At 55.9% G+C, this 121,896-nt stretch overlaps 1 protein-coding gene across 1 annotated transcript; it reads left to right on the top strand.

The window, feature by feature from the left end:
• The first annotated feature begins 5,735 nt into the window (after nucleotides 1-5,735).
• Nucleotides 5,736-108,617, top strand: KIRREL1 (kirre like nephrin family adhesion molecule 1). Its single transcript, XM_075908471.1, has 15 exons — nucleotides 5,736-6,032; nucleotides 81,205-81,354; nucleotides 83,769-83,918; nucleotides 89,055-89,212; nucleotides 90,626-90,776; nucleotides 94,319-94,424; nucleotides 94,931-95,079; nucleotides 96,765-96,892; nucleotides 97,034-97,160; nucleotides 97,798-97,898; nucleotides 102,525-102,723; nucleotides 103,466-103,573; nucleotides 104,107-104,246; nucleotides 105,413-105,490; nucleotides 106,028-108,617. The coding sequence occupies exons 1-15, from the start codon at nucleotides 5,972-5,974 to the stop codon at nucleotides 106,496-106,498; spliced, it is 2,277 nt and encodes a 758-aa protein (XP_075764586.1). The 5' UTR covers nucleotides 5,736-5,971; the 3' UTR covers nucleotides 106,499-108,617.
• The last annotated feature ends 13,279 nt before the right edge of the window (nucleotides 108,618-121,896 follow it).

The following is a 121,896-nucleotide window of genomic DNA, read 5'->3' as shown; positions in this document are numbered from 1 at the left end:
CCATGCACATGGGGCAACCCCACTCAGGTTTGGCCCTGGATCTTCCACCGGCCACAGGGCCACACCTGAGCAGGTGATGGGGAGACAGCTCCGCTCCGCCTCGCCACCACCATGGGGCCAGCTCCTGCACCGGGGACACCCCCTGCTACCCACAGCCCCTCGTCCCCTCTGCTCTGCACAGGAGCCTGGCTAAGCCACAGCCTCATGAGCTGTAGAGTGCTGCTCAGGGACGCTGGCCAGGACAGGGTCAGCAGGAGCCCAGGGCTGCATCACGTGAACAATCTTTGGGGGCCTCCCGAGCACCATAAACGTGGAGCCGGGCACCACCTGCGGCACTTCTGAGCTAGGCCTGAAGGGAAAGCACCAGTCCCCAAAGCCCGGGGGGGTCGGGATGGATCCAGATGCTGCAGCCAGAGCCCCTCTTAGCGGCTTCTCACCAGTGTTCCTGCTAATTCCCCCCCCCCCATCCTTGTGCAGAATAAATTTTGTGCTGTGCACTGAGGCATGTGCCCATGTGCACTACCACACATAAACACCTGCTGCCGGCTGCAGGCGCTCTACAAATCAGCTGGGCAGCATCAGAATCTCTCCTGGGTGGGCCGCCCAAGTTCTCAGCTTCCGGGGAACACTGCTTCCGATGTCCCCCAGAGCTTCCAGGTCCTCCTCCCCTCCTTAGCCCCTGTGCCAGGCCCCAGCTGCAGGCCTAGCTCTTGGAACATCTGCTCAAGCCTGCCCCTAAAATTTCCCTCCTGATCTCCCCCCACACTCAGCAATGGGACCCCAAGTGCTACCCTCCCTGCTGAGCTCAGGACGTGTTGTAGCCTGGCAGCGGAAGGAGACCGACGGGACGGCAGAGCCCGCTGGAGCCGCACAGCGAAGGGGACGGAGAGGTCGGAGCCTGCCAGGAGAAGGGTGGGAGGCCCAGAAAGGTGATGAGTCAGCCAGGTCCCCAAAGCTGCTGAACCCAGAGGCCCATCTGCCCTTCTGCAGCTGCTCCTGGGGTCAGCGCCTGATCACGTGGCCAGTGGCTGAGCATAGTTCCTCTCTGCGGGGGACGCCGCAGCCTCGGATCCTTCCCTGGCTCGGCACAGAGGCAGCTTGTGTGAGTCCGTCTAGTGGCTGCTTCTCCAGGACCCAGGTTCCCCTCCCACCCTTCCTCTGCCTTGTCTGTTTCGATTGGGAGCTTCTGCAGAGAGTCCCTGTGGGGTACACACGGTCAGAGACAGTCTCTGCCCCAAAGCCCTTACAAGCTAACTAGCCAAAGAGCGGAAGGGGAATCAAAGGCATAGGAAAGGGATGTGGGAATAGAACCCAAGCGGCTGAGTCCCTGCACAGTCCCTACCCATTGGGCAACACAGCATCCTAAAATGCTGGCTCACTGGCTGTAGAGCAGGGGTGGGCGATCATTTTTGCCTGGGATCCACTTCAAACATTTTTAAAATAGCCCCGCGCCATCCCAGAAGGGGTGGGGCCTAAATGGGAAGAGGCGGGGCTACCCCACCCCCAGACCATGATTGGTGTGGGGGTGGGAGAGCCCCTTTGCCCCCCCCTTCCCACTAGGCACCCATGCCCTGGAAGAGACTTGGCCCGCTCCCCCACCCTCAGGCCAATCAGGGCCTGGGGGCGGGGGAACGCCAGAAGCCTCCTCCCGCCCTGCAAGGAGCACGTGGAACTTTGAAGTGCTGCGGGCTCCTTGCAGGGCTGAGGCAGGGGGAAGGAAGCTTCACGCAGCTCCCCTGCCCCCAGGCCAGTTAGGACCTGGGGGCGCGGGAGCAGCAGGGGCTCTGCGGGCCGGATCCACCCATTTGACGGGCCGGATTTGGGCTGCCCACCCCTGCGGTAGAGGAAATGATACCAATGTAACCGAGAAGGCTGCTGGGAAGAAAAAAAAAGTTACTAGAACTTTGTTGTTTGAAGCCTTCGCCAGGAAAGGATGGCCCTCGGCAACATTCCCGGCCACATACAAACCCACACTCACTGCGGCATGACAGAGAGAACACAATCCAGTTTGTGTGTCGCCGACAGCTTCAAATCCCTGGCAGGTGAGCTCAGACCTAGCCCACCTGAGTAGAATTACCTAGGCTCCCAATCGAAATAAACGGAAAGAGCTAACTGCTTCAGCAGGGCTCTTTGGGGGAGCCCACGGAAGAGGAGACCCGCCAGCATGGTCCGAGGGAAATAGCGCTCAATTCTGCTGTGTCTCAGAGCTCTCCGCAGAGAACAGTGTGCAAAACTGATGTGTCAGTTTTGCAGCTCTATTAGAGGCATTAGGGTAGGCCCCAAATTAGGTAAGGACCAATGTTCCCTCTAATCTTTTCCATCCATATGTGGATTTTTTCTATCCATGTGTGGAACAAATATTTCTATGTGCATCAAGAATGTGCACCACACATACGAACAAAAATACTAGCTCTGCTAATCAGCTGGGCGACACTGGAATCTCTCCGGATTGCCGCACAAATACACAGCTTACAGGGAACACTGGTCACAACCCTCTTAAGCCAGGCACTGTATACACATAATGAAAGAGTCCCCAGTTCTTGAAAAGCCCGGTCCATCTTAGCAGCCAAGGCCAATTCAAGGCATAACAGAATCCCCATTTTACAGATGGAGAAACTGAGGCACAGGAAGAGATGCCTTCCAGAAGACCACCGGGAAAACCACAGCAGAGACGAGAAATGAATTCAGAAACCACAAAAAGCTGCTCCCCTTCTTTTTTAGGGTCCCCACCCCATATGGTGCCTTAAGGGGGTATGTGGCATAGTAAACTGTTCTCCTCTGGACCCCCCTCCTCTGGACCCCCTTCTCATAAGTCAGGGCTTTCAAGTGTTCTCTTAGCCCCTTATGCCAGAGGGCTTTGCACCCCCTTTCTTCAGGAGTGCAAGGGGAAGCCAGACCTTGCCACTCCTCCGGATCCCAACCCAGGGAAACCCAAGCAGCTAAGATGCAACCGAGCTCCCTAACAGAGACTTTCAGCTCACTCTCACACCCATCACAACTGTGAAACTCACCAGGGTCTGGTGAGTTTCCCTCATCACAGAGGTAGAAACTGCCTGCCTATGGACTCAGGCACCGGGCTCTCCATTGGATCAGAAAGTTTTCTTTAGATGCTTAATTAATTAAAACACACACACTCTCTCTTTCTCTCTCTCTCTCTGCCCAAATTGCTGGCTCAGGCCTCTCTGATCCCTCTGGAAAACCTCCCCCGCCTCCAAGCGAAAAGATTTTCCAAGTCCCTGATTTTCAACGCCTTTAGTTCAGGCTTCTATAGTTGGGAGGGAGGGGGGTGAGAAGAGGGTAAAAAAATCCTACAAGAAAAAGTGAAGGGAAGCGTTGGGATAATTTGAAAAGGCTGGGTTTGGGTTTGGGGAGGCCTAGGGTGCTGTGAATTGGATCAGACATGAGCAAATCAGTCCAAAGAACTTGTTTGTCCCCAGGCTGGCAGGGGCTCAGAGAGTCCAAAGGATACCCCCCCCCCCCCCCGCCCCAGCGGTTACAAGGCTTATGGAGAAGCACCAGAGGCCACTTTCCCCTCTGTGTGTCTCTGTAGAGGTGTAAGGGGCCATTCTACCCTGAATGGTGCCTTAGGACGTGCTAACTGCTTATGCTAAACACCCTACACTTTGCTGGGAGGCTGGGGGTACCCTGCCCAGCCCTGCAGAGGAGCTCTGTGTGGCTCCAAAGCTGTTTTGCTCCCCCCCAAGCAGAAGTTGGTTCAATACACGATACCAACCCCTCTTCCCTTTTGTCTGTGTGCGACCAGGGCACACAAAATGAAATGAGGGCAAAGAGGCATCCTGTCCCTTTAAAACAGAGAACCAAGGCCTCCCTCCCCTTCTCTTGCCCTCCCCTCCAAGGATGCTGGGGTTAGGCAGGGGTGGGGTTCCTATCCCAGGGACCTTAGAGGGGAAGGACTGGGCTGGAGCTGGAGAAGCTGGGAGAGGGGGGCTGTGCAAAAATGGGGGTGCCCAGGATGGAAGCATGATTCTGCAGGGAGTAGGGTGAAGGGTGCAGGACAGGGCTGGAGATGAAAGTCTAACAGCCTCCCCCCACCCATCTGCTCTTCTTCCCAACCTTCAGTGAAGGATTTCCTCCCCCCCATGTCCAGGATACCCCCCATTTCACTTCTGTCACGTATCCCCCCAACATACATACAGGATCCTTTCCTCCACCCCATCAGGGATCTCCCCTCCCCCCCCCCATTAAGGATCTCCCTGCTGATTCAAAGTTCAAAAAAACTCCGCCCCCTCTCTAAGATCCCCTGCCCCAGGTCAAGAGTTCCCTTTCCCGGCCCCACAAAAAAGTCAGTCATCTGATCCCAGGTAAAAAATATGCCTTCCCTTCTCTATTATCTCCTGCCCCACGCCAAGAATTCCCCCCACCTCATAGCCTGGATTCTTCCTTCTTCAGCCTCTGTCCAGAATCTGCCCCATGGCAAGAATACCCCCACATCTATCATCACCTCCCTCAGAACAAAAACTCCCTCCCCATGTCCAGGACCCCCCCAAGTTAATTACTCTCTTCCTCTGCCTAGAATCTGACACCCCCCCAAGTAAAAAATCTGCCCCTCCCCCACGTTTCTATAGTTCCCCTGTCCCATGCCAAGAATCACTCTCACGTCCTGGATTCCTCCTCCCCCCCCACACACAGTCAATTACCCTCTGCCTCTGTCCAGAATCTACTCTCCCATGTCCAAAATACTCCCACGCCTTTTTGATCTCCTGCCCCATGTCAAGAATTCCCCCCATCCTGGATCCCCCCCGCAAGTCAATTACCCGTTGCCCAGATTCTGCCAAAATACCCCCCCCCCCATCTGTAGGATCCCCTCCCCCATGTCCAAGAGTCTCCCACACAGTCAACTGCCTCTGCCCAGAATCTACCCCCTCATGTCAAATATGCCCCCACTGGTATGATCCCTTCCCCCATGTCAGGAATTCCCTCTCCCCCAGTCAGTCACCCTCTGCTCAGAATCTGCCCCTTCCCCATGCAGAATTACCCCCCTACACCTGTAGGATCGCCTGCTCCATGTCCAATTCTCTCCCCCAGTCAACTGACTCTGCCTTTGCCCAGAATCTACCCCCAATGTCAGAAATGCCCCCACCTGTAGGATCCCTCCCCCCATGCCCAGAACTTACCCCCCCAGTCGATTGCCCTCTGCTCAGAATCTGCCCCCCATGTCAGAAATGCCCCCACCTGTAGGATCCCTCCCCCCATGCCCAGAACTTACCCCCCCAGTCGATTGCCCTCTGCTCAGAATCTGCCCCCCATGTCAGAAATGCCCCCACCTGTAGGATCCCTCCCTCCATGCCCAGAACTTACCCCCCCAGTCGATTGCCCTCTGCTCAGAATCTGCCCCCCATGTCAGAAATGCCCCCACCTGTAGGATCCCTCCCTCCATGCCCAGAACTTACCCCCCCAGTCGATTGCCCTCTGCTCAGAATCTGCCCCCCATGTCAGAAATGCCCCCACCTGTAGGATCCCTCCCCCCATGCCCAGAATCCCACCCCCCAGTCAATCACCCTCTGCTCAGAATCTGCCCCTCCCCCATGCAAAATGACCCCCCACCTGTGTGCTCCCCTCCCCCCGATCCTGAATCCGCCCCCCCCCCCCCCCGCCCCGGCTCGGCCCAAGTGGCGGGGCGGGCTGCAGGCGCCCCCCGCCTCGCCCCGCTGCGCTCCCCGGCCCGGCCCGCTCTGCGGGGCAGGCTCCTCGGCCCCCCTCCCCCGCTCGCTCCCAGTGGTTCCTTCCCCGTCTCGCTCCATCCCCTCGCTCCATCCAGCGCCGCCACTTCGGAGCGCCCGCGAGCCCGAGCCGGAGCGCGGCGAGCCCGGAGCGAGCCAGCCGCAGGGGGCCCGTGCGCCGGAGCCGGGGCCATGGTCTGGCGGCGGCGCTGAAGCCGGGCAGGGCGCGGAGAAGGAGAAACCCCCCCCCGGTCGGGAATTGCCCCAGCGCCCGGGCCAAAGGCAGGAGCATGCGGCAGCTGCGAATCCTGCTGCTCTGGGTTGCGAGTCTGGCGGATACTCGGGGCCAAGGTAAGGGGGGGCCCCGCGCCCCCACCTCTTTTGTGTCCGCGCGGGGCGAGTTTGCAAGTTGTTCGCGGCGGGGCGGGAGCGGGGGGGGGCGATATGGACAGACCCCCCCCCGCACCCCACTAACCCCCCACATTCCTTCTGTACTGCTCCTGGCGTCCGGTCATGGCTCCTGATTTTTTCACCCCCCCCCCTTCGGGAGGGGGGCGAGATCGCAAGGGGCTCCCCCCATCCCACTGTTTTTATGGAAAGTCGGGGCGGGGGGGGGGGTTGCAGCTTGGATCTATCGCTGGGGGGGTAAGGGGGAGCCGCTTCCAATCTGTCCTCCCCCCCCCCCCAACATGCTTGGCGACTGCCCTGCATTGATTTTTTTCGTTGCTCAGAGAAAAGTTTGGAGGCCAAAAGAGGGAGGGAGGGAGGGGGCGCCCGGAAGGCTAAACGCGGGGGGGGGGGGGAGCGAAGGGAAGAAAATAAGGCATGGCAGAAAGGAGAAGTCACACGGATGCCAAGGCAGGGGAGGAGAGGACAGGGAATGGGGAGGGGAGGGAGTAGGGAAGAGGCTGAGAATGGAAGTCCCAAAATGGGGGGGGGGGGGGTCTGAGCCGTGTTTGGACAAGTTGTGCTGGCTAGCCCCTCGAGGGGCACTTGGGGGGGGACTGCTTTCCCGGGAATCCCCCCACCCCGGCCACCAGGCCAAACGGCTGGGGTTGTCCTGGTGGAAGGAGCATTCCAGGCAGGGGAGCTCATTCCTGGGAAGCCTGGAAGTTGGGCTGAAAGTATTTATCACTTGGGGGGCCTTTCCAGGGAAGGGGGTGACGAGCTGCTGGGAGTCCGGGGTGCCTGGCATCGCCACTGCCTTGTGCTGATGTCGCAGCAAAGGAAAAAAAAAAGGGTGGGGGAGAGTTTGGAGCCTGCCTGGGCGTCTTGTGTGACTCCCAGGCGCTGGAGAGGCCAGCGGTTTCTCTGCCAAGGGGCAGGGTTGTGTGGGGCCTGGAGACCGGGGGGGCGTGCAGAGGGGGACAGATTCCGGGGGCAAACTGAGCAAAACTCGGCTGCCTCCTGCAGATGCCTCCATGCGCTCCCCCAGGAATGCCTGCTCCTGGAGGTTTCCCACTGATAAGGCTGCGGGGGTTGTTTATCTAGCTGGGCGCAAGGACCTGTAGAGCTGGGAGATTCAGGCCTGGTCTTTCCTAGCAGACAGAGCTGAGCAGCCTTTCGTGGAAATCGGAGGGGCCCCGGGCTCCCATTGGAAAGAGTGAAATCCCAACCCCATGGGCGGGCTCCCGGCTGGTTCTAAGCACTGGGTGGTATTATCCTTTGTCTTGCAGTCCCTCCTGGCCGGCTGGTGGGGCCAGGCCCTACGCGGAGGCAGTCCCTGTCCCAGAGCGTTCGCAGTCCAAACAGGAAAGACCCCCCCTAGGCCCATTTTACAGAAGGGGATGCAGACAGGCCCAGAGAGACTTGCCCAAGAGCCGGCTGGCCGGGAGAGACTGAGCTGGAGGACTGACCCTGCTCTCCCAAGTTTCAGGCTAGTGCCTCAAAGGCAAAGCCAGCCAGGTTACCTCCTCCCCAGCTGCTGGCTGCTTGGCTGGCCCATGAGGGAAATGAATCGGCTGGTTCTGGGGGCTTTCCGTTTGCAAGGGGCCCCTGCTTTGCAGCATCCCGTTCTTTTAAAAGGGAGGTGGGGAGAGAGCGAGCGTCACTAAGATGCTGGGAAGAAAATAAGACAAATAGGGGTTTAAAGGGGAAAAAGCCTCTTACACTGAAAGATCAAGGTGGGGGGGAGGGATAAATACATCTCCTCCCTCCTTCTCTGCCCTGCTCTTGCAAGACTCTGGGAACCACCATGGGTCTTTGCTTAAATCCAAGGAACAAAAGCTAGCCCCCCCCCCCTTTGCAAAGCTGTGACATGTGGATTTAATTGGAGGGAAGGTGGTGGTGGTGGAGGGGGGTTGCAGGCGGGAGAAAGAGTGAGCAGAAATATTTCTCATTTCGAAATATAACTCTTGGAAACCGGCGTGAGGGGGCCAAATCGGATTTACTCCTGTGGAGGATCTGATCCAGAGGATGGCTTAAATCTCTGCCGTAGGGAAAAATACCCTTAGGGGAGGCGAACAGCTAAGGAGAGCTGGAGGTTTAGGAAGCAGGATTCTGGGAAAGAGGGGGGCTTAGGAATCGATTTGATTCCCTTTTGAATTAAGTCCCCCCCCATGTTTTTCTCCCTGCTCCCCACTGCTGTGCGTGACACTGCGGGAACCTTGTGTGTCATTTCTCCAGGCTTTGTGGGGTGGGCACGGGGATTCTTGTAAGTTTCTTTCTCTTGCCCCTACCCCCTCCTTTGGAAGTTGTTTGGATGGATGAGTCTGGGGCGGTAGGGGTTTCCTTCAGGGTTGTTATCAGGGAGGAACAGAGCAGGAATTGGGGTTGGAGGGTGGTTGGGAAAACATTGATTTTTTCCCCCTCCCAAGGGAGATTTATATAAATGAGTTTGATAGATGGAGAAGGGAGAGGGGCAGGGTGTTGGGAGGGGGATCTGTGCCATTCATGTGATTTTAGCGCACGCACGCACACACACACACACACACACAAGAAGATGTTGAATGGGTTTCATCATTCTTCATTTCTCACTAAATAATTTTCTGTATCTTATCTAAATGAAACCCATTATTCTCTGCCCCATTTCAATCACTCGCTGCGATTGTGCCTCAAATTGAAATATTTATTCATTTTCCGGGTGATTCTTTTTCTCTTTCTCTCTGGGTGGGTTTTTTTCCCCTCCCTTTCCCCTTTGCTTTCCTTTCAGGGAAGCGCAGCAAAATCGCAACAGCAAAGACTACAGCTAATCAGGAGAAGGATGTGCATGGTGGGGGGGGTGTAGACCCATGGGAGTGGGAAGTAACATGGGTACACTTTTGTAGGGAGGAGTGTAGGGGAAGATAGAAGGGGGAACCTGGAAAAATCTGGGGAGGGGATGTTTCCCGAATCCCTCCCATAATGGAAACACCCAACGCAAAGCGCTTTGATCCTGCACCCCAGATGACAGGGAGTGCTGCTGACAATGGCCATGCTTACTGATGTAACAGGGCACGCTATCATAACCCCCTCACACATCTCGCCTCCTGTATCTCCCCAGGCACCTCACACCCTGACAGGGGGAGGTGGAATTTGGGAGCTAGGCGATGCCTGGGTTCTATTCCCAGCTCGGGGAGGGGAGTGGGGTCTAGTGGGTAGCGCCGTGTAGCCGAGGAATCAGGTCCCTCTTTGTGTCTGACCGGCTTGCTTTTGTAGGGCAGCCTCCTCTCTAGCTTCTGGGCCTGGGGCTGGCCAATGAAATGAGGATAAACCCCTCCACCAGGCCAGGTTTGTGACCCCTAACCAGAGACACTTGAGAAGGGAAAGGTTACAAGAGGTCAGGCTCCCATTCAGCCCTCTCCTCCAGCCCCAATGAGCAAACAAGTTCCTGTGCCTTTACCCCCAGTCCCATCCTTTCTGACCCCAGCCCTGGCTTCCCTTAGCAAGGGCCAGGCGCTGTTAGGGGCAGAATCGCGAAGGCTGCAACATACCAGGACAGATAAGAGTGGGAAAGAAAGAGGCGAATAAATTCTATTTATCTCCTTGATTCTTCAGTTGTTTTCATCAGGCAGTGAGTACATTCCCGGTGAATGATAGTCTCATTATTCAGTCTGTATAGATAGATAGAAGGGGTGCATGGGGATGGATGAGTGGATGGCTAGAGAGATATGTGGGGGGCTAGATGTGGGGGTTTGGAGGGGTAAATGGAATAGCTGGATGGAGGGGAGGACTGATTGGCTAGATGGAAGAGTGATCAGAAAAATGAGTCATTAAAAGGCGATATCAAGGGACGGATCAGATATTACAGTGCTAAGGGCAGTATAAGAATAAATGTTGGTAGACGGGGGGGCAGGGATGGATAGACAGAAAGAGGAATGGGGATGGACAGACAAACAGAAGGGTGCGTGTGGGATGGACAGATGGACAGACAGACGGGTGGGGTTGGATGGATAGAGGGTAGGGTGGATGGACAGACAGAGGGGTGGTCCTGCCGACACACAGACAAAGGATCGACGGAGTGGATGGACAGAGAGGTGAGGTTGTGGGTGGATGGATGGACATAGGAGAGGTAATGCAGACAGATGGGGATGGAGGTGTGGATGGACAGAGGACTAGGAAGGAGGGTGGATGCACAGAAGGGTGGCCATGCAGAAGAACAGACAGAAGGGCAGAGATGCAGATGGACACAAAGGTAGGGATGTGGATGGATGAATGGACGTATCGGTGGGAGTGCCGATGGACAGATGGGGCGGAGATACAGATGGACAGAAGGGTGGGAATGTGGATGGATGGACAGACAGATGGAGAGGCAGGGATGGGATGGATGGATGGGCAGAGGGGCGGTTGTGTAGACAGACAGACGGGGTAGGAATGTGGATGGATGAATGGACAGATGGACATAGCAGTGATAGTACAGACAGACAGGGCGGAGGTGCAGAGGGACGGGGGTAGGAATGTGGATAGGTGAATGAATGGACAGACGGACATAGCCGTGATAGTACAGACAGACAGAGGGTGCGGATGGATAGTTTCCCCCCGAGAAGCAGCCAAGGAGCCGATAGGACATGTTGTCCAGCCCTATGCAGATTTCACGCCTGTGGAGAGCTCACGCAGATCTCACCCCCTTGCCCCCGTGCACAGCTTTGCATTGCTGGGTTCCCTTCCCCCCGTGCTTGCGTCCCTGTGCCTCGCCAGGCACCCCCCTCCCCCGGCGCGCAGCAGGTAAATATTGTGAGTGGTGCGCGGGCGGGAATAGCAGTTTGACTGCAGATTGATTAGTGCTGTGTAAAAACTCTGTGCCCGGCGCACCCCCGGCCTCACCCACGCACACCGGCTGCTGCCTGTGCCACTTCCCTGCCAGCCACCCTGCTTTCTGGGGCCTCACCATGCCCAGCCTGCCAGCCCCACGGGGGAACCGAGAGGAGCAGCTGGTGGCATGGGGCGGGGGGGGGGGGGAGGGGGGATGGGAGGCACTATAGGGCAGACACTCTGGGGACTGCAGGAATACAAGGTGTGTGTGTGTGGGGGGGTGCTGTTGTCACCTCACTAGCTTGCCAGCCCCATCTGTCTGCTCTCTCTCTGGGTTCCCGTCGGGCCTGGCACTGGTGTGGGGGCTACAGGGCACACGTCATGCCCCATGTAGATTTCCTGGCTGGGGGGGGGGGGAGTGATGCCCCACAGCCCAGCTGGGACAAGCAAGCTGCAGACTTTCCCATCTCTCTGTTTCCTGGCAGCTTGAGTTGCTCCCGCCTGGGCCTCTATCTTCAGTCCCTCCCCCCCATCCCTCTGCCCAGCCCAGCAGAGGAAGGAGGATAAAGTTAGCCAGCTATGGTTAGGTCCCCTTGTCTTGTCCAGCGACTCTTCTGCTGCAATTTAACCCTCGTGTGCCTGACTACCACCCTCAGCAGCCTTTTCTGCTCCCTCCTCCTCCACGGCTGAGCCACGGCAGGCCTTTCTCCCCCCCCCCCGCCCCGCCCCCCACTGAGGCCACCCGCCGCCCTGCTGGAACCATGGGCCCGGCTGCGTGTCCAGATCAATTCCATCGGCTGCAGGCACGCGGCTAGGCAGGCCGCGTGCCTGGGCTCTGGAAACAGCAGGAGGGAAACGGAGCTGGATTCTCTGGGGAGAGTCTGTCAGCCCCGATCCACCAGGGTCTGTTTCCACAAGACAAGAGCCCTGTTTTTACTGTGGCTGTCCCCACACGGCACAGGTCTGATTTATTCAGCGGTGGCATCCCCCGCTTCCCTCTAATGAAACGGGGCGGGGTTGGGGGGGAGCCCTGTGTTACCAGCACCTTCCTAGCTTGTAACACTTAACTGCCCAGGCAGGCAAAGGGACTTGCCCCAGGTCACCTGGCAGTTCAGTGCCACAGCTGGGAGTAGGACCCACGTTTTCTGGGACTTAGATGAGCATCTACCCACTGGGCACGTTGCCGTTGGCCACCCATTTGCCTTTTGTAGATGCAGCATGGTGGGAGAGGCTGTAAAAGGGGAAGCCCCCTCCCCCAAGCTGACCTCGGACTGGCTGGGCACAGGCAGAGTCAACGTAGCCTGGGGGAGGGGAGTAGGGTGACCAGGTGTCTGGTTTTTGACCATAACACCCAGCCCAACGGGGGTCCTGGTGACTCCAGCCAGCACCACCGGGCGGTTCGTTGTCTGGTTGGCAGAACCACTGTGTAACGCGGCTCCTGGGTCAGAAAACAGCCAGCGTGTCTGGCTCCTAGGGGCGGCCAGGAGAGGTCCACATGCTGCCCCGCCCCTCTGCCTGCAGGCACAGCTCTCATTGGCTGCATTAGCGCAGGGGAGGAGCTAGTGCCACTCCCTCCCCCAATCCCATCCCGGCCTGCCCCCCCCCGCACTTATCCATCCCAGCCCTGTGCTCTCCCCACCATTCTCCCCACCTCCCAGAGCTGGCCCCCATATCCTTCACTCCGGACGGTCCTGCACCCCATTCACCTCCATACACTGCTGCGCTCCCATCATGTCCCTATACACTCCCTGAGTCCCCCACATCCTCATGCACCTGGAGCTTTCTGCTTCCTCCTTCACCTCATCCACTCCACACACCTCCTGTCCTGTTCCTTCACTACCCCCCCTGCTTTTATCCTTGGGCTCTTTCCTCCCCCCCCCATCTTTTCCCCTCCAGCCCCCTTTCCCCTCTTCCAGCCGGGCAACGTAGGCAGCCCCTGGCAAAGGGTATGAAAAGGTGTCTCTGGGCAGGCAAGTATGTGCCGGTGCGTAAGAGACCGTGTGCCTTTGTGTAGGGAGGTGTGTACGCTGCCGCACGTGTGGGTGCCTGTGCGAATACAGTTTGCAGCCGCGCTCTTTGAGTTTGGTTCCTTGTGCTGGCTCGCGCACAGAAAACCCTGCTGCCGTGAAGTCTATGCATGTGTGTTCATTGCAGAATGAATTTTTTCAAAGACACGTCTCCTTGCTTCGAACGCGAATGTTGTGGGTTAGTAATTGCCGGAGAGCCCATGTATCATATATCCCTCCTCCCACTTTTGTCAAGCTACACTGTGGACTCTCAGTCGTGGACTCTCTTTTGATGTGTCTGTCCAGCGCCTACTACCCCCGGGTAGTAGCCCTGATCTTATTTGGGGTCTCCAGGCACTAAATTGTTGGGATATTACATAATGTGGAAGTGTACGTGTTCGTGTGTGCGCATGAATACACCTGTGTGGGTGTGGGAGTCACTTTCCACTGGGGGTGTCAAAAGTCGTTTAGAAATGTAACCGTGTACCCATTAAAACCCCCTAGCGGATACGCGGGCTGCAGGCTTTGCAGTATAAGGCTTATATATAAAGCTTATGAAGCGGGGAGCAGGGCTGGCAGGGGAGGCAGTGTGTAACCTCGGGAGGTGGGCTGGGCCAGGTTAACAGTTAACCCGAACGGTTAAGGGTGAGGCTTACTGGTTAACCATTGGAGAACACTTCAGTCTTCCTGGACACACAGTAGCAGATTTAAAGGTAGCCCATCCTGCAGCAAAAAAACTTCAAGACCAGACTTCAAAGAGAAACTGCTGAGCTGCAGTTCATCTGCAAATTTGGCACCATCAGTTTAGGATTAAACAAAGACTGTGAATGGCTAGCCAAGTACAAAAGCAGTTTCTCCTCTCTTGGGCTATGTCTATACTGGCGCGATCTTGCACCAGAGCTATGCAAATGAGGCTAAGTGTGGAATATCGCCAAGCCTCATTTGCATATCTAATGAGCCACCATTTTTGCGGAAGAGGCTCTTGCGCAAGAAGGAGCGGTCTACACTGCTCCTTCTTGCGCAAGAAAAACCCTCTTGCACAGTGCCGTTACGCTGATTATTTTCAGGAATATTTATACCTGCCTATGGAAATTTCCACTACATGCATCTGATGAAGTGGGTCTTTGCCCACAAAAGCTTATGCTCTAATACATCTGTTAGTCTGTAAGGGTGTGTCTAGACTACAGGTTTTTGTCGACAGAAGTTTTGTCGACAGATACTGTCGACAAAGCTTCTGTCAACAAAGAGCGCCTTGACTACAAAAGCCTCTTTGTCGACATGACAGTGTAGACGCAAAGGACAGTGTAGATGCAATAATGCCTTCTGGCGACAGAACTCTGTTGACAAAAGGCGTTATTCCTCGTAAATGAGGTTTACAGCTGTCGACAAAACTGCTGAGTCGATGTTATGTTGACAGAACTCAGCAGCAGTGTAGACGCAGGTTTAGTTTTGTTGACAAAAGTCCACTTTTGTCGACAAAACCCTGTAGTCTAGACACACCCTAATGTGCCACAGGACTCCTTGTCCTTACAATAACTTTAGTGAACAAAAACTGTGGCGCTGGTTATGGAAAATGGGCCGCGGGGAGGGAAAGGATCACGAGAACCTTTGAGAAATGTCATAACTAAAAAAATTTACCCTTTTTGACTATTTTGCTGGCCGCTCTTGTGCCCTGTAGAGAAAAAAAAACCCAGACCGTTGAACTTAGCACAATACATCTGTCAAAACCACAAAAGATACCTGTTTGGGCCTTGCTGTGAAAATGGGCAGGGAGAAAGGGTGAGGGAGAGCAAATGGGTGGGCAGGGGGAAATGAAGTGAGTGGGGGCGGGGCCTCAGGAAGAGGAGGCGGGGCCTCAGGGAAGTGGCATGGCAGTGGGTGGGGCCTCAGGGAAGGGATGGGAGAGTGGGCGGGGCTGGCAACCCTAGTGGGGAGGGGAGGTTAAAGGCAGGGCCCCCCGGCTGAGGTGCCCGAGAAGCACCTCTGGGATGATCCATCTGCTTGGGGAAGTGAGCGAAGAGGTCCGAGCTCCCCTTTGCTCTAACCACTCCACCGTCTCCCCTGCGAGAACTGGGAATGGCAGCTCGGAGTCCTGGCTCCCAGGTCCTCGCTGCCACTACGAATTGCCGTGCTATTGCCAGGCGGCACTCAGGGAATCTGGCCACTCGGGTTTGTTCTTAAACCGCTAGGCAAGCTGTCCTGGCACAGATTGCTCAGCAAAGTGGCTGGTGCTTGAGAGCATGTGTTGGGCTCCAGCAGGAAAGCAGGCTCCTGCGATGTAGGCGCAAACCCTGCTGGAGCCTTACTCGGGTCCCCCCCTTCCTCAATCCAGCTCCAAACCTCCCCAGGGCCGGATCTGGGACAGCCTTTCTTCCAGGGGATCAGCCCCGCAGTCTGGGACCGGCTGGGCTTCAAGGAGGATTAATGGCTTTGGTCACACCGCATGGAGGATGCATACGGCACCAGCTGCAGCTCCCCATGCCCCTTCAAACCGGCCGCCTCTTTCTCCCATGGGGCCGTGCTGCACGCCCCCCGGGGATGCATGCCAACCGTCATCCCGCCTCCTGTCGGGCGTGTTGTTTATTTTGATTGCACCTGACACCTGTCAACGCACAGCTCAGTGCAAACAGCCCAGCGGGGCCGGCTCCCCCACCCCGAGCGGCTTCCCTTCCGTAACCTCGTCATCCGCCGCTGGCTGCAGGGAGCCCAGGCAGAACTCCGGCGCCCCAGCGGTCAATCTCCAGTGATACCTCTGCCAGGCTGGGCGCTGCCTTTCACGCACTCCACCTGGCTGCCGCCATCTGGCTGTGTCCACACTGCCCGGTATCCTGGCTTCCAGTGACTCTTGGGTAGGGAAGCTAGTGATCAAATCTTGGTAACAAAATCTGCGCACTGTAGACAGCTCTCCCCCCAGGATCAGATCTCTGTCTTGCGCTCCAAAGAAACAGGGCTGGCCTGCTGTTTGAGTTAACGGTGCGCTCCCTCCGTGAGCAGCAGTAGCAGGCCTTTTATCTTCTGTGGGAAGGCACTAGAGGACAATCTCCAAGCAGCCCCCATGCCTGCTCCCACCCCCTCCCCATGCTTCCTTGAGTTATGCTCAGTCTGGGCCCTGCTAGCCTTTCTGCAGTTACACCCAGAAGGACTGTGCCTTGCATCCCAACAAGCCGAGTTAAAAAACCCACCATCCTCCAAGCAACACTGGGCTGGAAGGGGTGAGATTCTGCTCTGGGACGGAAGACACTTGCAAAATGGATCCTCCAGGCTTTGCAGGGTTTTCACCCTGCAGCTGACGCCCGCCCCACTGCTCTCAACAACCCCCCCTCCTCTGCCCGTTCCCTGCGGGATGCTTCCCTTCCCTGCTCCAGGGCACCTACAGAATTCATAGCTCCTGCTGCAGATCTCTGGCCAGCACCCTGCCAGGGTCAGCCCTGCTGCAGACCAAGTGCCTGGTGTTGGGACCCCCTGCCCTGCTCCTCAGTGCACTGGGCTTCCAGCCCAGCGGTTCTCTGCCAGCCCTACTCCTGGGACTTCCACATGGACCCTCTGAACAGCCCAGCTCCTGTTAACGGGTTGAGCAAATGCAGCCGACACCGATTCTCTTGCACAGTTTTGTGCACCAGGGAAATGCTGCCCCCTCAGCGTGCTCGAGTTTTGCACCATCAGTGCACTGGTGCAAATGAGCAATGCCTTGCAGTTAAAGCCATTGCAGGGTACGCCCTTGATTTCAATAGAAGCAGGGCTGAATCCTAAAACAGCTTAGTCTAGCTAGGAGACAGTGTGGGGCTAATAGCTAGGGCCCCTAAATTGGGAGTCTGGAGACCTCAGTTCTGTTTGCAACTCTGCCACTGACTTGTTGGGCGGCCTTGGGCAAATCACTCCCCTACTTGTGGCTCAGTTTCCCCATCTAGAACCTCGGATACCAATACACACCTTGCTGGGTGAAATGCTGTGACGCTGGTGAGTGTCCATTCCTCTGCAGGAGCTAAGCACAGGTCTCGTTATTTATCTAGAGATGAATCTACCTAATGTTGCGGGGGGGAAGGGGCTGCTCCGAATGGCTGATCCATCCACAGTCTGCCACTGCCCCTTCTGCAAAGAGACGCAGGGATGTAAGGAAACTCTTTTCTGTCTGGGGCGTGCGCATGCACAACATGCAGCAAACCTGTGGAACTCTCTGCAACAGGAAAAGCGGCAACCAAGCCTAGGACAGGCAGCAGCCCAGACTGGGAGGGAGGGGTTTGCGGCATGTGGGACAGATGTGCTGATGACCCAGGAACGCTCCTTGGCAGTGAGGGGGATGGGGAAGGAACCTTGTTATTCCGAGCACTTTGAATGGAGGTTGTAGCATGGGGAAGGATGCTTCATCAGCTGGGGGAGATTGGACCCGTCAGGATCTTTTCTTCTGTGATTGGACACTGGTTTATATGCCCCCTGATGTCAGTCTGGCAGGGAAGGGCCATCAGACTAAGATATTTTATGCTGCCAGAGCTGTATGAAGGGTTTTTAGTGTCACTGAGAATCAGGCCCTCAGGCAGTTCCAACGGGGAGGAGACAATTAAAAGGACCCCCACCCTCGTGTTTCAAGGCACAATGCGATCATCTACTCCTGCCGCTCTGTGATAAGGCACAGTTAGCTGGGTACCCCCCAGGCCCAGTGGAAAAAGGGGTCTTTAGATTTCATGAACCTGCACAGCATTCTTGTGTGGCTGTGAAATTGCCGTTGCACTCCACCCCAGAGGTGGCTGCATTTCAGTGGCAGGCGAGCAATCCCCACGCAGCATTGCTTCCATGCTTTTAAACAGCTTGCTGCTTTCCACCCCAGAAGTGGCTGCATTTCAGCAGCAGGAGATCAATCCTTACTCAGCATTGCTTTGTGCTTTTAAACAGCTTGCTGCGCTCCACCCAAGAGGTGGCTGCATTTCAGAGGCAGGAGAGCAATCCCCACACAGCATTGCTTTGTGCTTTTAAACAGCTTGCTGTGCTCACCCAAGAGGTGGCTGCATTTCAGCGGCAGGAGAACAGTCCCCACACAGCATTACGTCCATGCTTTTAAACAGCTTGCTGTGCTCCACCCAAGAGGTGGCTGCATTTCAGAGGCAGGAGAGCTGTCCCCACACAGCATTGCTTTGTGCTTTTAAACAGCTTGCTGCGCTCCACCCCAGAGGTGGCCTCATTTCAGCGGCAGGGAATGCGATCCCGACAGGCAGCGCATGCTTTGTGAAGCACATTGTGGTTGTGAGATTGTCCTTATGCCAGGGCTCGTGCGGCCATAGGGCGCAGGAGGCCAGATGCCACGTACAATGGTCACTCGCTAAAGCAAACCTTCCCCTGCGGAACAGACTGGACTGGTGGCTTGGAAGTGTCTGGCAGGGATGGGGGTGGGGAGCGGCAGGACTGGCTCAGAGGGGCCCTTGTCCTCGAAGGGAGGATTAGAGCTAATAGACAGCTCGTCCCCATGGCCGGGTAATGGGCTGACCCAGCAAATTCCATCCCCTGCCCTGGGTCAGAGATGGAGACGTTTCTTGCTCCTCTGCCCATTTCAATGTCCCAGGAGCCTCCTTTCCTACCCAGTCCCCCGCCCTTCAGTCTCTCCCCCACCCCTGCGCTCAAAGGAAATTGGGATCTTGAGTGAGACCATCTGGGGGACTCTGGGATTAAAGAGTTTGAATCCGGGGCGGAGGGGGTCAGAGCTGGCTGGCTCTGCAAGTTGAGACTTCCCGGTTTGCTCCCTTGGCCCAGGGCTCTTCCTGGCAGGGCTGCCACTTGTCCTCTTGGTCCCTGAGGTTATAGCGCCAGCTCGTTGGCTCGCTTGAGGTGCTCTCAGTCTGGCGGGTGGCTTTACAGCCCCACCTGCAGGGCAGGAGTCTCCTCCTGCGATTCTTTTTGCCGGAGGGGGCTGTGGAAGAAAGCTGGGGGTGTCACCTCGGGGACTGAGGTTCAGCAGCAGCAAGCGGCCCGAAGGTGGCAATGTTGGTGTGTCTTGTGCGCGTGGCGAGGAATCAGAAATGTCCCTCTCTGTGTCCTATGCCCTGTAGTGCAACCAGCTAGGGGAGATTCCCCACTAGCTCCAGTGCTAGACTTCCTTTGAGCGTAGATTTGCTGATACCATTTAGGCTACGTCTAGACTGCAGGCTTCTTTCAGCAGAAGCTCTTTTCGGAAGAGATCTTCTGGAAAAACGTCTTCCGAAACAGAGCGTCCACACTGCGAAAGTGCATTGAAAAAGCAATCTGCTTTTTCGACTGATCGTGTCCACACTGAATGGACGCTCTCTCTCATGTAAGCTGATTGCTATGGATGGAGTAGTCACACGGGCACCTGTGTTTTTTCCTCTTCCGAAAGAACTCCCTCTTCCCTGTCCACATATACCTTTTGGCAAAAGAACTCTTTTGGGAAAAGACTTCTTCCTCGTAGAATGAGGATCACCAGCGCCGGAAAACCCCTCTGTTCTTTTGATTTTCTTGCGGAAGAATGCAATGGTGGATGGAAGTGAAGTTTTGTCGGAAAAACGGCTAAGCAAGGAACCACTAGGACAGCCAGCCAGGCGAAGAGATCCAGACACGTCCTGATTCTACAGCGAATTCAGGGGGGCAGTCGGGGCTGTAGCAGGCCTGAGGCCTGGAGCCCTTTGTGAGGGGAGCTCAGAATAAATACAGGCACCACAGGGATTCCAGGGGCCTTAGCCTTGCAGCTCGGCTCTCCCCGGGGCTGGGCTGTGGTGAATACAAAGGCGATTCTTTGCGGAGGTTGCTGGATGCAGAGAACCCCTGTGGTCCTCTCTGGTTCTAGCTGCCCGCCTGCAGTGCCTTGTCTCACCATGCAGTGCTCCTCGACAACCTGCCCAGGCCGGGGCTGCTAACAGACAGGGAGAGGGGGCGAAGGAGGGGGGGGCGTGCTTTCCAAATTAAGCCCCTCCCCCGCCTGTGCAAGGCCGTTCCCTGAGTCGCCACGGGTGGATCACGACTGTTGTGCATCGCAAAGCCCCCACCAGCTGCTAGCAAGTTGTGGGCATCTGCAGCCCTGCTGTGCCAGGCACGGAGGCGACGGGGGATAGGGCAGATAGAAGTGCTATGAGCGGCGCTAACAGGTTCCCCCTGGGGAAACGTGACTTTCCCAGAGTAGAAATCCATGGAGCATCAAATATCGTTCTCCCCGGGCACATCAAGGGAAGGAGCGCGGGTGAACCAGGAGGCTGGCGGAGAGTGACATGGGTCGGGGGCGTGACGGATCAGCTGGGCACGAGGCGGCGCCCTAGGTGCTAGCAGCTTGCCATCCACTTGCCCACCCCATTTTACAGCTGGGCCATACTGCAAAGGAGCAGGCAGAGAAAGGCACCCAGGAAAAAGCCAGCGGGGTGGATTTCGAATGCTGTTAAATATTAATAATGCTTTGCCCTTATCTGGTGCCTGTCAGCTGGGGAGATCAAAGCCCTTTTGCAATCATTAGTGAATGTACCCAAGAGCTGGGTAAATATTTACAGGTGGGGAAACTGAGGCACGGGGCGGGGAAGTGTCTCCCCCAAGGTGGCAGAGCCAGTAGTGGAACTTAAGAGCCTTGACCCTTCCTCTGGTGCCTCATGCTATAACCACTAGCCCGCATTTCCTCCCAGAGCTGGCAGTAAAACCCAGGAACGGATCTGGCTGGGAAGCAGCTTTCCTGTCCCCGGAAAGTCTGGGAGATTTTGAAGCATTTCCTGTTCCGTACTGGGACCTGTAGGGAATTGTTCCCGAAAAGCCGGGGCGGGAGAGCGCCCCACCTCAGGACAGCCGAGAGCGTGGTGGTTGGATGCTCCTCTGAGACGACACCCACGCACATGCAATTGGCACACGCGCACACATAACGGGACATGTCTGGGCGCCTCCCCAGCAGGTCCACCTTATTTGCACACCCGTTCGCACGTGGGGCTGTGCAGCCTTGCACGTGGGGCCGTGGCTGCATGGGGCTGTGGCTGTACAGGAGGCGACATCTGTCCAGCTCACAGTCCTGCCCCCCACCCCCTGCCCTCCCTCTGGGCCTGGGGTTAGGTGCCAGTAACCCGGGGATTTCAACTAACTTTCCATCACGATTCCCCTAATTGCTTGCCTTACCTCAGGTTTTATCATCAAAGCATCCGTTATTCCCTCTCTAGTCTCCTTTGCTTTTTATTATCTCTTAATTAATCACTCTGGCTTTCACACTTAGCAGATAATTACAGTCTCCTGGGGCACACGGCTCATTTTCATAACCTCCTGCTCTGAGTGGAGAGTGGGCGAGAGAGGAGAGGGAAGGGATGGAGGGAAAAGGAGGAGAGCAAAGTGGGTGGGGGAAAGAGGTGAGGTGTAAGAGAGGGGCCGGTCTGCCGCATGTCCCCCTCTGTAAGCTGCAGCTCACTGAGGATAAGGTCCCTACTACTTCTGCTGCAGCTCACAGAGGATAAGGGCCCTACTACTGCTGCTGCAGCTCACAGAGGATAAGGGCCCTACTACTGCTGCTGCAGCTCACAGAGGATAAGGGCCCTACTACTGCTGCTGCAGCTCACAGAGGATAAGGGACCTACTACTGCTGCTGCAGCTCACGGGGATGCCAATCCACATGCTTGATCCAAAGCCCTGCGAAATCGGCAGAGATTATCCTTAGTTTAATGGGCCCGGGGCCAGACCCTGTGGTGTATGGCGGTGGGGGAGTGAGCCAAGGCAAGATGGGGGGGCGCGTTGGCTGGCCCATCCCAGGGCACACAAAGCCAGTTACCCAGCTGCCTGGACAAATGTGTGTGTGAGCCGGGAAGGAGAGGCAGCCGTGAGAAAGCAGCACCCCACGTCGGCTTTGCAGAAGGTCCAGTCCTGCCTGCTTCCTGAAAGGGGCAAGTCATTGCCGAGGAAAATTGTTCGCGAGGGCAGGGCGGGAGGCAGCATGGCCTAGTGAGTAGAGCATCGGCCTGCGAGGCTGGAGTGCTGCGTGCTGGCCCCATTATGTGACTTTGGGGGAGTTGTTCCTGCACTTGGGTGCTTTAGTTGCCCCTCTTACATTATGGGCTTTTCCATGAAGGGACCATCCTTCGTCTTATGGGGTCATCACATAGCCGGCACATTGGGGCCCCCGCATGAGGCCCGTAGGCCTTACCTCCGCGCAAGTAACAGATGACCGTAGTGACCTGCCCGCTCTATTTAGCAGACAAGCTCTCTGGGGCAGAGCAGCATGTCTCCTGTCGTGTATGTGCAGTGCCCAAGGGGGCTGTGGTCACAGGGGGGGGCTGTCAGAATAGCAGTAGGGCCTAGCAAGCCTCCACGTGGGAGTCCCAGGAAAGCCCCCGGGGACAGCCAAGGGGCTGTGGTGTTGGGGAGAGCTAATGGGGTTGGGTTTCTCCGCGGGGATGGGAAGAGAAGGAAAAGGCGGGGCTGACTGATCCGGGCTTGTGCTGAGCCCGCTGGGGGGCTCAGGGCCGGATAGCCTTCTCATTGGTCCGAGCAGGCACCTTCTTGTGACTTCCGGCTGCCTTTTTGCCCTTTTTCTTGGCTCTTCTCTGTAACCCTTGCTCGCTGTCGGGCCCGGTCGCTAGATAGGCAGTACCAGAGGGAAAGGCAAACCAAGGCGACATGCGGGGACCTAGCGAAGCCTTTCTCGTGACCCATCGGAAAGTCTAAACAGCGCTGAAGCATCGGAGGGGCAAGGAGACGACGGAGGGCATCTTTAGGGCTTTAAGGATGCCACCAATGGAATTTCTATGGCATGTGATCGTCTGGGCACCACCTGGGGAGAGAAAAAAGGGGCGACCTAGCAAACTGGGGGGCAGCGCAGGAGAGGAATCCGTCGATGTGACACTGCAAAGCCCAGACAGACGGACGCAAGACTGGCATGAACAATGCAACAGGGTGGGTGCCCTGGGTGCTGGAGAAAATAGAGAAGGAAAGATATTTGAGCACCTCTGGGCTTTGGGTGTGCTTATCCTCCCCGCACGTGTGTGATGTAGGACGGGGCTGTCCTCTCCGTTGCACTGATGGGGGACTGAGGTGCAGGGTCATGCAGGAGGTCTGAGAGCAGAGCGAACAGAAGGCAGGTCTCCTAAGACGGGGGTAAGCCCGTAACACCTAGACTAGCCTCCCATTGCCCTCTATCTGCGGATGGATCACCGAACCTCTTGTTAGGTGCACGCAGCTTAACCCCCCAAACCGTGCATTTGGGGCAGGTGTGTGTGTGTGTGTGTGATTGGAGGGGAGGGGAGGTGGGAGTGTATTTCATGGGTTGTTATGATATCCCAGGATATGAACATTTTTTGACACCCACTGCCACCTGCCACCCCCTGGAAAGGGCAGATCCAAGCCAACGCAGTGCTGAGCCAACTCTTTGAATCCCTTGCCAGGTGCAAAACACAATCCAAGGCACAAAGAGCACTCCCCCCAGCACCTCTGTGAAGGTGGGAGAGAGCCTAGAAAGAAACTTGGTTAGGAGAGCAAATTGCTCAGCAATAAAAGAGAGATTGGGGAAGGGGGGGGGGAGGGAGGGATATCTTGTGTGTCAAGAAGTTCAACATGCTCTCACCTCCAGCCCGTGCACTCAGCCATATAGCTGGAAGAGTGTTTCTGTCCCGGACAACCTGATTCTCAGATACACCCAGGCCCTTTTACACTCTTCTGGCTGCATAAAGGGTGGAGGTGGCTGTAATTTACAGGCCCTGCAGTACAGCTGCAGGAATAGTAGGGCATCTTTAACTCCTCCCCCTTTGGAGTAGAGGGGTGGAGCATCTTTTGGCTCCTCCCCTGTTTTCAATTAGGGGTAAAATCTGGATTTTTCAGACAGGGCTTTCTTAAGCCTGGAGGTTGCCAAGTAACCAGTTTGTTTTAGTAATGATTTACAGGGTCTAGCAGGTCACTCCAGACATTCCAAATTCACGAGTCAGGCCTCTAGAATTCCGAGAGTGGATTCGGAATAAGAAGATTTCCAAATAATGAAATGTGCATTCTTTGTCTCCACCTTCTGATGCTGGAGTATCGAGTGGATCGAGTTTGGGAGTCTTTTGGGGGTAGAAGGACGGTTCAGACACTTGTGGAACGAGAGTTAATATTTTTAAGTAGTCACGTGACTCCAGGAGGTGGTGTTTTTTGCTAACCAGTGTCAAGGGCATGTGTGTGGCATGTTTCCCGCATTGCTGGAAATGCAGAGGAGATGAGTGGTTATAGCTCCTAGCTATGGAAGTCTGGCTTTTTAGCCCCCGTTCTAGCAGCTTATGCTTTTAGTTCTGGAGGTGTCTGGTGGTTCATTCCCTGTGCGACAGCCAAGAGGGCGGTTGTCACAGCTGCCTGATTTTAAAAAAACCCAACCCCACAATTCATTGAAAACAGTGTAAGACCGGCTCCCAAAACTGTCATATCTGTCAGCACCAGCATCCAAAGGACCAGCTATAGGAGGGATTTTTCAATAGAACTTTTTTTTCTTTTGGCCAGAAAACGCAGATGTGTCGAAACCGAAACTTTCCCCAGGAAAGGGGGCGGATCCGACACTTTTTTTAACTCCGTCAAGCTTGGACGTTATCCGGACGTTTTCCAAATGAAAAATTCCGCTTTGCCCATCCAAAAGGGCTGCTTGTTTTGGAACTGTAGCTCTTCCCCGTGTTGTCTTTTACATTAAAAATAGAAGAAAAGAAAAAGTTGAAAACTCCGAAACAAACATTTCAAGAGGGTCGACACAAAACAGTCGGCTCAGCTCAAGCCGAATTTCTTACCAGATCATGACAATGTTTGCAATTTCGACTTTTCCTCCCCATTCAGGGCGGGAAGAATTTTTTTTAGTATCTTGTAAATGTGTACAGGGTGGAAAACCCCTGCCCGCACCCTGCTCCTGGCAGCACAGCCAGCCATAACAATGCTGAACTGGTATGGTTGGATCAGATTCCGTGTCACTCTTTCACCCTTGGCCCCGGGATCTCCTGGCACGCCAAACCACCCTGGCAAGAAACTTGCATTACCTATGCGGGGGAAAGGGGAAGGTTATGTTTTTAGGACACAAAATGAAGCAGTGGGGCACGCTGCCACCAGTTCAGACCAGGGAGCAATTTGCATTGACCGGGCCCTGGTATAAACAGCTGCAGAGTGAGGGGAGACTCCAACCCAGAAACCTCAGGGCACGGTCTTATTTGTGCAAAGTCCCCTTTTCCTGGCTCTGGAAACTCTATGCCTGTAATTTCCCACCCAGTTCAAGTCCACTTTACGCTGCCAAAGCCCTGCTAAGGTGTCAAGCAGAATTCCAACGCCTGTGCCCAGCAGAATTCCATGTTGTTGTCACCCGCCGGCTACCTCCAAAGCAAACAGCTTGAGTGAGAGTGGGGTGTTCTTTGTCAGCCCTCCGGCGGTCTGCCCTTCCCACACTCCAGGCCGAAATCTCATGGACCATGGGGGGGGCCCTGGACAGTGGAAAGGGGCCCCAAAGTGGGAAGGAGGGCCTTCCGCATGTAGGCCTGGGTGTACTGCTGAGGGGGTGGCAAAGACGGGTGTAAAAGGGAAGCCGTGTTGTTGTGCCGTTCCCCCTCCACGTGTATGTCCCAGGGTTATATTTGGGAAAACAAAACAACACTTTAAAGAGAAGCGGCGGCGGGGGGGGGGGGAGACAGGGATGTACACCCTTCCTTTTCTTCCGAAGACTGGAATGTAACAGGTTGCCAAAGCTGCCATAGTAACGGGGGGCGGGGGGGGGGGAGAGATTATAAATGGAAATCAAAATAAGAGAGAGAGAGGGAGAGAGAGACAGACTGTAGTAAAGGGGAGGGGGGGGGAGAAACTTTTATTTCAAATCAGAGAGCAGTTGTATGCCTTGGAGGGGTTTCCATAGAAACCGCACAGAAAAGGAGATAGGCAAAGTGTGTGTGTGTGTGAGGCAGGCAGGCAGCAACCCAATCGGAGTAAATGTTTCAAGGCATGAGCAAACCCATTCAGAGATAATTAAGTAACAGACAGCAGGTTCTGTAGGCTCTGCCATTGTTAAAAGCTGCAAACCTTTTCTCTTCCCCCCCTCCCTGCCATAATAAAGTCCTTGAATGAATGAATCAAGGGAGGTTCTGTCTTCTCTCTGGCTCCCAGCCCCCATGGATCCGAGGACATGCCAGACAAGGGTGCTGAATAAGGACCATGGGGATTTGGGATTGAACCCTGGTTCTTTATGGATGCAAAGACCGGCTGTGCCCACTGGAACTAAAGGAGCGCTCCCTCAGTTAGCTGCAGATTGCAGTAGCAGGTCTTTTATCTTTGCTGTGGGCTGGCTACTAGAAGCGGACACAAAAGTTAGGGCATTGGAATCAAAGGACGTATGCCATGTGCCATTCCTCCCATTTCGGCCCCAGTGGGTGTTTTGGTACCAGAATCCCACTGGGCCAGATTCCCACGTTTGTAGATCTAATGCAGTTGGCTGCTGTGAGCCCCATTAAAAGCCCTAGTGGAGTCCCACCGTGTCTCTACAGGGAGATAAAATACCATGTGGCTTGTGGGTGGAGGGGGGGGGCATGAAACATCCCATGTCACAGTGAGTCAAAAGATTCCCAAGAACAAAGCAGGGCTGGTTTCCATGCCCCAGGGAGATGCATTTTCTTAACTCCCTCATTATGAGCAACTCTGAACTCTTTGCTCTGATCCTCATTAACCCTCCGGAGCGGGGGAGCCAGCAGAGTTCTTCTCCCAGTTTTATTTCCTGGCGAGTGAATTTAAACTCGCGCTTAAAACATAAAAAAGCTTCCAGCCGATTCCCAGCGGGACGGGTGAAATTTGCTAACTTTCAGGCTCGTAAGTAGAGATGGAAATGGGTAACCCCTTCACCCCACCTGGCCAAAGCAGCCCCCTCCCCCCCCCCGCCCGCGCAAGGCAGGCGGTTAAACGGTGAAACATATCGTTTAACCGGTTAACATGTTAAATGCCGCTTTACACGCCTGCTCGTAAGCGGTTAAGCGCCAGCCACATGACACTGACAGGGGCAGCCCAATCGATCTTGAACAGCAAAGAGCAGACAGATGGTACAGTTGGGAGGTTCCCAGCTGGACGGTCGGTTCCGTCTCGCTCGTGCGTTTCAGATCCGCTAGTCCCTTTTTGGAAAAGCAAATCGAATCGGTGCCATTTTGGGGTATGGAGAGGTCTCTCTGCAGGGCTTTTCCGGCCTTTCCCAGACGGGAGGACAGCAGAAATCTGCCTGGGAAAAGCAAGCACAGCTTTTCTGGCTTTTCCTGACGTGGCAGCAGGGGTTCTATTCTTCGCTCTGCCATCGACTTGCTCCAGAAGCCTGGGCAAGTCACTGCATCTCTCTGTGCCTCGGGCCTGGTCTACGCTTAAAACCTAGATCTACATAGCTCTGGCTGTGCAAAATCTACCGCCCGGAGCCCCGCCAGTCGAACGCGTGGAAGGCTTCCGTCGAAACTCAGTCCCGTTGCTGGGGGAGGCGGTTTTCCTACCGCGATGGAAAAGCCTGTTCGGTCAGCATAGGCTGCATCTACACTGTAGGGTTGTGCTGGCGGAGGTACATCACCGTGGCTCTGTCCCCCCCCCAGGGGATCGCTTAGGGGTCCCCAAAACCCACCATCCCTGCTGCCCGTGCCCCTAGGAGTAGAAGTACCAGGTCCACAGGCTGCCCTGAAAATTCGGGGCTGAGAGCATTTGGGGTTGGGGGTTGTTTCGGGTCCATTTTTTTATTATAAAGCATGGGTGCTGAAGTCAAGAGTCATCCCCCCACTGCTGGTTTGGGGTCCATCTGTCTGGGAGTCCTTATGTCTGTCCTTACCACGGGCAGGGGGTATAACAGGCGGGGGGAAGGCATTACCTTGCTAAACCGCCAGTCGGGGATTGTGAGGCCTGTGCAGAAGGGTTGGGACTGGGGTTTGCCTCCTCCAGCCCCACCTTCCTCCACCACCCACAGTCCTTACTTTGGGAGAGAGGAGAGGTCGTGCTGGTGTAGATCTTGCTCACCCTCCCCTCTGTCTTTCAGGCCCTCCAACCCGCCACTCAGGGTCCTGTCTAGCCTCTTTTCTGCTCTCCCCCCAGTTTCTTTCCCCCCTCCCCCACTAGACACCTTGCATCTCTCCCATTGATCAAGGGCTCTTCTGGATCAAGGAGAAATTGGGCGTGGGGCTCTCTAAACCCCATGGGTGGGGGCTGCAGCTCTGTCTGGGGGGCCGGGAGGGGCCGCTTGAGCTCAGATCATTGTGCATGGGAATGGGGAGCGGGGGCTTTCATTTGTGCCGAGGCGATTATGGAGATGGGGAGGGGGGGGGAGCGCTGAGCCGTGGCGGCAGGAGATGGGGTCAGGGGACTGGGCCGAGAAGTCGCCTTTCATGTTGAAACAAAATGGGTCTCTGTGCTAGCGAGGTGCCGGGGCGGGCCGGGAGCCAGGATCAGGACCGCCCTGCAGGATGATCTAGGCACAGCAGAGAGAGGGAGGGAGGGAGAAAGCTGGCCAGCCCAGCCCTGAATGCCTGGGAAAGTTTTGAAGTCCCTCGTGGCATTTCCACGAAAGCAGGGCCAAACAGGAAGCAGAGGAGAGACACCGGGACCAGGACAGACAGACAGACAGGCTGGGCAACATAAGATCAGAGGCAGCCTGCGGACTGTGCCCCCGCCAGCAGCAGTGGGGGTCAGTGCTCAACACCACTGTAGCAGGCAGGGCTGTGAGCTCGGATCCTACTGCTCCCACCATGACTTTTAAGCAACAGTAAGGGTATGTCTACACTTGCACCCTCTTTCAAGAGAGGGATGCAAATGAAGACATTCAAAATTGCAAATGAAGCTGAGATTTAAATATCCTGCGCTGCATTTGCAAATTTGCGTTATGGCGCTATTTCGAAATAGCGCTCTTTTGAAATAACAGACGCGGTTATTTTGGGAGAAAACCCTTCTCTCACAATAACTGGTAAACCTCATTGTATGAGGAATAAGGGTTATTTCGAGAGAAGGGTTGTCTCTCGAAATAACCGTGTCTTAACAGCATCTGTTATTTCGAAAGAGCGCCCATAATGCGAATATGCAAATGAAGCGCAGGATTCTCAAAAGAGGATGCAAGTGTAGACATACCCTAAGGCATAGAGAGCAGTGAGAGAGAGATGACGAGCATGCAAGGAGACCAGCCTGGCTAGCTGTGTTGCATCAAACTGGTTCCTTTCTGGGACTTTCCAGCCACTCCGCGGAAATCGAAAGAGGGGGCCGTTTCTCATTCCTTACAAAAAAAAGTCTTCCGATTTTTTTAAGCCAATCTCCTGATGTTTGAAGCCTGACTCGTGCTGACGGAGCCGACACTGTCGAATAGCCCAGCAGAGCGGCTGCCCCGTGGCATCATGTTAGGCAGGGCGGACCAGCATTGCTCAGACCTGTGTCAGCCTAAGTTCCTGGCAACTTGTTTTCCTCTTAGCATCCCAGGGAGGCGGGGAAGGGCTGTTCCCTCCACGCTTTTCCATCCGTGTGCAGAAAAAGTTTTTTTTTTACGTGCCTCGAGGCAATGTGCACCCCCCGTAGAAACACAAACCTTGCCGTGAGCGCTCTGCTCATCCGCCGGGCGGCCTTAGAATCTCTTCTGAGTGGCCGCAGCAGCGCCCAGCTTACAGGGAATGCTGCTGTACCAATGGGGAAACTGAGGCACCGAGCAGTGTGACCAAGGTCCAACAGGAAGTTTGCAGCAGAGCAAGGAATTTGAACCTGGTTTGGCAAGTCTCCGCCTAGGCGGTCAGGGGGAGACTGACGCGGCCATTGTGTCTGAAGCGGGGATAGTTGCTCGTTTGGGTTCATGTGTAATAATAATAGGGGGGGTAGGGGGGATTTTCAATCTCCCAGCACCCACAGTCAGCCCCAGAATGCCCGGTGTCCTGTTCCCATTCACAATAAAAGGCCTTTTCTCAACCAGGCTCAGCACCCTCTGTGCTGGGACAACTCGGGGAATTGGGTCCGACTGTGGGTCTCCTGTGCCAAGGAACAGGCCTGCCCTTTGCAGGAACCAGCTCACAGCTAAGGGGTCTGGGCAGAAGCAAGCCACCCCTCCCCCGCACCGTCGCATCCGGCGCCCCGAAAGTTTGAACCCCGCATGGGATTGCCGCCTCTCTCCTGCGCCGGGAGGCCGCTGGGTCTCCCGGCAGAGTGGAAAGCCGAGGGTTAATTGTTAGGTTTCCTTTCCCTCTCTAGTCTTCCAGAGGCCTTGGCAGGAAATTTCTCAAATTCCAGGCTTGTAGGATCATTGCTGGGCTTTGACCGCAAGAGCGAGGGAGAGAGCGCGAGCCAGGCAGAGAGGGAGCGATAACTACTCCAGCTCCATATTTTCTCCGCAGGGTTTACAAAATCCACAGGGGAAGGAGGGGTGATGGGGCGGGAAGGGTCCCGGCGAAGGCCCTGCTTGGTGCGCTGGGGGCTGGCGGGGAAGCTAGCTCGCCTGCGGAACCCACACAGCGCCCCGAGTGCCTTTCCAGAACTGGGGGGGGGAGGGAGATTCAGAGACGCAGCTCTGCCCTGCGTGTGTGTCTTGAGCGGCAAGAGCCGTCTTGTTCCCCAGCCATGACGGAGCCGGAGTCATGATGTCGTTAGTGGCTCTTTTATTTGCCTCTTCCTGCTTCCGTTTGCCCCGAGGGGCAGGCCGTGTCGCCCCCACAATGCACTCCCGCCCCCCGAAAAACCCTGACACGGCGCAATAGCAGAGAGAAGCAGCATGCTCTCCTCCCGCAGCCCTGGGGTATTTCAGAATGGGGAGGGGGGTCGTCTTATTATTTATTATTGGCATCGTGGCTGTATCCAGGGCCCCCACGCCAAGGGTGTTAGGCGCTGTACAGTCGTGTGAGTCGGAGATGGTGCTTGCCCCAAAGAGCTTGCATCTTACATTGTCCATTGCTACATGGAATCAATTTGGGGGACTGCAGATATCGAGCAGGAAGGAGACTAGAGAGTGATGGGGCCCAGGGGTCCAGATACAGAATCGGGCTCCATCCATCATCCTGCTTAAATCGCTGCATCCGTCTGAGACTCTAGGCCAGGGGCCCGTTTGTTTTGCGGCCTGCGGTTTGGGTTTACACGGGGCTCACCACGCGGCCCGCGGGTGGGACCCTTTGAACGTGGCCTCCACCACGGCAAGGCATCTCCCAGGCGGGGTGAGCCTTGAAAGACGCAAGCGGACGGGCGGGAACAGACGGGTGCAGGGTGTTGGCGTTTCTAGCCCCCAGGGAGGAGGTGCCGGGAGCTTCCGGGGCATTGTGGGAAAGAAGGTATTTGCATATATATTTGCATGTGCATGCAACCACACTTAAGTTGCCCTCGGCATGCGCTGTGAGTATCATTGTGGCCCCTGGGGCTTCCAAAGTTGAGTAGCCCTGCGCTAGGCCCTCTGTATCCTCAGCTCCCAAAAGCCAGGGGCTAGGGGGAGAATGGCAAACTCGTGTCATTTGTGAGAGGCGGCAGGAACGGGCCTCCAGGCTCTTGGCAAAAGGGCTGGGGGCCCAGGGGTCTGGCTGCAGGACAAGGTGGCTAAGTCGGTGCAAAGTGGCTCCGAAGATAACGGTAAAGCAGGTGACCTGGCAGCCCACGGTGCTGGGAGACGGGTATCGGTCTGCAGGATCCGATTCATTGCTGTCCTGCTCCCTGTGCAGTTGTTTATACCCTGTGCCAAGCAGGTTTTAAATCCACCCGCTCAAACCAGCGAGGTTTGCAAGGCGGCAGGAAATTGGCTCCATCCGGCACAATTGCTCATGACTAAGATGCAGCCACCTCTGAGGTGGAACACAGCGGCTGATAGCAAGCACAGCGCACAGGAGAGAGTAGGACAGGAAGCAAAGAAGAAAGGGATCATCAGTCCCCTTTTACTCCGGCCCCCCCCTCGGCCGAGCCCCACACTCCCCCACACGCAGCTGATTGGACTTTTCTACCCTGGCCGGAGGGTTCAAGCTTTCATTCCTGCAGTCGCTGCTGCGTCTGCGTTTTGAGCAGCGCCCGTCTCTGCGCTGCCAGGTTTCCTGCCCTGGTTGTTTTAACTAGTTACGTGCTAATGCAGAACAGCCCCAGAGGGTCTGGGTCAGGGCTGCCGGGAGAGACCCACCCCCGCGCCGCTGATTACTTTGCAGCCAGGCACGGTTAGGGAGGAATGTGCTGAAATTCCTTCCCATATTTTTGTGTAGCGCAGCGGATTGGAGGGGAGGATGCAGACTGGGACTGAAGGGAGGAGGACAGAGGGGAGCGTGTGTGTGTGGGGGGGAGGGCGCGGAGTCCCGCAAAGGAGAAGGGTGCCAGTCTTGCGTTCCTGGCTAATTATCCCGCTGTCCTCCCAGGCCAGGGGAGGCCTGGCTGGCGGCCGTGAGCTGTGGGGAGGGAATGGCATGGGGCAGAGGGGAAAGGAGATCCCCGCCCTGGCCTCTCCTGTTCAGAGGCGCCAGGGGTGGATGTACTTTCGGGCTGGGGTCAGTCTGAGAGCAGGGAGCTCCCCTGTCCCCGGCGTGGGGCTGGGAGGAGGGCCGGGGGCACGGGCATGGGCCCTGCTGCCTCCCAGCGCTGACCAGGGGAGGCTGGTTTTTAATTAAATCCACTCACCAAGGTGCCTCCCACGGCCCCGCCACACTGGGAGTGTGCTCGGAGAAGACGCCAGGCCAAAGCCTGACTGGGTTGCATCTGTGGGCCAGGCTCTCAACTGGGGCAAACCCGTTTAGATCTGAGCTTCCATGGAGCTCGGCCGATTTGAAGAGGGGTGATGACTGATGATTGTTTCTCATATGGGCTAAAACCTTTAGATTGGGAGATAGGAAGGGGAGGCAGGGGCGAATAAGAGCCAGGATGGAGACAGCTGGGGAATCAAAGAGAGATGAGAATGGGGGAGCTGAGCCATTCGGGTGCCTGGATTCAGAACTGCTCAACCATGTGTCCTAGCCCCCATAGTGCTCACATACAGTGGGGATTCTCCTTTCACTCCTGGTGCTTTAGAAGCAGGAGGCTCCAAGCTGGGCAGTCCTGGGAGTGGCGTTCTTACGTGGCTGTGAATTTGGTCACTGAATTAGTTTCTTTCGGGAGTGCTTATGCCCCCTGCCAAAGATGGTTTTCCCCAGGGTGGCAGCTCCATTGGATTTTAAACAGAGAGGAAAAGCCACACACCCTGGTTTTCTGGACTTGCTTTCAACTGTCCTTCAGAGCCATTTCTGTTCAGAGTAGGTTTTACCAAAATCCCGTGGCGGGGCTGTAAAGTAGCTGGCAATATCCCAGCCCTGAAGCAGTGGGGAGAGGGGTTTATTTTAGTAATTCTGGCTGTGCACTCTTACCTGAGAGCCTGAATCAAATCCGATCTAGTTATTGAGACTACGCTTGGCCCCTGGCTCGGGGAGGGGCCATATTGGACGTAGTATCCATAGTGGTTAGGGCTGCTTGCAGTAAGTCAGTTTCACTTGGGAGCGGTATCGAGAGCTGGGCTAGAAATGATTGTTCTGGGATATTTTTGAGATTTCAGAAATTCAGGGTTCAGGCTTCCGCCTGGGGTCTGGCAGACCCAGCTAGAAGCCCCTGGTTTTGAACCCAGCAATGTCAAAGCTTGACTTTGGGTCCTTGGTTTCTCAGAGTGGTGCCCTCCCCACTGTGCAGTTGGCTTGTCTGGGGCTGGTTAGGGTAACCAAAAATTCCACCCTGATTCTGAGAAACTTTGCCCAACTCAGGGTTTCTCAGCATCCATTCTGTCCCGCAGAATCCTAGCATCCCAGAACCGGAAGGCGACCTCACGGCAGGATCAAGCACCATCTACATCAGGGCTACTCAACATGTGGCCTGCGGCCCAGTTGTTTGCAGTCCGCTGTGCAATTTGGGTGTACGCAGGGCTCAACACACGGCCTACGGGTGGGAGCCAAAACAAAAACCTAGTCAATAGAATGGTCTTCTGTTGAGATGCGTCTGAGTAGTTAAATTCCTGGATTGTCGTTCCTCATTAAAAGTGCTGTCATATAGGTGGAAGTCGGGTCAATATTGCATTTTATTAATATCAGCAGAATTGACTTAAATGGGGCCTGAGTGTTGTGTAGTCTCGCTTTAATCTTTGTAGCCGTGCTCGCCAGTGTGAAAGAAGCTATTTGCATATATTTGCATATATATTTGCATGTATATGCAACCACACTTAAGTTGTGGCCCTCGGCATATGCTGTGAGTTTCATTGTGGCCCCTGGGGCGTCCAAAGTTGAGTAGCCCTGATCTAGATCGTCCCTCACAGATGTCTGTCTAAGCTGCTCTTAAATATCTCCAGTGATGGAGATTCCACAACCTCCCTGGGCAATTTATTCCACTGTTTAACCACCCGGACAGTGAGGAAGATTTTCCTCATGTCCAACCTAACCCTCCCTTCCTGCAATTTCAGCCCGTCGCTTCTTTTCTCAGTTTCGATGAATCTGGGTTTTTCTGTCCACCTCTCTCGCTGTGGGTACCATTAATGGTGGGCGTGTGTCAGGAAACACGTGGATCGCTATTGTTGCCCTTCGGGTCCCCTGAACGAGGGGCATGATAGGCCCAGTCAGAATGGACCAAAGAGGAAACTGAGGCAGGAGGTTGGGACGTGGCTGTCCAGAGTCACCCATCAGGTCCGTGGCAGAACTGGGAATACAACCCCCGTCTCCTGAGTCCCAGCCCCTTGCTGTCCCCACTTGGTTTCACTAACACCAGGGGCATATGCAGTCAGTTCCCCCTCATATAGCCCCCCCCCCCCGCTTTATTGTTGGTCGTGCTCCAGGCTCTGTTCTCATTCTATTAGGGTACGTCTAAACTACATGGCTCCGTCGATGGAGCCATGTAGATTTGTTTGTTTGGCAAAGGGAAATGAAGCCACGATTTAAATAATCGAGGCTTCATTTAAATTTAAATGGCTGCCCCACTCTGCCGATCAGCTGTTTGTCGGCAGATCGGGGCAGTCTGGACGCTCCCCTGCCGACATGAAAGCCCTTTATCGACCTCCACAGTAAACCTCATCCTACGAGGCATAACGGGGAGGTCGATAAAGGGTTTTCAGGTCAGCGCGGGACCGTCCAGACTAGCGCGCTGAGCCGACAAACAGCTGACCAGCTGTTTGTCAGCTCAGCGCATCAACCATTTAAATTTAAATGAAGCCCCGATTATTTAAATTGCGGCTTCATTTCCCTTTGCCGATCAGCCTAATCTACATGGCTCCATCGATGGAGTCATGTAGTTTAGACACACCCTTAGAGTTTTAGACCATTTATTGTATTGCATATTAAATTCATAAAGATCAAAAGTTCAACTTATATTACAAATACCATGTGCATCCCTTTGTTGTGTACAAGTACAATGTTCCCATACGACACATGCAAATAAGATCAAAGGACGTACGTCCATTGTAAACCAAGCGCTCTCACGAAGTCCATGTGCGCGGGGCTGCCGTGTAGAATAGAGAAAGATGCTCAGGTGTCAAATTTTGAATGTGTTAATGATGTGAACGGGATGGAAGGAGGTTTCAGTTAAAGTTTGATAGCAAATTTGGATTTGTTTTCTTTGTCGTTTTTGTGGTGCCATGCGGTAGCTGTAGAGATTGATCCCACTCTTGCTCCATATTCTCCAGTTAGGCCCTACAAATAATCGCACTAGCCCTGCTAACACAAGTCTATCTCTCTGAACTCATCACCACCTAACACACATTCTGGGATCATGACATTAGAACGCCGGGTTTTCTGCTCTGGAACGATCTCTGAGTCCTGCTGTCCAGCATCCTGGATAACTTCATCCCCATCCCAGGTCCCACCCCCACCAAGGTTCCTGCTAATTTTCTGCTCGTGTGCGGAATAATTTTACATGCACCGAGGCATGTGAGAATGTGCACCACCAGTAGACACAAAAACTTAGCTGGGGGGGACAGCATTTGAATCTTACAGGAAACACTGACCCCCACTCTACTCCTTCCCCCAAGTCCCTGCTTCTTCCTCTCTTGAGGCAAAGCAAGGCCGGTAGCATTACCACCCACACCCCACGCCACCCTGAAGCACAGGGCCCCCCAAAGTGTGGGGCCTGAGATAACTGCCAGGATCCATCCCACGGATGGGATGGCTCTACTTGAGGCAGTCAGTTGTGTGCTTCTGATTAAATCCAGTAGAGAGAGGTGGCCTATATCTTCTCTCATAAACAGACACACAAAGGTATGTTAAGTATACACACATGCATAGTAGCCTGCTCCTAGTTCATGCCCATTTAGTTTGTGGCCGTATGTGGCCTATGACACACAGTTGTGCGGTTCTGATTGCATCCAGTAGAAGGGGCAGTGCGCTCTCTCTGTCTCTCTCACCAGTTCACTCTTCTTTTTTTTGTAGCCCTATAAGGGCCATGACACACAGAGGTGTATTTCCATTTCTGTCCAGCAGAGGCTAGTGCTACAGCTGCTTCCGCCAGAAAGAGGGGGGAGGAGGTAAATAAAAACCCAGGCCAACCAGTTAATTAGCATTATTTTGGAGGATAATAAATAGAAAGCCCTGACAAGAGAATCAATGCAGGGCGGGAGCCGGCACTGACTCATGCTTACATATGCTAAGCACAGAGGGCCATGGTGAAGATTTCAGCCTCACATCTGCTCGTCCCGATTCGATTTGAATGATAATCCCATTATTAAGAGATGCCTTCATTAAGACATCTGTAGGGAGAGTGCCTACCAGCCGCTTGGTGGAAGGACGCCAGCTCTTCTTGAATATTTTTTCCCTCCATTAATGATTACAGATTTTTTTTAAACAAAAGTCTTAATTAGACATTGTTCCTAACAGGGATATTACACAAATTAATTAAACTCAAGCCAGTAAACAGCGCTGCTCTGTGATTCTGACAGCCGCAGACCTCAAGTTGCCTGTGAACGAAAAGCAAATGAGGATGGGGAGGGGTGCTGACAGCTAGTTCGAAAATATATCTGGCATGTATGCTCTTGTATCTAGGTGAAAGGGGAGGCAGTGATGTTGAATGGTTAGAGTGGGGTGGTAAGTCAGAATTCTTGGGTTCTCTCCCTGGCAGTAGAAGGGCAGTGGGGTGTAGTGGGTAGAGTAATGGGTGCAAGATTCAGAACTCCTGGATTCACACCCTGGCAGTAGGAGGGGGAGTGGGGTCTAGTGGGTAGAGCAGCAGGTGTAGGATTCAGAGCTTCTGGGGTCTCTCCCTGGCAGTAGGAGGGCAGTGGAGTCTTGTGGTTAGAGTAGGGAGTATAAGATTCAGAACCCCTGGATTCACTCCCTGGCAGAAGGAGGGGTTGTGGGGTCTAGTGGTTAGAGCACTGGGTGTAGGATCCAGAGGGCCTGGGTTCTCCCCCTGGAAGTAGGAAGGGGAGCGGGTTTTAGTGGTTTGAACGTTAGTGGGAACCAGACCATTATGGGTTCAGTTTCCGGCCCTAGGAAGATTGGCCACTCTGAAAGGCAGCACGTCTGGTGGCGTGAGGGGGAAATGGGACTTCGAGGGTGCTTGTCCCAGTTCTAGGAGGCAGTGTTGTCTAGTGGTTAGAGCAGGGCAGCTCTCCTGGGGGAGAGGCTCTTTCCCCAACTCCCACCGCCAACAGATCTCTCTGCTGGAGTGGCCTGACCTGCAAAGCCCAGCTGCTGTTCACCTGCCTTGCCGGGGCATTGAGAATTCATGATTGCCTGGCAAGCGGGGGATGAAAGTGTGAGGCGGAGCAAGCCGCCTTTGCTCTGCCTCACATCTCCCGGAGCTTTGAAGTGCCGAATGCGCGGACCCCCGTCTTCTGAGCCGCGGCCCCTTTGTTCTGAGCCGCCCAGCCCCGCGGCAGCAAGTCTCCCTCCGCTACCCGCCCACCCCCGAAGCGCAGGCTTTGAAAAGCTCCCTTCGATATCTGCCTCCCGTGCGGCCGAGTGGTGAGCCTCCATGGGTCAGCCCTCGCCACCCCGCTCCGGCAGAAGGTCAGACAAGGCGCCTGCTCACTCCCCAAAGAGCAGAGACTTCTCCCCGGGCCTGGACACTCCGGACACCGCTGCAGAGCGGTTAGTAACCGAATCATTACTCTCGAGAGGCGCTGTTGTGTTTCTGTTCCGGGGTCCCATTGTGCCAGGTGCTGCCCAGAGGGAGACAGGTCCTTCCCCCGAAGAGCTCACAATCTGAGGCGGCAAGAAGGGAAACTGAGGCACGGGTGAAGCCACCTGCCTATGTCAGAGGTGGAAAGGGCTCGTAGGCAGCCTGCTTCTGGGTTCTCATATTTCAGGGTTGGGGGTTGTAGGGTGCACAGCGGCGTGAGTCTGCAACCTTCCCAAAGCACTAGCGAATGTTTTTTCACCACAGCTGCGTTTGTATGCCAGGAACATAGGTCCTCCCCTGTCCTTGTCCCCCACCCCTACCTGCCCTCTGAATGCAAAGCAGCCGCTGCCAACCATCTCTGCTCAGGAACATCCTGAGCCAGATGCTTGGGTTGTGCATGGCTATCCCCTGGGGGGATGGAATCAGAATCGCTCAACTGTGTGTCATAGACCCTAGACTGGGAGGCAGGAAAGGCGATTCTTCTTAAGCTTAGCCAGGAGCAGGCCTGTGGGAGCAAGAAGGTCTGGGATCTAGCCCCGCCACCCCCTCCTGGGTAGAGCTGTAGGTTCTCCCTTGACCCTTATCACCGGAAAAGAGAAGGCTGATGGCTTATTTCTCTGGCACATTCCTCCTCTTCCTCTCAGGCCACATGGGGCAGCCTCATGCTGACTTTCCCTCTTCTCACCCATTGCTGGAGGGGCACCTTCCGCACCCTGCTGCCCACCGGGAGCACAGACTCTGTTCTCCTTTCGCCTCATCTCATGTCGCTCAGGGCCGGCTTAGATCTTCTTGCACAGGACGCTTTCCATCCTGCTGTCTCTGTGGGTTACGCCAAGGCCTTTATCCAGCTTGTCAGGACGCTGGCTCATGTGTAGCTTAGAGCCTTAGTGGAGACAAAGACCCAGCCTGGCAAGATTTCAAAGCTACAACCCAGCTGCGTCTGCTGGGAGAGGTCGGGCTGCCAGGATGGGACCAACGTGAAACTGACCCGATGGGTTTGGTCCTCCCTCTTCGCCCGCTGCAACGCCTTGGTAATGGGGTCCTGGGTGTAAACAGCGCCACAAGGACCAAATGTTGGTTAGAAAACTGGCGGGAGAAGCAGAATATTAATGTAGGAAGCTGGAGTAAGGGGGTGATGAATCAGTGTGCGGCTGAGCAAAACCTGTGTCCACAGGACAGCAAAGGACTACGAGGGCCGGATCCCCCTCTCGCGGCTCCTGGTGTAAATCAGCAGTAATTCCTCCGCAGTCCTGCCCAGTGCTGAACGACCCCTCCCGGTTCCATGGCGTTACGCCTGCGTCCGCCGGGGGAGACGCGCTCACAAGGAATACGCCGCCTCTGGAGTTACTCCACTTCTACGCACAGGCGGAACCCCATCCTCCCGCCCCTAGCGACGCCGTTTGCACCGGCGCAGAGCAGTGTCCAACGTTTCCAGGCAGGTGTCGAGGGCTCCGGCCTCTGGGGAGCGACTCCAGATTCACGCCCCTTGTCACAGAGAACAGGATCTGAGCTGCCCTCCAGAATGACCCCCCATTACACCCCCGCAAGGGCCTCCCCTCCCCTCTCAAACCCTACGGACTCTGCGCGCTGGTGTCTGACGCAGACTGTCCTGCCAGAGGCGCACACGCTGTGCTCTCCCCTGAGCTGTCACCCGCTCAGGCTTTTTTCTTCCTCCTGGCAGCAGGCTCTGGCTCTGAACTCTGGGTCATATGGACGGGGGAGGAGGGAGTGGGGGGGTGCAGAGAAAACCAACTGGGATGGAAGTTGCATGTTGCTCCTTGTTCCCCAAAGCCAGACTCCAGTCAGATGTGGTGGGGGTGGGAGCGGGGTAGGGGAGGCTAGCCCCTGCCTCTCCCCTGCTCACAGGAGCATCTCGAGGTGCACAGCTGTCTCCCCTCCACTCCCCAAGGCTGCCCTGGGGACGTGGCCAGGACAGAGCTGAGCCCTGCGTCTTCTGGGCCACAGGGCTCAAGGAAGCAGCCTCTCTACACGGCTGCCTTTAGTTGTGCTCTAACTTGTGCCAAGGCCGAGCTGAGCTATAGCGGCCTCCTTCCCCACGCGGCCTAGAACCCAAGGGCTGGGAGAGACCTCAGGAGGCCATCGAGGGCAGCCCCCTGTCCAAGGCAGAACCAATCCCAATTAAATCAACCCAGCCAGGGCTTTGTCCAGCCAGGACTTCAACACCTCTAGGGATGGAGATTCCACCCCCTTCCTAGGGAACCCACCCCAGTGCTTCCCCACCCTCCTAGGGAAACAGTTTTTCCTAGACCTTCCCCCCTGCAACGTGAAACCATTGCTCCTCGGTCTGCCATCTGCCCCCACTGAGTCCGATCTCTCTGGGACCCCCCTTCAGGAAGTTGCAGGCTGCTCTCAAATCCCCCCTCCCTCTTCTCTTCTGCAGACTAAACAAGCCCAAATCCTTCAGCTTCTCCTTGTGAGTCATGGGCTCCAGCCCCGGAACCGTTTTCATTGTCCTCCGCTGGGCTGTCTCCACTGCGCCCTCTCACCTGGCCCGGCCCGTCCCTCTGCCCCCTGCGGGTGAGGATCCTTCCCCTCCCACGTTTGGGATTAGCCAGCGGAGCCTCGGGGCCTGTGTCTGACTCTGCAGCACCCTGGCCCGCCGTGGGCTCGCTGCCTGGCTGCACGGCGATTAAGCCATGAGTCACCTTTTACTGCTGCACTGAATAGGCCTGACGGTTCATAAGCCCCCTGGGCAGCCTAGCACCTCTGTGGCTGTTTGCTTTGTACCCTCCTGCCGCTCTGCAAAGCCAAGAGCCCTGGGAGGATGGAGCCAGCACACAGGGAGACCTCCCTGCAGGAGGGAAAGGTTGTCTAATGGTTAGAGCAGGATTATCTAGCGGGCGCCAGGACTCCTGGGTTCAGTCCGTGGTATTGGGGTGGGGCTGTAGTGTCTGGTTGGTTAGAGCAGGGTGGCGCCTGTGAGGCAGGACGCCTGGGTTCTGTTGCTGCTCCCTGAATGGTGGTGTGGTGTAGTGGTTAGGGTGGCTGAGTGCCAGGACTCCAGCGTTCCGTCCGTGGCTCTGGAAGGATAGTGGTGCCTCATGGTTAAAGCGGGGGGGCTCCTGGGTTCTATTCCAGGCTGTGGATGAGGAGGGGGGTGAGTAGGGGAACTGGCTGGCTGGACTCCTGGGTTCTCTTCCTGATTCAGGGCTGAGATGACAAGGAAAGTCCTGCCTTGGCCGGAGGTCAGTTTGGGCTGAGCCCTGGCTGGAAAGGCCCGTGTGAATGAGGGACCCGGCTGTGAGCCTCACAGAGGAAGATGCTCAGGTCTGGCAGCCTTGCGCTTTGGCATGAACCACATCAGCCAGGGAGTGAAAGCGCCGCGGGTGAAACCCTGCCCCTGCAGAAATCCAGGGGAGCGTCACCATTGATGAAATCAGGGCCAGGATCCCAGCGTGGAACCTCTTTGGGGAGCACCAGCACCATGCAGGCGATTCTCAGCGGCAGCAGGATCTGAGCTCGCAGCAGCTTTTTCTTCCCCGCTCCCTCCCTCGCTTGGCCATGGCGGGGAGACTTAATCCACCATCCAGCAGAATATTCCTTCCCTCTGAAAGTTACGGCTCATCCCTCGGCAGCTTAAATTGAGCTTGTCAGTAACACCAGGAGTGCCAGCTCCCGCGCCGCAGCCATTGTCAGATTGGATCCCGCTGCTGCGGGAGGCCTGTCCCCTTTCAGCAAGTCAGCCCGGGCTGCGTTATCAGCCAGGGTATTCTTGCATTGCAAATGGATGTGGCTATGTGCACAAGGCGGCTGAGGATTGTATTTGGGCTGCTGTCAGGGAGATGCTCAGAGAGAGCACCTGGGCTGCAGGGATCTGCAGGAGGAGACAAGCCCTAGGAAATGTACTTCTGCTATTGACACTGCAGCTCGCTGCCTTGCTTCTTTGCTTTCTTCTTTGGTGTGGCATTGCTTGCCGGCAAATCCCCAGGGACGCGGAGCGCTGGGATTTATTTGCTTTTGATTGTGCCACACTTCAGTGTTCTCTCGCCTTTCTTCCACCCGTGTGCGGAATAAATTTTGTCATGTGCACCGAGGAATGTGCGGATGTGCACCACCAGTGGGCGCTCTGCTAATCGGCTGGGCATGCAGCTTAAAGGGAACCATGCCATACTCCTGATGCCCTTAGCTGGTGACGTGCCAACTGGGGATCTGGGAATCATTTAGAGCATGGGTTCCCAAACTGGGGGGCGTCAAGAAATTCCAAGGGGGGCACGAGGCAACCCAGCCTCTCCCATCAGCCTGCCCCAGGTTGTGCTGCTATTTTTGTTTTTTGACCCCAATCAGTTCTTTTTTTGCTGCTATGGGGGAGGGGGGGCCATGAGTGTTTCTCAAAAATCAAAAAGGGGGCATGATGCCGAAAAGTTAGAGAATGGAAAGTGGGGGGTGGCGACTCCATTCTGGACGTCAGCGGAACCAGCTCCCAGCTCCTTGACCCTGGCGTAAAGTGGCTGGGTGCTCCGTGACGTGGGGCATTGATCGAGGGTCGGATTTTTCCAAAAATGCTCGGCACTCCCATGGCTGGATTACGGCAGCCTTGGCTGGCAGGGGGAACTCTGGTCACGCCCTCATGGTGGCCTGGTAGCTCCGTCCCATACAGCCCCACCCCCCATGAGCATCCTGCTCCCCTCCCCCAAAAGATGGAGGCAGATGGGGCCCCCGCACTCTTTTCAGGAGCAGCCGGAAACCTCCCACCCCCAAGAAGCAGGGGTGGCAGAAACTCCCCCTCCCACACGCACCATAGTTCCCCCAGGTGAGTCTGCGTGAGGGAGGGAGGGCCCTGCTGTGCTCCCCCACTGGAAAGCGTTTGGTGCAGCGCCCCAGAGCAGTGGGGCTCGGATTTCACTCCCTGTATTGGCGCATGGGGCAGCTCTCCCCTTCCTGAGCAACTGGCTCAGGCTCTCTGCAGACTCAGGCCGGCATTGCCACATTGGTTGCCCCCAACCCACCTTTCCAGGCTGTTCGTCACAGGCCTGAGGGCTGGAAATCGACGTTTGGTTTCAAACGGAAGCCGAGGTTCCGATGGAGTCCCATGCTCCGGGACCTGGGGCCCTAGGCATGGGTCTAGAGACCTCAGGCCTCACCCCAAACAGCGGCACCCCGAATGGGAAGCCTCCTTCGAAAGCCTTGCCCAGGGGTTATCATAGAATCCTAGAAATGGAAGGGACCTCGAGAGGTCATCGAGTCCAGTCCCCGGCCCTCACGGCAGGGCCAAGCACCGACTATTCTCCATTATCTCTGACTGATGTCAAGCCAACCTGCTCTTAACTATCTCCAGAGATGGAGATTCCACAACCTCCCTAGACCATTTATTCCAGTGTTTAACCACCCTGACAGTGAGAAAGTTTTTCCTAATGTCCAACCTAAACCTCCCTGGCTGCCCATTGCTTCTTTTCCTATCATCAGAGGCCAAGGAGAACATTTTTCTCCCTCCTCCTTCTGACACCCTTTTCCATACTTGAAAACCGCTCTCGTGTCCCCTTTCAGTCTTCTCCTTTCCAAACTAAACAAACCCAATTCTTTCAGTGATCCCGCCTGGGTCTTCTAGACCTTTCATCATTTTTGTTGCTCTTCTTTAGAACCTCTCCACTTTCTCCACGTCTTTCCTGCAACGTGGTGCCCAGAACTGGACACACATACTCCAACTGAGGCCTAATCAGCGCAGAGCAGAGCGGAAGAATGATTTCTCATGTCTTGCTCACAACACTCCTGTGAATGCCTCCCAGCATCATATTTGGGTTTTTGCAACAGTGTCACGCCGTTGACTCATATTTATGACCCCAGATCACTTTTTATAGTACTCCTTCCTAGACAGTCGCTTCCCATTCTGTACCTGTGAAACTGATTGTTCCTCCCTAAGTGGAGCACTTTGCATTTGTCCTTATTAAACTTCATCCTGTTTCCCTCACATCATTTCTCCAGTTTGTCCAGATCATTCTGAATGATGACCCTCTCCTCCAAAGCACTTGCAACCCCTCCCAGCTTGGTATCATCTGCAAACTTAATAATCATACTCTCTCTGCCAATATCTGTATCGTTGATGAAGATATTGAACAGAACGGGTCCCCAATCTGACCCCTGTGGAACCCCACTTGTTATGCCCTTCCAGCATGACCGTGAACCATTAATAACTACTCTCTGAGAACGGTTGTCCAGTCACTTATGCACCCATATTATAGTAGCTTCATCTAGGTTGCATTTGCCAAGTTTATCGATAAGAAGGTCATGCGAGACCGTATCAGATGTTTTAGAAAGCCTAGGTATACCACGTCCACCGCTTCCCCCTTATCCACAAGGCTTGTTATCTTATCAAAGAAAGTTATCAGAGTGGTTTGACATGATTTCTTCCTTACAAATCCATGCTGGCTGCTACCTATCACCTTATTATCTTCCAGATGTTTGCAGATGGATTCCTTAATTATTTGCTTCATTGTCTTTCCCTGGCACAGAAGTTAAACTGACTGGTCTGTAGTTTCCTGGGGTTGTTCCTATTTCCAATTTTATAGATGGGCACTAGATTTGCCCTTTTCCAGTCTTCTGGAATCCCTCCCGACTTCCATCATGTGTCAAAGATGATAGCTAATGGCTCAGATACCTCCTCTATCTGCTTCTTGAGTATTCTAGGATGCATTTCATCAGGCCCTGGTGACTGGGGGTATGTCTACACTACCCCGCTAGTTCGAACTAGCGGGGTAATGTAGGCATACCGCAATTGCAAACGAAGCCCGGGATTTGAATTTCCCGGGCTTCATTTGCATAAGCCGGCCGGCGCCATTTTTAAATCCCGGCTGGTTTGAACCCCGTGCCGAGGAGTAACGGTTCCACGAGGAGTAACGGTAGTTCGAACTAGGAAGCCTAGTTCGAACTACCTAGTTCGTGCCGCATGTAGCCGCGCGGCACGGGGTTCGAACCAGCCGGGATTTAAAAATGGCGGCGCCCGTCTTATGCAAATGAAGCCCGGGAAATTCAAATCCCGGGCTTCATTTGCAATTGCGGTATGCCTACATTACCCTCCTATTTCGAAATAGGAGGGTAGTGTAGACATACCCTGGAAGACTTCTAACCTCTTTAAGTAATTTTAACTTATTCTTTTCCTATTTTAACTTCTAAACCTTCCCCATTCCCACTAGAATTCACTATGTTACGCATCCTGTCACCCCAAACTGTATCGTGCCCAATGAAATGCATCTGTCTCTGGGGTGTCACATGGGGGTAGCTTCACAGCCCCCCTTCAATGGTGCCCAAAGAGAGGGACTCGAGGCAGAGAGGGGAGGAATGTTCAGACCTGGATCAAGTTTGGGGCTTAGTTTCCATGGGCTGGATTAATGGCCCCAGCCTCTCAGGTGGGTCCTGCCTGCAGGGGCCCACGTCAGCAGGGGGTAACACCCAGCGGTACAGACATCCGATGAGCTGGCAGCTCATACAAACCGCTTGGCACAGGGCAGCAGCGTGTTTCTCTGTGCTCCCGGTTGTATCTTAAGAGGTGACCCTTTCCCTCCCTCGCTTCCAGCCCGGCTCCCCTCCGCCGCCTGTGACAGCACATGGTCAGCACAGTGAACAGACCGGGGCTTGTCGGGACAGCAGGGCTTAGTGGAAAGGCTGCTGGGGCAGGAATCAGGACCCTCGGCTTCTCTTCTGGGCTCCATCACTGACGTTCTGTTTGCCTTGAGGTCGGACGCGGGTGTTCTCTCGTGCCTCAGTTTCCCCTTCTGTCCAATGCAGGTAGTGGGGAGGAGCTGGCTGGGAGATCTCTGCAGGGAAGCTGTTTTCACCCCCAGAGCTCGGCAGGGGAGTGAGCTCACGGTGGCAGGGAAATGCCCCTTTGACGTTGCTACCTCCTCCCCCCAGGCCACGTGCTTCACAGCAGCCCCCTGAGCCTCCGGCTTTCCCTTAAGGCTCCCTGAGCCCGGCCCTCCCACCGTGCTCTGCAGTGCTGCCTCCCTCGGCCCGGTCGCTTGCAATCGGAGAGCTGCCGACGCCGTCTGGCCTTCCAGGAGCTGCCAGGTGCACCCATTGTGCCAGGCACGACATGGGCACCTCGCGAAAGACAGTCTCCACTCCCAGGAGTGGTGTTCTTGCTAAGAACACTGCTGCCCAGTAGAGATGTAGAGATGTGAACGGGTCACCTGTTAACTGAGGGATGCTTAACTGGTTACCCAGGAGCAACCAACGGCCGCCTAAACAGAAGGCTGCTCCAGTCCCCAGGGGTTGGAAGTCCCCTCCCCGCAACCTTGGGGTAGCCAGCTCCCAGCACGGCGGTTGGGGGGAGCAGCAGCCGGCAGCCCCAATCGTGGTGGTGGGACGGGAGCAGGATCCCACTTAAACACAAACCAAAGTTCTAGCTGATTAACCGGTAGGGTGGCCAGGTGTCCGGTTTTGAACCAGACAGTCCAGTATTTGAGCTTTCTGTTCAGGAAACACATTGAAACAATAGAACGGAGACAATAGAAACGTTGCTTTTTTTCTAAATAAGATGTCATGTCGATTGTGATGTCATGTCAAGGGTGTCCGGTATTTTTGTCGAAACCATCTGGCCGCCCTATTCCCCGGGAGTTTACAACCCTGCTGCCGAGGGAGGCGTTGGGACTTGCCCAGACTGAGCCCTGTTCTCTGGATCATCAGGGCCGTGATGCTGCTGTCCAACCCCAGCTGGGTCCGGCTCTGAAAACCCAACCAGGCCTTTCTCTCCATCCCCGCCGCCAGGCCTGAGCCAAGCCCGCCCAGCGCTGGGCCCATGGGTGTGAGCAACAGATGGGTCCTCACCGGAGCCAGCCGGGCTGAGCTAGGCAGGGCCTGAAGAGTGGGGCTCTCTGCAGCCGGCATGGGGAGCACTCTGGGGGCCCCGGCTTTGTTTGGCTGGGGGGCAAAGCGGGAGCACGAATGTAGCTCCATTGTCACTTCCCCCTCCCGGTCTGTCCCTCCCTCCTCCAAAGTCGGGGAGGGAGCCCAGCCAGTCCCCTGCCGGCTGTGCTGCCCCGGTGCCCCTGCAGGACAAAGCGTGGGGCTGGGACCCACGGTGGGTAGAGATGGGGGGCAGCTCAGGGGGCTGCTGCTTCTGCTGGGGCCGGGAGGCGTGAGAGGCTGCGATCGATCCCCGCCGTGGTCCCCTGCTCCGTCACAGCCTGCCCTGGGTGGGAGTGAGAAACGGGCAGGGGGGTTCTGCTGGTTGTGACGCAGCCCCAGCTCGCAGGGGGCTGGAGGGGCCACGTCCCGACGGCTGCAACGGGGGCAGGGAATGGGAAGCGGGCTGGGGGCTGAGGGTTGGTCTGCGCAGCATCTTCCCTGCCTCTCAGCACCCGCAAATAGACCCCCTCCCCACCCCCAGCCAGTGAGCACATACACCTACACAGAGAGCTGACGGGTGTGCGCACACACAGTGCATGCTCTGATACAGACACAGACACACCAAATGAGCCAATGCGCGCGCACACACACAGCCACTGAGCGTGCACACACACACACAGACCCATTACACACACACACAGCCAATACACAGAGCCATTTGCACACACATACAAACAGAGCCATCGTGCGCATGCACAGTGCATACCCTTGCACAGATCCACACACACACACACACACACACACACACACACACACACACACACACACACACACACCAAGCGCATACAAATGCCCACACAGACAGTCAATGCTCACACATACACCCATTACACACACACACACACACACACACACACACACACACACACACACACACAACTAGTTTGTGCCTACACTGCCACTGCTCGCGCACGGAGAGTCCACACGCACAGAGCCAACATGCCCATACACGGAGCCAGCGCAGGCACACAGCCACACACACAACCAGTGCACACAAAGCCACAGCATGTATGCAAACCCATACACGCACATGGAGCCAATGCACGTGCGCGTGCACACACACACACACAATTTCTCACACACACACACACAGTTTCGCTCTGACCCATGTCTATTCACACTCACAACCCCCTCACTGCCCCCTCTCCTCTTTTCCAACCCCCCTAGCCCCCTAGCGCTCCCCCTCCCTGCCCAGCTCGCCAACTCTTTTGTCTTTCTGCCTGGCTGCTCCCTTTCACAGGGATTAAAGTGAAAAAGGAGGAAAAAAAAAAGGTTGTTCAGAAACTCCAGTGTCCAGCGGGGCCTTCTCCCAAAGTGCCGGGGCAGGTGGGAGGAAGACAATGAAAAGCCCCAGCCGCCTGTCTCCTGAGAGAGTCACAGGGACAAGGGCTCTGTTGGGGGTGCCACATACTTGGAGGGGGGGAGAGCACAGCCTCTCCACGTTTCAGGGACCTGGGGGGGTGGGGGAAGATGATGTGTTGGGTTAATAAGTGGCAGGCAGTGCCAGGAGGGGGCCGGGAGGAGATTTGGGGTTGGGCGGGAGCTCATGGGGTTCTTCTGCTCCAGAAAAGGAGGGGAGATGGAAAGGAACCGCGTGAGTCTATGTGGCGGGAGGAGGCGTGGCAGGGCCCGGGGAGTCCAGAAGGGATCTGCCCAGCATTATATGGGGAGTCAACAAGAAAGAGCCCAGGCGTTCCAGCTTGTAGGCCTCTATTCTTAACACCTGGCTGCACAATCTCAGCTCCTCAGCGGCTGTCTTCTCCCTGCATCTGCTGGGGACGCTTTGGCTAAGGAGAGGTGGCCTGTGCGGGTGAGAACCTGGTCTGATCTGCGCATAACACAGAAACCTTAGAGGTGCCAGGTTGGCTCAGAGCAGGGGGGGCAGCTAGCTCACAGATGACAGTAATGGGTTCCCTGCCTCTTCCCCAGGGTGTTCCTTCCTGACCCCATTAGTTAGAGCTTGACTCATGCCCTGAAGCATGAGGGTTCTTAGCCCTTGTTTAATTGCTAGTATTTATCCTTCTAACTCTGGGTGTTTGCATTATACACATCGGCTGTGTCTAAACTGGCCAGTTTTTCCAGAAAATCGGCCACTTTTCCGGAAAAACTTGCCAGCTGTCTACACTGGCCGCTTGAATTTCCGCAAAAGCACTGACGATCTCATGTAAGATTGTCAGTGTTCTTGTGGAAATACTACGCTGCTCCCGTTCGGGCAAAAGTCCTTTTGTGCAAAACTTTTGCGCAAAAGGGCCAGTGTAGACAACAACGATTTGTTTTCTGCAAAAAAGCCCCGCTCGCAAAAATGGCAATTGGGGCTTTTTTGCGGAAAAGCGCGTCTAGATCGGTACGGATGCTTTTCCGGAAAAGCATCCATGCCAATCTAGACGCTCTGTTCCGAAAATGCTTTTAACAGAAAACTTTTCTGTTAAAAGCATTTCCGGAAAATCATGCCAGTCTAGATGTAGCCATTGGGTCCTCTCTGGGCTCATGCGACACTCTCGGCCTCAGCGATCAGCTGTGGAACTCCTGGCCACAGGATAACTAGGCTCTGTGCAAAAAAGCCTTTTGTCCACTTTGAATCTGCTGCCTTTCACTTTCACTCCCCACTCCCGTGGTCTAATGCTGTCAGCAGCTGTTCCAGCCCCTCCTGCCCCTATCAGTCCCGTCTCTTAGTGTGCAGGGCTGAGACAGGAAGTCAGGTCAATGGGATCATACTGGACATCGGCTGCCAGGAGAGACGGCGCTGCCCTGACCCAGACATTCCTTTAAGCCTCACAAAAATGTGCGTTGCCTAAAAAGCACAAGGGGCAGAAGCAGTAAAGGGGAGAGACTCTCCTTGGAAGATCTGCAAAGCATCCGAAGCCAAAATCTCCAGAGATTGTTGGCCTCAACTTTCCGTCTCTCCAGAGCTGCTCCTGGCCACAGGGGTTCGGAGACACTTGGTATCAGGCAGTTCGACAGATGGATGACCACTCCATAACAAACGGATCCTGAAAACCTCTGGAAGGTCTCATCTTAATGACAATTAATGAACTGGCTGGCGGGGATGGGTACGTGCACACCTGCACATCCCGGACGGTCCTCAGTGTGTGTACGTCTGTCTGTCTGTGTATATACGCATCTGATCCTTGATTGGGACTCCTAGGCACTACCCTAATAATAATAACTACACATACACACACCACCATCCTGTACTGGATGGCATCAGATCTGCTCAACTGTGTGTCAAAAGCCCTACACTGCCAACAGCTGTTGAGGATTCTCCATTGGCTACCCGGTCCTTGGGGATCCGAGCTCCGGCCTTGCTGCTGCAGTAAAGGTCCGGACATTGTCACAACAGCCGTGCAGTCCTCAGTGACCAGAGATCCGTTACCGTGCATGTGGGTGTCATGCTGAGCACAGGGCGTTTCATGAGCAAATCCACCTGTCGGGGCTGCGCCGGGGATGAGCCGCGGTCACCTCATTACCAGCAGGATGCAGAGAGACGGGAGTTGAGAGAAGAGCAGCCCAAGTGACTCAGGGATTAATTTGAGCGGGGAGATTAAACGAGATCCATGGGCAGAGCCGGGCTGCAAGTGCCAAGCGCGAGGGCCGCTTGTGGGTACCTTGTGGCTCCAGCTGGTGGCTCCAGACGCCTGGAGGAGAGACTCGGGGGGGGGGCAGAAGCGAGGGGAGAACTAGCAGGAAGGGGTCTGGAATGGACAAGAAGATGAAACCTGAATTCTCCGCCGTACGGTACAGCTGCCCCGGCCCAGCAAAGCGGCCTGAGAGTGCCTGGGAATGGCCCCTTGCAAATCCCCATCAGTGGCGCCAGCTAGGAAAAAGGGCTTCCTGGCAGGCCAAGCTCAGCTCCCAGAACCTAGCACTCTTCAGGGCCCGAGAGGAGGGACAAGGGGCTCCAGCAAGGGGCGGCCAGTTTGCAAGAGGGCCCTGGGAAAGGGAGCTTTGCAGTGGAGCAAGGAAGATCTTGGAGGGGACTGGAAGCTGCAGCTCCAGAATGGCAGCAGCAGGGGGCGCCGGCGTGGGAAAGCAGTGCCATTCCCTGGCTTTGCCCCCCATCACTCCCCTCTGTGCAAAGAGGCCCGGGGCCAATGGGGGGCTGATGGGAGGGTGGGCATCTACCCAGCCCCCCTTGCGTAAGGGGCCTGGCCAAAGTGCATGGTGCAGCAGCTCTTCCCGGCTTCCCCAGCACCCAAGCAATAGACGGCGGCGGCAGAGCAGAGTGTAAGTGAGAGTCACCCCCAGGCTGCTCTAACTTACCCCAGGGCCCTGAGTACCCTAAAGCCACCTCCAGTCCCATTCCAGGCACAGAGCAGCAGGCTGGCGAGACCCATGCTGGCCCCAAGAGGCCCAACAGTCTGCGCAGGGGAAAGGGGTGGGAATGACGGCAGGGATCCCCCCCCCCGTGGGTGGACGTGGGACTGGAGCAGGTGCAGATGACCAGAGGGGCTAATTCTGTTCAAGATCTCCAACCCAGCCACGCAGGAGGCCGGGACATGCTGGCTGCCTCACAGAGACTGCAGTTTAGCTGCCGGTCGGGGACAATTCTCCCAAAAGCTGGAGGCGGCTTTGCCATGGCTGCTTACCTTGGCTAATTGAGCGCCTCGGCGCTCTGCAGTACGGGGCTGTGGACACACAGTCCAGCTGGAGGATTCCAGCCAGTAGAGGGCTGCAGTGGAGGACTGCTCCAGGGCTGATTTTGCTCAAGAGGCGGAGGAGGCTTTGTGTGGATAGAGGGAGTTGGGAAGCAAAGGAGACCCCAAAGGTGCCTTCATGGGTTAAATTGGTGGGGGCTGGGAGCTGAAAACATCAGAAAATCTGCCCTCCCTGCCTGTAAATGATCCACACGTGAAGCCAGAACGCGGAGGAAGTAGCCCCTGCTGCTTGTCAAATAACACCAGCTTCTGGGGTTGAGAGCTGGCCCTAAATTCCACCCAGAGACTGGTTAGCGGCCGAGTTGGATTAACGTGTGGACAGGGAGGTAGGGGGTGGGGTGGGGATCAGGGCTGGCGGGGGTGGGGGAAGAGCAGGTGGGGGGAAGAGCAAAGCTGCAGGGAGCTCGCAGAGAGATGGTGGGACCGTTCTCGGCGTGGGGCAGCTGAGGCCTGGAGAGTGAAGTGCTTTGCCCAACGTCACCCAGGGGAGTCGGTGGCAGGGCCGTGGTTTGAAGCACCTCTCTGGAGTCCAGCCCAGGCCTGAATCACAAATTAGTCTGGGCTATTGAGTTCTGTTCCCAGCTCTGTCACTGCTTCCATTTACCCCTTGGTTCAGTTGTGGGTCCTGCAGCCTACGGCAGATGCATTGACACTGACTCACTGTGCGGCCTTGTGCATGTTACCTCGCTTCGTGCCTCAGTTTCCCCAGTGCCTCAGTTTTCTGGGGGTGTGTGTGTGTACGGAAGCAGGGTGGTTATGTGAATTGATTAGTCAATGCTTTCTGATCTCCCCCTTCCTCCCCCCCCCCCAACAAACCAACCACTGGCCACTGACAGACGGCACGTTTGTTCTGTAAATTGCAGATACATCAATGCTGCGAAAGAGCTTAAAGAAGCTATTGGCGGGATCTCGCATCCAGGCGCGGCTGCTGGCAGAATTAACTGTCAGTGAAGCAAAACAAATTGAGGCATTTCAGGGCTTTCGAGAGCTGGGAATTGAACTGCCCAAGGGGTTGGGAATCAGGGAGGGGCCCCATGGAGTGGGGCACAACTCCTCCCCCCCCCCCACCGCCTAGCACTGTTCTTTCTTTCTTTCTTTCTTTCTTTCTTTCTTTCTTTCTTTCCACAGAGCCCTCTCCCCCCAGCCCTCCCCCTCCCGCTGTCCCCTAGCCCACGCCAGCCTGGCCCCGGCTCTGGGCTGCGCACACATGCCAGGAGTCCAGCACTGTGTGGCAAAGGCGGCCTGGCACTGAGCTGAGCGTGGCGCGTTCCGCCCTGGCAGCTTCCCCAGATGATGCCACTGCGGGCTATTTTTGGACACCTTGTTTTCTCTTCTCCTCCTTTCTGTGTGCCCCGTTTTGGCTGGTTCCACCCCCAGCCTCCAGGGCCCAGCTGTCTTTCCTGCAAAATCAGCCCTGGAAACGGAGCTGGCCGGACCGCAGCCGCCGCCAGCCAAGAGAGATCAAACCCGCTGCGGTGCACAGATCAGCCAGCCCCCAGGACACTAGCAAAAATGCCACTCACCACAGTGAGTCAGCACAAGAACCCAGGAGTTCTGTCCCCTGGGGCACCTCCCTTCCCACAGCCAGGAATAGAACCAAGGAGAGCTGGTTCTCAGCCCGCCGCTACCACCACACTGTTTGTCCTGCTTCCCACTCCCGCCTCTAACCACTAGACCACATTCCCCAGCAGGCTCCTGCACAGAACCCAGGAGTCCTCACCGCCCACCCTGCTCTATCCATTACATGGCACTCCCTTCCAATGTTCCCTCTGATCCTTTCCATCCGTGTGTGGATTTCCCCCCTCCCGTGTGCGGAATAAATTTCTAGGTGCACCGAGGCATGTGTGAATGTGCACCATCAGCAGAAACACAACACCGACCTGCGGGTGCTCTGCTATTGAGCTGGGCAGCATTGGAATCTCTTCTGAGTGGCCACACAAGCGCCCAGCTTACAGGAAACATTGCTCCCTTCTGGAGCTAGGAAGCCAGAAGTCCTGACTCCCAGCCTCTGACCACTGGAGCTCTGTCTGCTGCCAGGGGTTGTGTCAGACCTTCGAGCCACTAGCCTCTCACCCTGCCCAGCACCTGGATAAGACACAGGTGCTCTCCTAGACCTCTTTAGAAGCCAGTTATTTTCTAAGCACGTGGAATGGAGCGGTCGGGTTCATGGGAGAGGTTCATGGGAGGGGAGGGGAAGCCTTGTTTTCAACCCCTTGTCAAGGGTGTGAGCTGAAACTTCTCCCCAATCATGCACATGCACCCATTGGCTTGTTGGAGGGTGTCTCATAAGTCCATGATACTGTTTTCCCCCAAAGGACTGTTCAAGGATGCTGGGCAATGTTCCCTCTAACCTTTTCCATTCCCGTGCTGATTTTTCCCGTCTGTGTGCGGAATAATTTTTTTAAATGTGCGCCAAAGCATGTATGAATGTGCACCACCAGGAGAAACAAAAACCGAGCTGTGGGTGCTCTGCTAATCAGCTGGGCAGTACTGGACTCTCTCTTGAGAGGCCGTAGCGCTCAGCTTCCAGGGCTGCCTAAACAGTGTCTCTTGTGGGTAATAGGGAGCCTGAACTGGCTTGTTTTTGTGGGTCAGTTGTGGGACTTGGGCTGGCCCTCTTAGGTTGTTATTGTAGGGGCGCTGTGCACACCACATTGTTATGGTAGGGTCGCTGTCCGGGACTCTGTTGGGGATTTTTTCTGTCCTGAATCGAAGTGACTTTGCAAACTCTTCCCCTTTTATAATCACACCCGCTTCTGGTGCGTGGCGAACGTCGCCGTCTCTGTGCATCCCAGCCGCTCGCTTCCCTCCCCCTCAACCGGCTCTCTAGCGGAGGCCTGTCGCCACGCCAACTTGTCCACGTGCAGTGGCCGAGCATTCTGGGAGCTCATCCACCTGCCCTGTTGCTCCTCAAGCACTAACGTGCCGGGCTGCAATAAGGCAATTCGTTTCTTTGGGGTTTTTTTCATCCCCGACCCCGGTTTATATTTTATTGGCATCTTTGCGGCATTGAAAATAATGTAACGGGCGGGGGGGAATTTATATGTTCTCCAGATTTGGAGTTCCTTTGTTTTTATATCTTGTTATTATTAGATGGGGGAATATTTAAGACTGTTCAGAAACGAAAAATAGCGCCCAATTCCATTGTGCCGCTTGGCTTTGTATTTACGCCTCTTCCGACGGGATTTTAATTGAAAATTGGTTTCTAGGTTCACCGTGCAGCCCATTTTTGCTTGGCATCTAATTATGACTCCCTCTGTGCTCACGCAAGCCGGGTCTTCTGCGCTGGGTATCAGCGCATCGCTAAAGACAGAGACTTGAATGGAAAATTTCTGCATTGATTGCAGAGATGAATGTGGCAACGGTTTGACGGATGCCGCTTCTCCGGCAACCTCTTTCCATCAGACTTCGCCTGTAACTGGCAGATGATCAGATAAATCGTCAATGTTAGGGGCTGAATTCTATTTGGCAGCGCTTTGAAGGCTAAGCTGAATCTGTTAGGGAGGCCCGGCCAATCCAAATAGTGATCGGCAGGGAGCGCTGGAAGGTTCAAGCGAGGACCCATGTGAAAGGAAAACAAATGCCTGAACCCGCGGACCCTTCCCTGGGATGTGAATTTGAGAAACAGACACAATTAAAGCTCTTTGCATCTCTGTGAAATTTGCAAAGGACAGACGGTTCGTTATTCTTCATTGATTTGCATGTCGGCACCTGCTTTCTAGCTTTGAAGATTGTCACGTGCACAAAGATCATTTCGTTCCCACCTGCTGCTGACATGCAGCCAGCTTTGGGGTGGAGCGCTGTGGCTGTTTGAACAGAGCACAAAAATGCAAGGCCCAGGGATAAACTATTCAGAACCGGGATGCGGCCACCTCTGGGGTGGGTCGCAGCAACCATTCCATAGAGCGCAGCGATGCCACACAGCTGTTTAGGTCAAGTGGCGAAGAAAGAATCCTCTGTCCAGCTGGACGTGCAGAGGGAAGTCAGTGGAACTGAGCCCAGGGTAGCTGGGCGGAGTTTGCTTGAAAACAAGAACTTTCGTGCCTGCGAGAATTCACAGCGTCTTTGCTGTCCTGTCCCCAAAACAGCACCTCCTGCTAGGGCTGTGAATGGGTAACCAGTTAACCAGTTACCCGGCAAGCATCACTCTTAACCTGTTAACCGGTACCCGAGAGCAGCCTATGGCCTGCCAGGGGTGGAGGGCTGTTCTAGCCCTGCAGCGGTAGGGAGCTCCCCCCCCCCATGTGGGGGGCAAGCAGAAACCAGCTGCCTCGTATGGCGGAGAGGCCACACTTGAAGCTGCTAGCTCCTGCTTCCAGCTTCCCCTCGTGGGATCCCACTTAATCAGTTAAGTGATGTGCTGTGGGACGTGAGAAAAGGCACGCCTTTGCCGTGCCTCGGTTTCCCCATCTATAAAACGGGGGTGATTACACGTAACCCACCTGCTTGTGATCAGCGCTGTCGCCTAGTTTTCTGGCAGCCGTCGTGGCATGGCAAGGCTCAATTCTGCGTTACCCTGTTCGCGTCGTCTGCCTGCTGGGGAGAGGCAGCATTGTCCAGGGGCTAGTACACCACAGGGAGACCCGGATTCTGTTCCTGACACTGACTTCCTGGGTGGCTTTGGGCAAGTTCTTTCCCCTTTATGTGCCTCAGTTTCCCCTCCCACCTTTTGTCTCTTGAGCGCAGAGACTTGGTCCCTGTGGCTGTGTCTAGACTACATGCCTCTGTCGTCAGAGGCATGTAGATTAGACACATAGGCAAAGTCAAATGAAGCCGCGATTTAAATGATCGCGGCTTCATTTAAATTTACATGGCTGCCGCGCTGAGCCAACAAACATCTGATCAGCTGTTTGTCCGCTCAGCGTGCTAGTCTGGACATCAAAGCCCTTTGTCGGCAGCCCCGTTATTCCTCGTGGGATGAGGTTTACCGGGGCTGCCGACAAAGGGCTTTGATGTCGGCAGGGGAGCATCCAGACTAGCGCGCTGAGCGGACAAACAGCTGATCAGCTGTTTGTTGGCGCAGCGAGGCAGCCCTGTAAATTTAAATGAAGCCGCAATCATTTAAATTGCGGCTTCATTTGACTTTGCCAAAACAACAAATCTACATGGCTCCGTCGACGGAGCCATGTAGTTTAGACATACCCTGTGTGTGCAGAGCTCCTAGCCCCGTCAAGGGTGAGATCTAGGTTTGCCTCCAGCCTGCTTGTAACTAGCAGGCTAACGAGAGACACTAATAAGGCTGCCGTGTTTCTTTTAAGAGCGTATATAATGTATGGAGTGATCGTTCCATGGCCTCTTTTTCCAGTTGAACTCCTCCCTTTTCTCCCCCACTGTTGTTTCATCACCTGACATGAGAGCTCACCACAAGTTATGAAAAGTATCACGGTATTATTCAGAACCTGCGATTCCGCTCCCAACACTTCCAGTGAGCACGGCTGCTCTCGGAAGCTGCTTCCCGGCCTGAGGAGCGGTGAGAGGGGAAGAGGCTGAAGTGCGTGTGAGATTCATTGGGGTTTGCGTCTCTTTGCTTCCGCTCCCAACGTGTTCCTGTTAAACAGCGGCTGCGTTCCACCCCAGAGGTGGCTGCATTTCCATGCTGGGCGTGTGACGCCGATGCTGTCGCGGCAGCTGCCCACGGGGTCCCTCCCACAAACGAATGCGGGTTTTGGGGGGGAAGGGGGCGTGGATACGATGTTGGGTTGTGAAGCGACCTTGACTGATCCGCTAAAGGGTGGGCAGCTTTCACGGGGAGCCCTGAGGACTCGTCTGGCTATTTTGGGACCTCTGAGCGAGCGCCTCGCTGTCTATCTGGCGCTTCTGAGCCGTCCGTCTGTCCCCAGCTGGCAGCAGATCCCGGGCAGAGGCGCCGCATCTTTGTCTCTGAGGATAGGTCAAAGTGTCACTCCACCGCCGGCTCTTCTCGTCAGAGAAACCGCGCGTCGCTGAAGCATCCCCTCGCCGGCATTGGTTCCAGCCCCTTGCGCCACCACGTCCATGGCAACGGCCCAGGATACCTGGGAAGGAGAGCGACTGGCAGGCTGGGCCGCAGACGTTCGGCGGGGTTCGTCAAGGGAGCAGTCCCAGGGCCCCGTTGTTCCGAGTGCTGCCTGACCACAATGAGACACAGCCCCGAAGAGCTCCCGGCCTGCCTAGATAAGGCTGGCTTAGGATCCCCATTGTAACAGGGAAACTGAGGCATGGAGCAATGCCGTGTGGCTTGCGCAGCCTGCAGCGGAGCTAGCCCGAGGACCCAGGTCTCCCTGAAGGCCAGCCCAGTGCTGTAACAAGATGAGAGGCCAGCTATGAAATCTGGAGCCAGATCCCCGCTTCTGTGGTGTCCGAGGGCACGTCTACACGAGGAAACTATTTTAAAAGAACCGAATTCGACTGAGTAACTCTCAGTTTTATAAAATGGAAATAGCCTGGCCAGACTATGGGGAAGCCTTGAAATGAGTCCGAGGCAGGCTCTGTTAATGTGGACGCGCTTCCTCGACTCAGGCTACGTCTAGACTGCAGGTATCTATTGGAAAAAGGTACACAAATTGCGCACTGTTTTCTGATAGTTTTTTCGGAAGAGGCTTTTCCAACATTTGGCCTGTCTACATGGGGCCAAATTTTGGAAAAGCCTCCTCTTTCGGAGGAGCCCTTATTGCTCGTGGGGAACGAGGAACACAGGGCTCTCCGAAAGAGCACATTTGCTTTTCTGCAAACAAAAAAAAAAGCGGAAGAGCAAATGCGTTCTCTGGACATGGTGGGGTTTTTCATGCTGGAAAAACCCTGCAGTGTAGACACAGCCTCAGAGCCCCAGGACACGCTAGGGAGTAATGACTTCGAATGACTCTGGGGAATCGTTATTTCAAAATAGCGGCTCGGGAGCATCCACACTCCCGGGCTACATCTACACTGGCACCCTTTTCTGGAAATACTTAAAACGGAACAGTTTTCTGTTATGAGTATTTCCGGGAAAAGTGCGTCTACATTGGCAGGATGCTTTTCCGGAAAAGCACTTTTTCCAGAAAAGCGTCCGTGCTAATGTAGAGGCGCTTTTCCGCAAAAAAGCCCCGATCGTCATTTTCTCATTCGGGGCTTTTTTTGCGGAGAAGAAATCTGTGCTGTCTACACTGGCCCTTTTCCGGAACAGTTTTCCGGAAAAGGAATTTTGCCCGAACGGGAGCAGCATAGTTTTTCCAGAAAAGCACTGATGATTTTACAGTAGATCGTCAGTGCTTTTCCGGAAATTCAAGGGGCCAGTGTAGACAGCTGGCAAGTTATTCCGGAAAAGCGGCTGATTTTCCGGAATAAGTGGCCAGTGTAGACACAGCCCCGCTGTTTTGAAATAACGGTTTTGAAATTAGCGTTATTCCCCGAGGAAAGAGGACTACAGATTTCGAAATAACCAACCCCTTATTTTGAAAGAACGGGCTTTGTAATGTGCACACTCCACATTAAGTTCGACCGGGGGGGGGGTGTATTTTGAAATAAAATACACCCTAGTGTAGACAAGGGCTGAGCATGCAAGCAAGACTAAGTTAAACCGCAACAAGGTACCAGAATCAGAGGGTGCCCATGGGAGTTTGAACTGGCTTAATTAAATCGATGCAAGTTTGTGTATAGCTGGGGCCACACACAGCTCACCAGTAGGGGGTGCTGTGAGATATTCATCACAGTATGACAGGTTAGATTGTGATGGCTGTTTCACCAGCATGCCTATGGCTATCTCTGGAGGAGTTATTCTGGATTCACCCCAGCATGACTGTGTGTGGCATCTCTGCCACGTCCAGTAAAAATGCACTGAGATGCCATGCAGGCCTGAATGGGGACAAAACCAAGATCCTCATACTCTTAAATCTCAGGCCCTGCCACCTGAGCTGAGGGAGAATCCCCATTAGGCTTCAGCACTATAGGGCTTATGACACATGGTCGAGCAATTCTGTTTGCGTCCAGTGGAGAGCAGTGTTCTCTCATAGACTAGCCAACTCATTAAAAAAAAATAACGGGGCTAAATATTATACTCTGCCCCACTAGCAACCTGTGTTGTAACATCTGCTTCTAGCAGTGATCAGGACTGAGGTGTACATAAGCCTGTTAATAAAAATAATGTGTACTGTGTTGTCGGTAGGAGCCCCTGTCCTGGATCAGAAGCCCAAGATGCTAGGGGCAGTACAAACAGAACAGAAAGACCCATCCTTCTCTAGCTTTGTGGGGGTGACACTGATTTAAGGTCAGAATTTCTCCCGTAGTGTTTTCATTTGGTGTACACTGGGGCAGAGAGGTCAGGCCTGGCCCTTCATGTATTCAGACTCTCTGTTCCTCACCCTGGCTCCAGCCACTTTCCGTGGAACACCACTGCCGTTACGCCCGGGATGCATTTACCCCCTTGTTGCTGGCTCTCTGACCACAGTTGAAACAGTGTCAATCCAGATTGGGCCCGGTGCCTGCACTGGAATCACACTGAATTCGCACTGCTTTGGGATCTGGCTGGTTGTGACATCAGGGACCGGCACCCTGCACCAGTCTTGTGCGGGCATGAGATCGGACTAGATTGGCACAAGAATGACGGATGTTCCCTGTGTCCTGGCCTAAATGAACACACCAGGGGCCTGATCCGAATTGACTCGAAAGCCCTTTTACACTGCTCTGGCATGGGTACCCACTCTGTGTGTATCAAGGGCCCTTTGCACCGCCGGAGTGGAGTCAAGGGGGAAGGAAAATCCAGTCCAAGGTGCAGCAGTGCAGATGTCGCCTCTATTTCTGTCCATTTGCCCATCTTCAGTCCGTGCGTGTTCCCTCCCCTTCACCCCTCCACCCACCCACTTGATCGGAAAATGAAACTGATTGAGGCTGACGTCCAGTGGAGGTGTTTTCCGCTCATTTGGATGCGAAACGCCCCGTCTCGGTGGCCAGGAGATAATCGAGGTGGAATATTTGATCGGCCGGGAAATGAGGTGCTAAATTTGTTGTGAGATTGGTGTCACAACCAATCAAGGCGCCTCTCTCCTGTCGGGGATGGGCAGCTAAATGAGAAATCATTAGGTTATTTCAGCGCCCGGGAGGGAGGGATGGAAGGTGGGGGGAGGAAGAGGAGAGAGAGAATTGGAGAGGAGATGGGAGATGGAGAGGAGGAGCGAGGGAATGAACGAAATCAGGAGCAGAAGCCGACTGCGTCCCATTCGTGTTGGCAGACTCAAGGGGCTGGCTGTAAAGCCAATGTCAATTACGAGGCCCTTCGATACCTACCGACAACACGGGGCTCCTTGCAAACTGCACCAGGCCCAGCTGGGATGGGAGGATGTAAGTGGGAATGGTAAATTCTGCCCGTCTCAGCTGTGCCGGCTTCCAGACATTCACAAACCGGGGGGGTAGGCCCCACACCACCCTTGAGATCGGTTTAAGAAACAGTGAGATTTTGTTTCAACCCGGCGTTGTCTGTGTTTTTATATTGTTGTTTTCACCTGCTAGATCAGGGGTGGGCAATAATTTGAGGCGGGGGAGCACTTCATGAATTTTGGTTCGTGGTTGCGGGTGGGGCGGGGCCTCGAGCAGGAAGGGGCGGTTCCTGCTAGATGCCACACCCCTCTGGTGGGGGGAGGAGACTTGGTGCACAGTCGCTGTTGCAAACAGCTGGGTTATGTCTACACGCGCGGCTTCTTGCGCAAGTAATATGCAAATGAGGCTAAGCGTGGAATATCGCCGAGCCTCATTTGCATACCTAATGAGCCCCCATTTTTTTCAGAAGAGGCTCTTGCGCAAGAAGAAGCATCTATACTGCCCCTTCTTGTGCAAGGAAAACCCTCTTGCGCAATGCTGTTCTTCCTGAAAAGTAATAGGAGTAACGGCGCAAGAGCCTCTTCTGAAAAAAATGGTGGCTCGTTAGGTATGCAAGTGAGGCTCGGCGATATTCCACGCTTAGCCTCATTTGCATATTACTTGCGCAAGAAGCCGCGAGTGTAGACATAGCCCTGGTGTCACCCTCTGGGCGCCCCTGGTAGGGGGAGGGAGCCACCAGCCACTTTGAACAGCAAATGATTTCACGTATTCCCCCAACCCCTCGGTCTCCATTGGCGTGGGGGCGGGGCAGCGGCAGGGTGGGGAAGCGGGCCGGATGAAGCGGCTTGGCGGGCTGGATTCGGATCTTGTCTACCCCTGTTCTAGATGTTTTGCTTTTCTGGGAGGTAGAGGGTGGGGCAGAGGAGGGAGGGAGGGAGGGAGGCAGAAGGTGGGGAGGGGTGTCCTTGTCCAAGTTTTCTCTGCAACCAGGAGGGGTTAGAGACTGGGGGGAGGGGGTAAAACATAGGGTAGGGTAATTTAGTATTTGTATCGTGGGAACATCTGGCAGCCCCAGTGATGGGCCTGCATTTGGTGGCGCTAGGCGCTGTACAGACAGATCCAAACAGCTTCCAATCTAACTAATGCTAAGAGTAAGGATTTCTCTCTTTCTTGGGGGCACTCAGTCTCCAGCTGGGGGAGGGAGAACCCTGACTGACAAATGCTGTATAAGACCATAAGGTGCTCAGACCTGTATAATATCCCCTCTCCCGCATCCCCCCCCCGCCCTGTATTGCAAACCCCCGCTGGATGTTTAATCAGCCCAGCTTACACCACCAGTTGCAGCGCCGTGGATTATCGACGGGTCGTACCCCTCTTGCCACCCCTTGAACGTTTGCTGCCTTTGCCAGAGCAGTTGGGGGTTCACCCAGCCTCCCTGCCCCATTTCACTGTGGCTGGGAAGAACAGAATGGCCCCAAGTTCTCGCAAAATATATAAAGAATGTAGCATTTCAAATAGGCAGAAATTATGGAGAGGGGAGGACAGGAACCAAATGGCTTTGTTTGGAAGCAGCTGTGGTTAGTTGAGGCAGCGGGGGGTAGGGGTGGTAGGAGAGTTTTAACCCCATCTGAGTCTAAGCTCAGAATCCCAAAGGGACTTGTGACAGTTTAATAGTGTGGCTTGGTCTGTGTTTCTGCAAATGCATGTCATTGCTGCCCTCTGCTGGACAGACTTGGGATTGTACACGTGTGTGTCATAGTCTCTAGAGTGCCCCAAACAAAAGGCAATAGAGCTGGCTCATTGGTGTGTGAGAGACAGGCCACTGCCTCCACTTGGATGGGCTCAGAGCTGTGCAGTTGTGTGTCATAAGCCCCATACTGCTCGGTGTAGACGAGGATTCTCCTTTAGCCCATGTAGGAGTGGCTTGGCCTTTTGAAGCAGAAGAATCCAGGTTCTGCCTTGTTTCTCAGCTGTGCAATTCCGCGTGGCTTTGGAGTGCAGCGCTGGGATAGCCGTGAGGTCCTCGGACGCCCCGGATTCGTTACAGTCTGTCTTCCATCAGTGACCCAAAAAAGAGAGAGCAGCCACATGAGCGAGGGCTGCAGGGCGGGAGGCTGTTATGCCCATGATGGCACAGCTACCTAGTGGCGTTGTTCTCTGCAAATCTTGAGCCAGACCCCCTCCCCCAGCTGCTGCAAAGCAGAGAAGTCAAACGGGCCAAAAAAGACTGACCTGGGGATCTGGGCCCTTTAGTTTCAATACGCAGTAGCCGCCCATCCCTGCTGGGCCGTTTGGCCCTGGCAGAGTGGCTGAGGCCTTGGGGGGCCGCCGCAGTGGGTGACTCTAAGTCAAAGTCAGCGGGAGGAGGGTGGGATTCCCAAGGGTCAGTGTCACTGGAGAATAGCTATCGCCCTCCCCCCCTTTCTTGCCATCAGCCTCTCGTTTGTTTTTATAATTTTGCCTTTTAAAAAATGAAAATAACTGGAGCGTCCGTCCCCCGAAGAGCTTTTCTGTCTCTGACTTAAATGCCGAAAAACCAGCCACCCACTGTGCACTGATCAACACCCCCCCCCCTCCCACTAGTGAATTCCCCTTCCTGGTTCGGAGCGCGGCTCAGTTATTATATGTATAACGGTACCTGGAGGCCCCCATGGCACCGGGGGTTGCACGGACCCCATGGGAGACAGTCCCTGTCCCTGTGAGCTCATAGTGGGCATGGATGAGACAACTGGAAGGTCCGTTAGCCCCATCTAACAGATGGGGGAAACTGAGGCACGGAGCAGTGAACCGACTTGCCTAAGGTTACCCAGAATTCCATTGGCAGGAGCTGGGCATGGCACCCAGGTGTCCTGAGCCTCGGCCAGCGCTCTCACCCCTAGTCACCGCTGCGTAATCAAGAGGGGAGGGGGAGCAGAGACGGGGGAGGCTGGGAGAAAGGATGGGAGGGGGGATGTTCTCTGGATGATGGGGAGCGATTGCTACGTGCTCTCTGGCTCCGGTTCTGACATGCCCGGCTTAAAGTGACGCTAATCCCCAGGGGTAGCCAGCCAGCGGAGCCCCCTCCCCACGCCTTGCCCCAAGTGGCACCGCAGACCTTTTATCCCTCCCCCCACCCCAGGAGCAGCTGGGAACAGCTTTGCTCTCTCCCTCCCCCACCAGTCCTCCCCCTCCTCACAATCCACCCTGGAGAGACTGATGTCTGCACTCACACCGTAATCCCACAGGGGGCGCTTGCCACACCCCTCCCCAGCCTACCTGGCTAAAGTTCTCCTCCAGGGGGAGGAGAAAGGGGGTATGAATCTCTGGGGAGCGCCCCCTGCAGCCCACAGGCAGGAAACGGGGTGGCAGCCTGGGGGGGGGCAAAGGTGAAGGAGAGGCATCCGGCCTGCTGGAGTTCCTGGATTTGAGTGCATTGAACCAGGAGAAAAGCACATTCCTTGCTCCTCTGTTCTTGCTTTCTGGGCTTGGGACATTCCCAGCCTCTGCTCCCCCCCCCTCGTCGGGGAGGGAATGAAACGGAATTGCTGCTGCGATATTCCCGATGCCTCTCGCACCTGTGACTGCGCTGCATGGTGCTGCTGGGATGGGCAAGAGCCGGCGCTCTTCCGAGCCGCAGTCTCAGCGTTACCGGGAGATATTTGCATCCACTTGTCAGTTTGTGTTTGCCTCATGCTTCCTTTGGAGTTTGCTCTGCTTCTCGTAGGGGTTTGGATTCTGGTGCATGGAAGACAGATGCTTGCCCGGCTGGGGAGGGCGGGCTGAATTAAAGCGGTAACTCCTCCTGACCCCCCGCTTTTCTTTGTAAGAACGTGCACAAGCATTGAGAGAGGGGTTAGATTCATAGAGCGTGTGAATATTCTCTGCTGGGTGGAATCAGAAGTCCACAGTGGTGTCATAGTCCTGGTACTGCTAACAGCTTGTGACACTTTCCCTTTCACTTTTTAGTGGTTTTTAGAATCCGAGGAGCTGAGTTCTGTCACTGTGATATTCCCAGTAGTCACAAAGTGGAAACGGTGGAGAATGTTTTGGGCAGATTTGTTAAAAGCAGGCATTCCCATAGCCTTCTTTCTCCCCGTGTTTCAGTGTGCATGTCACACCTTGGGAAAAGGCTGGTGATGTATTTACATAAGAACAGACTGAGTCAGACCGACGGTCCATCCAGCCCAGTGTCCTGTCTGCTGACAGTGGACAATACCAGGTGCCCCAGAGGGAGGGAACACAACAGGTATTTCTCACGTGATCCCTCTCCTGTCACCCACCTCCAGAGAAACAGAGGCCAGGGACATCATTCCTACCCATCCTGACTAATAGCCATTGACAGACCTAACCTCCGTGAATCTATGTAGCTCTTTTTGGAATCCTGTTAAAGTTCTAGCCTTCACCGCATCCTCTGGCAAGGAGTTCCACAGGTTGACTGTGTGATGAGTGAAGAAGAACTTCCTTTTGTTTGTTTTAAACCTGCTGCCTATTGATGTCATAGGCTGATGATAAAATACTTTCTATCCACCAGTAACAGAGGAGGAGGTTAAACATGCTACCGTAGTTAGACATTTTGAAATCAACAGGTCTAGATAAGGTGCATTCAAGAGTTTAAAAAGATCTGGCTGAGGATTCTTGGCCCATTGGGACTTCTAGCAACCTGGGAGAAAGTTCATGGGCCAAGATTGAAAAAAGGTCAATGGAATGAGCTGGGTAAATATAGGCCTGACATTGATTCCAGACAAAATAATGGGATTTGATTAATAAAGAATTAAAGGAGGGTAATGTAATTCAAGCCAGTCAACGAGGTTTTATGGAAAATGGATCTTGTCAAACCAACGTCATCTTTACCCAATGAGCTTATACGTTTGGGTGACAAAGGTAACAATGGTGATGCAACAGACTTCCACTTCTGTGAGGCATTTGACTTGATACTGCGCGATGTTTTGATTAAGGAACTCGACCGGCATAAAATCAGTGTTACACCCTTAGATGGATTATAAGGGATAGGCTTCAAAATATAAATGCACTGGGGGGGATTATCATGGGTGGGATGGGTTTGCAGGGAAGTCTGGTCCTGGCCCCACACTAGGTAACATTTTTTATCAACGAGCTGGAGGAAAACATGAAATCCTAGCTGGTGTGGTTTTGCATCAGTTTGGACAGTGGTCAGTGGTGACTTAGAGTCCATACTGGCCCAATGACTGGTAATAGCGACTGAGCCCGTGAATGGGAATGACTTTGTAGCCCAGAAGCTTTGGCTCAGGGGGAACTTGTACCTGAAAACTGAGGTGCCTACACGGCCAAATGGGATCTGGCGGGTTGCAGAAGAGCCACAATTCAGAGGCGACTGATTCCCAGATGTAGCACTAAAGGACCTGAGCCCCTGAGGGATTAAGTGACCCGTGTGGCCTGTACGCTGGGTGCTTGCACGGCTGCTCAGGAGGGATTCCAGTGCTGCTCAGCTGAGTGCCCACAGCCAGCTTTGTGTTTCTGATGGTGGTGCACATTTGTACATACACAATTATTCTGCACGTGGATGGGAAGAGATTAGAGGGAACATTGGAAGCAATGCACCAAAGGTTGGTGAAGGACCTGGGAATAGAACCCAGGACTCCTGAGTTTGTGGCATGAGCCTGAGGAACCAGCCTCTATACCTGATCTGGGCCATCCTGCTCCTGGCTGTTCCACACCCTACCGCCTCCTGTGCCTGACGGGGCTTATTACTGATCCCCCCAAGGTGATGAGTCTGTCATTGGCTGAAAGGATCTCACACGCTCCGAGTGAAATGTAGATGGCTCCGTGGCTCTTATGGTTTAAGTTGTGCTCTCAACCACCCTGCTGTAATCCGAAGTTGTGGGGCCTGATTCACCTCCTTTACTGGCTGCTGCACCGCACACTCTGCCCCTCACGGGGCCAGAGGCGGGCTAGGACAGTGGTTGTGACACCAACTCTGGCTGTGGCCCTGATCTGGCCCCTATGCTGCGAGCAGGATGCGTGCCCGCTCAGAAAGGCCCCCAACACGCTCTGTTTTGGAAGAAGTTTTTGCAGAAGATCTCCAGTGTTGTCTTCAAGTCATCCTTGTCAAGTCCCAGTTGAGTCTCAAGTCACTACAGTTCAAGTCTCAAGTCGAGTCTCGAGTCCCTAACGTCACTTTCAAGTCAGTCCCAAGTCGAGTCTCAAGTCTTAATTTTAAAAATGTCAAGTCACGTTTGTACAAGCCATCAATATCGATAAATAACAATAATCGCTATCTGTTTTCATTTATTAACATAAATCGTACTTGCTAACTACTAGTCGTCCAGCAGGAGGCAGGGCTGCGTTCGCCGCTGTGGGCTGTTTGGTACTAACAGCGGCATTTTCGGACAATTTTTTCACCATGTCGATTTAACAAAATTAGCAAGTCTCAAGTCGAGTCTCAAGTCACAAACAATGAACCCGAGTCGAGTCGAGTCACCTAGGCGACTTAAGTCGGACTCGAGTTCAAGTCGTGAGACTCGAGTCAACAACTCTGAAGATCTCTTCTGGAAAAGCTTCTTCCGAAAGAAGCCTGCAGTCTAAATATAGCCCTAGGCGCTGTGCGAAGAAGAATGAATCAAGCCCTGGATGACCCTGTGAGTTTTGGGGATGCTGCACCTTGTTATCCACTGGATCCTGGTGGTTTTATTTCCCATCCCAGCGTGGCTCGGTAAGGCCCTGCCCTTTGGGTGCGGAGGGCCGTTCCCGGGCCTAGAAGACCCAGATTAGCAGCCTCCTTGCGGCCTCGCCACTAGAGGGGGATGGAGAATCACATTGTGGTTGCATTTGTGTCTGGCTCGTGCTGCCTGTGGTTGATAGAGCCCGGTGCCTTGGAACAAACCAGCCACACCGCCCCCTGCCGAAAGAGCTCCCCGGAGCTCATCCGGGGGGATTCCTGCGTTCCGCCCAAGCTGTGGCTGAGGCCTCTCTTTGCATCTGCCCTTGGTGAGAGGGGGACACGCCTGTCGCTTGAAATGTCTTTGCTCAGTCGAAGGGCCTGGACGGCAGCTCCGAAAATAGCCCCCAACCTCCTGCCTAAAGTGGGGGGGATATAGGGACGTGCCACGTCGGATCGCGTCTCCGTTCCGTCAGCTGCCGCAGCTCCCGCCAAACCCTCCTGGCTTTCGGCGTCGCCTGCCTTCTGCCAGCAGGCCGGTTGCCGGTCTAGCGTCAGGCGCTTCCGCTTGTAGCAAAATCAGCCAACGGATCTGCACTGCCCTGGATGGGGCAGTGGGACCAGCTGGTCTGGGGATCAACCATCCCACCTCAAACTTTGGTCCATCTCGTCCTTGAGCCGCTGCTGCCTCTGGGAAAAATAATCAATTTGTTCCCGCCTTGACCCTGGTGAGATCACACGTTGAAGGCGGGAGGGAGGTATGACCTTCCCCCCACCTCAGGGCCTCAGTTTCCCCTTTGATATGGAGATCTTGGACTGTTTGGGGCAGAGGCTGGTGGTTATGCGTCACGCCAGCCCCCGGCACAATGGGGCGCTGTTCCGCGCCGGCCCCTGCGCGGGTGCGTTTGATTGTCGCTGCTGGCCCGTGCTATGTACATGCACGGCCAAGCTGGCTGGAGAGAGGTGGCCCCTGTTTCCTTCGCGCCGTTTGTTTGCGGCGCCTCGCGGGTGAGTTCCGCGAGGCCGTCGGTGCTTTTCCGCGCCCGGGCTTTTAACTGAATCGGGTCCAGCCACGACTCACTCGCGGCGCCCGCTCTGCAAGGGGGAGCGGCAGCCGTCCGGTGACTGGGCGAGAGGGGAGCCAGGGGAGGGGGAGCTGTAGCCTGGGAGGGGAGAGGATTGAGCTACTGCCTTGTGGAAGATGCCTGGTCCAGGGTTTCAGAGCTGTGCGAGTGCCCGTGGGGGACTGCCCCCAAAAGCTTGCTTTTCAGAGCAGTTGAGGACGGCGACAATCGAGGCAGCATGCTAGAATGGTTAGAGGGGCGTGGCGCTGAGAACCCTTGCTGGGTTCCATGGCCAGCTGTTGAGAACTCTTGTCTCCTGCTCCCAGCTGGGGCAGGAGCGGGCCACTGGTGGTGTAGGTCAGGACTCCCAGGTTCTATTCCCAGCAAGACACTGTCCCGCTCTGTGCCTCAGTTTCCCCTCCCTCCTGCCTTTCTCTCCGTACACTCTTAACATCTTCCCAGCAGGGACTGTCTCTTCACCAGGTGTCTGTGCATTCCCCGGCGCAACGGGGCCTTGGTTTCTCTTGGGGCTGCCCAGCCTTGCCACCAAGAAAGGGTGAAAATCAGTCCCGTCCCCCCCCGAAGGCGAATAATAATATACGGAGAAAGGACAAGGACTAGCATGAGGAGCAGGAAGTTGGACTCGAGACAGGACCTGGCCCCAGCCCTATGGCTGCCGTGCTAGGGGCCGGCATGTGGGGGCCATGGGGTGGTTCGACCCAGCCTGGTGCCACCTGGCATGGCCGGCGGTGCCTTTCAGAGCAGCCTCAAGGCTGCTGTAATTCACGGTGCCCCATGGCTCTTGCAGAGCAGAGAATGGCCACAGCGCAGTGCACTCTGGCCACCCTGCCCTGATCTGCCCCCAGTGCTGTGGGGGGGAGGGGAAGGGCAGGTCCACACCAGTCAGGGAAGCCCCTGCACACGGGAGGTTCTCAGGGGTCTTGTTCCTCCCATCCTCTCCCTTGTTCCAGAGATTAAAGAGGGATCAGAGAGGAGCCCCCCCCACACACAGTGCAAGGACGAAGGACCCCCCCCCCCCCCACACACAGTGCGATGACGAAGGACCCTCCCCGCACGCACACACACAGTGCGAGGACAAAGGACCCCCCCCCACACACAGTGCGAGGACGAAAGACCCCCCCACACAAACAGTGCGAGGACGAAGGACCCCCCACACACAGTGCGAGGACGAAGGACCCCCCCCACACACACACAGTGCGAGGACGAAGGACACCCCCCCCACACACAGTGCGAGAACGAAAGACCCCCCCCACACACACAGTGCGAGGACGAAGGACCCCCCCCACACACACAGTGCGAGGATGAAGGACCCCCCACACACACAGTGCGAGGATGAAGGACCCCCACACACACAGTGCGAGGACGAAAGACCCCCCACACACACACGGTGCGAGGACGAAGGACCCTCCCCCCCCACACACACAGTGTGAGGACGAAAGACCCGCCCCACACACACACAGTGCGAGGACGAAGGAACCCCCCCCCACACACACACAGTGCGAGGACGAAAGACCCCCCCACACACACACAGTGTGAGGATGAAGGAACCCCCCCCCACACACAGTGCGAGGACGAAAGACCCCTCCCACACACACACAGTGCGAGGACGAAGGAACCCCCCCCACACACACAGTGCAAGGATGAAAGACCCCCCCCCCACACACACAGTGTGAGGACGAAGGACCCCCCCCACACACACACAATGCGAGGACGAAGGACCCCCCCCCACACACACACACAGTGCGAGGATGAAGGACCCCCCCACACACATACACACACAGTGCGAGGACGAAGGCCCCCCCACACACCTGCCTCAGGTGCAGTGGCCCTCCCCCAGGTCAATGCTGCAATGGTTCAATCCGGTCACCGTTCTCAGAGCAGAACCCTGCCCCATCCAGTGTCCCCCCATTTCTCCCTATGCTCCCCCCCCCCCCCCACTCCACTCCCTCCTTCCCCATCCATTGTACAAATCTCTCCCTTTCTGCTCTGCCAAGCATGGCCGGGAGAATCCAAATCCTCTTTTCTCTCCCAGAGAATAAAACCACCCCAGGGAGGAGGGGGGGGGGGCATTTTTTCTCCTTGTGTGTTTTGTTTTATTATTTTATTTTAATATAAATAGAAGTGGAAAAACTCCGGCGGGGGGAGGGAGGGAGGGAGGGTCGGAGGGAAAGGCTTAAATTTAAAAGCATCAGGAAGAGGAAGGGGGGAGTTGGAGGGATAAAATATATAAGGGGGAAAAGTCTAGCGCGGAGAGATTTAGTTCCATCTGAAAGCTGTCGGCGCGAATAAAAAGCTTTTCTTTGAACCCTGAGTTTAATAGCGAGAGGAGAGAGAGGGAGATTGGAGCGCCAGCCCCAGGGTTTAATCAGTCCTTCGTTTGATAAATAGAGGGAGACAGGGCTTGGAGTGTGCACCCCCCGCCCCACTCCAGCCTGCGTGTCTTCGCAGTGCCGCTTACTCGCTGCTTCCCCCGCGCACTGCGCGCTCGTGTCTCCTTTTCACCTCTCTCCTCTGTCGCGGTCCGGCCGGCCCGCCGGTGGTCGCAGGCAGCCGTGCGCAGCTGGAGAGATGCGTGCACACTGACGCCCAGACACACAGACACGCACCCAAACAGAGACACGTGCCGGGAGAGAAAGGCACGCGGGCACGCACAGAAGTGCACCAAAAGGAGAGGCGGTCCACAAGCAGGACACAGAGAATCTCACTCAAACACAGACACAGACACACACACACACACACACAACCTGCGGGACCCACACAAACAGACCGCCTATGTCTCTTTCTCTCACACACACACAACCTGCGGGACCCACACAAACAGACCGCCCATGTCTCTTTCTCACACACACACACACACACACACACAACCTGCGGGACCCACACAAACAGACCGCCTATGTCTCTTTTTCACACACACACACAACCTGCGGGACCCATACAAACAGACCGCCCATGTCTCTTTCTCACACACACACACAACCTGTGGGACCCACACAAACAGACTGCCCACGCCCCTTTCTCTCTCTCTCTCTCTCTCTCTCTCTCTCACACACACACACACACACACACACACACACACACACACACACACACACACAACCTGTGGGACCCACACAAATAGACCGCTCACGCGCCTCTCACACACACACACACAACCTGTGGGACCCACACAAACAGACCACCCACGCCTCTTTCACACACACACACACACACACACACACACACACACAACCTGCGGGACCCACACAAACAGACCGCCTGCCCCTCTTTCACACACACACACACACACACACACACACACACACACACACACACAACCTGCGGGACCCACACAAACAGGCCTGGGCCCACGCCTCGATGCCTGGAAATAGACACACACGGCTGTGCAAATGCACACTTGAGTGGACACAAACACACGCTCGTGGAGAAACAGGGAGGGCGGGGCAGATGGAGCACACGGGAAGGGTGTGAGGTTGGGGATTGGAAGAGGAGTGGAAAAGCCTAGCCCAGAAGGGGTGAATAATTTATCACCCGCTGAAGTTGCTGCCCACATGCGGGGCCGAGGTGTGGCCGAACACGGTATGCCTTTTAAGCCGCACGCCTTTTGGAAGACGACAAGTCTCCTTAGCATAATGGCCAGGCCCAACGACAAGAAAAGACTTTCAATGGGGCAAGCGGCCAAACTCGCATCTTCTCTGGGATCCCTCTGCCCCGCTCGTCTGTCTGAAAAGGATCCCTCCTTCCCAGCTGTCCCGCACAGAGGGGTGAAATAACCACCCACTGCCCCAGCACTGCAGTGTATTCTGAAATCTCTGCACCAAGCTCACAATCCTGCGCTGGAGGCAGGCAAGGCCAAGGTGTCTGGGACCGGGGACTTGGCTTGGCTGATCCAAGCTGGAGTGGAGGTTCAGAAAAGGGCAACAAAAATTATTAGGGGTTTGAAACAGGTCCCATATGAAGACAGATTGAAAAGACTGGGACTTTTCAGCTTAGAGAAGAGAAGACTAAAGGTGCATATGAAATAGGTCTGTAACATCATGCCAGGTGTGGAGAAACTGAATAAGGAAAAGTTGTTTACTTGTTCCCATAACAGAAGAACCAAATGAAATTAAGAGGCAGCAGGTTTAAAACAAACAAAGGAATGTTTTTCTTCATGCAATGCATCATCTACCTGTGGAACTCCTTGCCAGAGGATGTTGTGAAGGCCAGGACTTTAATGGGGTTCAAAAGAGAACTAGATACATTCATGGAGGTTAGGTCCATCAATGGCTATTGGCCAGGATGGGCAGGGATGTTGTCCCTTGCCTCTGTTTGTCAGAAGCTGGGTGAGAGGGGAAGGATCATTTCATGATTCCCTGCTCTGTTCGTTCCCTCTGGGGCAATTGGCATTGGCCGCTGTTGGAAGCCAGGGGTAGAGCGCAGGAAGCGTGCTTCAGGGCTACCCCTCACCTGCCTGGTTCCACTCTCCCTTTGCCCCAGCAGGCCCAGAAGACTGGGGGAGCGGGTGGAGAGTGAAAGACAGAGGAGGTGGAAAACCCCTCTTCTCGCTGGTCCAGCTGGGATCCTCCACCGGGCTGGGCTCAGGCGAGCTTGGAAGGTCTCCGCTGCCGGGTCTGCGACGGCTGGGGACAGGCACATGCTCATCCGACCGTAACGCACTGCAGGGAAGTCATGGGAACGTCAGGGGAGCCCAGTGAGTCTGCATTTCATTTGCATATGCAGATCAGCCTGGGTGATCAAATCACAAAGCTGGTTTGGATCTGGGGGAAGGGGCGAAAGGGTGTCTTGGTGGCATGGCCCAGGTTCTGAATTTGTGATCTTCCCTGCATAACCCGGACAAAGTCACTCGACCCCTCAGCCTTTGCTGCAGAAGGCCCCAGGACCAGGAGTTTGCAACGCCTTCCGATTGTAGCCAGAAACCCGACATGCTGGGGTTATTTTCCCAGCCAGTATTTTGACGCTCCAGCATCTCAATCCCACCTGACTAGACAGAGCCCCTCGGCTTGGTGGCACCGGAAAATTCCCCCGTGTCGTTTCTGCCCATTGTTCTGAGGAGAGTTTTGTGGGCTGAGACCGTGGCAGGCAGCCAGGACACCTGCGTTGTAGACCCAGCTGTGGCAGGCTGCACGAGCTAGTGGTTAGAGCTAGTGCTGGGACTCCGGGATCTAGTCCCAGCTTGCAAAAAGTGAGAGCTAGTGATTAGAATAAGTAAATATCAGTTCGTGCTGTCGTTGACTTGCTCTGTAACTTTAGGGGAGTAGTTTCCCTTTGCCGTGCCTCGATTTCCCCATCTCTGGGGCCAGCTCTCCCCTCCCAAGAAGGATGAAATATTAGGCTATGCCTAGACTATGGGGAAGAGTCGAAAGAGGATGTGGGAATTTGCATATCTTCTTCCGATCTCACTTTGGAAAGTGGAGAATTTTGCTCTGGACTGGCCCCCACAGGGCCTTGAAGCAGGGGGTCTCTCCCCCCCAGCTGTCCCCGTACAGAGTGTCTCTCTCAAGTGCTCCTGATTCAAAGACACCCCCTGCACCTGGCTGGCTGGGAGGCAGGGCCGGGCTCGGAGCAGCCGGCAAGTCGGGGGAGCTAGAAGCTTGGCAGTACACAGGGGAAGTCCCTCCTTGCTCTGGTTTTCTAGCCTGAAGGCTCCTGTCACTGTACCATCAAAAGAGTTCCCCTGATCTGCCTGGGCCGTTCCTTTTCCTCCAGGATCAATACAGCCGCAGGGGTTTCTGTTCTTCTAGCCTGCCCAGCTGAGAGCCCTTCATAACCAACCGGCATCTCCTCGCCCTTCTGCCGCTCGCCCTGGAGCGCGCTGTGGAGATACCCACATGCAGCCCCCCCTGGGCAGTGCTGAGGAGGGCAGTTGAAGGCCACACTGTTTGGGGCAGGGGGGGGCCTTGTACAGCACCGTGCACTGGGAGCTAGAAAGCTCCTGCGGTGCAGACAAGCCAGTAAAAGCTGCCCAGCGTCGGGGGCAATGCAGGGCGCAGTCCAGATCAGCGTGTCGCCTCGGCGTCAGGAAGGAGCGAGACGGAGCGACCACTCTGGGTCTTGCAGGGAGCCCCGGGGCAGCTTTCGTGAGCTTGGGGAGGGGGTGGCCCGTTCCCCGGGGCAGTACTGAGAGGAGCAGAGCATGTCAGCTGAGTCCTCTGGCTGCAGAGACCACCCGGCCAGCTCTGAGCCTCTCCAGGCCCTGAGATCTGTGGGGAGCCCAGCCCTGAGGGGGGAAGCCCAACGCTAGCCACTGGGCAAAAGGGCAGCGCTCCGTGGGAACCCCCAGACCTGGTCCCAATGGCAGGCCCTGGCCATGCCGTGAGATAGCCTGCAGACACAGGAAGAACCCCCACTGCCGGGTGTGTGCTGCCTGTTCTTTACCCATTTCTGCGTTCTGGTTTCCTCGGCCGCACGTCCCCGGCGCGCTGGGGAACAAAGGCCCCGCCGTCCCTTGGCCCCGGCATTTTCCCTAAAGCCCAGAGATACGCCTCCGCCCGGTGGGCATTTCCCCGAGAGGCCGGGGCTGCCGTTCCACAAGCAGAGCTGGCGCGAGAGACCCGCACCCAGCTTGAAGCGTTTGTGGCAGGGCCATTCTTCTGTAATCCTAGAACTGGAAGGGATCTCAAGAGGTCATCACGGCCAGCCCCCTGCCCTCGCGGCAGGACCAAGCAGCTTCTAGATCATCCCTGACAGGTGTCAAGCCAACCTGCTCTTCAATATCTCCAGAGATGGAGAGTCCACAACCTCCCTCGGCAATTTATTCCAGTGTTTGACCATCCTGACAGTGAGGAAGTTTTTCCTAATGTCCAACCTAAACCTCCCTTGCTGCAATTTAAGCCCCTTGCTTCTTGTCCTGTCCTCAGAGGCCAAGGAGAACAATTCGTAACACCATTTTAGGTTCTTGAAAACTCTCAGTCTTTTCTTTTCTAGACTAAACAAGCCCAATTCTTTCAGTCTTCCCTCCTGGGTCGTGTTCTCTAGACCTGTTGCTCTTCTCTGGAACTTCTCCAATGTCTCCATATCTCTCCTGCCATGTGGCTCCCAGAACTGGACCCAATACTGATTATGCTGCTGCTACCAGTACTGCACACACAATGATTATTTGCTGGCTGGGGAGGAGGTGGCTTTTCGGTGGCATATGGAGTTGGCCGGGCTGGCCTGACTTGTGGTAAGTCTAACCCAGACTCCTCCCGCTGCCCAGGCAGGGATGTGCACACCCTGACGGTGCTGCCAAGAGGTGCTGGGGGCTGCTCTGTGAAGGGCTGTGTGGGAGCGGGGGGGGGGTCTCGGATGCTGCCCCCACCCTGCTCCCTCTCTCTCTGATCCCATGCGCCTCCCACCTGTCTCGCCCCCCTTCTCCTCACTCTGATCTCTCTCTCTGCACCTTCCTCTTTGATCTCTCTTCTCCGCAGCCCCCTCCTCGCACTCTGTCTCTGTCCTCGCCTCCCCCTCCTTCCTTCCTTCTTTCCATAATCTCTTTCCTTCCCTCCCCCGCCCCATCCCTTCCTCTCTGCCTCCTCCCACCCTCCAGAAACCAAAGATCAAAGCAGCCCCCTGTGAGCTGTGCTCCGTGAAATCCCATCCCAAAGCCCCAGAGCACCGTCTGGCCTCAGAGCAGCTGGGGCCTGGCCAGCCCCGCAGGGGTGAGGGCTCCAGGGAGCCCCGACAGGTCACCCCACCGCCCCCGGGGATGCAGAAGGGGGCCCTTGTCTTACCTCCATCCGACTTACCCCGCTGCGGTCTCGTACGAACGCCGCAGCCTCAAAGAGGCATCTGCTCCAGCACGGGCCAGCCTGGCTGGGCTGCCGTTCGGGCTCCCCTGCTGAGCCACACGGCTGGCAGGGAGACCTCTGCAGGGCGGGGGAGACAGTTGGGAGGTGCTCGCCCCAGCACCAAGCCCTAATTCTTATCATCCAAAGAGCTGACGGCACTTTATGAAGGAGGACAGTACTATTGTCCAGGTGGGGAAACTGAGGCCCAGGAGGGGAAGCAGTCACCCAGCATTCTCTGGGCTCCAGCCACTAGGCCATGCTTTCTGCCCAGGACTTTCCTCAAGGAAGGGCCGCAGAGTCTCCACTCCCCTGGGCTCACGATGTGGTTACGAGCCGTACGGAAACCCCTGAAAGGCCACGGCCAGGGCCCCATTGTGCTAGGAGCCGGGTGTACCTGCAGGGAGAGGCAGGCCCCCCTCAAAGATCTGGCCACGGAAATGGAGAAGACAAAAAGGGCAGGTGGGGGAAACAGGCTCAGAGCCAAGCCCTGACTTGCCCAAGGACTCTGGGATGAGAAGCAGATTTCATTTGCTGTCAGGTATTGCCTCTCCTTCCTTTCTCAACCCAGCTTTGCCCTGCTAACAAGCCCCCACCATGGGACAGGTTGGGACCATGATCCTTTTGTGCCTCATAGCCCAAGCCCCAGCTGCGTGGCTGCTTGCAGTAGTAGGTTGTTATCCTCTGCAGTAGTAGGTTGTTATCCTCTGTTGTTATCCCAGCCACTAGGAGGGAACACAGGGCACTCAGGGCTCACCTTTATTAGGAAATCAGAGAACACCCTCAAAGGGTCATGGGAGCTAACCAGGCTTAGCAATCAGTGGCACACAAGTACGTCCACACAGGTGCCAGTCCCCGATTGCAGCGCAAACACACCCTTAGTCCCAGACGAGTTTAACCACAGCCACCTGACAACGTTGGATGCCGCAATCCCTGTCTGCACCCAGCCTGCAGTTTGCAAAGCCGTCCAGAGGACAGAGCTACCCGTTTCCATATTAAGTGAACAGGAGTCGTGGCTCCAGATCCCCATGGCTGCTTTGATAGCCCCATTTTGCCAGCTTCCCTTTGCATTGCTTACCCAGTCAGAGTCACCTCCTTCTACAGCCCTGCTGAGTGGTCGAAACCAGCCTTCGTTGGTCCTTTCCATGCTCCATTCACAGGAGTGTGGTGAGCAAGACAGGAGAAGTCATTCTCCCGCTCTGCTCTGCGCTGGGTAGGCCTCTGCTGGAGTCTTGTGTGCAGCTCTGGGCACCACATTTCAAGAAAGATGTGGAGAAATTGGAGAGGGTGCAGAGAAGAGCAACACAAATAATTCAAGGTCTAGATATGACCTGGGGGGGAAGACTAAAAGAATTGGGTTTGTTTTGTTTAGAAAAGAGAACATAAGAACGGCCACACTGGGTCAGACCAAAGGTCCATCTAGCCCAGTGTCCTGTCTGCCGACAGTGGCCCAAGCCAGATGCCCCAGAGCAGGGGTGTCCAAACTTTTTTCAAAGAGGGCCAGATTTGATGAAGTGAACATGCATGAGGGCCGACCATTTTGCAGGACATTCTTTGAACCATTAAAATTAAATGCAAATTAACTATTTTATGCAAAGTTTATTGCAAATGGCATACTTTTCATTTCGTCACATGGATGACAAATCTAAACAGGTGTTAAATCACTCTGCCTTTCATATCTGAAGGCCAGATGAAAAAAAAATCCAGGAAGCTGAAATATATGTCAGGAACATTGTAAAGTACATTACATATTATTGGTAATAAAGGTTGTCTGTCAACTTTTAAGTTCAAAAAATATAAACAGGAACATAACACCAAGTATACATGTTGTGTCCAAATATATTTATAACTGATTTAGACCAACTGACATTAACTGAGATTTTACAATGTATTCATCTCAATACATATGGATTCGTAGGGGCCATAAAAGATAGATATTGCCAAATTACCTGGGGGGGCCGTATTAAACCGGAACACGGGCCGCAATTGGCCCGCGGGCCGGACTTTGGACATGCTTGCCCCAGAGGGAGGGAACACAACAGATAATCAGCATGTGATTCCTCTCCAGACAAAAAGAGGCTAGGGACACCATTCCTACCTCTCCTGGCTAATAGCCATTGATGGACCTAACCTCCATGAATCTATCTAGCTGTTTTCTGAACCCTGTTAAAGTCCTAGCCTTCACCACATCCTCTGGCGAGGAGTTCCACAGGTTGTCTGTACACTGCATAAAGAAAAACATCCTTTTGTCGTTCTAAAACTGCTACCTATTAATTTCATTTAGTGACCCCTAGTTCTTACACTATGGAATCAAGTAAATAACTTTCCCTTATTCACTTTTTCCACACCAGTCATGATTTTATACACCTCTATCATATCCCCCCTTAGTCTCCTCTTTTCTAAACTGAAATGTCTAAGTCTTTTTAATCTCTCTTCATATGGGATCCGTTCCAAACCCCTCATCATTTTTGTTGCCCTTTTCTGAACCTTTTCCAATGCCAAGATATCTTTTTGGAAACGAGGCGACCATGTCTACGCAGTATTCAAGATGTGGGCATGCCATGGATTTCTACGGAGGCAGTCTTATTCACTATCCCTTTTTAAATGACTCCTAACATTCTGTTTGCTTTTTTGACTGCCGCTGCACACTGAGTGGATGTTTTCAGGGAATTATCCACAGCGACCCCAAGATCTCTCTCGAGTAGCTAAATTCGTCTCCATCATATTGTATGTGTAGTTGGGATTATTGTTTCTAATGTGCATAACTTTACATTGATCAACGTTTAATTTCATTTGCCATTTTGTTGCCCAATCACTTAGTTTGGCGAGATCTTTGTGAAGCTCTTCAGAGTCTACTTTGGTCTAAAGTGTCTTGAGTAGTTTGGTAACCTCTGCAAATGTTGCCACCTCACTGTTTACCCTTTTCTCTTGGTCATTTATAAATAAGTTGAATAGAATTGGTCCCAGTACAGACCCTTGGGGAACCCCGCTAGTTACCTCTTTCCAGGCAGAAAACTGACCATTTATTCTTACCCTTTGTTTCCTGTCTTTTAATGATTTATCAGTCCATGAAAGGACCTTCCCTCTTATCCCATGACAATTTACTTTACTTAAGAGCCTTTGGGGAGGGACCTTGTCAAAGGCTTTCTGGAAATCTAAGTATACTATAGCCACTGGATCCCCTTTGTCCACGTTTGTTGATCCCTCTCAAAAGAACATCTCCTCCCCTCTCCTCCCCCCAGCCTCCCTGTCCCGCTATTGATGCTCTGTAACCCCCCAGGCTCTCTGTGAATTCACTGCCATGTGACCAGCTGCTGTTGTGGAAAGACGCGGCTATTGATCTCCCTGGCGGGGCAGGGGGACGTCAGGAGGTCGGGGAACCCCGTGTCCTGGCTGTGTTTGGGGCTCCACCCAGTGGTTGTGGACTGAGCCAGCTGGGCCCAGCCGGAGAGGAGATGGAAGGGGCTGGGGGGTAGATGGAAAATGCTAGCCCCAGGCAGAGGCTGAACAAACCACACACTCACACACATGCATAGCATAGCAACCCACATGCACACACACACAGGCTGTCCACCACACACAGCCTGCTACCCTCGTGCCCACTCCTAGCCACCCTCTTTACACACAGCCTGGAAACACACACACATAGAGGCGCACTACACAATATAAACATACACTGAGGTGTAACACAACGTAGCTACACTGTTATACACAGGCTACTTACAATGTACATGCATAACACCCAGCTAGATACACACACAGGCTATATACAACAGAATACACCCATAGATACACAATATTTAGGAGAACACACAACCAGATACTCACACAGGCTGTACACAACAGAACACATCCAAAGACATACTGCACCTAGGAGAACGCGCAGCTAAATACACACATGCACACTGGCTCCCTTGCAGGCTGCACACAGAACAACACACAACACAGGCACTTGTAATGCACATGGCCGCACATGGCAGACTCGCATTCATGCACATTGTATACAAAACACACATTACACACCACATACTCCCCCTTACTGGTGCCTAATGCCTGTGGCAGAACACACAATCTCCACACGCATTCACACATGCTGCCCGACGCCTTTTCCACAAAGTCCCCGCTGAGCCGTGCTGGACACAGCCTACATTGTGGGGCAACAGTCGTACACCATATAACAGCGTCAGTCCCACAGCATGCACACCCCATAACCCTCAGCCCAGGCACAGCCTCACATGGGCTGTGCACAAACCACACACACACAGGGCCAGGTTTCCCCAGTGCTGCACCCAGAGTCCCACGCAAGCCTCTCCCGGGGCTGACCTCATTGCTCCAGGGCAGCACTAGGGGGCGCCGTGCTGCAGGGAGTGGGGCTCGGAAAGGGGGTGCTTTCCCCTCCCAGTCAGCGCTGACCCCAGCATGGCCCAAGATGGTGCTGGGCTGCAGGGAGCGGGATGGGGGGCCCATAGGGGGCGCTCTCCCCTTCCCATCGGTGCCAGCCCCAGTGCAGTGCTAGGGGGTGCTGGGCTGCAGGGAGCAGGATGGGGGGGCCCATAGGGGGCGCTCTCCTCTTCCCATCGGTGCCAACCCCAGTGCAGTGCTAGGGGGTGCTGGGCTGCAGGGAGCAGGATGGGGGGCCCATAGGGGGCGCTCTCCTCTTCCCATCAGTGCCAACCCCAGTGCAGTGCTAGGGGGTGCTGGGCTGCAGGGAGCAGGATGGGGGGGCCCATAGGGGGCGCTCTCCTCTTCCCATCGGTGCCAACCCCAGTGCAGTGCTAGGGGGTGCTGGGCTGCAGGGAGCAGGATGGGGGGCCCATAGAGGGCGCTCTCCTCTTCCCATCAGTGCCAGCCCCAGTGCAGTGCTAGGGGGTGCTGGGCTGCAGGGAGCAGGATTGGGGGCCCATAGGGGGCGCTCTCCCCTTCCCATCAGTGCCAGCCCCAGTGCAGTGCTAGGGGGTGCTGGGCTGCAGGGAGCAGGATGGGGGGCCCATAGAGGGCGCTCTCCCCTTCCCATCATTGCCAGCCCCAGTGCAGTGCTAGGGGGCGCTAGGCTGCAGGGAGCAGCAGTGTGTGGGGCTCCGCAGGGGGCCCCCCCTCCTCCCGTCGCTGCTGAGAGAAGCGGGTCCGGGGTTCGGGGCTGCGCTAACGCTCCTCCTCTCTCCCTTCCCAGTTGTCCAGACCCGGTTCAGCGAGGAGCCGGAGGACCAGACGGTGGTGGCCGGGCAAAGGCTGGTCCTGTCCTGCGTGGTGCTGAACTACTCCGGGATCGTGCAATGGACCAAAGATGGCCTGGCGCTGGGCATGGGGCAGGGACTGAAAGGTACCGACGCGCCGGCCGGGGCTGGGTTTATGGGTCACGGAGCCGTTGCTTCCCTGTCACCCTGCACCACCGGGGCGTAGTCAACAAGGCACAAGTGGTCCATCAGGGAGAACGTGCAGGCTGTGCTGGGGGACTTGAGTGCCGGCTTCCTGGTGTTAATTTCAATGGAATAAAGGGACTTGGAGAGTCCTCGGCGTTAACCGGACCCTGCCACTGTCCAAGGAACACTGAGGGCCGCCCAGGCGGATTCGGTTGCCAGCCCCTGCAATTCCCAAGCCCGCGGGCATCGGCCAATCAGCTGGTGGTCAGGCTTCCCGGCAGCCCACTCCTTTCCCCTCCGGCATCCCAGTTTCCGTTCCTGCGCTGCGCATCCGTCGCTTCGCTCGGGCTTTCTGCCGCACGTGCCGTTAGCTGGGACAACGGCGCCCCCTGCTGGATGCGACGCAGGGGGGCGGGCTCTTCTGACACGGGGAAGGCAGGGCGGAATGAATGCGGGATGGACCTCTGTTGGTTTCCACAGAGTAGCAGCAGGGGCCCACTCTCGTGCTGCACACTGAATCGTCTTCCAGGCTCTAGGGGTTTTATGAGCCCTGGGGGAGCCGCCTCTTCTTCACTGCAGGGCAGATTTGGCCTGTGGAACTGCCTGCCACAAGATAGCATGAGCTCCTAGAGGTTAGCACAAGGGCAGGCAAAAGACGGCCCGTGGGCTGGATTTGACCCGCCAGGTCCCCAAATCCAGCCTAAGGTCCAGCGGGAGCCTCAAGTAATACCCTCCTCCCCAGCACATGGCTCCCGCAGCTGGCCGTTTTGCACGGTGCGCAGGGCCTGCCTGAGGGACCTGCTGGGCTGCTGGCTGGGAGTCACCTAGATACAGGCCTCCTGGCCAGAGCCTGCCTCTGACACCCCAGCCCCTCCCTCCCCCCAACTCTCTGCTTCCCCTCCTGCACCCGTCCCACAGAACCTAAACTCTCTGCACCCCCTCCTCCATGCCCCTCTGAGACCCTGCCCCCCAATCCCCTGCCCCAGGTCACAACCTAAATCCCTGCAGTCCCTCCTACCCCGGGTCACAAGCCCTTCCCAGATCCTGCACCCCCCCTACACCTGTCCTCAGGGTCATAATCTTCTCCTGTACTCATACCCCTCCCAGACCTTGCTTTCCCTTCCGGACCCTGCACCCCTCAGACCCTGAACCCCAATTCCCTGCCCTAGATCACGACTCAAACCCCTGCACCCTCTCCTGTACCCCTGCGCCAAGTTACAACTCCCTCCCACACCCTTCACCCCTCCTGCACCCAACCTCCCTCCCAGACCCCACCCCCCCTCCTGCACCCCAGTCCCTTACCCCAAGCTCCCTCCTGCACCCAACCTCCCTCCCAGACCCCGCACCTCCAATAACATCAAGGAAGAGTCCGGCCCTGGACCACTTACCAAATTCGTGGTGTGGCCCCCCCCCATCAAAAATTACTACCCTCCCCTGGTTAGCAGGATTCAGGGTTTATACAGATAGTAGGACAAACTCTCCATAAACTGCCTGCTATTAGAGAATTAACCTGTCCTCGTTATTCCAGAATTCATAATAGCCCCTCCCTCTTATTAATCGGTAGATCTCAAAGTGCTTTACGAAGGAGCTCGGTGCCTTTATCCCCACTGTGCAGAGAGGGAAACTGAGGCACAGAGCAGGGAAGTGACTTGCCCGGAGTACCCCAGCAGATCAATGGCAGAAGTAGGACACAGATCTTCCCAAGTCCCCAGCCTGAGCATTAACCACTAAGCCACATTGCCTCCCTTCTTCTGAAGCATTCTATCTTCCTGTGTCTTTCAGATGGGATGGGACAGGACAGTCTTAAGCACTCTTGCTCACTTGAGATCTCAGCACTGGCTGCCCACAGCGTAACACACCCCACAGACCCTCGTCTGCCACATTTCCTGGCCCCGTTCCAACTCTGACAAGGATGCGCTGGCTCCTGTCGTGTTTCAGTTCCTCCCTTGCTGCGCTGTATTGTTGTGTATTGCTGGGAAGCAGCTGCCATGCCCCACCCCAGATGAGGTTGCATTTCACGCCTTGGTGAACGGAGCAGCACTGTGTGGCTGGGAAACAGCTGCCACGCTCCACCCCAGAGATGACTGCATTTCAGCACTGGGGGAGCAATCCCTGGGCAGTGTTGCTGAGAAGCCGTTAAACGGCTGCCTCGCTCCACCCCAGAGGTGGCTGCAGCGATGTCTGGTGACATCATAGTTCCCCTCTGTAAAGGGGCTTGGGGTGCCAGAGGATCGCCCCTTCCCTTGTCTCTCGTGCCTCCAACCCCATGCCACGTCCCTTTCGTCTCCACATACCGTGTGTGGGGTGCACTGAGGGGTGCGCCCCTCCCCGCAGCATCCCATCACCTCACTGTCTGTCCCATCTCTTCCTGCAGCCTGGCCGCGCTACCGGATCATCGGCACAGCGGAATCCGGGCAATACAACCTGGAGATCACCGACGCCGAGCTCTCGGATGACGCCTCGTATGAATGCCAGGCCACGGAAGCGGCGCTGCGCTCCCGGCGGGCCAAGCTCACCATCCTGAGTAAGGGGCCACCTGCCGCAGGCCTCCCTCCAGCCCCCTTTCCTCTCCCCCCAACAGGGCTGCACCCAGCTTTGGACTCAGCTCTGTCTCTTGAGGGATTGGGTGCAAAGTTGCTCACCGGTGACTCTGGGCTGGTTCTGCAATGGGTGACCGGCAGTGACTCAGCAGGGGGTGCTCTTGTGCTCGTGCTGGTGTCCCCCAATGAACCCTGCTCCCTGCTGCACAGCGCCCCCTAGTGCCGTGATGCGGCATTGCGGTCAGTGGTGCTCTAGAGCGCCCCCTATGGAGCCCCCTATCCCGGCTGCACAGCGCCCCCTAGGGCCGTGATGCAGCATTGCGGTCAGTGGTGCTGTAGAGCGCCCCCTGTGTAGCCCCCCATCCCTGCTGTACAGCGCCCCCTAGTGCCATGATGCGGCATTGCGGTCAGTGGTGCTCTAGAGCGCCCGCTATGGAGCCCCCTATCCTGGCTGCACAGCGCCCCCTAGTGCCGTGATGCAGCATTGTGGTCAGTGGTGCTGTAGAGCGCCCCCTATGGAGCCCCCCTATCCCTGCTGCACAGCGCCCCCTAGTGCCGTGATGCGGCATTGCGGTCAGTGGTGCTCTAGAGCGCCCCCTATGGAGCCCCCTATCCCGGCTGCACAGCGCCCCCTAGTGCCATGATGCGGCATTGCGGTCAGTGGTGCTCTAGAGCGCCCCCTATGGAGCCCCCTATACCTGCAGCACAGCGCCCCCTAGTGCCATGATGCGGCATTGTGGTCAGTGGTGCTCTAGAGCGCCCCCTATGGAGCCCCCCTATCCCTGCTGCACAGCGCCCCCTAGTGCCATGATGCGGCATTGCGGTCAGTGGTGCTCTAGAGCGCCCCCTATGGAGCCCCCTATACCTGCAGCACAGCGCCCCCTAGTGCCATGATGCGGCATTGTGGTCAGTGGTGCTCTAGAGCGCCCCCTATGGAGCCCCCCTATCCCTGCAGCACAGCACCCCCTAGTGCCGTGATGCGGCATTGCGGTCAGTGGTACTCTAGAGCGCCCCCTATGGAGCCCCCTATCCCTGCAGCACAGCGCCCCCTAGTGCCGTGCTGAGGCACTGAGGTCAGCACTGACCCAGAGAGGATCAGTAGGGTTAGGTACTATCTAACCTTACTCCCTTTCCCTCTGGGGACACCCACTCAGCAGACCTGGCAGGCGCTCCCTTGCGCGAGCGTCTCCCCTTGGGGCGTTTCCCTGCACCCTAACTATGGGAGAAGAGCATGTTTTCCCGCCTGCCCCAGACCCATGGCACACAGCCCCTGCCAGGCGGCGCTGGGCTGCCAGCCACCCTGAGCTCTGTAACGAGCCTTTGGAACCAGCTCGCTCGAAAATGAAACACAAACAACTCGGCGCCGCTCCCCCGCCGCCTCCCCCAGCCCTCGCGGGCCCTGGATGTGCAGCTCTCTTTAATGCCTTAATCTATATGCGTGCCGTGGCTGAGTTACGGCAGCTGCGGGTGCTGTAACTTTGATTTCCCTGACTTTGGTGCCTTGTAAAAAGCCGCAACCGAAATGTTGCATGAATGGAATTTGGGGCTGATTTTTTCTCCCCCCCTTCTTCTCTTGCATTGAAATTCGTATTCTCAAGCTGGGAGATAAAAGGGAAGGAACTAGCCAGGGCGATGCTACTGGAGTACTGAGTGGGCAGCTGCAGGGGCGGATTCCCTTCCAGTCGCTCGTGTTCTGGGGGGGCAGTTCCCACCCGGTCACTTGTTCGGGGGGGGGGGGGCAGTGCCCAGGAGTAGTTTGAAAGGTTCTTATGATGGCACCTTAGAGGATCGGGGGGCCTGAGAGATGTTTTGGGGGGGATCTGAAGGACGGGCGATGGCAGGAGGCTGTTTGGATCCCGCATGTTGGAAAGAAGTCTGGAGTTTGCTTTCCTAACTCCATGCACCGGGGATCGGCTCTGCCAGCTCCCCCTTCCCATGACTCCATCCAGGCGAGGCTTTCGGTAGATGGCTCAGGGAAACACTGGACCCTGCAGGAGCTAAAGAGCCAGAGGAAACCGGAGGCTCTGCCCGTGTCCAGCAGCCTTAGCGATCCTGCCTGCCCCATGGTCCTGCGGCCTTGTTAGCCAGGTGCTCCAAAACCCCAGGGGTTGGACGCTGGGGGGCCCTGAATACCCAGGGGTTCTGTAGATAAGGGCAGGGGTCACTTGCCTTCAGCAACAGCACCTCTGAGCTGCCTGCTCCTAGGGCAGAAAATCCCCTCTCTGCCAACCATGGGCAGTGGGTGAAGGCCCAGCTGGGGAAGCCAAGTCCAAGCCCCGCCCCCTTTGCCCAAAGCCACACCCTTCCTTGAGACCGCACCCCTTCAACAAAAAGCCCCGCCCAACTCCAGCCCTCAAGCCTGAACCTTCCCGGCGCCATGGCCCCAGCCCTCCTCATTGGCTAGGCAGTGCGGGCAGTTTTGGGAAGGCAAGGCCTTCCCTTGCCTACATTACCCACCGCCCATGCTGCCAACCGTAAGGAGGTAGAAGAAGCCTGACATAAAACCCCTGAAGGCTCAGATTGGGGTAGGAAGATGAAGCAGCTGAGGGCAGGGATGCCCTGGATATGTGCAAGGAGCAGCAAAAGAAACTGAGGAAGCTGATCTCCTGATTGGACCAGCGACAGCATCCGTCTCTGCTCGGTTCTACCCTTCCTCTCCATACGCTGCTGCCACCTCTAGACACCCATTCAGCGTTTGCCTAACTGCAGAGAAACCCCCCAGGGGGCGAGCTGAAACCGATGGTGCCTGTCCGCGGCATCCATCGTGGCGGAAAAATCCCATGCTACCTGCAAAGCACAGACTTTACGCCAACCCCCAGCTCTAGCCGCCCTGCTCCACCTTTTACAGCGCCCTCTGGGGACTGCACCTGCCGGCGAAAAGAGAAGAAAGCCATGCACTGTCCCAGCTGCAAGAGCAGGGCATATAGCAGCTCACGCCCAGCCGGCTTCACGCTTCGCGGGGAGGTTGGGAGCAGAGATCTTTCCGCGCTGTCCCAGTTTCTTTCTCTTCGGGTTTTGTTCTTCGCTCCAAACACGCTCTTCTTTTATTTTTATTTTTAAATCAAACCCTAATAAATCAGTAATGGGGCTTTCGATATCAATCACAAAGGGGATTCATGCACAGAAAAGCAACTTCCCCAGCTTGGCGTCCTGCTTGACAATCAGCTGTCAAATCCCGACATCACTTACAAAGAGCCGGGAAGAAGGCCTATGTCTTTTTTTTTTTTTTTTTTTTGAGTGCTGCTAATCAGTTTCCCTTTATTAGAGCATCATCAATTTTTCAGTGACACAGCCTGGATTCATTAAACGGTGCGCTGGTTAAAAGAGCCACCAAAAATCTCCGCTCGCGCTGCAGCGCAACTTGGTAGAGCTTTTTGTAAAGCCCTTTTCCCTGCAGAAAGATCTGCAAGTCCAAGACAAAGCTCGTAAGCATATTACATAAAGCCCTCGTTAGACACAGATCTCTCTCTGTGTAGTTCATCTAACAGAATAGCGCATGGAGCTGCCTTTAGATAGCATCTCTGGCTGGGCTTTCCCTTCGGTCTCCGGGGTCTGTCGGAGACGGCCGATTTCGTGGAACGCTGCTGATCAGGAATTTTGAGGCAAAACGATTTTTTGCCGACTTTGTCAAGGCTGAAACGATTGGCAAGGGAGGTTTGGTTGCAACAAATGTCCTGAAATCGTCAACATTTTTAAAAGAAAGAGTTTTGGTTTCTACACACACTCTCACAAACACACACACACACAGAAATGAACACATACACACACACACACACACACAGAGAAATAAACACATATACATACACACACTGAAATGAATACACATACACACGCGCGCACACACTGAAATGAACACACACACACACACACTGAAATGAACATACGCACACACTGAAATGAACACACACACATACACACACACTGAAATGAACATGCACACACACGCACACACACTGAAATGAATACACATACACACAGAGAAATGAACACCCATACACACACACACACACACACTGAAATGAACACACATACACACACTGAAGTGAACATACACACACACGCACACACACTGAAATTAATACACATACACACAGAGAAATGAACACACATACACGCACACACTGAAATGAACACACACACATACTCAAAGAGAAATGAACACACATGCACACACGCACATACATGCACACACTGAAATGAAACATTTCAGAATTATCCACATAAGGTGTCATGGTTGATCCAAATCAATGAATGTTTTTTTTCCTGGATTTTCAATTCACAATTTTAAGATTTCAACTTGGATCCCACTTTGAGCCTGGAAAACTGTTTTAAGTCTCAAAAATGGTTCATTTCCTGGGGTCCAAGACTCAGGACGGAGTTTTCTTGAATGTGGCTGGATCGATGGAGGCCCGTTGGTGATTGGTGCAGGTTTTCGGGTTACAATAAAAGGGTGAGGGCTCTGAGCTGGTCACCAGAGTAGGTGGTGTCAGGGATGAATCCCTTCCTGGCATTATCTGCTCAGCCAGACATCTGCCTTATGGGCACGCTGGGGATCTGGATGGACCAATGGTCTGAATTGGGGCAGCAGGAGGGGGAGATGCTGGAATGGGTGGACCGTGGCTTAGCTCAGATCCATATGAATGGTGTGGTCTGCTCCCAGTGCCTCACTGCTCTGCCACAGCACACTGGTGCCTCAGTTTCCCTCATGCTGACCTATGCGTTCCCCGCATGTTAGCCCCTGAATTTCTCACATTCCTTACCGTGGCGACTGGTGAGGGAGTGACATGGGGCGTGGGGGCACCAGCCATGTGACCAGAACCACAGCACGGGGAAAGGCCGGGACAATCCATCTCCGCCCTAAGCCCCGCCTCTCCCCACTCCCACTCCGCCCCCCACCCTACCCTTGCTCCGCCCCCACCCCAGCTCTTCCCCCTCCCCTGATGCAGGGGAGGGGGACTAGCGGGACCAGGGAGTCTGGTCCCCCTCCACCCGCTCTCACCGGCCGCGATGTCCTGGGTGTATTGTGGGCAGCAGAGGGCGCGGAGTCTGCCAGCAAAGCCTCCTGCCTGGACCTGAGCCAACCCGGCACTCACCGGCCTCTCTCTCTCCTCTGCCGCTAGTTCCCCCCGAGGACCCGGTGATCGACGGTGCCCCCGAGATCCTGCTGCGGGCGGGCACGCCGTACAACCTGACGTGCCGGGCTCGCAGCGCCAAGCCCGCCGCCACCATCGTCTGGTTCCGGGACGGGCTGCAGCAGGAGGGAGCCATCGCCAGCACGGTACGGGGCCCAGCCGCCCAGACTTTGCCTGTGCCCAGGACACGAGGCGTGCGGGGGGCCAAGCGGGAGGCAGACTGGGGTGGCGGGCGCCGTTCAAAACCCCCACAAGAAGGGTACAGGAGAGCAGCCCCCCTCTAACTCTGTCGCGCGTCCCTCAAAACCCTGGGCCCCTTTTCTCCTGCATCCACGAAACGAGCTGGAAAGTTCTCAGCACAGCCCCCTGCAGACTGAGGATGGAACCAATCAGGGAGGGTCTGCCCCCCAGTCCTGTGGCTGGCTGTCCCACGGCGGGTAGCCGAGCGCCTCTTCCCTCCTGCTGCGCTCATTCTGGGGGCGTGCAGGCCTCTCGCCCCCCCAGGGCTGTCCCCGGATCCATGTTCATTCTTGGAAGCAAACGCCGGCCCCACCCCCTCCCTCTCTAATCAGTTCGGTTCGTTTGCCTGGCAGAGCAGGGCACGGGTTTCAAGAGCACGCGGAAGCCGAATGTTCATCCTGATGAACTCGGGGGGCGTTTCTTGGGGGGGTCACAGGCCGTTCGGAGGTGGGGGGCGGAGGTGCAGGGGTGATTCCAGATGCATTCAGAAACCAGTCCCTGCAGGGTTAGTGCTCGCCGGCCCAGCGCCGGGCCCCATCCACAAAGATTCTCCCCAGCAGTTGCATCATCAGAAAGTTGGGGGGTGATTTTTCCAGCGAGGGGTTACAGGAGGACACCTGGGTTGTTGTGGGAGAGGAGTGAGGTCTAGTGGTTAGAGTGGCTGGGGCCTAGGAGCCAGGACACTTGGGTTCTCTCCCCAGCTCAAGGAGGGGCATAGGTGGTGAGTTATATTGGCCCGTGGTGCCCGGGCACCAGGGATATTCCTGGCTCAGGACCCAGCTGCACCAAAGTTTGAGGCCAGGTCTATCCCTGCGACACTCAACACCCAAACTCCCTCCTTCAAGCAGGCACCCCTCCCCACCCAAAGTCCCCCCCAGAGCCTTAGGAAGGTGGGGGGGGTTGAGTACGGGAGGGGCTCTGGGCATTCTAGGCACCCCCAGAACTTCTGCAAACCTGCCGCCCTGGGGAGGGCAGTGGGTTCTAGTGGTTAGATCAGGAGGGCTGTGGCCTAGGGCTTCTGGATTCTTTCACCCACCAGAGCAGGGAGTGCTGTCTAGTGGCTAGAGCGATGAACTATAAATCAGGACTCCTCTGTTCACTTCCTAGCTCTGGCTGGGAATGGGACTAGTGGTTAGAGCGGTGAAATGGACACGAGGCTTCCTGGTTCTTCTCCCAGGCCGGGGGCGGAGCATAGTCTGGTGCCCAAAGCAGGGGGAAGGGAGTCTGGGCGGCCGAGTTCTGCGCATGCCGGTGCCTGTGGGTGTCTCCACCGGGGCCGTAGGCCTGTGGCTTGACCTTCGCCTCTTCCCCGCGGGCAGGAAGTGCTCGTCGATGGCAAGAGGGAGACCACGGTCAGCCTGCTCCCCATCAACCCCACAGACCTGGACATCGGGCGGGTCTTCTCCTGCCGGAGCGCCAACGACGCCATCCCCGCCGGCAAGGAGACCTCCGTCAAGCTGAACGTGCACCGTGAGTCCCTCCCCCGCCCCGCTGCTGGGGAACCTGGCCTGGGTCCCCCTCCCCCGGCGGTTACCGTGGGGCAGAACACGGCCACTTACAGCCCCTGGGGTAACCAAGGAGGCGCACGGCAGGGGGCAGCCCTCAGGAGGCTGCATCTGTGGTGAGGGGGGAGCACAGCTCACCTCCCGTGCTCGGCGCATAGAGAGGGGTGCGTGGGGGGGGCGGAGGAAGGGAGAGGGGGCGTCTGGGGATGGAGAGAAGAGAGGGGGAGAGGGTGTCTGGGGATGGAGAGAAGAGAGGGGGAGAGGGTGTCTGGGGATGGAGAGAAGAGAGGGGGAGAGGGTGTCTGGGGATGGAGAGAAGAGAGGGGGAGGGGGCGTCTGGGGATGGAGAGAAGAGAGGGGGAGAGGGTGTCTGGGGATGGAGAGAAGAGAGGGGGAGAGGGTGTCTGGGGATGGAGAGAAGAGAGGGGGAGAGGGTGTCTGGGGATGGAGAGAAGAGAGGGGGAGGGGGCGTCTGGGGATGGAGAGAAGAGAGGGGGAGAGGGTGTCTGGGGATGGAGAGAAGAGAGGGGGAGGGGGCGTCTGGGGATGGAGAGAAGAGAGGGGGAGAGGGTGTCTGGGGATGGAGAGAAGAGAGGGGGAGAGGGTGTCTGGGGATGGAGAGAAGAGAGGGGGAGAGGGTGTCTGGGGATGGAGAGAAGAGAGGGGGAGAGGGTGTCTGGGGATGGATGGACAGAAAGAGAGGAGTGTCTGCAGATGGAGGTATAGGGAAGGGGTGTTTGGGGATGGAGGGATGGATAGGGAGGGGGTGATGGAAGGATGAATGGGGAAGGGTGGAGGAGGTAGGGATGGGATGGGTAGGGAGAGGGTGGATGGATAAGAAGGGTGGAAGAGGTACGGATGAATGGGATGGAGGAGGTGGGAATGGATGGAAGGATGGAGGAGTAGGGATGGATAGGGAGGGGTGAATGGAGGGACCGATATGGGTTAGCACTGCGAGCGCCAGGTCTGGCAACTACCCTGCTGCGGCTCTGTGCTAGGAGGGTTATTGCAGAGCTGCAGTGGGGGTAGCCCCCCGCAGGGGCGGCCCTAGACTAGCTGCCAGCAACTGGCGCCCTAGGCGAACCCTGCAATCGGCGCCCCACCTCCAAACCCCTCAATGATATTGCGCCACCATTTGGCGCCCCATTTAACTTGGTGAACTAGGCGACCGCCTGGGTCACCTCTATGGACTGGCTGCCCCTGGCTCCCTGGACCCGCCGTGAGCCAGGACTGAGCGGAGCTGCTGGGCAGCCCACTAGCAAAGCTGCAGAGGGGTGTGTGTGTGTGTGTGTGTGTGTGCGTGCGTGTGTGTGCGCATGCGTGTAGCCGATATCTTTAACCGGCTACACTATTACATCCCTAATAGGTAGGGGGTGGAAGGATGGATGGGTAGGGAGGGGGTGTCTGCAGATGGAGAAACAGAGTGTCTGAGGATAGAGAGGGGATGGATTCATGGATGGACGGATGGATGGATAGGGAGGGGTGAACGCATGAACAGATGGATGGACGGACAGATGGAAGGATAGGGAGGGGTGAATGCATGGACGAATGGATGGATGGACAGATGGATGGATAGGGAGGGGGTGAACGGATGGATGGGTGCATTGATGGATGGATGGATGGATGGATGGATAGGGACGAATGGAAGGATAGGGAGGGGTGAACGGATGGACAGGTGGATGGATGTATGGATAGATGGATGGATAGGAATGAATGGAAGGATATGGAGGGGTGAATGCATGGATGGACAGATGGATGGATAGGGAGGGGTGAACGCATGGACAGATGGATGGATGGATGGATGGATGGATGGATGGATGGATGGATAGGGAGGTTGAACAGATGGATGGATAGAGAGGGGTGAACGCATGGACAGATGGATGGATGGATGGATGGATGGATGGATGGATGGATAGGGAGGTTGGACAGATGGATGGATAGAGAGGGGTGAACGCATGGACAGATGGATGGATGGATGGATGGATGGATGGATAGGGAGGTTGGACAGATGGATGGATAGGGAGGGGGTGAACGGATGGACGGGTGGATGGATGGACAGATGGATAGGGACGAATGGAAGGATAGGGAGGGGTGAATGCATGGACGGATGGATGGATAGGGAGGTTGGATGGATGGATGGATGGATGGATGGATGGATGGATAGGGACGAATGGAAGGATAGGGAGGGGTGAATGCATGGATGGACAGATGGATGGATAGAGAGGGGTGAACGCATGGACAGATGGATGGATGGATGGATAGGGAGGTTGGACAGATGGATGGATAGAGAGGGGGTGAATGGATGGATGGACAGATGAATAGGGAGGGTGGACAGATGGAGGGAGGGACGGATGGATAGGGAGGAGCTGAGGGGATGGACAGATGGATGACTAGGGAGGGTGGACGGACGGACGGACAGGGCGGAGGTGTCTGCCGACGGAGGGACAGAGACGGGGTAGCTGCTGCGCGAGGTTCCCAGGGGTTACCTCCCTTGTGTCCCCCTAACTCCCACGGCTGGGCAGCCCTGGTCAGGTTTCAGTGCCACGAGGCCCCGTCTCTGCAGCCGGGCACGCCTTGGCATGGGGGTGGGGAGGGAAGCGGGAGGAGCTGAGACCGTCCTCGGTTTGGCAGCAGCTCCCTGCCCCCCCGCCCCCCCCCCACTCCCCGGCACGTTGCGACGTCGCCTGGTCCCATGAGCATGCCGAGGTGGCTGCCAGGTGTAGGGGCACGAGGCCCCCCCTGTCCAGGAGGGCTGCTCACCGGAGGGGAGTGGGGTCCAGTGGATGGCGGGCGGGAGAGGGGGTGCCCGGTCTGCCACTGCTGGGCCGGGGCCAGTCTCTGCCCCGCCCCCCCGTGGTGCAAACCAGGTGCTCCCCGCTCTGGATCCCCAGCTGTGTCTGTGCAGCCCACCACTGACACCTAGTGGCGGCCAGAGGGAATTGCAGCTCTCCCGGGACCCTGCAAGCCCTCTGAGGTGGGGCTGGCTGACCCCCACGTGTGGGGCACAGACTGCAGGAGGCTCAACAAACTGTCCGCAGCCTGGTTTCCCCCAGAGCTTCCCACAGTGTCCTGCCCCGCGCCGGCCCTGCTGTCCGCTGGGGAGTGGCGCTGTATTGCAGCCTCCCCCCTGCCTCTCCCCACATTGTCAGTGGGGTGAAGGCCAGAAAGAGCCATCGGCACCGGACAGCTTGGATCTCCTGCATCGCACGGGCCCCAGGGCTGGCTGAATGAGGCCTTTGGACAGAGCCCCCCCCTCCCTCCTCCGCGGTGACTTACCACCCCCCACTCCCAGCCAGGGAAAACCCACCCCTGTCGCTCAGGGCTCTGCCCCCTGGGGCGGAGCCGCCTCGCCACGTGGCCGCACGAGGAGAGAGGACCACGGGGGAGAGCGCTCTGGGCGGGGGGCAAAGCAAGCCACGCCCTGCACCCGCCTCCCGTTTCCGTCCCGCCTCCGTTTCCTTCCTGCGCGCCCTGCCAGTGACCGCAGTCTCCATCTCTCCCCGGCAGATCCCCCCACGGTCACCCTCTCCATCCAGCCCCAGACGGTGCAGGAAGGCGAGAGGGTCGTCTTCACCTGCGTGGCCACCGCCAACCCCGAGATCAGAGGCTACAGGTGAGGGGGGCGTGGGTGGTGCCAGCGGGGATACAGTGAAAGGGGAGGCCTCCCGCCGGGTTCCCTCTAGCCTCACGGCACCTACGGTCTCCTCCTTCCCTCCCGCCCCGGCCGATTGAAACCATCCCCCGATGGGTGACACAGCTCCATAGCCCGTCTTCACCCCGCTGAGCCATTTCCATTGGGGGGGGACGGAGCCTCTCGCTGTGTCTGCCCCCCCTCAGGGGGAGGAGCCTCTCGCTGTGTCTTCCCCCCCTCAGGGGGAGGAGCCTCTCACTATGTCTTCCCTTCCCTCCCCACCAGAGGGAGGAGCCTTTTGCTGTTTCTGCCCTGCCCTCCCACAGGGGGAGGAGTCTATCCTCGGATCTGCTCTCCCTCCACCCTCAGAGGGAGGAGCCTCTCGCTGTGTCTGCCCTCCCCCCCCCTCCCGGGGAGGAGTGTATCCTCGGATCTGCTCTCCCTCCCCTCCAGGGGGAGGAGTGTTTCATTGTCTGCACTCTCTCCAGGTGGGCCAAAGGCGGTGTGATCATTGAGGAAGCCAAGGAGAGCAAGTACGAGACGCAGGTGGATTATTCCTTCTTCACGGAACCCGTCTCGTGCGAGGTGCACAACGACGTGGGGAGCACCAATGTCAGCACGCTGGTGGACGTGCACTGTGAGTGCCCCGCGGGGCGGCCTGGGCAGAGCTGAGAGGGGACGGTCGCCGCTGGAAGGGGTGTTGCAAGGAGGTGGCGAGGGACGGACCGACCCTCGCTGGCTCCCCGGCTCCCAGCCATCCAGCCTGGCGTTGTGTCACCACGTCCTGCCCCCGGTGCACATGCACGGCCAGCGGCGAGACCCGAAGGCGGGGCCCTGGGCACCAAGGGCACAGGCTGCTCCTTGCTGGAGCCCTTCCAGCTGACCCTGAACAGCTGGGCTGGAGGCTAGCGGGAGCCATGAGCACACATGCACACGCGGGGCACACACATGCACACATGGGCAAGGCTCGTACACAGGCCAGGAGCAAATGTGCACACACAGACACACACACACAGCAGCCTTGAGCACACGCACAGACACAGGAACACACACACTCAAGCCATGGATACACACAAGGGGCAGGCTCACACACAAGCCATAAACACACATGCGCATGGACACACACGGACACAAGCCTTGAACACATGAGGTACACACACACAAACTGTGAGTACATATGCACACACAAGCCATAAGCAAACACACGAGCCTTGAGCACACATATGCACACAATGACACATACACGCAGAAGTCTTAAGCACACATGCATGAGTAGAAACACACACACACAAGTCTTAACCACACATACAGAGTCACACAGAAGACTTGAGCATGTGTAACAGAGACACAGACACACACACACACGAGACTTGAGCAGGAGTACACAGATACACACACACACACAAGACTTGAGCATGTATACACACAGAGACACACACACACACACACACACAAGACTTGAGCATGTATACACAGAGACACATACACACACACACAAGACTTGAGCATGTATACACACAGAGACACACACACACACACACAAGACTTGAGCATGTATACACACAGAGACACACACACACACACAAGACTTGAGCATGTATACACACAGAGACACACACACACACACAAGACTTGAGCACACGGACACACAGAAACACACATGAGTATTGAGCACATAGAGACAAACACACACACAAGTCTTGAGCACACGGACACACAGAGACACACACGCAAGTCTTGAGCATGCACACAGAAGCTATGTCTAGACATCAGCACTGTTTCAGGAAGCATCCCAAAATAGCTATTCCGTATCTTTAAATGCGTCCGTTATTTCGAAATAACGGGTGCACTGTTCTGTTGTCCCTGTAACTTTTGTTCCACGAGGGTCAAGGGACGTTTCGGAACAGCGCTTTATTTTGACATTCGATGCTGTGTAGACGGCGCCAAATTTCAAAATAAGCTATTTTGAAATTAGATCAAAATAAGATATGCAATTAGCTCACACTGCGTATCTTATTTCGACCTACGGGTGCAGTGTAGATTCACCCACAGAAACAAACACACACACAAGACTTGAGCACGTGTACACACAGGGACATGCACATACACACACACGGACACACACACGTGGGTCATGAACACACACAAGCATGGACTTACAGGCGAGATAGGCGCACATGCACACACTTCTGGGGATGAACACATGGATGAGGCACAAGCGTGGGATGGACACTGTTGGGGCCATGTGGACATACAAGCCATGAGCACACACGGACACACCCACAGGGACACAGCCACGCCTGACGTGCCCCTCTCTTGCAGTCGCCCCTCGGATCGTGGTGGACCCCAAGCCCATGACCACTGACATCGGCTCGGACGTGACGCTGACGTGTGTGTGGGCCGGCAACCCCCCGCTGACCCTCACCTGGACCAAAAAGGAATCCAACATGGTAATTCCCTTTCCAGTTCCCCCTGGCTGTGGCTCAGGGCTCGCTCAGCCTGGTCCCCGCAGCGGGTTGCAGTGAGGGGAGGGTCTCTGCATGCGCCCCCCCTCCTTCCCTGGTCACACTCTGCCCCGTGTTTGTACCCAGGTGCTCAGCAACAGCAACCAGCTGTACCTGAAGTCAGTGACGCAGGCCGACGCAGGGCAGTACGTCTGCAAGGCCATCGTGCCCCGGATCGGCGTGGGCGAGCGGGAGGTTGCCCTCTTTGTCAATGGTGAGCCCCAGCGCCTATCCTGGGAGCAGGCAATACCCCAGGATTCATGCCCACGGCCTGGTACCCCTGGCACCCTAGAATTCCTACCCACAGCCTGGTACCCCATGTATCCCAAGATTCTTACCCATGGCCTAGTACCCCAGGCACCCCAGGATTCCTACCCACAGCCTGGTACCCCGTGTACCCCAGGATTCCTGCCCATGGCATGGTACCCCAGGCACCCTAGGATTCTTACACACGGCCTGGCACCCCTGGTACCTTAAGATTCTTACCAATGACCTGATACCCTGGACACCCCAGGATTTATGCCCATGTCCTGGTACTCCGGGTACCCGAGGATTCTTACCCACAGCCTGGTACCCTGGGCACCCCAGGATTCCTGCCCACGGCCAGTCCCTCAGCGCCATGCCCCATGCACCGCACTCCTGTTTGTACAGAACCCTGACACATGGCAGCCCATCTCCCAGTCCCCGGGGTGCTCCCCCCTGCCCGCTACTGCTCCCCACTGTCGGCCTCCAAAACAGTAATTAGGGACCCTGTTGGGACGCTTGGCAGTCATGCGGTACCACCCCCGCACCAGGATGTCTCCACCTGTTTTCAGCCTGTTTCTCTCCTCCCTCCCCCCATCCTCCCACAGGCCCCCCGATCATCTCGAGCGAGGCCGTGCAGTACGCGGTGCGTGGCGACCGCGGGAAGGTGGAGTGTTTCATCGGGAGCACGCCGCCCCCTGACCGCATCGTGAGTGCTCTCGGGGCGGGAAGGGGAGAACGCAGCCTGGGCTGCTAACACACCGGGGCAGCCGCTTCCTCCCCCTCCTCCATACCCAGGCCCTCGTCACCAGTGTTTCTCAGCTCCCCCCAGGCCAGTGGGTTTCAAACGACGGGTCGTGCCCCAGGAATGGGGGGGGGGGATGTCGGGCCCTGGGTCTCATGGCTGCAGGGGGATCAGGTGAGCAGTGGGGGGAGCTAAGGCAGCTCCCTGCCTGTCCAGCACCGCAGACTGCGCTGCACCCCAGAAGTGGCCGGTAGAAGGCCTGGCTCCTAGGTGGGGGGTGCGGGGAGCGCACAGGGCTCCACCCACTGCCCCTGCCCCGAGCACTAGCTCCGCACTCCCATTGGCTGGGAGCCTGCTGCTGGTGCTTCTGCGGGCAGCATGGTCTGCGGTGCCAGGAGAAGCAGGAAGCTGCCTCAGCCCCACCGCTGCACCACTGATAGGGAGCCACTCAAGGTAAACTCCCCCTGCCCCAGCCCTGCCCCCCTTCCCAAAGCCAGAGCCCTTCCTGCACCCCAAAGCTCCCATCCTCAGCCCCACCCCAGAGCCCCCACTCTAGTCAAATGATGTCGGGTCGCAGCATCAATGATTTTCTTCAACTGGGTCATAAGAATGAAAGTTTGCAAACCACTGCCCTAGGCGGAGGACGCCTGCCTGTGGCAGATAATGGAACCAGCCGGCGCAAAGCCAGTTTATGCACCACAGCTCCGCACATGCCCACTCCCCGGGTTAGGAACCCAGGCACGTTTGCCTTGCAAGGGGCAACTCCTGGAGAGACCTTTAGCACAGACGCAAACCACCCAATGCATATGGATGCGAGACGAGCCATAGTCCTGGAGAGGCTACGAATTTAGCATGGTCAGTTTCTGCAGTATGGGCTAGCCTCATTTTAAGGCTCATCACATTGTCCGTGGAGTTTATGCCAGGACAGCCCTGTGGGTAGGCCTAAAGCCAGAGTCTCTGGATTAATAAGCACGAATCACCCACAGGTTAGATCAGGTGGGAGCCATGAGCTGGCTCCTAAACCTCTCCCGTCCACTCCAGCCACTAGAGGGAGATACAGGGTCGTGTTGGTGTCAACATGGGAGTTGGTTAGAAAACGGAATTTTTGTTCCAAGGGAAATTCTGAAATCCCTGCCCCCCCGCAATAATTTTTTTGCACAGAAGGTTGGAATTTTGAAATTTGGCACGGAACGAAAATCCCCCCAAATTCCTCTTCCAAACCAGGGAGGTGTTGCGTTTTGATGAGGCAAAACTGTTTTGCTCCAACTTGGGTGTCACACTGAAATCATGAATACAATAGATATTAGCCACAACAAAAAATATAATACAGCAGAACTCCTGTCCAGAGAACCAGGGGCACTTGAGGAATTCACAACGTTGAAAAGCACATAAAATTGAACATCTAAAAATTGAGGTGGATATGATGCCTATGTTAGGCTGTGTCCAGACTCCATGCCTCCGTCGACGGAGGCATGTAGATTAGCCAGATCGGAAGAGGGAAATGAAGCCGCGATTAAAATAATCGCGGCTTCATTTAAATTTAAATGGCTGCCCCGATCTGCCGATCAGCTGTTTGTCGGCAGATCGGGAGAGTCTGGACGCGATGCCCCGACAAAGAAGCCTTTCTTCATCGACACAGGTAAGCCTCGTGAAACCAGGTTTACCTGTGTCGATGAAGAAAGGCTTCTTTGTCGGGGCATCGCGTCCAGACTCTCCCGATCTGCCGACAAACAGCTGATCGGCAGATCGGGGCAGCCATTTAAATTTAAATGAAGCCGCGATTATTTTAATCGCGGCTTCATTTCCCTCTTCCGATCTGGCTAATCTACATGCCTCCGTCGACGGAGGCATGGAGTCTGGACACAGCCTAAATGTATTAATTGTTCAGTGATTGTGGATCAAATGAATGGTAACAGATGGCTTTAAGCGTGCCCAATTTTTCTTTGAGAAAACTGCTTCTCTTTTTGGCTGATAAATCTCTCAGACTTTTCAAACCTTTGCATCTGCTTGATGTAAGTCGCATTCAGGGCAGAAAGATGGCTCTTGGAAGCAGTCATTCATAAGCCTGATGCTCCTGAAACTGGGGTTCTGCTGTATGTAAATATAATGTACTATTAAAATTACTATTTCGTTATAAAATAAAAGTTGAAGCAAAGCGGACCAAGGCAATGCTTTAGAACCAAAATGTCTCGGCATTCCGGAAACGGGAAAGCTGAAACGATTTGTCGAAAATGTTGAAATCGACAAGTTCCTGGGAAATATTTTGATTTTGTCCAAATCGCCTTTCTCTTCTGGCAAAAATTGTTCAGACCCTTTCTAGTTGGACACGGCTGTGATGGCGGCATTGGAGAAGGAAGGGGAGGCTGGGAGGAAAAAGAGAGTTGAGTGAGGTTGGAATGGAGGGGTAGTAACAAGCAGAGACATTTGGAATCCGGGTGGGCAGTTCCCCCATTGTGTGCTCCCAGCTGTGTTCATTGTTTAATTGTTCTCTTGGGCTGGTTGCATCTCATCCCTTCTTACCCTTTTGCTGTGAACTGCTAATTGAAAGACACACGGCTGGAGGAGGAGCCCTCCGCATAGCCCTTGTGTTGAACTTGGTTTTGCTCTGAGTTATTGACAACCTATGAGCAACCTATGATAACCCAACCTATGGCCAGGCGGAGGGAAGGGGATGCGATGTATCTCCCCGAACCAGGTCATGTTTTGCAATCTGGAGAGAAACCGAGAAGGAAAGAGGCGATTAAGGAAACGCAGTGCACACAGAGGAGCAAGCATAGGGAATGTCTACACTACCCCGCTAGTTCGAACTAGCGGGGTAATGTAGGCATACCGCACTTGCAAATGAAGCCCGGGATTTGAATTTCCCGGGCTTCATTTGCATAAGCGGGGAGCCGCCATTTTTAAATCCCCGCTGGTTCGAACCCCGTGCAGCGCGGCTACACGGGGCTCGAACTAGGTAGTTCGGACTAGGGTGCCTATTCCGAACTACCGGTACACCTCGAGGTACCCTAGTCCGAACTACCTAGTTCGAGCCCCGTGTAGCCGCGCTGCATGGGGTTCGAACCAGCGGGGATTTAAAAATGGCGGCTCCCCGCTTATGCAAATGAAGCCCGGGAAATTCAAATCCCGGGCTTCATTTGCAAGTGCGGTTTGCCTACATTACCCTCCTAGTTCGAACTAGGAGGGTAGTGTAGACATACCCATAGGGACCGGGCAGCAGCCTGTTGCAATGTGTTGATCTGGTTTGGCCCGAGCGCTTCCTCTTGTGGTGACATTGGTTGTGCAACTGCAGGGTAGCAGAGAAGCAGCCTCTGCTTAAAACCTCCTCTTGTGGCTGCACCATTAAAGGGGTTCAATTGAAAAATAAACATCGCGGCAGGGGAGGCTTAAATGCAGCCTCGTAAGGTGATTGGGACTGTGCTGTGCCCGGGGCGTATTCTGGCCTTGCGTGTCCTGGCAAATGCACAAAGGGATTGTTGGTGTGAAATGTGTATTGCCCTGGTTCCGGTAGCAAGCTCAGGAGTTGAAATGACCACCCGGAGGAGCCTATGTGGTTGTATTTCCCAGTTGGGATTTGTCTCGGAGCGCGGTGGTATTAACACCACTCATGTCACTGCTTGGTCTGTTTGCATTGCCCTGTCAATCTCACATTCCCTGTCTCTTCCACTGTCACGTCCCTTTGTCTCCACTCCTGCTTCATCTGCCTGTCTTCCTGCTTCATCTGCCTGTCTTCTGTCTGTACCCGAACACACCCATCTATCTGTCTGTACCTACACTCACTCATCTATCTGCCTGTCTTCTGTCTGTACCCGAACACACCCATCTATCTGTCTGTACCTACACTCACTCATCTATCTGCCTGTCTTCTGTCTGTACCCAAACACGCCCATCTATCTGTCTGTACCTATACTCACCCATCTAGCTGCCTGTCTTCTGTCTGAACCTATATACACCCTTCTCTCTGTCTTCCATCTATCCCCAAACACACCCATTTATCTGCCTTCTGTCTGTCTGTTCCCATACACACCTATGAATTTGCCTCTCTCCTGTCCATCCTCATACACACCTTTCTATCTACCTGTCTCCTGTCTGTCCAACCCTGTATGTACCCATTTGCCTGTCAGGCATCACATGATCGTTACCTGTTCTGTTCACTCCCTCTGGGGCATCTGGCATTGGCCACTGTCGGCAGACAGGACACTGGGCTAGATGGACCTTTGGTCTGACCCAGTGTGGCCATTCTTATGTTCTGTCAATCCCCATACACACTCGCCTCATCTCTCTATGCCTGTACGCACCCATCTGTCGACCCACCTACCTTTCAACACAGCCCTAGCGCTCACTTGAGTATCCTCAAGATGCAGATTGTGGCTGAGCGGAGGACTCCCACCATGACCCTTCCACACACCCTTTCAGTCTGGGACAGGAAGTGGGGCGACGATCGTGTCCTACCGGAACCTCAGGGGCTGGTGGGTTGTAGTTACCCTGGATGCTGGGGTTCTCCGGGGCTTAGTGGAGGGGTGACGAGGCGGGAGATCTCACCTCCCGGTGCTGACCAGGCCTTTTGCATGCCCCTCCTCGTGGCGATAGGCCTGGGCCTGGAAAGAGAACATCCTGGAAGCTGGCACACTGGAGCGCTACACGGTGGAGAGAACCAACACGGGCAGCGGGGTTCTCTCCACCCTGACCATCAACAACGTGATGGAGGCCGATTTCCAGACGCGCTACAACTGCACGGCCTGGAACAGCTTTGGGCCAGGGACGGCCATCATCCAACTGGAGGAGAAAGGTATGGGGGGGGGTGCAGTCACGGCATAGCGATGGGAGGAGTAGAGGGAGGCAATGGTGTCTGGGCTCAACTCCTAAGGCTGGGAGGGGAGTAGGGTCTAGGGGTTAGAGCATAGCAGGCCCAGGAGTGCCTGGGTTCTATTCCCAGCTCCGGGAGCAGAGTGAGGGCTAGTGGTTAGAGCACAGGGAGGAAGTGAGGGGAAAGGGAGGACATCTAGTTCTATCTGCAGCTCGGAGAGGCAATTATGCCTAGTGGCTAGAGCAGGAGCCAGGTTTTAGTGTAAGCTGTCATAAGGGAGCACAAACCAGGATTTATGGGGGATGAGAAGCCAGGACTCCTGACTTTCCTTCCCAGCTTGGGGGGACAGTGTTGTCTGGTGGTTAGAGCAGGAAACTGGGTGAGTTCTTTGGTCCCCTGCCACGCGAGGCCTTGGGCAGCTCTGTGCCTCAGTTTCTCCCTCTGGGGAGCAGGGCTAGCGGCACTGACCTAGTGGGGTGTGTAGTGACCTTGTGCCAATTGCCAGGCGCTTTGTTACACCCAGTGGTTGGTGCTAAGGGCCCCAGGGCATCCTCCCTTCCTCTGAAACCAGGCCCCATGGCATGACACCCAGAAAGGCCAGATAGCACAGGGTGGGCAGAGACTTAGGGGGCCCCCTGCTCCATCTTGGGGCAGAGGGGGGCTAAAGGTTGAGGGGGGACATGCAGCTCCCCCAGCTAACGCCCCCCCCCCACGCCCCCTGCAGAAGTCCTGCCTGTGGGTATCATTGCCGGAGCCACCATCGGAGCCAGCATCCTCCTCATCTTCTTCCTCGTCGCCCTGGTCTGCTTCCTCTACAGGCGCCGCAAAGGAAGTGAGTGCGGGGGAAGGGCAGGGAGGGGGAACTTCCCGGGAACCCCCTTCAACTCCGCCCGGGGTGGGGACCAGCTGCCTATCAGCCATTCAAGGGACCCAGCAGGGACCATAGACAAACCCCCTCCCCTCTCCCACTCTATGTAAGACCTTAGGCAGCTCTGTGCCTCAGTTTCCACACTGTGCCACTCTGGGAGCCGGGACCCCCCATCCCTAGCCCAAGTCCCTGCTTGCCAGCACGGAGCATGAGGCCAGCAGCAGGCGACAGGAATGGCCACAGCACCCAGGTTCTGGGAGGAGGCAGGTGCTGCGGGGGCCAGGAGCAGCTTGAAGTGGGGAAGCCGGGGGTGGGATGGGGGGAGGGAGGACATTTCCCCTGGGCCCAGACGGTCCCTGAGCCAGGTCCTGTCCCAGCACAGGGAGAGGCAGCTCAAGAAGGAGGCCATATTCTCCATGCCAGGAGGAAGGTGAGGCGAGGTCGGGGTACAGCCGGTAGAGACCCCCCCCCACTTCCCCGTGTCTGTCCCGCCACAGGCCGTAAGGACGTCACCCTGCGCAAGCTGGACATCAAGGTGGAGACGGTGAACCGGGAGCCCCTGACGCTGCACGCGGACCGCGAGGAGGACACAGCCAGCGTCTCCACGGCAACCCGCGTCATGAAGGCCATCTATTCGGTGAGGGGCGCCCTCCCCCCCCAAACACACCCCCAGGTTCCCAGGATGAACCCCTCCTGGGTTCTGTGCCCAGCTCCGAGAGGCAAACATGGCTGAGCTGGGACACCGGACTCCTGGGTTCCCTCCCTGGCTCTGGGACAGGAGTGTGGCTTGATGAGAAGAACATGGAGGCTGAAGAGGGCAGCGGTGGTATCTGGGCTCAACTTCCACATCTTGGAGGGGAGGGAGGCCTAGTGGTTGGTGCACAAAGGGGCCAGGTACTATTCCCAGCTCTGGGAGGAGAGTGAGGGCTAGTGGTTAGAGCACCGGGAACTGGTGTGGGGAAGGGCAGGACATCTGGATTCTCTCTGCAGCTCGGGGAGGGAATCGTGCCTAGTGGTTAGAGCAGGAGCTAGGTTTTAGTGCAAGCTCTCATAAGGAAGCACGAACCAGGGGAATGGGAAACCAGAGCTCCCGCCTTCCTGGAACAGCTCTAGCTGCAGGCTTCACAAGAGGGAGGAGGGTGCAAGGCCAAGACGGCACCCCTCGAACAGACCCATGGACTAAGCCAGCCTCCTGACCTTCCTTCCCAGCTCTGGGGGACAGTGTTGTCTGGTAGTTAGAGCTGGAAGCTGGGTCAGTTCTTTGGTCCCCTGCCATGCGAGGCCTTGGGCAGCTCTGTGCCTCAGTTTCTCCCTCTGCGGAGCAGGGCTAGTGGGCCCCGTGGGCTAAGTGCAGCTCCAATCATGCCCCCCCGAAGCCGGCCGTATCCAGCCCTGCTGGGAAGGTGAGGTCACTCAGCCATGCTCCGTCTGTGACCAGTAGGGTGTGAGGAAGCTGCCCCCGGCTCTGTCCTGTAGCTCAGGCTGCTAACACCCAGGAGCTCAGCTGGAAGCTCAGCTTTGCCATTTCGAAGGTCCCAGCTTCCAACCCGGGTGCTTCCGACCCAGCCGGGGATGCCTGAGTTCTGCAAGGGGAGGGGGGGGCCAGGGATTAGACCAGGCGGCCCGGACTCCTGGGTCCCATTCTCAGCGGGTTACGCCAGGGCTCCCGGCGTGTGGGGAGGAGCGGCGGCTTGTGTTGCCCGTGGGGCAGGGATGAGTCCGTGCCAGGGGAGCCAGGCAGCCGGTGGGCCAAGGCAGAGCTGTGGGGAGGCTAACGCGCCCTCTCCTTGTCTCCCTCTGCAGTCGTTCAAGGACGACGTGGACCTGAAGCAGGATCTGCGCTGCGACACCATCGACACGCGGGAGGAATACGAACTCAAGGTCTAGTGCTGACCGTTTGCGGAGTGGGCAAAGAGCAGGGAAAGGTGGCCTGGGGGGGAGGGCAGTGGCGCGAAGGTTCTTGAGCACACCAGTGAGTTGGGCGCACGTGTGAAAGGGTGTGCGCACGTCAGCGGCGTGCACGCACAAGGGATTACACGTGTGCCTCTGCTGGGGGTGGGGACAGGGTTCCCTGTAAGCTGAGCACGTGGGCAGCCACCCAGGAGGGATTCGGGTGCCACCCATCTGATTTGCAGAGTGCCCGTGGTGGTGCACGTCCTCACATGCCTCCGTGCACAGAATAAAATTTATTCCGTGCACGGTTGGAAAAAAAATTGAGGTGACACTGAGCGGAAGCCAGGATTCCTGGCTTCTTTTCCCCACTGTGGGCACGTGGGGGGTCCCAGTGGCGAGAGAAGGGAACGGGGAGCCAGGTTTCTGGAGTTCCTTTCCTGGAATATTGCACAGACACACGGAGCTTTGCCCTACCCGCCGTGAGCGCTGCAGCTCACACCCTGACCCTCTCCTTTCCCCTTCCAGGACCCGACCAACGGCTACTACAACGTCCGCGCCCACGAGGAGCGCCCGTCATCCCGCACCGTGCTCTACCCCGACTACCGCACCCCGGGCCCCACCCGCTACGACACCCGCCCCTCCTCCCGCCTCTCCCACTCCAGCGGCTACGCCCAACTCAGCACCTACAGCCGGGGGCCCCCCACGGACTACAGCACCGAGCCGGCCCCGGGGCCCCCGCCAGGCCCCGCCGCAGGCGAGACGGCCAGCCAGCTCTCCTACGAGAACTACGGGGGGCATCCCGCCTTCCCGCCCAGTGCCGGCTACGCCACCTACCGCCTGGGCTACAGCCAGCCCCCCCCGCCCAGCCTGGACCGCGCCCCCTACGACGCCTACGACCCCATGAGCAAGTACGCCAGCGCCACCCGCTTCTCCTACACCTCCCAGCACTCGGACTACGGGCAGCGCTTCCAACAGCGGATGCAGACTCACGTCTGAAGGACCTGGGGGGAGGGGGCGACGATCCTCACCGGGGACATGCAGGAGGTGGGGGGGGTCGCAGGTACTTTGTGACTGTCCTCTGATATTCAGGGGCTTTTCCGTGCCCGCCCCCGCCCGGCAGCCGGATTCCCAGTCTGCCTGGTGACTGCACCCCTCTCCGCCCTGCATTCACGGGGCCTTGGCATCCGGCTGTCTCCTCTTCCGCCATCTGAGCTTCCAGCCAGCTGCCCATCCTGGGGTCTCCGTTCGTCCTTTTCAGCCCGTGGCTCCGGGCGCCTGACTGCAAGGAAAACAGATGGTGGGGGGGAGCCTGTGAAGCCCCTCACCCTGCCCCGGTCCTGCCCAGCTCTGCTCCCAGTGGGCTGGAGGCCGGCTAAGGAGCGCTGGTAGCTGCAGAAGGAGAACCCCTCCCTCTCCCTGGATCCCCACCCCCCACCCCATCCTGCTCCAAGCGAGACTCTGGAAACTTGCCCCGGGCTGTGCTGGGCCGACCCGATTTCTTTGCCACGCGTTGGATCTTTCAGGGGAGACGGGACGCGAGCTGACCCCAGGCCGGGGGTGAAAGGTTGTGACGAGGGGGGGGTTGGGGGGCAGCGAAGGAGCCAGGGTCAATGGCAGGGGGGGAAGCAGAAGGCAGACTAGGCTGTGCATGCTCCCAGGAGATCCCTGGAGTCTGCAGCTGGCTCCTGTGCGCCTCCTCCCCTAGGAAGTGGCAGAGTTGTAGTGCCGCGGGCTCCCAGGGCCCCTGGCATGCCACGGCGGGCATGGGGGATGCTGCAAGGGGTGAGGCGCCTGTCAGCTAGCAGGCCGGATAACCCCGCCGGAGCCAATCGGCCAGCCCAGGAGTAAACCAGCCCCCGAATGGGCAAAGGGCTCTGATCCAGCCGGGCCCTGAACCTCCTCCGTGCCCGTGTTCCCTGTACATGGAGCGCGTGGGCGGCCACCAGGAGAGATTCCAACCTCACCCAGCCTGATTGGCAGAGGCAACAGGGGGTTCTTCTGGTGGTGCACATCTGCACAGGCCTCTTCACAGAACAAAATTTATTCTGCACACAGGGGGTTGCAGGGGGTGGGGGGAATGGGAAGGAACGTTGCTCAGTGCAGGATCAGGTATTAATGTGGAAAACCAGCCTGGAGCAATGGCTCTGGACCTAGTCCTTACCTGGGACCCCCATCCAATACCAGAGCCCCCACTTCCATACAGTCACCCTGTGGCTGATGGTGGCATCTCTTGTCCCATATCCAGGTCCTTTAAACCAATACCAGGCTCCCTCTTCCCTGCCAGCCCTACATCCAAGTGCTTCCATTCACAACAGCACAAGCCAGACCCTGGCCAGTCAATAGCCCTCGGGGAAGCTGGGACCCCTTGCTGCTCACACCCCACATCGTCTCTCCCTCCCCCCCATGGGGTCCCTCCTTGAGACGAAAGCAGGTGGCCAGGGGGCTCTGATCTCTTCCCCACAAGCTTGTCCGTCCAGGGCTGAGCTGGCTCCGTCCCCCGTCCCTAGCACTTTGAATACGTTTGCTTCGGTTTATGTTGGGGGGGGGGGGTATATACATATATTTTATATTGGGGGAGGGTTGGTTGTTTTCCTCCGAAAGGGCCGATTGGAATCCTGCCTCTTCCGCCACTTCCTGTGCCTTTGTCGTTCAGCTTCCTTTGAGCCGTCCGCGGTCGTGGTTGAACTGCGCGAAGGGGATGGGGGCATTCAGTGTTTTAGGGGACCCAGGGCGGGGAAGCCAGAGGCTCATGTCACCCTGCCATGCATGGGCCCTGCCTCTGCAAAAACCTGGTCCCCAGTTTGCAGGCAGGGCTTCCCTGGTAGCTTGAGGGATGGAGAGCTGTGCTTTTAAAACTCAAGGTTGTGAGTTTGAATCCCTGCAGATGCAGCCTCTATTGGTGACACAGCCTTTCTAGAGCTGCCTTTTGATTTCCTAGCCTCGTTGTTTTGGCGAGGGGCATCCTTCCGGCTAAAGTATCCCAGCAAAACTGCCCCCCCCCCCCGCTGCTCCACAGTCATGCCCAGCTTGCGCCTCAAAACACTGCTCTCCCACCTGGCTGGGCAGTAGAGTTGCCAGATACCTTCACCAAAAATCCTGAACAGGCAGGGAAAAATTGGTTGAGAAAAAAAAAAAAAAAAAAAAAGAGGTTGCTGCGCCTTTAAATTATCTCACCCCTCGCAGATGCCACTGGCCATCTTTTTGAGGGGAAAAAAAGGCTGCTGCACATTTAAATTACCACGTTTCTCAGTCCCCCACAACCCTCGAAGACGCCACTGGCATCCGTCCAAGGAAAACAGAAAATACCAGACATTTTACATGTCCCGTATTCTCTGGGGCTGTGTCTACATTGGCCCCTATTCCGTAATAGGGATGCAAATGTAGCATTTTGGAATAGGCAAATCCGCGGGGGATTTAAATATCCCTGCGGCATTTGCATTAACATGGCTGCCGCTTTTTTCCGGCTTGTAGATAAGCCAGAGAAAAGCGCTAGTCTGGACGCGATCCTCCAGAAAATAAGCTCTTTTCCGGAGGATCCTTTCAAGTAGGAATAAGAGATCCTCCGGATAAGAGCTTATTTTCCGGAGGATCGCGTCCAGACTGGCGCTTTTCTCCGGCTTATCTACAAGCCGGAAAAAAGCGGCAGCCATGTTAATGCAAATGCCGCAGGGATATTTAAATCCCCCGCGGATTTGCCTATTCCAAAGTGCTACATTTGCATCCCTATTACAGAATAGGGGCCAGTAACAGCCTGGCTGTGTCTACACTGGCATGAATTTCCGGAAATGCTTAAAACAGAATACTATTCCGTTTTCAGTTTTTCCGGAAAAGGAGCGTCTACATTGGCAGGCTGCTTTTCCGGAAAAGCCCTTTTTCCGGAAAAGCGTCTGTGGCCAATGTAGACGCGCTTTTCCGGAAAAGAGCCCCAATCGCCATTTTCGCGATCGGGGCTTTTTTCCGGAAAAGACTACTGGGCTGTCTACACTGGCCCTTTTCCGGAACAGTGTTCCGGAATAAGGACTTATGCCCGAGCGGGAGCAGAATAGTTTTTCCGGAATAGCGGCTGATTTTGTACAGTAGAGCACCGTTGCTTTTCCGGAAATTCAAGGGCCAGTGTAGACAGCTCGCAGCTTATTCCGGAAAAGCGGCTGATTTTCCAGAATAAGTGGCCCAGTGTAGACACAGCCCCTGGGTTTTTTTACCTGACGGAAGGCCAAAATACCAAACTGTCTGGCCAAAAATCAGGCACTTGGCAACCCTACTGGGCGGAGCGCAAAGCCACCGCTAGTGCCAGGGCCTGGTCAGAAGCCTGTGCCATTCCCCACCGTCCCAGCCCAGTTTTAGATCTTTCCCTGGTGACCTGGCAGAGTTGATTTTACCTGCCTTGATTTTCAGTGCAGCTAGCGACCCTCCTTTGCACAAAGGAGCCATTCCAAGAGGACGGCCGCATTGGCCAGCTGTGAGCAGCGCAGGTCTCACCACTACAGCCGCACAAGATGTTTGCAGGGGCGGCCTGGCGCCCGTGACAACGGAGAACCGCGGGGTCACCTTTCAGTAGAGCATCCGTTGCTCGTTGCTTAGAGGAAGCTCTGTCGTTTGATCGTCTCTCCCGAGAGGGGCTTGTTTTCTTCTCCTGCCCTGTTGGTGGGACCTCTAGAACCTCGAAATCGTCCCCAAAACACCCTGTGAGGCAGGGCAGGGCTGTTCTCCAAAGCATTGGCCGCTGTTGGAAAAGAGGAGACGGGGCTAGCGGCCCGTTGCTGTGACCGAGGATGGAAATTCTTATGTTCCTAGTCCCATGGGACAGACAGGAACCGGAGACAGAGCTTTTGAAAGCTGGTTTGGCCATGCTGCACTCAGCATCCTAACACCTAAGTGATTTAGGAACCCAGACCGTTTTCCAAAGGGATTCAGGCACACCAGTGCCTAACTCCCATGGATGGCTGATGGAATTTTTACTCCAAAGTCCCTAAATACTTTTGGAAACTAAGTTTTAGCTCCCAAGCCCTTAGTCATACATTTCTAATGCTTATTTTGTTAAAGAAAAGAATCCAGGCTCTAACCACTAGGCACCACGCTCCTGCCTGCCTCTGTAAATGAAACCAGAAAAGATTCAGAAGGAATGTCCAAAGATCCCCATTTTTCCAGCTCGTGATTTGTGGGAAGTCTGACTAGGCCCACCGATGGGAGGGAGGGGGAGCAAAGGGGAAGTTGCCCCGGGGCCCAGCGATACCCAGGAACTCCCGTGGCAGCCGGAGTCCTGGACCCCTTTGAATAGCTACCAGAGTGCCACTCTGGGGAGAGGACAAGTGCCACAGTTTGGGTGGTGGTGCAGGTTGGCTGCCCCAAGCCCCACCCCTTCCGCCCAAGGGCTCACCCCCCCACACACACACCTTGCCCTGGGGGCCACCGTGGCTGTCAGCCCCACTGGGTCTGCCTCATGCTTTGCAGCAGGTTGGGCTTGGCAATGCAATCTTAATGTAAAGGGTGGGCCAGATCCGGGGTCCTGGCCCCCATGGCTGGGCTCAGAGGCTGCCGCAATCCAAACAATAATGAGGAAATGTCCTACTAAGTAACACACCAGTGCTGGCTAGTTCACACGCAGGAGTCGATCACGTGGGAGAGTCTTTTTAATACGAATGTAGCTAAATCTCTGTTCATACCAACATCCCGCCAAGCAAATTCTTGGCAGCCAGAAGCCAGTGTTCACAGTGTCTTTCCCCCCTCCCCTGCCTGCATCGTCCACTTGAGGCAGCTGGCATGAAAAATTTCACCCAAAGGGTTAAAATCTGGCAACATCCCGAGCTGCCGAAAATCGGGGCTTAGAACGGACCCTGTTGGGTAACCTTAACTCGAGGGGGCACTCGCTGTCCTGCCTGATGTCCCTCTTTCTATGAGCCCCCACAGAGCCCATGGGGCGTGCAGACAGGGCCGAGGGAAAATAATTCCTCCAGGGAGAGGATTGTGTCAGTGTGAGTGGGAGGCTGGGGACAGCCATAGGGTCACACGGGTCCGAGGGCTTAAATCCCAAAGGGAAGCTTTGTCTTTTTGCTCCGGCCCGGTCTGAGTTCAGGTTTGGATTGCGCCCGGACAGCTGCCCTTCGCCTCCTCGCTTGAGCATTTGTGCGCTGCAGTGTCCGCCGGCTGTTCGCCAACAGGCGCTGAGTGCAGAAGTGAGCCCCAGGATGTCTGGGTCCTAGACCTAGCTCCGGGAGGGGAGTCTAGGGGCTAGATATGGGCACTGGGGCTGTGTCAACACTGGGCCACTTATTCCGGAAAAGCAGCCACTTTTCCGGAATAACATGCCAGCTGTCTACACTGGTTGCTTGCTTTTCCAGAAAAGCAATGATGATCTACTGTAAAATTGTCAGGGTTTTTCCGGAAAAACTATGCTGCTCCCGTTCGGGCAAAAGTCCTTTTCCGGAAAAACTGTTCCGGAAAAGGGCCAGTGTAGACAGCACAGTAGTCTTTTCCGCAAAAAAGCCCTGATCGCAAAACGGACGATCGGGGCTTTTTTCCGGAAAAGCACGTCTACATTGGCCACGGATGCTTTTCCGGAAAAAGTGCTTTTCCGGAAAAAGTGCTTTTCCGGAAAAGCATCCTGCCAATGTAGACGCGCTTTTCCCGGAAATACTTATAACGGAAAACTGTTCCGTTTTAAGCATTTCCGGAAAAGGGTGCCAGTGTAGACGTAGCCTGGGAGTTTGGATTCACAGGAAGGGAGTGTCGTGGGTTAGCACAGACAGGGCTGGGAGTCGGGACTCCTGGGTTCTCCCTAGTTTGTATCGGTTAAACCGGCGTCACCCAACCCCACCTCCATGCGGATGTTCTGTCATCCCCGAATGTCTGTCCCCAAATGGTGGCTTGGTCGCACAGCTAGAAATGGAAATGCCTGTCCTAGCTTGGCCGCCAAATTGGCTCAGGGCTAGCAGAGCCTCTTGCATTAAGCTCCTGTGGTCCCATGTACAACTCCTGGTGTTAAGTTGCCCTGTCACCCCAACAAAATGCCCCTTATCCAGCTGGATACTGGGAGCACTTTGGGCACATCGTTCGCACAGGATACAGCTGGGTCCGGGCGGAGTAGGGGTCCTGTCCATTGGGGACCTTGGCAATGGGCTGGGCACAGTCTTCCCTATAAGCTAAGCGCTTGGGCGGCTACCCACAGCTAGCAGCATGTTTCTCCTGGTGGTGCACCTCTGCACATGCACAGAATAAAATTTATTCCACACATGAAAAAAATTAGAACATTGTTCAGGCAGGGCTTGTGACTCTATGGCGGCCCCTCCACTGCCTGCCATGTCCCAGAGTTGTAAAGGGTTCTTGCCCCAGCGGTTTTTCCTTGACATCGTGGTGCTGGGCAGCTGAGGAAACAGGACAGAGCCACTGTGCCACGGCCACCATGGATATTTCCACCCACCTGCAGTAAAGAACAAACCACCCCTTGATTGGATTCACTCCGTCTCTGGTGCTAACTCCCAAGCCTTTGCCCTTGCCAGCAACACCCACCCTCCCCGTGGCCAAAGGCAAGAGGCAGGGGACAGGGAGCAGACGCGGCATCGCCCATGTCGAAGGAGCTCACTGTGACACTCCCCGTCCCCTTTAAAACAGGCCTGACCCTGCACGGACCTTGAGCCCGATCCCACGTGCCACGTTCATGGCCTGCTGCTTTCATTCAGGCCTGGCCGGTACCCAGGCCACGTGGCTTCCTCCCACCCTAGCGGCGCCTGTGTTTGATGCTTCCCCCCCATGCCTGGTGACTCCATCCCCCCCATCTAAAACAGGAAGGGGAGCGGTGGGACTGGCCACCGCCCTGTCCGAGGCCTCATTAGCAATAGGAACTCTCCCCAGAAGCAGAACCACGCAAAGCCGTGAGTCAAAGCTGCGGCTTTGCGTGAAACTCCACTGTATCAGGGTTATCGCTGTGGTTATGCTCCCCACCCTTCCAGGTGCTCAATCCTAAATGCCCAGGCTCACTGGAGTCCCCTTGGAAACATGGGGCGGAAGGGGGGGCGCTTTTTCTTAGCACGGGCCCTTTTAGACGTGTATCTGTGACTTCTCCCACACCTCTTGCCCGGCTCCTCCTGGGATTATTTTTTTCATTTTCCTTTTTTTTTTAAATATTATGTACTATATTTTTAGTCTTAAACACGATATATTATATATATTTAATTTTTTATATATATAAAAATATAAATGTTACCAAAAAAAAAAATAAAGAGGTGGTGTGTTGCCTTTGTTGCACGAAAGCGACGCCTGGGGAAGGGGCTGCAGCAGAAAGGAGTGGGAGCGGGACGGGGCGGGCAAGAGGGGTGTTGCACGGACATTTGGCACCAGAACAATCCCATTGCAGAGCGGCGGATAACTGGCGCCCTGAAGAAGGAGAAGGGCTTGTCTCTAGCACTGTTCATCACCAGCACGCGACGTGCTTCCCAAAGGAGCTGGGTAGCGTTCTCCCCCTTGGATGAGGGAAACTGAGGCACGGAGAGGGGAAAGGTAAGAGCCTAAAGACCTTTGAGGGGTGGGGCAGGAGCAATTTACCCACAGTCACAGCCCATAAGGGGTGATGGGCTGCAGCCCCACCTGAGCCAAGCGGCCTACCTCCCCAGGTAGGAACAGGTGATAGGTCATGTGACAGGAAGATCATGTGACGAAGGCCAAGGCATAGAAAGGAGCATGCTAACACCCAGGAGCTTGGCTGGCAGCCAGTACCACTCCGGACAGGTGGGACCTGGAGGGCCAGGCTGGATGCAGGTGGGTGAGGGTGCATCTGCCCAGCAGAGTCAGGACTCTGGACCCGCCCTTAGCCCGCCTCCCACTGCACACAGCAATCGCTGGCCTGTCACGCTGGTGGAGTATGTGTCCACCACCCAGGAGAGATTCCAGTGCTACCCAGCTGATTAGCAAGAGCGCCCACCGGCAGCAGCAGGTATTTATATGTGTGGTGCACATCCACACATGCCGAGATGCACAGAACAAAATTTATTCTGCACGCAGATGCACAAAATTAGAGGGCACATTGGCCACTGGGGATTTGCTGCCTGGGAGCAGGAATGCAGGCTGGGGGGAGGGGAGAGGCTTGCATGGACTCTTGGGTTTGAGTTTGAAAAACTTTACTTCCTCTCCAGGGGGAAGTGGGTCAGGGGACTCGAAAGGGGCCAGCAGCTGGAAGAAGCTTCCCTGCAGGGAAGAATCTACCAGTGACTGGGGAAGGAGGGAGGGATGAGAGAAATGTGTGTGCGTGGGGGGGGGGATGGAATTAACTCAACCTCCTAGGCAGAGACCCTCACCTTGTATGGCTTGTGGGTGATTTTGAACATTCCTGAGAGAAGGAGAAACTGAGGCTGGAGGCAAAGGAGGCATCTGGGCTTACTTTCAGTCAGGAAAGCCAAGTTTCCTGAGGCTCAAGCCAGTGCTCTGCCCACTAGGCCACCCTGCCTCCCCTTAAGTAGCCCCCGGCCTTTTGAGTGCCTTGAAGAGCCCCAGGCCTGGAAAGTGACTGGCTCTTGTCCTACTCCCAGCTAGTTTGTGCAGTCAGGTGCTGGGCATGGAGCAGGGTGCTGGGTGTGAAAAGTCCCAGGGTTCCGATTCGCCCCTCCTCCCCGGGAGACGAGGGTGGGGGGTTGCCCCCTGTGAAGGGCAGGGAGCCGGGTTCTGGCCTCTGGAGCCGGGTTCTGGCCTCTGAAGCCGGAGGAGCATTGGCAGACTTGGGCAGAAGGTGCCCACGGCTGGATTTAGCAGGTGGGGGCTGGGGAGGCGGGGGGCTGGCAGGAGTGGGGAGCAGTAGCAGGGAGCCACAAGGGCAGGGAGCCTGGGGACAGGAATTCATTCCCTCTTATTGCTCAGGGGCTCCCAGGGGAGCTGGGTTCACCCTCTTCTTACACCCGGGGCTGCCTGACGTGTGGTTTTTGCTTGGCACTAAAACGGAGGGAAGGTGGGGAGGACCGGAGCGAGCCATGGAATTGCTCCTGGAGCAGGATGCTTTGAATTAGTGCCAGGGGCCTTCCCCTCCCTGCCAGGCAGGCTGCCCCTGCCACTTCCCCAGGTTCCTGCTTCCTTCGCAAGGTGCTGGCTGTGTCTCCGCAGCAGCCCCCTGGAGCAGCCCTTTCCCAGGAGCTGCCCATGCAGCAGGCCGCACACAGCCCCTGTCCGTGGAACCCCTGCACTGAAGTGTGCAGGGTGGATCCTGGGCCGTGGACTTGGGACCCTGGGTGGTGAGGGGAACTTGGCTGTACTGTGTCAGATCCACTCCTGCACGGCACCCATGAGGCCAGTGGGTGATGGGACCCTGAGGCCTGGTGGAGCCCATGAGGCTGGTGGGTGATGGGACCCTGAGGCCTGGTGGAGCCCATGAGGCCGGCGGGTGATGGGACCCTGAGGCCTGGTGGAGCCCATGAGGCTGGTGGGTGACCGGACCCCGAGGACCGGCGGGTGATGGGACTCTGAGGCCTGGTAGGGCCAGCAGGACCCCGGGGCTTGGCAAAGCACATGGGGCCGGCAGGACCCTGGCGGGCCACCCAGGGGCCAGGACCCAGGACTGGAGGAGCCAGCAGCAGGGCTGGTCCCTAGACATGGGGCAGCCAGGTGCAAAACCTGGGGGTTCTGCAGTATCCCCCACATCCTCACTTCCCGTGCTCTTACTGTCTGATCTCCCCTCTGCAGCCTCCCTTTTCCTAACAATCAGGGGTATCTCCCTGCTGCAGCTCCCCCTCCATCAAGGGGGATGAGGCAAGCTCCATGGGGCAGGAATCGTCTCTTACTCTGTGTCTATGCAGCTCCCGGGACCACAGGACCCTGAGTTTAAGGGGCCCCTCCAGGTGTCACCCCCTCCCCCCACTGCTCTAGTAGCTGGTCCACGGCTAATAAAACCGAGCCTTCCCCCTCCCCTCCCCATGCCAGGTCTTGCACTATTTCCCCTGACCTATTTCACAGCAGCTTTAGCAGGTGCGGCCGGGGGTGCCTGCCTGGCGCGTGAGCACCGTTGTGGATACCACGGAGCCGAGGCAGGGGGTTGCATTGTGTTTGTTTTCCAGGCAGCTCTGCACACAGGCGGGCTTAATGATTGTGTCTCTCGACAAACGTAGCCTATTAGTTGGTGTGTTTCCATGCCTGGTTTATTATGCATGAGGCAAGCACTTTGCCTGCTGCTCTCGGGACCCATCTGAAAAACAAAAAGGTGCTTTCGTCAATCTTAATGGCTTTTGCGGGAGCAGGGGAGGAGTGATAGATGGATTAAGAGAAAGAGGGTGAGGATAGGGATGGAGAGCTAGAAAGGAAGGACTGTGGAAAACAGGCTGAATGGATAAGAAGGATGCTGGTTGGTTTTTGTTCTTTCCTCTCTTGTATCCCTGTTCCTCTCTTGTTCCTGTTATTGTTAGAATCAAACTATGGTGCAGCCCCCAAATTTCTCCTTCAACCACCTCCCCACCCAGCCACACTAGGAGGTGACCTAGGAAGCTTTAAAGTTGCACCAGCCCAGAGCCTAGTTCATCTCTGACATCCACACACCGCAAGCCTCTCTCCATAGCCTCCTTTTCCTGGGAAATCAATCTCCCCAGCCGGCTAATTTATGCCAGGCGCCCCAGACATATTCTAATTTATTCTACCGGCTGAAACGCACAGCGGCTCCACTCAGCTGTACCGAAATCTCACTCCTTGTCTCCCCGCCCGCTGCCTGCCCACAGACACAACCAGGCGGCAGCCTTCAGAAGAGCCGGTGCGGGGAATTTTCAGTACTTCACGCTCTTCCTTTTGCTATGATTCCAGAGCGTTTTGTTCCTCCCTGGATGCAACATGCCCGGGGTGAGGAGGGTGGTGAAGCACTGGGATGGGTTACCTAGGGAGGGGGTGGAATCTCCATCCCTAGAGGTGTTTAAGTGTCGGCTTGACAAAGTCCTGGCTGGGTCGATTTTGTTGGGATTGGTTCTGCATTGGGCAGGAGGCTGGAATTGATGACCTCCTGAGGTCTCTTCCAGCCCTGGGATTTTATGATTCTATGATCAGATGGAAGAGAAGTGTTTGTGCCCATGTTCGGGGGCTGCAGAAGAAAATACCCCGGGTGTAAGCGGAAGAAAACAGCCTCTGTAACAAGCACAGTTGTGGGGCTAAAGCACTGGGTTTGGATCCTGGAGCGCCAGGTTCGAATCCTGGCTCTTCTGTGGTGTCCAGTGAGAGCCTGGACACGTCCTTGAAGAGCCTGGGTGTGTTTGTTTACCCAGAGGGGTTGGTCCCCTGTCCTTTGCAACTCTGAAAAATCTTTTCTCCTCTGCCTACAGTACTGAAATGGCCCCTGTAATCCTGTCCGTGCACCTCAGTCTTTATCCTACTGAGCCTGACCACCCCCAGGAGACAGGTTGTTGATCCTGTTGTACAGATGGGGAATGGCGGCGCAGAGACTTGGCCAGGGACACGCAGGCAATCTGTGGCAGAGGAAGGGCTTGAACCTACATCTCTTGAACACTGCCTTGGGCAGCTGGAAGATGGCATGAGCCATGGTGGGTGCGGCTCCCTGCAGTGGTGCAGGAACATTTATAAGGAGGGGGCCGACACCCCCTTTATCCTGTCCTGCCCTCCGTCTCCCAGCTAAGGCTGGGATCAAAGCTCTGGTATGTGGGGCCAGTAGTTGGGCCATTAGGTCTGAAGCCAGCAGCAGAACCCCTGGCACATTGGACATCAGCTGGGACTCTAGGTACATAGCCAGCAGAAGAGTCCCCAGAGCACGGGGCAATAGCCAGGACCCCGGGTGCTAAGCCAGGTGCCCAGGGGTGTTTCAGCCCCCCCCCCCCCCCCCCCCCCCCCGCCATACGCCTTGTTCCCTCGCCTGTGTCTACACTGCAAAGAAAACCCCGTGGTGTGTACAACAGTCAGGCAACTTGAGTGCAGAGCTAAAACTAGCAGTGCAGACCTTCGGGTGAGGGAGGAAGGTCTCGGAGCCCAGGCTCCGGGCTGCTATTTTGATCTCCGCAGCCCAAACCCAGCCAGGCTGAGTCAGTGGGCCAGGGTTCTGGAATTCGGTCCCGTGGGCTTTTCTTTGCATAAGAGACATGGCCTGGCCCCCTGGCCTCACCTGCCATGCACTTTCCTGCGCAGCACTGCCCCCTTCTGGCTGGATGCTGATCCCCACGAGGCCACATTCAACCTCCCATCAAGTGTCTGTCCACGCAGGGCAGCAAGTGGAAAGTGGATGTAAATTCTCGGGGGAGAGCATGGCTGAGGCTATGTCTAGACTGCAGGCTTCGTTCAGAAGAAGCTTCTCTGGAAGAGATCTTCCGGAAAAACTTATTTCGAAAGAGAGCGTCTACACAGCAAAAGTGCATCCAAAAAATGATCTGCTTTTTTGAAAGTGTCCACACTGATTGGACCCTAACTCACATTCAGTTGTGATTACTGTGGATGGCGTGGCCACTAGGGCACCTGTGCTTTTTCCTGGAGGCCTCTTCTTTCGAAAAAAACACTCTTTTCTGCATCCACATACGCATTTTTCCAAAAAGCCTTTTCGGAAAAAGGCTTCTTCCTTGTAGAATGAGGTTTACCACCGTTGAAAAAACCCCTCCATGCTTTGGACTTTGTGTCAAAAGAATGCAATAGCAGTGTGGACGTAAGTATAGTTTTTCCAGAAAAAGTCTGCAGTGTAGACATACCCTCAGAGGGTGAGACTTGGGATGAAAGATGAGCCATATTTTTCAGCCAGAACTTTTTCCTGCTTGTACTGAAAAATGCAGTCAGGTCACCCAAAACTATTCATGAATTCAGGTTGCTGTCACTGAATTGTTGTGGTTGGGTCTGGCGGGGGACACCCCTTTGATACTTTTGACACAGGAAACTTTTCGATTCAAAATTATTTGGCACCAGACTTCAGCATTTGCTTTTGAAAATGTCAAAAACCAAACCCAGGCACGAATCAAAATGGTTCCGTTCTAACAAAGCGTTTCCTTCACTCTGAAACTTTTTTTTTGTAATCTTTTCAGTTCACTGAAAATCTTTCCTTTGGGGTTAACCTGAAATGATTTCCCCCCCCCCCTAAATTTTTCAGTACTGCCAACAAAACAAACCAAAAATCAATGATTTGCTCAGCTAGAGCCTGGAGACCTGGATTTGAGTCCTGACTCTGCTGGTCCCCTGCTGTGTGACCGTTTTACTCTCTGAGCATTGTTTTGCAAGGCACTTGGAGATCGATGGATGAAAAGGGCTCCGTCTAGTATTCTTACTATTATTAAGGCAGAGGCAGTGAGCTGCAAACGAGAACAAATTCTTTGGCTGATTATTTTTGTCAATTACAGTCCCGCCCTTGCCAGCCCACTCCACACAGAGAGAGGCCCAGAAAATTACAGGTCTGTCATCCCACCTTGAAATCCTGACAGGAATATGCTCAGCTGATGAGCTAAGAGAAGCCTTTTGTCTTTCCCCAATATTATTACCTGAGAGATGACCTGGAGAGGAGGAGAGAAATGTAACTTTGCATCCCTCTTTTTGGAAACTCGTTTGCTGCAAGAGGGCAGCTGGTTGTGACTGAACTCCACACCATCCCTGACAGTGACATTGGGTTTAAATACATAAATAAATAAAAACACCCCATCCCGCCTCCGGAAAACCATCATTTGGCTCTCAGCACCTGATAATAACATGTCACAGCCAAAGAAAGAGATGATTCCTGCTTCCTGGCAGGCCAGGATAGAATCTTTCAGCCTCGCACTATTCGGGGCTGGAGAGCAGTACGGTCTGATTTCCCTCCTAAGAAGTTGGGAATACCTGGAAAGAAAAAGACAGGCGGAGGGGTTAAGGACGCCATTTCCCAAGTTTACCAAGCAACCGCCCCCCTCTGTGAATTCCTCCATACGCCTGAGGGAAAGGAGTTCCCTGCAAGAATCCCAGGAATGTTTGCTCCTTGGATTAGAGCAGAGGTTCTCAAACTTTTTGGCTCCCACCCCGCTCAACGCAGACCTTTCGGTGGACTGCCAGCCAACCACCCATGATGACAAAATGGGTGCAGGAGGGCATGGGGGGTGGGTGCAGGGTCTGGCCAGGGAGTGGAGTGCAGGGACTAGGGGTGGGGGGTCTGGCTGGGAGGTTGGGTGGAGGTCTGGGAGTGAGGTAGGGTGCAGGAGCCGGGTGGAGGTGGGCGGTCTGGCCAGGAGGCAGGTAGGTAGGTGGGGGAGGAGGGAGGTCTGGGCGGGAGGGTGCAGAAGGGGGGTGGGGGTCTGGGTATGAGGTAGGGTGCAGGAGCCGGGTGGAGGTGAGCGGTCTGGCCAGGAGGCAGGTAGGTAGGTGGGGGAGGAGGGAGGTCTGGGCGGGAGGGTGCAGAAGGGGGGTGGGGGTCTGGGTATGAGGTAGGGTGCAGGAGCCGGCTGGGGATGGGCCGTCTGGCCAGGAGGCAGGTAGGTAGGTGGGGGAGGAGGGAAAGTCTGGGCAGGAGGGTCCAGGAGTGGGGTGGAGGGCTTGGGGGCTGGGATCAGGAGCGAGCTGGGGATGCGGCATCTCAGCAGGAAGGGGGTACGTGAGGGGGATGGGGTGTGAGGTCTGGGCTTGATTCCGGCTAGTGGGAAAGCCTCCAGGTGAGAGGTTTCCTGCATGGCCGGGGCGGAGGGGGGGGGGGGGGGTAAGGAGGAGTGGCAGTGCCCAGAGCCGCTTCCTCCCCCTGCAAGCTGGATCCAGCCGGCGTGATCCTCTCTCTCCCCAAACCCGCCGTGGGAACCACGGTCTTAGAGTACTAGCCCTAAGGGAAGAGGACGGGGACAGTGGCGTAGTCACGGGTGGGTCTGAATGGGCTGTCGCCCCCCCCCCACATTGCATCCAGCCCACCCACACTGGTGTCCCCTCCCTCCCGCAGCTCAGCTTGTGCCCCAGCTCTTGATCCAGCCAGGGAAGGGGAGGCTAACCCACTCGGCCCAGCGCTCCAGCCAGGGAGTGGGGCCGGGGTGGTGGGGCTTAACCCCTCCCCCCCCATCCCCATCATTGTCCACCCACTGGAAGTTGGGGCCCACGCACTGGAAGGGGAGACTAAAACATAATTGATTGATTTGGGTTGGTGCTCAGGGAGACACCACGTGGCTTGGGCGGCTGGGTTCTTTCCCCACTTCTGGCTTCCTGGGCACTATTCCCAGGCACTAGTGTTGTATAGCGCTCAGGATATGGCCAGGGTCCCAGGGCTCTTGGGTTCAGTGGCCAGCTCTGGGAAGGGCTGTGGTCTCGCGGTTAGAGCAGGGGTGTGTCTATCGGGGCTCCTGGGTGCTAAGGCCTCAGCCCTGCTGCATGGCCTGCTGCAATTGACCCTTTGCTTGCCTTCCTTCCCCCAGCTGTAACATGGGGGTAAATCCAACTCCCTCCCTCACCGCTGGAGCTGAGGGGAGGGATGAATTAAGGTTGGCAAAGCACTCCAGGCGGCCCCCATGGAAGATGCT

The sequence above is a fragment of the Pelodiscus sinensis genome, chromosome 24 (assembly GCF_049634645.1).
Source record: "Pelodiscus sinensis isolate JC-2024 chromosome 24, ASM4963464v1, whole genome shotgun sequence".
Classification (NCBI taxonomy): Eukaryota; Metazoa; Chordata; order Testudines; family Trionychidae; genus Pelodiscus; species Pelodiscus sinensis.
This window is presented reverse-complemented; position numbering and strand designations above follow the sequence as displayed.

Coding starts and splice junctions, on each gene's coding strand:
- KIRREL1 (XM_075908471.1), top strand. CDS start 5,972: ATGCGGCAGCTGCGAATCCTGCTGCTCTGGGTTGCGAGTCTGGCGGAT. Junction 97,899..102,524: donor CGCCGCCCCCTGACCGCATC/GTGAGTGCTCTC, acceptor TCGTGGCGATAG/GCCTGGGCCTGGAAAGAGAA. Junction 105,491..106,027: donor GGGAGGAATACGAACTCAAG/GTCTAGTGCTGA, acceptor TTCCCCTTCCAG/GACCCGACCAACGGCTACTA.